The 136,490-nt window shown below is 43.4% G+C and overlaps 4 protein-coding genes across 9 annotated transcripts; 2 read left to right on the top strand and 2 right to left on the bottom strand.

Moving 5' to 3' along the window:
- Positions 1-11,036: 11,036 nt before the first annotated feature.
- LOC132832731 (calcium homeostasis modulator protein 6-like) lies at positions 11,037-17,378 on the top strand. Its single transcript, XM_060850851.1, has 3 exons — positions 11,037-11,675; positions 14,947-15,216; positions 17,104-17,378. The coding sequence occupies exons 1-3, from the start codon at positions 11,202-11,204 to the stop codon at positions 17,110-17,112; spliced, it is 753 nt and encodes a 250-aa protein (XP_060706834.1). The 5' UTR covers positions 11,037-11,201; the 3' UTR covers positions 17,113-17,378.
- Positions 17,379-28,895: 11,517 nt separating this feature from the next.
- LOC132832457 (E3 ubiquitin-protein ligase TRIM39-like) lies at positions 28,896-39,311 on the bottom strand. The gene is made up of 6 exons (XM_060850479.1): positions 38,883-39,311; positions 35,281-35,376; positions 33,966-34,199; positions 33,857-33,879; positions 33,657-33,775; positions 28,896-30,443 (listed from the first exon to the last, which is right to left on the bottom strand). The coding sequence occupies exons 1-6, from the start codon at positions 39,291-39,293 to the stop codon at positions 29,893-29,895; spliced, it is 1,434 nt and encodes a 477-aa protein (XP_060706462.1). The 5' UTR covers positions 39,294-39,311; the 3' UTR covers positions 28,896-29,892.
- Positions 39,312-41,822: 2,511 nt separating this feature from the next.
- Positions 41,823-82,971, top strand: LOC132832462 (zinc-binding protein A33-like). Of its 4 annotated transcripts, XR_009646942.1 has the most exons (8): positions 41,823-41,918; positions 47,216-47,682; positions 63,211-63,306; positions 66,771-67,004; positions 70,305-70,327; positions 73,220-73,335; positions 75,049-75,261; positions 81,536-81,611. XR_009646942.1 is itself a non-coding variant. In XM_060850486.1 (7 exons), exons 2-7 carry the CDS (start codon positions 47,269-47,271, stop codon positions 82,078-82,080), a joined length of 1,428 nt encoding a protein of 475 aa, XP_060706469.1. In that variant the 5' UTR covers positions 41,823-41,918; positions 47,216-47,268; the 3' UTR covers positions 82,081-82,971. The 4 variants fall into 4 exon arrangements, 3 of the variants coding, with proteins under 3 accessions (XP_060706469.1, XP_060706471.1, XP_060706470.1); XM_060850486.1 differs by lacking the exon at positions 75,049-75,261 and having other exon boundaries at positions 81,536-82,971; XM_060850487.1 differs by lacking the exons at positions 41,823-41,918; positions 75,049-75,261 and adding an exon at positions 60,130-60,420 and having other exon boundaries at positions 47,595-47,682; positions 81,536-82,971.
- Positions 82,972-94,463: 11,492 nt separating this feature from the next.
- LOC132832679 (uncharacterized) lies at positions 94,464-107,092 on the bottom strand. 3 transcript variants are annotated; one of them, XM_060850766.1, is made up of 4 exons: positions 106,961-107,092; positions 102,649-103,041; positions 100,889-101,121; positions 94,464-95,030 (listed from the first exon to the last, which is right to left on the bottom strand). In XM_060850766.1, exons 1-3 carry the CDS (start codon positions 107,034-107,036, stop codon positions 100,937-100,939), a joined length of 654 nt encoding a protein of 217 aa, XP_060706749.1. In that variant the 5' UTR covers positions 107,037-107,092; the 3' UTR covers positions 94,464-95,030; positions 100,889-100,936. The 3 variants fall into 3 exon arrangements, with proteins under 3 accessions (XP_060706749.1, XP_060706748.1, XP_060706751.1); XM_060850765.1 differs by lacking the exon at positions 94,464-95,030 and adding an exon at positions 96,851-96,938; XM_060850768.1 differs by lacking the exons at positions 94,464-95,030; positions 106,961-107,092 and adding exons at positions 96,851-96,938; positions 106,339-106,412.
- Between the last annotated feature and the right edge of the window lie 29,398 nt (positions 107,093-136,490).

Below are 136,490 nucleotides of genomic sequence, written 5' to 3'. Positions count from 1 at the left end.
TGACTCCATAATTTCAGCTTTAAAAGAAGTCTTCAAAATTTGACTTATACACAAATATATATGGTATATCACAAATAGCAGATGTGCCAGTATGGATCCCTGCGGAATACCACTAGTCACAGACCCCCAGCAAGAAAAATATCCTTCCACTACTACTCTTTGCCATCTACGGGCAAGTCAATTCTGAATCCACAAGGCCAGATCACTGGATCTCATGAATCTTAACCTTCTGATAAGCCTAACTTATCGAAAGCCTTACGAAAATTCATGTCGACCACATCCGCTGCTCTATCCTCATCAGTCACCTTTGTCGCCTCCTGGAAAAATTTGATCAAGTTAGTAAGACACAACCTGCCTGCACAAAGCCATACTGATTGTCCTTAATTAGGTCATGGAGAGGAATTCGATGATAATGAACCTCTGTGGAAAAGAATCTCCTCTGACTTAATGGAGAGGCCACTTATTATTGAATTGTGTTTGCTAGTTTTTGTTTCTCTCACTAGAGGGAGCTACCCTTCAACATCAAGTCCCCTAAGAATCTAATATGCACAGTCACCTCTCGTACCTCTAATCAAGTGAAGCCTGTCTGAACTACTTCCATTATAATTATATCATCATTTCAGTGAGGAAACCAGAACTGTAAACAGTACTCACAAAAAGGAAAATAAGACACAAAACAAATTTATAAATAAAATGAAAATAATTTTTTTCAAACATAAAACTAAGATGAAAAAAGGAAACTCTCTAAAAGTTCTCAAAAAACAAAAAAAATTGTGCCTCTGTCACAAAATTTCCCTACGTTTATACCTGATCTCCCTCACAATAAGCAACAATTGACCTGTCTGCCTTCCTAAACTCCTGCTGAACCTGCATGCTAACGTTTTGGGATTCATGCATTTAGTCATCCATATCCCTGTGTATTGTAGAGTTCTGCAATCATTTGATATTTTGTTTGATGAAAGTTATAAAGGAGAAAGGCTGGAACTAAAAAGCATTGTTGCTTTTAGATGATATCACTAGGTTTCCTGAAATGGTACCTTTTGGAAAAATTACTGTGAAAATGGCAGAGAAAAGGTTAGTTTAATATTTTACAATATATGTTTACCAAACAAAAACTAATCAGATCAAGGTTCAAGTTTTATGTCATATATATTCAAAGCAATGGTAAATAGTTTGAATATTGTAAATGGAATAATTTACATTAGATTAGATTCCTTACAGCATGGAAACAGGCCCTTCGACCCAACCCAATCCACACTGACCCTCTGAAGAGTAATCCACCCAGACCCATTTCCCTCTGACTAATGCACCTAACACTATGGGCAATTAAGCGTGGCCAATTTACCTGGCCTGCACATGTTTGGATTGTGGGAGGAAACTGGAGCACCCAGAGGAAACCCACACAGACACAGGGAGAAAGTGCAAACACACACAGACAGTCACCCAAGGCTGGAATCGAACCTGGGACCCTGGTGCTGTGAGGCAGCAGTGCTAACCACTGAGTCATCGGGGCATCTTTACTTTGTCATCCTAATCCCAAAGATCTTTGCATTGCAAAGATAGCCTAGGATTAGAGCTTATTGTCAGGAATATCCTAATGATTAGGATAAAGAAATTCCCTTGTTACTATGTGCCATTAGGGATGCTCTTAATGAATCCAAACTCTGTCCTTTTGACATGAGGTAAAAGCAACTCTTACTGTGATTAAAGAAATAATCTTAAAACAAAGTTCAGACATAATGCTTTCAGCGTGTACTTTGACTTTTAGAAATAAACTGACGAATGCATGTGAGTTGTCCAAGAAACATTTGAAAAGTTGTCACCAAACAATGAAAATGAGAGTAGATGGAAAGGCCAATGCTTGGAATTTTCTTGTGAGTGGCATAGCGTAGTTGTTACCTATCTTGGAGGAAACACGTAAAAGCATCATTCACTAGACCTTATTAAAAAGAAATTCAATTAAGTAAATTATGTGCTGAGTACTCCAGGTAAGAGACAGGTTTGGTGAGTGTGTTGTATCAATGCTTAAAGATATTTTAGAACAGTGGTGATAGTCAAAAACAAAATACTTACATTAATGAAAGAATTAAGAAATAGCATAACAGCAGCAGAATAACTGAAGAATGGAACAAATTCAAAAGTTGATCCTTGAGCAATCAGCTTAGATTGAACTCAGGATAAAATGACAAGATATTTTATCTTCCATAAAATTATCAAAGTTACTTATAAAGGCCATGACAGAATCGTGAAACAATTTATGTGAAACATCAGAAGAAATGTCCATTGCTGGGGACATGATGTTAATGTAAGGAATGGGTTACCCACGAAACAACATCCTTACAAACTCAATCCAGAGAACTTAACTCAGGTGGGAAGGGATTACATTTATGATGAGTGATGATGTTATTGATGTGAGTCGTACAACCTGGCGCAAAAACAGAAGCTGCTGGGGAAACTAAGCAGCATCTGTGAAGAGAAACCAGTATTATTGTTTCAATCCAATGACAGGTCTGAAGAAGAATCACTAGAGCCGAAATTTTAACTCTGCTTTCCCTCCCCGATGTCACCATGCCTTCTGAGTTTTTCAGCAATTTCTGTTTTTGTTTGTTATCCAGTACCTGTAGTTCTTTGGGGTTTTTTTTATGTCGTAGTACCTGGAGGTCACCATCTTAATAGCCCCAATAGTATATGTTTTGCACAAATTCTGTATTGATCATTGCAAACTCAATTCAGTCAGGGAAGCAAACTCAAATCCTATTATATAATGGGATGATTGCATGAAAAGTTCCACTGAATGATAGAGCCAAAGAAATATCAGCTTTTGTAATAACAATTGGACTTTATTAATGCAAAGTCATGTATTTGGAATGAAAAAATATCAGCAACATTATAATGATTGATCAATAAAGTAATTGAAGTACTATGCACATGTATAATTTACATTAGCAACTTGGTTGTTTGCAAAGAAACCTCCTCTTAACTGAATTGTTGACTGGCTACAAGGAATCAATTTATTTATAAATCTGGAAAAAAATGAAGTGACTGACATATTTGCTCCACACTGTGGGGCAAGATCCAGAAGCGAAAGTTATGGACTGTTTTGGAATTTCCCGGCTAAAACACAAAGTTTTGCAATGTTGGCATGGATGGATTTTATCAGCTGTTCATGTTGAACTTCAGTACTATTGTGGTTCCTTTAATGAATTTGTTAAAGGAAGTTAGAAAATATGACTGAACACAAGAATGCCCCTGTGCCTTCCAAAGTGCAAAAGGTTTGCTGACAACTCCATTTTTTTTAAAGTATCAAATTATGGGAAGACTGGCAAACTAGCAGTTTCTGCCAATGATATCAGTGTGGTCATTCCAAGCAGCATGTCTTTGCATTTCTGCCACTTCCCTGGTGATTGCAATTGTTTTAAGTTCCTCCTCTATTTTACTAAGTAGAACCCTGCCAGACTTGCTATCAGCGAATTCAAGAGCAAACTATGTAAAATTTGAAACAATAAGTTGAATTTTAATACTCTGACCACTAAGTTGATAGACTGAATGGACGACTGCTGTTCCTATGTTCGTGTGTTACAGAGATCACTGATGCTAAGGTCAGTTTAGGATAGTGATTGAGACATGGATCAAGCTGAGTGGTCAGAATATTAAAATTGAGCTTATTGTTTCAAATTTTACACAGTTTGCTCTTAAATTTGCTGATAGCAAGTCTGTAAGAGTTCTACTCAGTAAAATAGAAGAGAAATTTAAAACAACTGCAATCGTCAGGAAGGTGGCAGAAATGCAAAGACATGCCACTTGGGATAACCACACTGATATCATTGGTAGAAACTACCAGTTTGCCAGTCTTCCCATAATTTGATACTCTCAGAACAAATGGAGTTGTCAGCAAACCTTTTGGGGCTTTGGAAAACACTTTGGCATTCTTGTTTTATTTTCTGACTTCCTTTAACAAATTCAGTAGAGGAACCACTGAAGTTCAGCAAAAACAGCTGATAAAATTCACCCATGCCAACATTGCGAAACTTTGTGTTTTAGCACTGGGAAATTCCAAAACAGTCCATAACTTTCGCTTCTGGATCTTGCCCCACAGTGTGGAGCAAACATGTCCGTCACTTCAATTTTTGCCTGATTTATAAATGAATTGATTCCTTGTAGCCAATCAACAATTCAGTCAAGAGGGGAAAATATTCTTCCCAGGTTTCTTTGCAAACAACTAAGTTGTTAATGTAAATTATGCATGTACATAGTCCTTCAATTAATTTGTTGGTAAATCATTCCTGATGAAGGGCTTATGCCCGAAATGTCAATCCTCCTGCTCCTGGGATGCTGCCTGACCTGCTCTGCTTTTCCAGCACCCCACTCTCAACTCATTCAGTCCATCAAGCCTGTTCCACCATTCAGTGAGATCATGGCCAAACTCCATATACCTGGGTTTGGCCCATATCCCTTAATACCTTAACAAAAATGTATCCATCTCAGATTTTAAACCAACAACTGACCCAGCATCCTTTGCCATCTATTGAAGAGGCTTCCAAACCTCTACCATTTTTTTTGGGTAGAAGTGCTTCGGAAGATCTCTCCTGAATAGTCTAGCCCTGATTCTCAGACTGTGCCCTATTTCCAGAACCTCCAATAAATGGAAATAATTTATCCTTATCTACTTTTTTTTCATGTTAATACCTTGAAACTTTGATCAGAACAACACTAACCTGTCAAATTCAAAAGAAAACAGGTCTAATTTACATCTCTCCTCATTAACTGAAACCCTGAAGTTCAGGAGTTTTTCTTGCAAACTTAGGATGTCCTCTCTCCAAGGCTAATATATCTTTCCAAAGGGGTGATATCCAGATCTGCTCACAATAATTTACAAGTGGTGTCTAACCAGGTTTTTGTATAACTGCAAGATAACTTCTGCACCTTATATCCTACCCTGTAGATATAAAGGCCAGCATTCCAATAGATTTCTTGATCATTTTCTGCATCTGTTTGTGACATTTAAAGGTCTGTGCAGCTGAACTCCCAAGTCTCTTTGGACATTTGCAGTATTTAACTTCATACTATCTAGAAAGTACCCTGATCTATCCTTTATCAGTCTGAAATGGATTATCCACACTTTCTCATATTTGTCACAGTTTTGCGTATTCACTTAGTCTCTCAGTGCCCCTTTCTAACTTTATGCTCTCATCTAAACTGTCTACAATGCTGTCTAACTCTGAGTCATCAGCAAAATGGATGATGTTCTATGTCATTGTCCTCATCATCACACTCACTGTGACACATTCAATGATCACTGTGATACAATCAATGATCAGTGTGATGTCAGCAATAATACTGATCAGCCTTGTTTATTAATCATCTAAATAATAACAGGAAAACTGCATTCGATAACTTGATACTAACAGGGTTACTTCTTCAACATTGATTTTATTTGAACGGAATAAATGTATAGTCGATACTTTGGCTGAATTACATCCTTTAAAAATTTCTTTGCAGTGTTTCAGTTTAATTGGCCATCAAGTCCGCTCCAGCTCCCTCTCCAACTCCAGCAGCTGCTCCAGTTCCAGCTTTTGCTGCTGCTCCAGGTCGAGTTCAGGCCAGTGATCCTGCTCCAGCTGCTGCTGCATGTCCTGCTCCACCTCCAGCTCCTGTTCCAGCTCCAGCTCCAGCTCCAGCAGCTGGGCCAACTCCAGTTCCAACCGCAGGTCCTGCTCCTGTTCTTCTGCTTGCTCCCTCTCCCGCTTCCACTCCCACTGCCCCTCCAGCTCCAGCTTCAGCTTCGGCGTCAGCTCTGGGGTCCAGTCCCTGCCAATTGCCAGATTGCCAGCTGTCGAAGTCCTGTCCCCATGTGGTGCCAAGTGCCACCAGGAGGTGAATCACTGACTCACCACGAGCCACATCACAACAGTTGCCAGGAGCCATGTCATAAAGCAGTCGAGGTCCCTCCCACTCAAGCCCTCTCTTCTGCCTTTTGCCACTTGATTGCCTTCCTCTGAACAAAACTGAGCTTCCCTTTATAACAGAAATTACAGCCATCCCTTCCAATGCCTACTTCATTCAAGGAAATAATTCAGATTACATTGCTAAACAGTGCTTTAGGCAGTTTTCTATCTAAGGTACACAGTATGGACTGTAAATCGAGTGCAGAGCTCACAATCTGTCAACCAAATGTAGCACTAAGTGTTGGAGAGACGAAGGTTGAGAGGTGACTTAACCAAGACATATAAGGTCATCAGAAGGTTAGATAGGGAGGACAATGAGAGCCTTTTTCCTCGGATGGTGAAGGTTAACATGAGGGCACATTGCTTTAACCTGAGCAGTGATAGGTTAGTTTCTTTACTCAGAGAGTAGTAGGGGTGTGGAATGGCCTGCCTGCAAAAGTAGTAGACTCGCCGAAGTTAAGGGCATTTAAATGGGCATTGGACATACATATGGATAATATTGGAATGGTGTAGGTTAGATGGGCATCAGATTAATTTCACAGGTCAGCGCAACATCGAGGGCCGAAGAGCCTGCACTGCGCTTTAACGTTCTATGTTCTGTGTCTGTAATCTCAGAGTTGGTAAATGGAGGGGAAACCTCTATCCATAAGCCAGGTTCAAACTGTGTGTTGTTCTCAGAATGATTCAACAACCAACATTTATTACAGGCTGTAAAATAAACATATAGTCAGCTTTGGGTGTAGGGGAAGGGGAAACATTTTCTGATTCTGTTAAATAGTGAGAAGAGGGGCTTTACTATTTATTCTGAGTTTGATCTTGTAAAGACCCCATGATATGATATGCACTCAGTAAAATGACAATGAGGACTGAAGTCACTGGAAATGTCTACAAGAATAACAAAAATATCAGTCCTTGTTCACAGGCCTGAGGCTAATTTGCTTGTCGCACCTCCAACAACTATTTGAGGTCCAATGTCTGCTGCTGATCCACATTAATTTCTGACAAATCATCCTCCTTTAACTTGAATTTCTGCTCCACTTCAAACTTCTGTTTTCGCTTCAGTTTCGATTCCCACTCCTGCTTCAATTCTACATTCTGTCATAGGATGTGGGTGTCACTGGCTCAGCCAGCACTTATTGCCCATTCATAGCATCCCTATGGTGTGGAGTCAGGCCATTTGGTCTACTGAGTCCGTGCTGACCTTCCAAACAGCATCCCACCCGGAACCACTTCCATCATCCTGCGTGCCCCATGGCTAACCCACCTTTCATGACCAATCTCCCTAGTCTTTGGACTGTGGGTGGAAACTGGAGCACCCAGAGGAAACCCACACAGACACGGAGAGAAAGTGCGAACTCCACACAGTTGTCCAAAGCAGAAATCAGTTCTGAGGAAGCAGTTCTAACCATTGAGCCCCCATGCCACTCTAATGGCCCAGAGGCAATTAAGGGTCAGCTTCATTGCTCTGGGTTTGGAGTCACATGTAGGCTAGACTGGTTAAAAGACAGCAGTTTCTTTACCTAAAAGGCATTTGTGAATCATGCGGGCTTTCCCCAAACAATTGATTTGTGGTCATCATCAGACTCTTACTTCTGGATCTTTTGGGGAAATGAATGTTCCACAGTAAGATTTGAACCAGGGTGCGCCAGAGCATGACTTTTGGTCCGGATTAATGGTCTAGTGATAATTTACATTTAGAGTTTTTTTTAATATTAGATAACTTACAGTATGGAAACAGGCCCTTCGGCCCAACAAGTCCACACCGACCCTCTAAAGAGCAACCCACCCAGACCCATTCCACTACATTTACCCCTTCACCTAACACTACAGGTAATTTAGCATGGCCAATTCACCTAACCTGCACATTTTTGGGCTGTGCGAGGAAACCGGAGCACCCGGAGGAAACCCACGCAGACACGGGGAGAATGTGCAAACTCCACACAGGCTGTTGCCTGAGGCAGGAATTGAACCTGGGTCTCTGGTGCTGTGAGATTAGCAGTACTAACCACTGTGCCACCGTGCTGCCCAGTCATCATCTTTTTCCCAGCACTCTTACTTGAGTTGCTGCTCCAGGCCCAATTCCCACTCCTGCACCAACTCTGAGTCAAGCTTCTGCTGCTGCTCCACTTCCTGCTCCCACTCCAGCTCCTGGTCCTATTCCAGCTCCACTCCTACGCCACATCCAGTTTCTGCTCTCACTCCAGTTTCCTGCTTCTACTCTAGCACCCAGTCCTTCTCCAGCTTCCAGTCCTACTCTGGATCAGGTTCCTGCTGCAGCTGCTGCTTCTACTGTTCCAGTAGCTCAACCATCGCCAGTGATGGATTCTGTTCCTGTTCTTTTCCCTGCTCCATCTGCAGCTCCTGATTCCCGCTCTGTCTCCTGAGTAACTATTACTGATTGTCAGTAAATGCTTTCGGTGGATCTGGGAAGGGCTATTCAATGATGCTGAATGGTGTTTGTATCTGATTCTCCACCCCTCTATCTCCACCGGGACTAAATTCTGGGGGAGAAGGCCTTTTCATCAGCCTTCCCAAACTGCTGCTAACTGTGCCCCTTTAGTCACACATTCATGTTGACATAGATTGTTTCCACTAGACTCGCTGGTAAAAACTCAGTTGCGGGCAAGCCTCTCACCATGCAGACAGCACAACAGACGAAACATTGCCAACTCCCATCAAGAGTCACTCAATCAAAAGTAATCTGGGGGCCAGATGTAAAATGGGGAGGCTTCTCACATACCAGGCAATCAGCAGCCTGACAGAGTCATACTCACAGAATCATACCTTACAGACACCACCATCACCACCCCTGGATGTGACTTGTCACACTTGACATGGCAATATAGTGATATAAGGTTGGGAAGGAGATGCCCAAGACATACTGTTGAATATGGGGCGATTCATACTCACAGAACTGTGAAAGAACTGAACATTTTTTCTCTCTCAATCCCTCCGCAGCTTGTTGCCATCTCCAATCTGTTCAGTTTGCTGAGAACAAACCATACAGTTGTCAACAGGCAAAAGGTCCGTGTCATCAATCATCGGTCGCTAGTCCATCGACCAATCAAGATCTTATTGCCAACCAGAGGTGCATCTGTACAGCCCGTCAGCTCCAAGTCATCTGCACCTCACACTTCAATTCTTGTTTGACCACACAGTTTGAAAGGTGTCTGCAATGGGAGTCAGGTTATTAGTTTCAAAATACATAGCCACCTTTGCAATCACTAGTTTTAAAACAACTTTTTCTTATTTCTGTCCGTAGCTTTAATAAGGATTAAACTATCATGATGGACAAGTTAGTGAGGCTGCTCAGTGGACTTTAGTACGTTCTAGCTATAAGATGGTAAGGTTACTCATGGGCTTCTTTGAAATACGCACAAATTTGGGTGCAGTTACTGAGCCTGTGAAAGGAGAATGTAATGTGCTGCAAACTGATATCAAATGGAGACATCACAAATGGAAAATTTGTGAAGACCAAGATCTACAAGCTCAGTGAAAAGGGATTGTTATAACAGAATGCTGAGTGTTTTATAGGTCTAGAGAAAGCAGAACTCACAAGGTACCACAATGGAGGACACTTGTAATTGTGTTCAGATATATGCTGTTTATCAATATTCAGCATCAAATGCAGTTTTCCTGCTACTATTTGGATTATTGATATCAAACAGTAACCCGAATGCAGAACTCACAGAGTGTAACAGAACAGAGTCTGCAAACCGAGTGCAGAGTTCACTATCTGTAAACTGAATACAAAATTCATAATCTGTAAACCAAGTGTAGAACTCAGTCTTTACGCCTATTGTAGATCTCTCAGTCTGTAAGCTGAGTACAGAGCTCAGAGTCTGTAAACAGAAACTGAGTACAGAGCACACACTCCGTAATGCAGACTTAAAGTGTTTTCACTAGACTCGCCGGTACTAATACTGTCAGCATGCATGCAGGCCTCTCTCCATGCAGAATGCACAACAGAAGAAATAAGGCAGATTACTTGTCAACTCAGGACAAAAGCCACTCAAACAAGGTAATCCAGGCACGAGAGTCAAAACTGGGCATGTTGTCTCACTGATCAGTCACGCAATAGCCTGATGTAATCATACACATGGAATCATACCTGAAAGACAGCACCATCACCATCTCTGAATACGTTCTGTCCCAACAGACATGGCAGCAGAGTGATATATAGTTAAGAGGCAGCTGCCTCAGAAGTCCTGTTGAATATGGGGTGTTTCATGCTCACAGAGATGAGAAAGAACTGAACATTTTTCCCTCTCGCTGCCTCCGTGACTAGTTACCGGCTCCAATCTGTTCAGTTACTGAGAACAAGCCATACAGTTGTCAACAGGCAAAAGCTCTGTGCCATCAATCATTGGTCACCTGACCAACCAACATCTTGATGCCAATCAGAGCTACATCTGTACAGCCTGTCAGCTCCAAGTCATCTGCATCTCACACTTCAATTCCTGCTTGGCCACACAGTTGTTTCAACAGATCCTGTAATGGGAGTTAGGATATTTGTTTCAAGACATAGGGCCACCCTTTCAAACACTAGTTTTACTACAGGGAGCCCTGGCTGACCAATATAAATAGGGGATTTAGAATCTCCTCACTTCAGGGGCCTCACCCTGAGCTGGCTGGAGTGATTTGGTAAGAGGATACTGGCCTTTGTACGATTATTTCAGAGGGATTGATGGGAAATGTTGTCAAGTCCAAAATCTACAAGCTCAGCTAAAAGTATAACAGAATGCTGAGTGGTGTAAAAGTCTAAAGAAAGCAGAATTAGCAGATTACCGCAATGGAGGGCCATTGCAATTTTGCTCAGAGACATGCTGTTCCCCAGAGCAAGGACTGCATGTTGTGTCCAGGTATTGTTTACCGATCCTGGCCTGGAGGAAACAACTGGAAAAACACAAGGAGATGATTCCACCTTCTGAAAAGGTATGTTAAATTGGGGAAGAAAGATTAGCAGACACAATAGAGTGGACGACCGAAAGTTGGAAGGGGAACTGCGCCCAGCTGTTCAGACACAAGAGAGGAAGTAGGTAGCATGCAATCTCTATAAATTAGCCTCTGGATTTATTCTAAATGTGGTTGATAGCAGACGAGTTTGTTCTGATTTTCTCGCCACAGATTAACTTCTGTTTCCACATCAGATCGTGCTGTTCATAAAAGTCGCAATCCTGCGACTTAACGGTGAATGCTCGTTATTGCGGTAGCTTCAATCATTTGTCAGTGTGCTGTGATATAACGCCGTTGAAGATGGCCATGTTGGAGAAACTGCAAGAGAGTTTCCTGAATGCTAAGGCGGGAGTGTTCCAAGTTTTGGTGAACTTCATTGTATTTCTAATCCTTTATGGAGTGGAATGTCAACTGGACAATGAGATCCAATGCCCATGTCATCTGCCATCGAACATCCGCTACATCTCAATCACATTTGTTTTCCCCGCAATGTCACTGTTCATTGTTGGTCTCTTGGTACAAAGTTACTTACAGAAATTGTGTCATTTATGGTGGAGCAAGCAGAAGGTAGAGTACCGTCCACCCACACCTATACCCAGCCTGCTGACTGTGTGTAAAGCATCAATTCCAGCAATATTATGGATTATTCTCCTCTTATTGAATGGCAACTATTACGCCTGTTCCAAGTTAATCGGTAGAAGTGAAACTGCATGCGAGTCGAAATGCAATGGGAATTCCTCTGAAATTGTCCAAGACTACTGCATCGCATCACAGGTAAGTAGTTCTTTTGCATGGTCACTGTAACGAGCAAAGAGAGACTGTGCTGCACTCGGGAGAAGGTGAGGTCTGCAGATGCCGGCGATCAGAGTCGGAAGTGTGTTGCTAGAAAAGCGCAGCAGGTCAGGCAGCATCCGGGGAGCAGGGGAACAGACGCTTCGGGCATAAGCCCTTCATCAGGAATTTCTCTGATGAAGGGCTCTGGCCCGAAACGTGGATTCTCCTGCTCTTCGGATTGCTGCCTGACCCGCTGGGCTTTTCCAACAACACAGTCTCGACTGAGTTGTGACTAAACTCCGTATATCTACCCATTGGGCAGGGGGTTGGTGAGCCCAGTTAGCTAAGCCAGCTAGCCCTATAATGCCGACCCACTATCAACAACGTGGGTTCTATTCCTGCACTGGCTGAGGTTATTATGACGCATTTTCTCGTCAGCCTCTTCCCCTCGTGATATGCAGCGACTCTCAGGTCAGAATAAGAAATGATGATGGTGATTCTAATTTTTATATAGATTCCTTTTCTATATCTTATAGAACATAGAACATAGAAAAATACAGCGCAGTACAGGTCCTTCGGCCCTCGATGTTGCGCCGACCAAATCCTACCTAACCTACACTAGCCCAATAACTTCCATATGCCTATCTAATGCCTGCTTAAATGACCATAAAGAGGGAGAGTTCACCACTGCTACTGGCAGGGCATTCCATGAATTCACAACCCGCTGCATGAAGAATCTACCCCTAACATCTGTCCTATACCTACCACCCCTTAATTTAAAGCTGTGTCCCCTAGTAACAGCTGACTCCATTAGCGGTAAAAGGTTCTCAGTGTCTACCCTATCTAAACCCCTAATCATCTTATACACCTCCATCAAATCTCCCCTAAACCTTCTTTTCTCCAATGAGAACAGGCCCAAGTGCCTCAGCCTTTCCTCATACGATCTTCCTACCATGCCAGGAAACATCCTGGTAAACCTCCTCTGCACTCGTTCCAATGCCTCCACATCCTTCCTATAGTATGGCGACCAAAACTGCACACAATAATCCAGATGAGGCCGCACCAGAGTCTTATACAACTGCAACATGACCAGAGTCTTATACAACTGCAACATGAAATACCTTGTGCATCCCTCAATCATGGACTGGCAGGAGATTGAAAATGCTTTCAAACTTTTCTGCGCACAAATATTTCGTATCTTCACTTCAGTTATGAGATTTCGAACTCAAAGTTTGCGACCACGTACCCAGGGGGAACAGTCTATCACCGCCTGCTTCCAGTTCCCCATGTAGTTCGAACCAACCTTCTGGATTCCAGGGATAACAAACCGATCCCTCCCTTGCACCTTTGCATTTGGTCTCCCGCCGAGGCGAAGGATTGCAAATTGTCTCGATGAATATGTCGGCTGAAAATACAGTGCTTTTCCTGTGATCCTTCTCGATTGAAAATCTGAGCTGAGCTGGAGAGAACTGCAGGCTGTTGAAAGTAGGAACAATGCCTGAAGGCTGTAGTTTCAAGGTGAGGGGACATGTGGTCGCCCTAATATTGGGCAAGATGGTGAAAAGCTCACTGATGGTAGATTGGAGGAAACGAAAGGTGCGGCATATGAAAGTTGGAAACACAGAAATGCGGGGGATATTGGGCTTGAGGGGGCTATTGGGGAATGAAAGGGAGGGACATAAAAGGGCCGTAAATGTCTGGGATGGAGCAGTTCTATGGATGATTCATTCTGGGCAATACACTTTAAGAAAGATATCAAGCCGTGGTGAGGTTGCAAATGAATCTATCTGAATGCCACCAAAGATGGAGAAGTTCTAGAGCCTCAGGAATCTACAGGACAAAAAAGGGCCCTTTCCACAATCAAGTCTGCGCCAGTTAGACATGAGCATTGAACTCTTCTCATCCTATTTTCCAGCATCTGACCCATTGCCTTCTGTGCCTTGAGATCACAAGTGCACATCTAAATGTAAGTCAATGTCAGTGGTCTGAAGACAGCAGGGAAGTTGGGAATGCTTTTATATAGCATAAAGGGTTAAAGGGCATTTGATAGTTACCCTGAGTGTAAGCATGCAGGTGCCGCAGGCAGTGAAGAAGGCATATGAGATGCTGATCTTCATAGTGTGAGGATTAGAGTATAAGAGTAGGGATGTCTTGCTGCAATTGTATAGGGTCTTGGTGAGACTACATCTAGCGTATAATGCAGTGTCTTGGTCTCCTTATCTGGGAGAAGGTTATTCTGGCCATGTAGGGATTTACCAGACTATAGTACTGCCATTTCAGGGAGAAAGGAGAGAGTGAGGATTGCAGATGCTGGAGATCAGAGTCAAGAGTGTGATGCTGGAAAAGCACAGCATGTCAGGCAGCATCCAAGGAGCAAGAGAATCAATGTTTCATGCATACGCCCTCCATCCGGAATCCTGATGAAGGGCTTATACCTGAAACATCGATTCTGCTGTTCCTCGGATGCTGCCTGACCTGCTGTGCTTTTCCAGCACCACATTTGCGATTCCAGGGAAAAAGTCTATATCTTCTGGAGTTTAGAAGAATGGGAGGACTTCTCATAGTAACCCATAGTTCTAACAGGACTAAACGGGTAAATGCATATTACTGAAGACTAGCAAGACAAATCAAGGACAACAGCCTAATGATATGAGGGAGGCCATTAAGGACTGAGATGATGAGCAATGTCTTCACCCAGAGAATGGTGAGCTTGTAGAATTATTTGCACAGAAAGTGTTTGAGGCAAACACATTGAATATTTTCAACAATGAGCTAGATATAGTTCTTAGGACTAATGGAATCAAAAGACTTGGAGAGAAAGCAGGAACAGCATTCTGAGTTGGATGATCAGCTATGATCATAGTGATTGGGAGAGCAGTCTTGAAGGGCTGAATGGCCGACTCTTGCTCCTCTTTTCTGTGTTTTTCTTAAATCGTGAGAGAGAAATAAATATGGAGACGTGTTTCTACCTCCGAAAGGATCAGGAAACAGTGGAAAGAAATTCGAAGATATTTGTCAGAAAAACCAGAGGTCACATTTGAGAAAAATATACATGATAGCTTGTTATAATCCAGAATGTATTCTCTAAAAGAGTGGTAGAAGCAGAGAAGAATGGAATTAAAGGGGGAAATAAATATCACAATTTTTGGAAACAACAGGGGAGTGGGATTAATTCTGAAACTGACTGGATTCCTCTTGTGTTATATCATTCTATGATTCTATGCATCATTGTTTAATTGAATTTCTTCTGTCTCCACCCATACCTTAACAGTTCATCGGCAACCTTGCATTGGTCATATTACTGTCTGCATTGGCTATATTCTACTTTCTTCAAAGTTGTTCTGACTGGAAGAGCAAATATATGTTTGAATATAACTGTAAATGTAAAAAAGAGGAAGCAAAGTTGCTGGGGGAAAAATTGAAAGCCAAGGCAGCTGAAGCTGTCAAAGAAATTTGCAAAAGTAAGATGTCAACACAATTCCCAAATGATGGGCAAATTCAGCCAGGATCCAGTCATGAAAACATGGAAATGAATTCCCAGGTAAGTGTAATATAATATTCCAAAATATTATGGCAAGGAGGATGCAGAGAATGAGATATGGTAAATGCAGCTAAATCCAACTTTCAAAGATTAAGGTAGAAATTTATCTTGGATGGATCTGCAAGAAACACCATTAAATTGTACTCTTGATATTCAATTCTGTTCGAATTCTGTTAATGGAACAGAATATTGAATCTCTAAATGTTCTCTAAAATTATGATGTTAAATTTGGCAGAATGAATACTGAGACTGGAGATGTACTGAGAACAAATATCAGATGATTTCTTCAAAGGGCACCAAGTATATTATAATAAAAGGCAAAATATTGCCAATACCGGAAATCCAAAGTAAAAACAGAAGGTGGTTGAGAAGCGCAACATTGGAGGAAAGAGTTCCATACAAAAGTCATAGTGGATTCAAAACATTAACTCTGTTTCTCTCTCCACAAGTGCTGCTGAGTTTCTGCAGGACTTTTCTAATAACTCCATCACAGACAGTAATGTTGTCTGAGCTGGAGATGGCTGACCAGCAGAAGAGTCGATCCCAAAGGACAACAGTGGGGCTGTCCGAGATGGAGCAGCTGACACCTTTATAGAATAATCTCACATGGGACAATAGCACGCTGGTGTCATCATTTAACTCTTCCCATGGTGTATGCTTTCCTGAGCATAGATACATCCTGAGCAATATCACAACAACTATTTGAGGCAGTCGCTACTGTTCCACCCTCTTAACAACTATTCACCAAGGTGATATTTGACATCACCAGTTTTCAATTTTGCCAAAAAATATGCCAAAAACTGATCAAATGGCACAGTCACAAAACGAATTGCTGATTTATTAACAATTATCTCAATCTGAAGTCTGAACAAACACCAAATCATGAATACTACTTTACAATCACTATTACTCTACGAAGTGTCATGATCTGTTATATTTCCATTAATTCATCACTGATTAAATGATGGATTCTGTGTTGTAGCTTCTCTTTCACCTTTTCCATTTAACTTCTGAATAAAAGCCAGAATGAGCCTGGAATCTGTCATTCATGTACAATTGCCAGATAGAGAGACAACTGATGGTGATTTTAACCTGAGGGTCACCAAGCCTCCAGCAGGGAGAGGAGTTGAGAAGGAGAATCCTTCAAGATAATCTCAGCCAGTACAGGAATTGAGCGTATGCCATTAGTATTACTCAGTTTCACAAGCCAGTTGCTTAGCCAACTGACAGTCCATAAATCAGGGGTCATAGATTCAAGCTGGATGGCAGAGGAATTGGTGGGGATGTGAGGAAATAATAAACTTTTTGTACACAGAGGGTAATGGGTATCTGGAATTCACTGCTTGAGTTGCTAGTGGAGACAGAGACTTTAAACCATTTGAAAAAGTGTCTGGATCTGCACCTTAAGTGTTGTAAGCTGCAAGGCTATGGACCATGTGCAGGAAGATGGGATGAGAAACGACATCTGGTGATTATAGGTGACATGACAACATGGGCAGAATGCCTCCCACCCCCCAGCAACCAACCCCCTCCCCTCCACCACCACCTTCTGTGCAATATCATTGCTATGGTTCTAACTGAGCTGGTCAATCCCACATGGCTATATAGCAGGCAGCTACTTTGCATATCAAGAAGCCCCTAAAATACCAGACCACTTGATATCATTTCCATTCTCAATTAGCGCACAATGGATTCAAATCTTATTACAAGTTGCTTAATATTGCACAATTATAGCAATTGATATGAAGGGATTCTGGCAGTGGAGGACAAAGAGACCAGCAGTGCTAACTTCATGTTTACAATAAGGAGAAACAGGGAGTTCCCTGGTCTCCTTGCTCAGTATTGTTACAGCTCACCCATTTAATTGTGACTGTGCTTTTCCACCAGGTTCCTTAGGATCCATCCACATCACAGTAGTCCACTAACAGTAAGGATTGTAAGAAGAGGAACATCAAATCACCTCACTGGAGGTGACGCCAAAGGCAACAGACTCCTGATATGGAACAGAATTGAAAATATGCATTCAACTTTTACTAATTGTTAATTACTCACATGTTTGGATAAATAGTTTTCTTTCACATAGTAGATTGCAATATTTCTGTGACATCTGTAGTCAGGTTAAATAAATAAAGGCTTTCAGGCAAAAAAAAATGTTGTCAGACCTGAGTGGCTGGGACTGAATGGATTCTGACAGTGGTAAGAAAGCCAACAGATATGAATCAAAATAGCAGAGAGTCATTACAACTTCACTCGGCAAGATATTGACAGCCTCGTGAGTCACGCTGGCTTTGAATTTTCCAGCACCTGCTCCTATTGGCATGAAGGGAAAGTTAAGAGGGAATCGGCAAATCTTCCAGACTTGTTGGAAGAAGGATGAGGTTGCTCACAGCTAAGCAATGAACCTGAACAAATCAGGGCAGCAAATTTGTTATTAGTGATGGGGAGGAACTGCCACAACTGTATTACATGCAAGGTTTCAGTGAGAATCAGAAAAGCCAGTCCTATGGAATTTTGGAGGTTGAGAAGGACCATCTACTACTGTCATTCATGAATGTTATGTATTCCAAATAATTCACTGCAGATTTGTCCTTTAATTGCCTCTTTTTTGACTTAAACTTATTTCAAATTTGATTTGAAGTCTGTTCCATGTCCCTTTTTGAACTTGTATTTTCTTTGGCTGTTTCATTTTTACTTTCCAGCTCCCTTTGTATTTGGCTATCTGCTGCAGCCCTTAGTCATGCCCTTGCCATTGGCATTCAACTTTACATGGTTTCTCACCTCTCTCTCCACTTACTTTTAACTTCACACTTAACTTCAATATGGACTGCAGCGGTTCAAGAAGGCAGCTCACCATCACCCTCACAAGGGCAACAAGGGATGGACGATAAAATGTCGGCCAGCCAACAATGCCAACAGCCCACAAGTGAATTTAAAAAATCAACTGGAGGATTCTGTAGCTGTATTCATCCTTGTATATTAATTCCTTTGTCCCTACATTCTAATGGCTCTCAGAGAGACATAGATAGGATGCAAAGCTGGGCTGAGAGGTGGCAAATGGAGTTTAATGTGCACAAGTGTGAGGTGGTACACTTTGGAAGGAGTAATCGGAATGCAAAGTGCTGGGCTAATGGCAAGATTCTTGGGAGTGCAGGTAAGCAGAGAGATCTCGGTGTCCATGTACACAGATCCCTGAAAGTTGCCACCCAGATTGACAGGGTTGTTAAGAAGGCAGACAGTGTTTTGGCCTTTATTAATTGAGGGATTGAGTTCCAGAACCAGGAGGTTATGCTGCAGCTGTACAAAGCTCTGGTACAGCCACACTTGGAGTATTGTGTACAGTTCTGGTCACCGCATTATAACAAGGATGTGGAAGCTTTGGAAGGGGTGCAGAGGAGATTTACTAGGATGTTGCCTGGTATGGAAGGAATGTCTTACGAGGAAAGGCTGAGGGCCTTGAGGCTGTTCTCGTTAGAGAGAAGAAGGTGACTTAATAGAGACATACAAGATAATTAGAGAGTTAGATAGGGTGGAAAGGGAGAGCCTTTTTCCAAGTATGGGGACGGCAAACATGAGGGGACACAACTTTAAAGTGAGGGGAGATAGGTATAAGACAGATGTCAGAGGTAGTTTCTTTACTCAGAGAGTAGTAAGGGTATGGAATGCTTTGCCTGCAATGGTAGTAGATTCGCCAAGTTTAAGTGTATTTAAGTCATCATTGGACAGGCATATGGACATACATGGAATAGTGTAGGTAGGATGGGCTTCAAATTGGCATGACAGGGCGGCGCAACATCGAGGGCCGAAGGACCTGTATTGCGCTGTAATGTTCTATGTTCTATGTAATTCTTTTATTTATTTTTCATTTTGAAACCATAAGTTTGTTACACCACAGTTGCAATGTATTGACAATTGCACTGCACATTTTGTCCACATGTACCAGCAGAGGGAGTCTTCAAAAATTCAGTAATAGAGGATTGATGCTTAATAGCTCAGTTGTGCAGTTATAATTCAAAGAATCCCCTATGTAACTGTTTCCAACCCAAACATTTTGGACCAGTGACTGAGTAAAAGCCACATCTCTAAGTTATGCACATCTTGATTTCTGGACACATTAGTATTGCCATTCCTGTTTGCAATCACTTTCCAATCATCTCAACCCCAAACTACAGCCTCTGTTTGCCCAGTGTATTCACCTTTGTGGCATTCATCTAATTGGATGTAAATGCATGTTTTATCACACAATCGGACAATTTGTGACTGTTAGTCAAGCACAGTTTGAGTTCTGAAGGGTCATTGGATTTGAAGTGTTACCTCTGTTGCTCTGTCCACAGACACTGCCAGATCTGCTGAGTTTCTCAAGCAATTTCTGTTTTAGTTACGATTTTTCTCCAATTTCTAGGGAGATTTTATCCTACAGTTTGTCCACAGTCATGGCCTGGAGATGTATGGTATCCTGGATTTTATTTTTGCATTCCTCTAAATTCCAGGGTAAACTGAAAGATTTGGAAACCACTAGCGTCATCTGTAGCCCCTCTGAGTTTGAGCAATGTTTCACAATTTGCAGTTGGTCAGTCAGTCATGGGGAATTGTGGGATGGATGTGTTTCTGACCTTTAACCTGGAGGAGTGACTGTGACTCTGAATTTTTCTCATGGTTGGTTGGTTGTGGTTAGATAATTAGAAATAGTCTGTCAGTGAAAATATGAATGAAAGTACATAGATGAGACATGACCACATCATAAAAGGACAACTGTCTAGCTTCACAATCCAGGAGTATTCTGATCCTACTGAGGTTAGAAAGTGAGGGGAGTCAGTGCTGGAGACATGAACTGCAAAGTAGTCACTTCAACAAGAGTCACAGGGTCCAATATTCAGCCTCGGGTCTCTGTCTGGTATTCCCTTTTCTGATAGCAGACCCTTAGGCCAATGAGTCTCAGAATGGTCTGGTCCTCAGACAGGATGACCCAGGTGTGGGCTGTCTGTGGATCCAGAGTCAGAAAGGCTGGAGTTACGGAAGGAGGGAAGTTTAGAGAATTTAATTAATGGTTTACATTCTTGTTGTGATTTTACAGCATGGAGCAGGCAGCAGCATAAAACTAATATCACTGAGCTAGTATTCTAGATCTCTAGGTTAATTTTTTGGAATCACAGGTTCAAATTCAACAATGGCAGATGGTCAAGTTATTAATTCAGTCAGAAAAATCAGGAATTAAAAGAAAGTTGACCTAATCCCTAATGGTGTCCATGTAATCATTATTGATTATTATAAACAGAACCCCATCCAGTTCACAAATATCTTCCTCACCTGTGACTCCAGATCCATGGCAATGTGTTTGGCTCTTAACTGCTCTCTAAAATCACTCAAGCAAGACATTGGGATCATGGAGCAGCTGGGGTTGAGCAATAAATGCTACCAATGCCCACATCCCATGTATGCCTGCAACCATTTAGCCCCTTGCTTTATCTCTGCTGTGTTTGTACAGCTTCAACTCACTAGGGTGGCATAGTGGCTCAGTAATTAACACTGCTGCCTCACCACACCAGGAACTGGGTTCAATTCCAGCCTCAGGTGACTATCTATGTGTAGTTTGCCCATTCTCCCTGTGTCTGCATGGGTTTCCCCCGGGTGTTCCAATTTCCACTCACTGTCCAAAGATGTGCATGTTAGGTGGAGTGAACATGCTGAATTGACCTGTAGTGTCCACAAATGTGTAGGCTAGGTATATTAGCCATGGGAAATGCAGTGTTACAAGGATGGGGTGAGACTGATGGGATGCTCTTTGGAGGGTCAGTATGGACTCAATGGGCTGAATGACCTGTAGGGTTTTGAAGATTCAAGTTGCACTTTCACTGGGTAAAGATGTCCTCCTAATCTCAGCCTGGGTTTATTATGACGATTCTACTGAGGAGCATCTAACGTCAGTTGCTTAGTGAATGGAAACATTGGGCTGAATATTAAACATGGAGTTGTTGAAGATTGCAGATGCTGGAAAGTCAGAGCTGACAAAGTGTGGAGCTGGAAAAAGCACAGCAGATCAAGCAGCATCACAGGAGGAAGAGCAGGAGCAGTTCGTATCTGGTCTGGCCTGATGAAGGGTCCCCACCTGAAACGTTGACTCTCCTGCTCCTCTGATAGTGCTTGACCTGCTGTGCTTTTTCCAGCTCCACACTCTATCAACTCTGAATTTTAACATCACTGAGATGATGAGTGCAGGTTTAATTAACTGTTTAATGATTCAAATTTTGAAGTGTGTTTCCAAAACCCTGACTCACTCAGGCAAGACAAGAGACAAACTGCTCCCAGAGGCAGGTTGATACGTGAAATATATTGATGAGGCCTGAAGCCTTGGGTCTAACCAGCTTTTTAGGTTTGGCTGCAGCAGCTATCTGGTCTATCCAGTCTGGCAGTGAGGAGGGACTAGACTCATAGGAAAACACTAAAGTGCCTTCATTGTCATCCTCATGGGGCCAGGTGAGCAATAGTCCTATAGTAGCTGACACCCATCTTGGGATTTTAACTTGCCCAGACATTGGAGATTAACCCACTACCCTCTCCTGGAATTGCCCTCCTTGGATTTAAGCCTGCTGCCCTCCTACCGCACTACCACATCCCATATCCATGACCCCTGTCAAAACTTGGATTCAGGAACAATCCCCCACAGGATTGGCACACCCACCCCTGGGGTCAAGGTTGAGGCCAACCTGACCACATAGCCTCCTGGAGAAACCACTCAGGATCAGGAGTTCGGACTTCTGTGTTTCCCACTTCCACTAGGGACGGTGGTTCGGTGGTTTATCTATGCCTGCTCAATAGAGCAGCAGGTCAGGCAGCAACCAAGGAGCAGGGAGATCAACATTTCGGGCAAAAGCCCTTCATCAGGAATACAAGCAGGAAGCTTCCACGGTGGACAGATAAACAGGGGGTTGGGGTGGGGCTGGGGAGAAAGTAACAAAGAGTACAATAAGTGAATGGGGGTGGGGATGGAGGTGATAGATCAGGGATAGGGTGGAGTGGATAGGTGGGAATGGAGATTGGCAGGTCAGACAGGTCATGAGGACAGTGCTGAGCTGGAAGGTTGGAACTGGAGTAAGGTGGGTGGAGGAGAAATGAGGAAACTGGTGAAGTCCACATTGATGCCCTGGGGTTGAAGTGTTCTGAGGGGGAAGATGAGGCGTTCTTCCTCCAGGCTTTGGGTGGTGAGGGAGCAGTGGTGGAGGAGGCCCAGGACTTGCATGTCCTCGGCAGAGTGGGAGGGGGAGTTGAAATGTTGGGCCACAGGGCAGTGGAGTTGATTGGGACGGGTGTCCCAGAGATGTTCCCTAAAGTGGTCTGCAGGGAGGCGTCCAGTCTCCCCAATGTAGAGGAGACCGCATCGGGAGCAATGGATTCAATAAATGACATTGGTGGATGTGCAGGTGAAACTTTGAAGAATGTGGAAGGCTCCTTTGGGACCTTGGATGGAGGTGAGGGGGGAGGTGTGGGCACAGGTTTTGCAATTTCTGCGGTGGCAGGGGAAGGTGCCAGGACGGAAGGGTCGGTTGTTCCGGGATGTGGACCTGACCAGGTAGTCATGGAGGGAACGGTCTTTGCGGAAAGCGGAAAGGCGTGGGGAGGGAAATATATCCCTGGTGGTGGGGTCCATTTGGAAGTTGTGGAAATGTCAGCAGATGGTGCGGTTAATGCAAAGGTTGGTAGGGTTGAAAGTGAGGACCAGGGGGGTTTGTCCTTGTAACAGATGGAGGGACATCATTCGCCGACATTTCCGCTACCTCCAAATATGGCTCTCTTTGGAACTCCATTAATGCTGTCAGAGCTGCTGAGTCTCTTCGGCATTTTGTTTTTTTTTTCAAATTTCCAATATTCACAGTATTTGATTCTGAATGTGCATTATACAGTATGTAAATTCCTGTCTGAGGTGGATTTGCCCTTGGCATCCCTAACAAAGAGGAAGTGTGTGTGACAGAGTGGAAGTGGTGTACCACTATTGCACAAGAGTAACTCTCCCTTATAGAACATAGAACATAGAAAAATACAGCGCAGTACAGGCCTTTTGGCCCTCGATGTTGGGCTGATCCAAGCCCACCTAACCTACACTAGCCCACTATCCTCCATATGCTTATCCAATGCCCGTTTAAATGCCCATAAAGAGGGAGAGACCACCACTGCCACTGGCAGGGCATTCCATGAACTCACGACTCGCTGAGTAAAAATTTTTTAACCCCTACGTTTACCCTACGCGGGCAATTTTAGCATGAGGAATTCACCTGATCCGCACATCTTTGGACTGTGGGAGGTAACCTCCAAACCTGCGACCTCTACCACCTCGAAGCAGACCTATATGAACATGGGAGAGGGGATGGCCTGGTGGTGTTGTCGCGAGACTAGTAATCTGGAGACCTGACACATGCTCTGGGGACCCGGTTTTGATTCCTTCCACAAAACAGAATGGAGTTTGAACCTAATAAAAATCTAGAATTAAAAGTCTATTGATGACCAGGAAGTTATTGCTGCTTGGCAGGAGGAAAACCACCCAGCTTGTTGACTAACGTCGTTTAGGGAAGGAAACTGCCATCCTTACCTGTTTTGGCCTATATGTGACTCCTGATCAACAGCAAAATGGTTGATTCTCAACCCTGTGAATTATGTTTCTAAAAATAATATCAATTGCCCTCTAAGCCACACACCATCCTGACTCAAAACTATATAGATGCTCCTTCATTAATGCTGGTTCAAAATCCTGGAACTCCTTTCCTAAAGCACTGCTGATAAATCTGCACCATATATGGACTGCAGCGGTTCAAGAGGGCAACTCATCAGCACCTTCTCAAGGGCAACTAGGGGCAGTTATAATGCTGTCCAAGCCAGCACTGAATAAAAATCAATGGGTTGTAGTGGGTTCAAGAAGGTGGCTCACTAGCCCCTTCTCAAGTGTAGTTAGGGATGAGCAATAAATTCTAGCCTTGTCAGCAATGCATACATCCCATGAAATTATATAGAAGCAAACTATTCAACAGACTGGTAAAAACTGGGAGGAGAGTGTAAATCAATTTAAATCAAAGCTTGTATGACTTTTGCTGCAAGGAGGCCACAAGTCCCCAGCTGGCAGGAAATACACACATTACCCTTTAATGGACCAGTGTCTCGAAGAGGAGACCTATTCTTGACAGGTTCAGAGGTTATAACTCATATATGGTAAGTGCAGTCACACACGATGCTCGGTCTGTGTCAGGAATTGACTGCGATTGCTGGAGGAGTCAGAGAGGATTTATTTAGAGTTTTATTTCCAACTTAATTTTCTTTTCTCTCTCTCTCTCTCTCTCTCTCTCTCTCTCTCTCCCCTCTGGCATCTCCCCTATCCCTGAGGAAACGTCATGGCTCCGGACAGTTGGAAAACAGAAATGTGTGGGTACGTGGCCAGTGTTGCCCAAGTCATTCATGTGAGGCAGGCTTAAAAGACCAGCTGGTATTGTCCTGTTACTTCTGCACATGATGAACAGTAAATCACAGGGAATAAAAACAAAGGAAATGAATAGCTGTTGGCAAGGATTTCTTTGTGATTTCCCTTCACAATTAGGAGGAAGGTCTTGGACTGATAAACATACAGTCGATCAGACTCTGACTTCCTCAAGCCTCTGCATTTCATTGCAAAATTGAAACTATGTCAAAGTATAGATCTCATGGGAGTTAATACTTGTGAACAATTTTTGTTTCGTTTCATTACATAGGCAGGGAGTTCTATGCCTGGGGACAAAAATGATATACTGCATTAAAAGTGTACCCTGTATGCATAAAGTTTCTGAATAATCTTTCCTCTGCAAAAGTTGAAAGTCATGCAGGCAGACTCAATTATTATGTCAATATCAGAATTTAGACAACTTCAATGATTCCGGCTAACTGACACTAAAATATTTTTGAGTTATGAAAACAAAATAGTCATCAGGTCCATTTTCATCAATATCTTCTGAAGTTTAGTAAAGGTGATACACAGTACATGTAAGATTACAATATATACAGTGGATCAGTAACAGCGAACTTTCACATTGCTGAAAAGAAATACAAAGTTGAAGTTTTTCATCAGGACTGGGACCAAAGAAAACAAACTTTGAAAGGAAACACCAATTTTTATAGCATGAGAATAGGGTGCTGACTGGTTAGACTGCGGCTGGCACAGAGATGTGTTTGGATCTGTTAGCATTCACAGTTTGCTGATTAACCTCAGACCAGACAGGAAGACTCAGATTGGCTGAGGAGATGCTATAGGGAATGCAGTAAGGATTGGGAGTCACTATATTAAATGATAGAATTGCATGTTTCCTATTGGAAGTCTCCTGAATGAAAATGTTGCAATGTATGCACAAACTCCATTTACCTAGACAGAACAGAGTCTTCGTGTGAACATACATAGTTTCTAAGACACACAAATGAAACACACTGCCAGCCGAACTAAGAACGTTAAATTGGTTTATCGTGTAAGTTTTATAATAGTCAGGATTATTTAGTAAATGTTGTCCAATACAGAATCACATCTAGTGATCAATATTATGTTCTGAATTTTATAAGCACAGCCTGATTTGACATACTTGAACTTTGTGTTTTTTAAGCAATGTTTAAACTAGAAATATATTATAGATATCTTAAATTAAAATATATATTATTTTGAATCACATATAATATACAACACAAGACAGGCCATGCAGCCCAAGCAGTTTGTCCTTTATTTTATAATCTTGTACACTATTATTGCTGTGTGTGGAGTTTGCTGTATGCAAATTGTTGTGTAACTTCAGAGCAGCAACTATACTTCAAACATTCTCCTTGCCTGTGAAGTGTTTCTTTGCAACAACCTGAGGTCATGAAAGTTACTCTAATATCTTCTTTTTATATTGTTTCTTTTTATCAAGTCCACAAATCTGCTTCTGCAATGCTGCCCCTTGACTAGTGTACAGTTTCTTGTGTTGCTTTCCAGTGCTTTGACTGCAAAAAGGCTAGGCTCCCTCACCTGTGAGCGATCGGGAGTTAGACCTCTGGTTGGTCTCCAGCTAGCCAATCCCTCTCACTCACTGGCAATGAAATCAAATGTAGCTCCTTTACTAGCCCCTCCAGCACAATTGAAATGAACTCAGCAATTGAACTAGACTCTTACTGGTTCCTATCTGCAATACGTGGCATACACTCACTGGCTAAGACTTTGTTGAAACTCTGCCTTGGACACAGAGTCTGATATCACAGTGACAATATGGACAGAAGATGGCTATTTAACCCCTAGCGTCCATTGTATCATTCATTCAGAATATAGCCAATCTGCATCTCGACTCCATTTTCCTAAAGAACTCTAACCCTAACCCATTTTCACCCAGCAAACATCTGTATATTTCAATGTTGAAAGTTTAAAATTGTACCCAATATCCACAGCCTTTTGAAAGAAAGCCTTTCCCATTCCTATCACTTTTTGTGTGAAGAAGGCTTGTGTAATCCTGCCCATGCATAATCCATCTTTAATTTTAAGTCCTAATGCCATTATTAGTTTTCCCATCAGAAAATTACAGTATTCTTTTATTCTTGCATTATTTTTAACATCAATTATATCACCCACGTATGATTAAAAGATTGGCTTAGACAAACTTGTCTTTACAATTTAACCCTTTAAAGTATGAACGCATGAAAATATGAGTTAGGAGTAGCCCCCCTGCAGTCTGGTCCAAAATTCAATAAGATTATGGCCCTCTGGTTGTGGCTTCAACCTCATTTTTATGTTTTTTCCCAAAATCATTTGACTCTTTTTGTTAACCAAGAATCTATCTACCTCAGCCTTAAAAATATTCAATGGCCTTGAATCTAACGTTCTCTGGGAAAGCTACACAGGTCCGCAAATCACTAAGGAGAAGAAAATCCTTCTTATTCACTGTCTTCAATCGGAGATCCCTCGTTTTTAAAATATCTCCTGGTTCTATACTGTCCCATAGGGGAAAGCCTCCTTTCAGCAGTCACTGTTTCAAGTTCCCTCAGGCGGTTGCAGGTTTCAATAAGATCAGGTCTTCCAGACTGATTTTAGGATGGCAGGACTGACATATGAACCAAAAAAATGGATCAATTGAGCTTGTACTTATTAGCATTTCGAAGAATGGCAGGGGAAGAGGAATCTCAAGAAACATATAAAATCCTGATGGGTCTGGACAGGCTACATGAGGGAAGAATATTCCCAATGTTTGGAAAGTCCAGAACTAAGGGGGTCACAGTCTAAGAATAAGGGGTAAGTCATTCAGAACTAAGATAAGGAAGAACTTTGTCACTCAGAGAGTTGTGAACCTGTGCAATTTTCTCCCACAGGAAGCTGTTGGGGCCAGTTCATTAAATATATTCAAGAGGGATCCGGACATGGCCCTCTAAAGAGAAGGGGCATGGGTAGAAAGCGGTAATGAGATACTGACATTGCATGGTCAGCCATGTTCATATTGAATGGTGGTGCAGGCTTGAAGGGCCGAATGGCTGGCTCCTGCACCTATTTTCTACATATCTACATTTTTAAACTTCAGTAAATACAGTCCAATCTGTCTGATCTTTCCACAAAGGATAACATCCTCATCCCAAGAGTCTGCCAAGTGCACGTCCTTTGAACTGATTTTAAACACATTAGATTAGACTTACAGTGTGGAAACAGGCCCTTCGGCCCAACAAGTCCACACCGACCCGCCGAAGCGCAACCCACCCATACATTTACCCCTTACCTAACACTACGGGCAATTTAGCTTGGCCAATTCACCTGACCCGCACATCTTTGTGACTGTGGGAGGAAACCGGAGCACCCGGAGGAAACCCACGCAATTAGGTCTTTTCTTAAATAAAAAGACCAATAGTGTGTGCAACCTTCTAGATGTGGCCTCACCAGTATCTCAGGCAACAGTAGTAAAAGATTCCCATTTTAATATTCCAGCCCTCTTGAAATCACTTATAACATTGCATTTGCCTTCTGAATCTCTTGCTGTGATAACTGGTATATTATAAATCAGCTGAATATAAAGCAGAGACTTTTCAACTATAGCTTAATGGTGAGTATCATGAAACTCTGTAAAACAGTAAAAGGGGAAGTGATACTTGTAGCAAACTGTGTGCCTCTTTGCCAGACATGTTGCCTGCAGCTCATATATACTGATGTGGTATGTGCCTGTCACTATTGGTGACTAACTGTCTGTTATTGCTATTGCAGAATACAACAGAATGATGTTGGAAATTATAAACACTACAAATAGGCAAATGAACAGACACAGTGAGATGTATAGACAGCTAGATGGACAAATATAGCAAGGTAGAGAGACAGAAAGAAAGGTGGGGGTGAATGGTGGGAATGTAAAACAGCCTGAATCACTTTGGTTGTCATTTACAAGACTTTCCATTGAGGCACATGATTTGTTGTGGACATTACCAACTGCTGTTTTAAAATGGGGATCCCGCTACAAGCCAGCGAACAGGGTCACCATCCAATCAGGGATGACAGGTTGACCATGGACACTAAAGAACCAATGGGAAGACCTCCAAACCTCAGATTGACAGACCCACCAGCTGAGTTCTGTGAGCAGCTGGCCTGAAGGTAGAGACTGGGAGGGAGAAGGTCAGACTGTGACCCTGGAGGAGCATCCCTTCTCCCACCACCACCCCTCCCCTCTAACTACATCTCACCCTGATCTGCACTGTTCCAGTGAGCTCCTCATAATGCCAAATTGAGTTATCTCTTGGTGTCGGGGACAGAGTCTTAATTGGCCCCTGAAGTACATCAGCTTGCAGATGGCTGACTACCTGCAACTTGGCAACTGCCCTTCTAACCCTGACCTTTGACCCGACCTCTTTGGAAATGCCTCCTGATCAGGATTGTGGTGCCACCACATTGTGCCACATTTGGGCGGCATGGTGGCTCAGTGGTGAGCACTGCTGCCTCACAGCACCATGGACCTCAGTTCAATTCCCACCTGTCTGTGTGGAGTTTGCATATTCTCCCCGTGTCTGCATGGGTTTCCTTCCTCCCACAATCCAAAGATGTGTGGGTCAGGTGAACTGGCCAGGCTAAATTGCCCACAGTGTTAGGTGTGTTAGTTAGGGGTAAATATAAGGTAGGGGAATGGGTTTGGGTGGGTTACTCTTCAGAGGGGCTGGGTGGACTTGTTGGTCCGAAGGGCCTGTTTTCACGCTGTAGATAAGATAATCTAATCTGTGATTCCAACCCACCTTCAATCTGGCCCTAACCTCAACTGAAAATTCAGCTCCAGATGTTCAGTGCTACTGATGTCAATGGCCTGGCCGAGGTGGACGTCAACAGGTCCAGGCAGAGACGTTGGTAGTGCCCAACTATCTGCTCTTCTTGCGTGGTTATGTCTGTGCTAGGGTGTCCATCAAGAGTCAGCACACAGTGTTCCCTGGTACAAGAGAGATCTTTCAAGATCAGTGGGCACCGCAGTGGCTGGGGTGCATCATCACCTCAAAAAGCAACATTTTGATAAGTTTCCATTCCAGTTCTGAATGCTTCCATTGACTATTTGATTCTGACTTTGTTATGGGGCCCCGCCTGATTAAAGTTTTATTTTGAAAGAGTAGAATGAGGTAACCAATGCAACTCTGCCTTTGTTCTACCTCTAGCGACCCCAACTTCGTTCCTCTATACACAGACGGGAGTCAAACAGAGCTTTGTTAACCAGTGAGCAGTGTGAGTGATTCCCCATTTTTACCAGTTAGGTTATTACAGGGACTGAAGATGGGGAAGAGTTTCTCGATGAATGTGTCACTGAAAGTGTATAGGTGAGACATGTTATCAGCATTGTAAAATACCAACTCTCCTCCCTCATAGTCCAAGTAAACACCCAGCTTCCAAGGCTTCACTTCAACAGAAATAGTGGTACTTTCTACAGTTGACGCTCTATAATCATTCTCATTAAACAAACTCATAACCCAGTATCCTTCCGTAGTTAAAGGTAGGAAGGCTCCCTTCCTCCTGGAAGACTCTCCACAGACACCTACAACCCACTGGACCTTGTTTCTAAGATCTACCTCCCAGTAGTGAATCCCTGATGTGAAACCCTGTGAGCTCAAAACATACAGGTATTCATCAAATCGTTCCGGTGTATCAGGAAGATCTTCCTCTTCACCTCGCTCTGCGTTGCTGTGCTCCACACTCCTCAGGTCCTCAGAAATGATGAGTTGATCATTTGCTGTATTTGGGTCCAGGGTGAGAGACTCTGGGACTGGAAGACAACCCAAATGGGAAGCCATTATATAAGAGAAACCCCTCTGATTTGGGATATGCATATAGACGGTGAGGGGTACTCAGCAGTTTCCTCAGCCCAGGAACAAGGAGATCTCAGGGACAAGTATGTGAGGCACTTCTCCACATTCCCTCAGCTCCATTTATGTAAAATAGCTAGATTAGTTTATTTACAGTGTGGAAACAGGCCCTTCAGCCCAACAAGTCCTCACCGACCCTCCAAAGAGCAACCCACCCAGACCCATTCCCCTACACCTAACACTACGGGCAATTTAGTATGGCCAATTCACCTGACTTGCACATCTTTGGACTATGGGAGGAAACCGGAGCAAACCCACGCAGACACAGGAGAACGTGCAAACTCCACACAGACGGTTACCCAAGGTGGGAATGGAACCCGGGTCTCTGGCGCTGTGAGGCAGCTGTGCTGACCACTGTGCCACCGTGCCGCCCGTTCCAATACAGTTAGGATCAGTGTGACCTCTGTCTTTCCAGACTCAGAGCCCAGTCTGTTATATTCAACCATTTTGAACAGTTCCAAGACTAGCAGTTTTCCAAATCACGAGACCTCTCAGGTTTAAAAGGACAAGGCTGAAAGTAATATTAGTGCACTGAAAACAGCAGCAGCAATAGAGAACTACCAACTGAACATTGTTGGCATTGAGAGGGTATGGCTGAGGACACAAAACGCAGAATACTTGATTTCTGGCCGATAAAATAATCCTGAGCTTCCTTTTGCCTGCCATTGTGCTACCTGGCTAATGTCTCTGTCTCAGTCTTGCTACAGTGCTTCAGCAAAGCTCAGTGTAGAATGGAATCACAGCATCTCATTTTCCACTTGGGAACTCGACAGCCTTCTGGAGTCAGTGTTGCATATGATAATTTTAGAGTCTGAGCATCTTCTCCCATGTCCTTGCCCCAACCCCCATATACCAAGACCTGTCATCACGTAACCCACTAACACATTGTTAGCCATTAGTGATCCCCATTGGGCGGCTAGTGCTTCTCTCAGGCTGTCCTTTACCCATTCCTTTGTCTGTCCAGCTATTTTTCTCTCCCTTCCTGAGCTCCTTTGGTACATATCATTTACTCCTTTCCCTCCCTCCATTCAGCCCACCTTCAGCATAAATACCAACCTTTTCCGAGCTATAATCATTCTGAAGTAGTGCCACTGGACCTGAAACAATTCTTTCTCTCCAGAGATGCTGAGTTATTCCAAAAAGTTTGTTTTTTGTTTGAGAAGGCATGGTTGAATGGGATTGAAGAGTGAACAGTCCAATTTCCATCAAGTCGCAATTGAGAGGTTGGAAGGGCATTAATAATTCCACTTAGCCCACACATGGAAACCACATGTCCAAATAATCTCTCAGATCTCTCACATCGCCCCTTGTTTTTGAAGGATATTTTAGGATGCACCGAGACCTGTCTAGTGATAGGCAAGTGTCAATGCATTTCAACTGGAACTTCTCCCACCTGCAGCGATTCACATTAAGGCTGAATAGCAGGGCATTTCTTCTAACCATCAGCCATGTTCAGTTGAGAGATCCCACGCTTTTGAGAAAGAACGTTTTGTCCCTTCAGCATGTTGGTTTTTCAGCCGGTGTGGCAGTCCCCCAACCTGTTTGGCAGTTGTTCAGTTGGGCATGGCCTCAGTGTGGACCCCCAGCCTCGAAGTGAAGCTGATTGCAGGCAGGAGTCAAGGTCGGTGTGGACAGGAGGCTAAATGTCAGCGTGAGCAGGGTTGCAAGGACTGTTGTTCTGAACTTTTTATTTCTCTATTGTCTAACTTATGACTATGATCTGTAATGCTGGGCATTTTATTTATTTATTTTTCCAATTTGTTTTCCCCTCACAACTTGTCTTGTAGAATCTGCACCTCGGTACTATGTTACCAAAGACGGTGCCATCAGTGGCAACTTGTAAACTTTTTACTATACATGTGACAATAAAGCTAACCCAATTCAATACGTGCACTCATACACCATGAACACCCTCTCCCACATATATTACGTGCAAAAGCTTGGATGTCAAACCTGACTCAGCATTGCCACACTGAGTTCAGAAGTCCTGGGTGTAGGTCTCATTCTCTAGACTTGTGCATAACGTTTAACCTAAGTCTAATAGTAGGGCAATATTGAAACAGTGCTGACCCATTACTGCTGCTGTATTCCAATCCATTAACAGTGCTATATTTTCTGCCTTGCTCTCAACATCATAATTTGAAGAAGTGATTTTCGATGCTGACTCCTCATCGGTACGGTAAAGTCTAATTGAATGCACAGAGATTCATGAGCCCCATCAATTTGAGGAGATAAATTCATGGGTCTTAAACGTCCTGCAGATTTCCCAAGGTTCTAACATCGGCACCAGGGCTACCATAGAGACAAAAAACATGACTAAACAAAAACACACCGAATAACCTAATTTTCTTCTTTCTGGCCAGGTTGACACATCAGGCAGATAGTACAGACCCAAGGATATTCACTAGAATAAAACAAAGAACTGCAGGTGCAGGAAATCTGAAACATTGATGTGGGTCTGGAGTTACATGTCGGCCAGCCAAAATAAGGATGGCAGATTTTCTTCTGTAAAGCGTATTAGTGAATCAGATGGGTTTTTACAACAGTCGACAATAGTAACGTGGTCATCATTAAGCTAGCATTTTTACTTCACTACTTTGATATTTATTCAATTCCCACCTCGAGCAAGTGTCTGTGTGGAGTTTGCACATTCTCTCTGTGTCTGTGTGGGTTTCCTCCGGGTGCTCCGGTTTTCTCCGACAATCCAAAGATGTGCAGGTTAGGTGTATTGGTCATGCTAAATTGCCCGTAGTGTTAGGTGAAGGGGTAAATGCAGGGGAATGGGTCTGGTGGGTTGCTCTTCGGTGGACTTGTTGGGCCGGTGTGGACTTGTTGGGCCGAAGGGCCTGTTACCACACTGTAAGTAATCTAATCTAATCTAATTAGTTCACCAAACAGTGAAAAGAGTTGCTGCATGACGCAAAGTAGGTGGAGCAGATTTTCAAACTTGCCACATGAGGCATCAGATAGCCCCTCATTCCTGCCACTCATCACGGAAGCCGCCCAATTATCACTGCTGATGAATTGAATGGAAAGGTGACTAGTCCACCCCTTTCTCATCAGCAGCTGAGCGAAATGAAGGGGATGCTGCAAGAGGCCACTCTGACTCTTACCTGGCTCAATTATTCTCCTCATGCCCTTCCACACTCTGAAAAACTGGAAGGGCTCACCGAAGATTTCCATGGTCATTTCAACATCATTTTCCTCTGGTAGCTTGGCTCGGTTTTCGCATCTGGGGAAAAGAGCTTGATCTACATGAGCAGCAAAAGCAACAAAAGCAAAGAGTAAGTGCACAAACTGAGAGGGAACGTACCTGGTGAGAGTGCCCTTAACATCCTAAATAAAGAGAAAATAAACAGAACAGGAATTAATATCAAGACAAGCATAACCAAGTGCACTCTTTCTTTCACTTTAGTTACTACCTTGAGAAACTCTGCTGCCTCAGTTATTTTTAAACGTGCTTGTAACTCTGAGATGAGCTGCTCATTGATCAAGACTCCATCATTAAGTGCTCCAATGTATTCCTCCAATCTCTTCAACATATTGTCCTCTTCTTGTCTCAGTTTTGTTCTCATGGTCTCTTCTTGCTCATTCAGGAAGTTGTGCATCTTTTCAAACTCTTTTTGAATTGTGTCCATCAGCTGGTCTGCTTGTGCCTGAAGCAGAGAAAACACCAGTCCCAGTGAACATTCAGAAGAAGGCAGTGCAAAGGGTTCTCACCTTGTTATGGTCTGGAATTCACCGTCTCCAGGACAGAGGGAACTGCTTCAATGAGCTGACAAATAGGACTGAGCATGTGGCTCTATGGGCTGAATGGTCTCCACTGTACTCTGAGAGGTTAAAAACAGGGTTGCATAACACCCATATTTCAGGCTGCACTGTGCGTACAGGAAGCATATGCACACTTGCAAGAAGAAGTTCATGAACTGGATTAGCTAAGCAATATGTAGTTACATAGAACATAGAACATTGAAAAATATACAGCGCAGTACAGGCCCTTTGGCCCTCAATGTTGCGCCGATCCCAGCCCACCTAACCTATACTAGCCCACTATCCTCCATATGTCTATCCAATGCCCTTTTAAATGCCCATAAAGAGGGAGAGTCCACCACTGCTACTGGCAGGGCATTCCATGAACTCGCGACTCGCTGAGTAAAGAATCTACCTCTAACATCTGTCCTATACCTACCACCCCTTAATTTAAAGCTATGCCCCCTCGTAATAGCTGACTCTGTCAGGGTCTGTAAGAAAGGGCAATAAATAATGCCTTGCTAATTTTGCCTATAGTCTATAAATAGCTGTGTCTCAAAGTCTAAGGGGAAAAAAAACGGCATCATCAGTCCAGAGGCTTAGACACAGTCAGTCAGATGCTTGGGTGGTCAAAGTCTGGAGAATGGGTTCCAGACACTCTTGCCAGACCAGAGCATCCAGACAAGGGATCAGTGGCAAATTAGTGAATTAATTTTTTAAAAATTCCAATGATCAAAGGTCTAAAATGTTACATCTGGTTCTGTCTGCACAGATCCTACCACACTCATTAATTTCAGCATTTTTTATTTATGTTTCGAAGTTTTGGCCAATATTTTATCTTTTCAAACATTTTTATTGCGCTGGATTGCAAGTTCAAGTAGAATTAGCATTCCAAGAACAACTACAGATGGACAAAAAAAATCCCAGTCTGGCTATACTTTGAGAATGACCTTTTTAAAATGAACACTGGAATTGTTTTGTTTTTACCTTTAGTTCTTCCATTTTTGCCTCTTGCTTCTCTTTGTTTTCAATCATGTCCTTAATTTCCCAATCCAACAAATCCAAACATGCTTGGAATGCTTCCTGAAACATTTAGTGCATTTTAGTAATAAGAATAAGACTTCCAGTGGAACTGAGTGTGATTCATGAAATAAACAGATGTTATCAGATAAGTCAATAATGTGATGGTCACTGAAATACCTTTGAGTTGGGATCTAAAAAATTTCCTTCAGAAAGAACCTTAGATTATTTCAATAGCACATATACATGGGGTACCTCATAAACATAATCAGCTACAGAGGAACCTCAATTATCTGAACATCAATTATCCGAAAATTGGATTATCCAAAGGAGATGTCAAGGTCCTGTTAGAAACATTACATCAAAGACATGTTTCCAACACTGATCACAGTTTTTGTTCACAGTGATTAAAAGTGAACTTTTACTGAAATGCTGCCAAGAACAATCCTGGAGATCAATGGGAGACTAGGCACCATCTCCAAGGGACTGACCTCCCACCCTCTCTCTGTCTCCCCACACTTTCCCAGGAGTTCTACACAGGGGTGTACCCTAAACCCCGCTTCCACAGAAAATCTCTCCAACATTGTCCTGTACAGGGCAAAGATGGAACCTGTCAAAAGGTTGCAGTAAAAAGTTGTGCATGTGTACTATTTGGAGACTCACCCGCCAAAAGGCAGCAGCAGCAGCAGTAGTCTTGTTGTTGGTGTCCAGTCCGGAGAGGGGGCGGTGGTGCAGGGGGTGGGGAGGGGGCTCATGGAGGGGGAGGCAGGCGGGGGGGCATGGTGTTGAATGGGGTTGGGGGTGGGGTACAGTGTTGGACGAGGGCACATGGGGGGAGGATAGGGGGCGCTGTTTGACAGAGATTCGGGCAGACGGCGGGGTGGTGTTGGACAGGGTTGGGGGCTGGCGGAGGTCGGATGGGAGGGATGGTGTTGGACGGGGTTGGGGTTGGGGGCTCGAATGCGGTGTGCTGCTGCCTCGTCTCCTGAATGGGAAGCGGACTTAAAAGAAAACTCTGAGCCCCAGAGGAAATGCATTGAATCAATTAACCAAATAATCAACTATCCACCCATCTCGTTCGAATAATCGAGGTTTCTCTGTACAAGGGCACTCTATACACATGGAGGTTATCTCATTGACTCATAACCAGGCAAAGAAACACTTGATTTACATAAGCAGAGACTGCGGTACCTCACATTCAAGCTAGTCAGTAGAATGGCCAATATGTATGCCTTGACTTTAGAAAGTCAAATGTATATACTTAGATATTGGAATATGTATACAGAAAGAAAACAATCCATACCTAGCTGGATTCTGAAATTCTCCTTTATGTCGGCTACGCACAACAGTCCATCTTCCGTAGTTACACCAGCACCGCTCCCCACCTCTTCCTCCGCTATATTGATGACTGCATCGGTGCCACTTCATGCTCCCATGGGAGATTGAGCAGGCATCAACTTCACCATCGTATTCCACCCCAACCTTAAATTCACCTGGACCATCTCTGACTCCTCCCTCCCCTTCCTGGACCTCTCCATCTCCATCAATGACGACCGACTTGACACTAACATTTTTTACAAACCCACCGACTCCCACAGCTACCTGGATTACACCTCTTCCCATCCTACCTCCTGCAAAAATGCTAGCCCATATTTCCAATTCCTCCATCTCCGCTGTATCTGCTCCCAGGAAGACCAGTTCCACCACAGAACACACCAGATGGCCTCCTTTCAAGACCGCAATTTCCCTTCCCACATGGTTGAAGATGTCCTCCAACGCATCTCATCCACATTCCGCACCTCTGCCCTCAAACCCCACCCCCTCCAACCATACCAAGGACAGAACCCCCTTGGTCCTCACCTTCCACCCTATCAACCTTCGCATTAACCGCATCATCCGCCGGCATTTCAGCCACTTGCAAATGGACCCCCCCCCACCACCAGGGATATATTTCTCTCCCTACTCCTTTCCACAAAGACCGTTCCCTCCATGACTACCTGGTCAGGTCCATACCCACCAACAACCCACCTCCCCACCTGGCACCTTCTCCTGCCACCGCCGAAATTGTAAAACCTGCGCCCACACCTCCTCCCTCACCTCCATCCAAGGCCTCAAAGGAGCCTTCCACATCTATCAAAGTTTCACCTGCCTATCCACCAATGTCATTTATTGTATACGTTGCTCCCGATGCGGTTTCCTCTACATTGAGGAAACTGGAAGCCTTCTCGCAGAGCGCTTTTGGGAACAATCTCTGGGACACCTGTACCAATCAACCTCAATGGGGAGAGTGCGGCTAAGTGGAGTTGAAATGTCCATCAGCCATGATTGAATAGCGGAGTGGACTCGATGGGCCGAATGGCCTTACTTCCACTCATATGTCTTATGGTCTTATGGTCTTATGGGCCAATATTTGAACTCTGCCTCCCACTCTGCTGAGGACATGCAGGTCCTGGGCCTCCTCCACCGCCATTCACCCACCACCTGACCTGGAGGAAGAAGCATCATCTTCCGCCTCGGAACACTTCAATCCCAGGGCATCAATGTCGACTTCACCAGTTTCCACATTTCCCCTCCCTCCACCTTACCTCAGTTCCAACCTTCTAGCTCAGCACCATGACCGGTCCTACCTACTAATCTTCCTTCCCAGCTATCGGCTCCCCCCTCCTCTCTGACCTATCACCTTCTTCCCCACCCCCATCTGCCTATTGTACTCTTTGCTACCATCTCCCCATCCCCACCCCCCTCTCATTTATCTCTCCATCCTGGACGCTCCCTGTCTTCAGTCCTTCAGCATCCTGCTCCTCAGATGTTGCCTGGCCAGCTGTGCTTTTCCAGCACCACTCCAATGTAGACTCTGATTTCCAGCATCTGAAGTCCTCATTTTTGCCAAATATTCCAACAGCTAACCACTGGAGTATTCTATTTTCATAGCTAAAGCTGGGAGTACTCCACTACCAAGTCTCAACACAGGCACATCTCACATACAAGGCTAAATCCCTTGGATAGCCTATAAAAATGCTGATACCTGTACTGGGTCCTCCTTCATATATAACTTGACACTGAGTTACCCTACATGCGAGGCTAGATATTGAAATACCTCACACCCAAACTATACAAATATATATTTTATATACAAACACACATATATACATATATATGATGATAATCAATTAGGTCACTGCTGATCGGACACTGACAGTTACTCCTTAACCTGTAACACATTTGGTAAATGAGAACCTATAAACCTCAGTTTTAAATTTAATCTACTCCACTAGTTCCTTTTAATAACTTGGAAACTCTGATCCCATCCTTCTCACTTTTCCTTTTTTCTCCACGCCTATCTCTCCCCTACACTTCATGCTTATTTTTTCCTCTTTTACCCCCCAAATTTCCCTTGTTATATTTCCTCCCTCCTCCTTACCTCAGCTGTAACTCCTCTTCTGATCCACTTCCCATCTCTCTCACCCTTGATTCAGTGAACAAACTCTCCCCTGTTCACACTACCTAACATGTCTTCACTCTCACAGTCATACTACCTAGTCTGTGCCACTTGAACAGTGATTGTCTACCTTGTATTTGCGGGACGCCTCTTTTAAAGTAGTCACATCATGTGTTTCATGCGCTGAACTCCAGCAGTCCACACAGATTATTTCCTCCTCTTCTTCACAGAACAGTTTCAGCTTCTTCTCATGTTCTTGACAGTAAGGCCCATTCTGTCGCTCTGTCACCTTCGCCTTCAGCTTTCTGAACTTCTCCACAATGCTGCTCAGGGTCCGAGCTGGCCTGATGTTCTTCTGACTGAAGACCTGCCGACACTCAGGGCAGGAAACATCTCCTGTCACCTTCTCCCAGCTCTGGGAGATGCAGGACCTGCAGTAATGATGCTCACAGTCCAGAGACACCGGGTCGGTGAATATCTCTAGGCAGATGGGGCAGGTCAGTTCATGGGTAAGATCCCCCAGCTCTTTTGCAGTTCCCATTTTACAGCTTGTTTTTCTTCTGCCTTTTCTGAACTTTAAATTCTGATTCTTAAACACATTCACGCCCCTTCTTAAAAATCACATGATTCAAGATTGTGAACACAACAATGTTTCTCTGGTGAATCATTCGCATTGAACTATTTGGCAAGGAGTCAAATTTAGACAGGAAATATATCTCAAAGCAGGCTTTACTTATTTTAGATTGAGATAATGATGGAAATATATTTGAAATAATAAGTGGCTTAACTATTCACTTTCATCCAAATATTTCTCAAAACTTACCTCTGACCAACGTTACGGTCATCCATCTGAACATATCTTTTTTGGCTCTATGTCAACTTTTGTTTGATATCTGTACTGTGAGAAATCTCGGACATTTCAAAAAGTTAATGCAGTTGTTGTTCTTTGAGACTGTCCAGGCATGGATTCAAGTGGAAATTTGTTTAACTCCTTCTGCACGTATGACCGTTTCACCACTTCTGCCCTTCACGCAATCTCACCTTTAATTTTTTTTTATTAGCTCCGTACAGATATTTTGAGTTCAACTTGTTCCAATCAAACTGATTTCTTACAATTCTTTTTCGTTAAGTGCAAAATTGGAGATGCAGCGTCTGGAAGGACATTGAATTTGAGTTTGGAGTAATCTACAAACAATGACAGACATCGACTCCACAGAAGAGTTCCATATTGGTACCTCATTCAAGATGATGTTCTTTACAGGAGGATTTAATTCGGAACTGTAAGTCTTCTGACCCTTGGCAGGTATCTTAGCAATCTGGTTAGTATCTGTTTTAAAAATTATAATGCAGTTCTACAAACTCTTATGCCAATTAGTCAATGCTTGAAGTTCTTTTAAATTTGTTCACGGATTGGGGGTTACCAGCTGAGCCTACATTTATTGCCCATCACGAATTGCTCAGAGGGCAGTTATGAGTCAACCACTTTGCTGGTCTGGAGCAAATGTAGGCCAGCAGATATCCTTCTCTGAAAGCATCAGTGACCCAGATAGTTTTATGACAATCTTTTTTATTCCAAGTTAAAAATCACACAACACCAGGTTAAATTCCAACAGGTTCATTTGGAAGCACTAGTTTTCGAAGCGCTGCTTTTTTTTTATCAGCTGGTGAAGCCTGCTGAAGGAGCAGCACTCCAAAAGCTAGTGCTCGCAAATAAACCCGTAGGACCTAGTGTTGAGTGATTTGGTAATATGCCTAAGTGATTTTTTAACTTTGTCCAACCCAGTCCAACACTGACTCCTCCAAATCAATCCAAGTATTTATTAAATCCTAATTTCACCATCTGCCATGGTGGGATTTGAATGTATGTTCAGCGATTACTGTGTCTTTGCCTAAGATTTTGGACTGTTAGCATAGTGACATTAAAGGTAAGGTAAGGTTGCCATAGTTTTACCAGACCAAAGGACTGCTGTCTCATTATCGAGATGACTGAAGGTTGTTTAACCTCAGGGTCACCACTCCCAGGCAAAGGAAGAGAATGAGCAGGAGAGTACTTCAATGATTACCTCAGTTGGTGCAGCAATTGAACACACACTATAGGTGGCTCTCTACATCGTAAACTTCCATCCAGCCAACTGAGCTAACCAACTCCCAAGAACATCACCACCTTCCCAATTGTAAAGTTAAAAATCACACAACACCAAGTTATAGTCCAACAGGTTTAATTGAAAGCACACTAGTTCTATCAAAATTTCAGCATGGCACCAGTGTTAGAAACAGGAATCAGTTCAGCAGGACATCCTTAGTGACAGGAGGTGGTACCACAGGGCAATGCCCTTCGTAGCAGCAAAGTGATCTCACCCACCATGGTACCCTCAGGGATGTATTGTTATTGGGACATGGCAGTTATTAGTACTGCAACATCCTGGGTGTAGACATGGAACCCACCAACACAACAAGAGACAGAATAATTTGGCGGCAAGGGGCAAAACTAGAGCACCCTCCAGGTGTTTGGAAGAAGTTGTTACCTCCAGCACCATTCAATGAGAGGGTACTGCATCGCCTTTAGTGATTGGGATATGTTTCGCGGTTGGGAGCTGCACCGCAGCGCCTTTGGCGGTTGGGAACAGTACTGCAGCGTTTTGGCGGTTGGCAGCGATACGGCAGCCCTTTTAACGGTTGGGAGCGGTACTGCAAGCGCCTTTGGAGGTTGGGAGCGGTACTGCAGTCGCTTTTGACGGTTGGGAGCGGTACCGCAGCTCCTTTGGAGGTTGGGAGCGGTACTGCAAGCGCCTTTGGAGGTTGGGAACGGTACTGCAGCGCGTTTCGCTGTTGGGAGCAGTACCGCAGCGCCTTTGGAGGTTGGGAGCGGTACTGCAAGCGCCTTTGGAGGTTGGGAACGGTACTGCAGCGCGTTTCGCGGTTGGGAGCAGTACCGCAGCGCCTTTGACGGTTGGGAGCGGTACCGCAGCGCCTTTGGAGGTTAGGAGCGGTACTGCAGTCGCTTTTGACGGTTGGGAGCGGTACAGCAGCGCCTTTGGCGACTGGGAGTGGTACTGCCTTTGACGGTTGGTTTTGGGGGGGGGCGCGCGCGGGATGGAATGGGATAAAACCGTCCTCAGGGGAAACATGACCGCGACCTTAAATGGGAGAAAGAGAGCGATTTGAGGTTTGTGATAATTTTTAAAAGTATGAACAGGCGAGTGAGTGGTTGGGGGGGGGGGGGGGGGTCAATGTGGGGAAAATGAAAATGAAAATTCCTTTTCCCTCCCGCGGGGCTGAAACAGAGAGAAAAAAATAAACTCGGATTTTAAAAAATCCTCCCGAGAAAGTTCTCCATGTCCCGCTGCCGAAACTCAGCAAGTTGGAGCTGTAAAGTTTTTTTTTGTTGTTGTTTGGTCGAGGCCGAGCGTCACGTTTGATCCTCCTGTTGGAAACTTCTCTCTTTTTATTTGACTGTAAGAGTCGGAATGAAATCGGCCGCAGTTTTTAAGGAGCTACTGTCTATTAAAATAGGGATTGGGGGGGGGTTAAAAAGAAACTCACCCTTTGCCCTAAATATTACCACTTTTTTTTGTTTAAATACGGCGGCGTCTTCGAAACGCATTAAACTCCTGAAACTGAACTTGGGAAGGTCACCCCCACCCCCAATAAAAAACCTTTTTTTAATGCATCAATTAATGGGCATTCGTGCAAATATCAGAGCTGCTTTTTAAATTTACCCTTTTCATTCGCCCCCACAACGTCATTTTGATGTTTCAATTAATGTATATGTCAAACACTGCTTTTTAATCCTCCCCTTATCTTTTCCCCTGAAGTTGCATTTATATTTCGATTAATGGGTATTCATTTTATATCAAACACTACTTTTTAATCCTCCTCATCCTTTCCCCCCAAAGTCGTAATTATATTTCGATTACAATAATAGCCATTAATGTATACATCAAACACTGCTTTTTAAGCCTCCCCTTATCTTTTCCCACCCAAAGTTGTATTTATATTTCGATTACAATAATAGGCATTAATGTATACATCAAACACTGCTTTTTAAGCCTCCCCTTATCTTTTCCCACCCAAAGTTGTATTTATATTTCGATTACAATAATAGGCATTAATGTATACATCAAACACTGCTTTTTAAGCCTCCCCTTATCTTTTACCCCAAAATCGTATTTATATTTTGGTTAATGGTCATTGATGTATACATCATTAATCCTCCTCTTATCTTTTCCCACCCAAAGTTATATTTATATTTCGATTACAGTAATGGGCATTAATGTATACATCAAACACTGCTTTTTAAGCCTCCCCTTATCTTTTCTCCCAAAGTCATATTTATTTTTTGATTAATGGGCATTAATGTATACATCAAACACTGCTTTTTAATCCTCCTCTTATCTTTTCTCCCAAAATCATATTCATATTTCAATTAATGGGATTAATGTTTATCAAACACTGCTTTTTAATCCTTACCTTATCTTTTCTTCCAAAGTTGTATTTATATTTTGACTAATGGGCATTAATGTTTACATCAAACACTGCTTTTTAATCGTCCTCTTATCTTTTCCCACCCAAAGTCATATTTATATTTCGATTACAGTAATGGGCATTAATGTATACATCAAACACTGCTTTTTAGCCTCCCCTTATCTTTTACCCCAAAGTCGTATTTATATTTTCGTTAATGTGCATTAATGTATATATTAAACACTGATTTTTAAGCCTCCCCTTATCTTTTCTCCCAAAGTCATAGAACATAGAACAGTACAGTACAGAACAGACCCTTCAGCCCACGATGTTGTGCCAACCACTGATCCTCATGTATGCACCCTCAAATTTATGTGACCATATGCATGTCCAGTAGTCTCTTAAGTGTCCCCAATGACCTTGCTTCCACAACTGCTGCTGGCAACGCATTCAATGCTCTCACAACTCTCTGAGTAAAGAACCCGCCTCTGACATCCCCTCTATACTTACCTCCAAGCAGCTTAAAACTATGACCCCTCGTGTTCGTCATTTCTACCCTGGGAAATAGTCTCTGGCTATCGACTCTATCTATGCCTCTCATTATCTTGTATACCTCAGTTAGGTCCCCTCTCCTCCTTCTTTTCTCCAGTGAAAAAAGTCCGAGCTCAGTCAACCTCTCTTCATAAGCCCTCCAGTCCAGGCAGCATCCTGGTAAACCTCCTCTGAACCCTCTCCAAAGCATCCACATCTTTCTTATAATAGGGCGACCAGAACTGGACGCAGTATTCCAAGTGCGGTCTAACCAAAGTTTTATAGAGCTGCAACAAGATCTCACGACTCTTAAACTCAATTCCCCTGTTAATGAAAGCCACAACACCATATGCTTTCTTAACAACCCTGTCCACTTGGGTGGCCATTTTAAGGGATCTATGTACCTGCACACCAAGATCCCTCTGTTCCTCCACATTGCCAAGAATCCTATCCTTAATCCTGTACTCAGCTTTCAAATTCGACCTTCCAAAATGCATCACCTCGCATTTATCCAGGTTGAACTCCATCAGCCACCTCTCAGCCCATCTCTGCATCCTGTCAATGTCCCGCTGCAGCCTACAACAGCCCTCTATACTGTCAACAACACCTCCAACCTTTGTGTCGTCTGCAAACTTGCTGACTCATCCTTCAATCCCCTCATCCAAGGCATTAATAAAAATTATAAACGGTAGAGGCTCAAGGACAGAGCCCTGTGGAACACCACTCACCACAGACTTCCAGGCAGAATATTTTCCTTCTACTACCACTCACTGTCTTCTGTTGGCCAGCCAATTCTGTATCTAGACAGCTGAGTTCCCCTGTATCCCATTCCTCCTGACCTTCTGAATGAGCCTACCATGGGGAATCTTATCAAATGCCTTGCTGAAGTCCATATACACCACATCCACAGCTCGACCCTCATCAACTTTTCTAGTCACATCCTCAAAGAGCTCGATAAGGTTTGTGAGGCATGACCTGCCCCTCTCAAAGCCATGTTGACTGCATTTAATCAAGCCATGCTCTTCCAAATGGTCATAAATTCTATCCCTCAGAATCCTTTCTAACTCCTTGCAGACGACAGACGTGAGACTTATTTATAAATCGTATTTATATTTTGATTAATGTATGTATTAAACACTGATTTTTAAGCTTACCCTTATCTTTTCTCTCAAACTCATATTCATATTTCAATTAATGGGTATTAATGTTTATATCAAACACTGCTTTTTAATCCTTACCTTATCTTTTCTCCCAAAGCCGTATTTACATTTCGATTTATGGTCGTTAATGTATACATCAAACACTGCTTTTTAATCCTCCTCTTATCTTTTCCCACCCAAAGTCGTATTTATATTTCGATTACAGTAATAGGCATTAATGTATACATCAAACACTGCTTTTTAGCCTCCCCTTATCTTTTCTCCCAAAGTCGCATTTATATTTCGATTAATGGGCATTAATGTGTATGTCAAACACTGCTTTTTAAGCCACCCCTTATCTCTTACCCCCAAAGTTGTATTTATATTTCGATTAATGGGTATTAATGTATACATCAAACTGCTTTGTAAGCCTCCCATTATCTTTTCCTCCAAATTATGTTTCGATTAATGGACATTAATGTCTATGTCAAAGCTGCTTTTCAACTTTACCCTTCTATTTGCTCCCCCTCTCCCCACCCTAAAAAAAATCACATTGATTAATGGTTATTTACATATGAATGGAAACTGCAATTTCAGCTTACCTTTATCTTTTCCCCTGCAGTCACGTTTATATATAAATTAACGGGCATTTATGTCTATATCAATGCTGCCTTGCAGCCTCCCCTTTTCTCATCTCCTGCTGTCCGCTTTCTAAATCAAAATTGATCCATCTCCAAGTTTCTTTCCTGTCATTGAAGTGGAAACTTCTGGAAAATCGCAGCAGCTGAGAGTGGCACAAGGCAGGTGGTGGTCAACCTTTCCCTCAAACTACCCCGAATCTATCCATGTATTAAGCCGTGGAATTGTTGTCTGTGTCTGGAATGACTATCATTTTAGCTGGGTTCAGTATCCTCAGGAGGAATTTCTGGAGGTTGGGAGGGAGATATTTGCTATTGGTGTCTTGTCCTTTTGGAAGGGAAAGACCGAGTTGAGAGTTAATCAAAGTTCATCTCTTTCCATCCCTCCCCCGCCTCTTTAAGTTAGGTAAGAGCATGAGTTTACTTCATTCATTTCTTCATGGGATGTGAGAACAGCATTTGTTCCCCATTCTTTGAACTGGCTTTGCTATAGCGTCATTTCAGGGAGTAAAAGGTATCACTTGGAGTCAGACACATTGCTGTGGACCCGGTGTCACTTTTAGGTCAAACCAGATAAGGAATTGGAAATCAACGAGGTTTTTTTCCATCAGTAAGTGAGGATAGTGTCTGTGGTCACCACAACTTTTTTTTTAACTCATTCACGGGATGAGGACATCGCTGGATAACTGGTATGTATTGACAATCCCAGCAGGCAGTTAAGAGTCAGTTACATTGCTGAGAGTCTGGAGTCACATGTAGGCCAGACCAGGTAAGGGCAGCAGTTTCCTTCTCTAATGTCCATTAGACTGAGGATAGCTTTCAATTCAAGACTAGTAATGGAGTCTTGGAGTTATTCATCCAGCAACATTACCACTGCACTACCAATTGAATGTCAGTGACAAAGTGCTCACAACTCAAAATCGTAAAGGGAGTAGATGTACTGAGAGTGTTTTAGTAATGAGTTTACATCGAGAGTAGTTGGAGAATTTAATGTTCTGTCTAATTGGAAAGAGGGTAAAGGAGTGATTGTTGATTTTTAAGACAAGCTGTAGAAATGTATGATGCAGGAAAGACGCAAAACTAATTGAAGAGAAAGGGGCAGCAAAATTATATTTTTATTGTTTGAGCAAAGGCATTATGGGCCAATGGGCCTCTCATGCAGTTATCTCTATCAGCTTGTAGAGTGGCTTTCATATTATTTGGATGTCCCTTGGTGCTTTACAATCAATAAAGGACAAATTAAGGAATAGTCAATTATATTTTGCAGGAAACACTGCAGGTTATTTGCACACAAAGTGCCATAAAATGTGAAAGTTGGTATTTTACTGATTACAAGACAAATATTGATCAGAGTACAGGTGACAACTCCTCAGCTTTCAAAATGTTGCAAGGTCTTTTTTTGCCTACTTCAGAGGATAGACAGGAAACATAGTTTAATAACTCACCTGAAAACCTGTACCTCTGACAGAGCAGCACTCCCTGAGGTTGTGACCAGTAACAGCCTAGACTGTGGGCTGAAGCCTCTTGAGTTTATGTTGAACCTAAGGCCTTTCAATTTAGATGAGAGTGCTACCCATTAAATCATAGCTGACTATATGATTAAAAATTGAAACTTTTCAGAAATGAAGCTGAGAGGGAATGTAAGTTATAATGTTTACTCATTAATTTTGACTTTTTAAATCTGTATTAAGGTGGATAGTTGAGAGAGCTTGGAATTGGATGGACGTTGCAAATTGTTTTGAGAATGGCTACGAACCATCATGTGAACCGCCTCTTCAGTGAAGTGACCTGCTCCATCTGCCTGGATTTCTTCCAGGAGCCGGTGGCACTGGAATGTGAACACAATTTCTGCCGGCTCTGTATCTCCAAGACCTGGGAGCAGGGTGGTGCTTTCTACTCCTGCCCTGAGTGCAGGGAGGAGTTCCACGAGAAGAAGCTGAAGCCGAACCGCATGCTGGCCAATATTGTGGAGGGGGTGAGGGAGCTTAACCTCCAACCTCGCCAGGGTCACCCAACCTTCTACTGCCAACAGCACGAGGAGCGCCGCAAGCTGTTCTGCCAGGACTGTCAGGCAGCCATCTGCGTGGTGTGCTCCTGTGCAAAAGAACACCAGGGCCACAGCTTCATCCCTGTCGAGGAGGCTGCTGTCCTGTACAAGGTAAGAAGGTTGTGGATGTACAAATAGAGAGGAAAAGGGCTGAAAGATGTGTGGGGTAAATATGAGAATGTTTTGTTTATTTATTCCCGGCCTAGCACTTAATGCCCAACCCGAGTTGCCCTTGTGAATGTGGTGAGATGGAGTCCACACGCTCAAGGTAGACCCACTATGCCTTTCAGGAGGGGATTCCAGGCAACCATGAAGGGACAGCAACGTATGTCCAAGTCAGGATGGGGAGTGGCTTTGAGGGGAACTCAGGTGGTGGTGTTCTCATGTATCTGCTACCCTTGTTCCTCTGGGCGGAAGAGTTTGAGGGTTTGGAAGATATATGCTGTAAAGACGGCACCAAATGGTGGACAGTCCCAGTGGTAGAGGAGGTTTCTGCAGTGGTTTGGCTCCAGTGGCCTTGGGTGGGGCTGAGGCTGCGGTAGTTCGTGGAAGGGGCCCTGATGCTCATGGTAAAAAGGCTGAAAATAAGGAGTGTGCGCTAGGAACGAAGCTTGGTGGTTGGTAAAGGAAGTGAAAATCAATACTCGAGGAAATTTACCTCTCTCCCTACCATCACTGAGTCAGAAATAATCGATTTCTTCCTGGGATCAGCCTTAAAGGACAAACCTCTCAAGATCTGCAAACTCATGCTGGTCAACAAACAAGAATTAAAGCTTTTGTTGCAATTGGTGACTATAATGGACATATTTGTTTGGGTGTCAAATGCTTGAATTGATCACCAATTGGCAAAGCTGTCAATCATTCCTGTAAAGAGGGCTCAAGCTGAGGTAGCAAAATTGGAAAACTCCTTGCTATACCATACACTGTTACTCCTCTGTTTAAGAAGGGAGAGAGGCAGAAGACAGGAATCTATAGGCTGGTTAGCCTGACCGTGGTCATTGGTAAGATTTTAGAATCCATTATTAAAGATTAGATTGCAGAGCACTTGGCAGTGTATGGTAAAAATAGTGCTGAGTCGACAAAACTCCGTCAAGGGGAGGCTAGCGCTGACAAATCTGTTAAAATTCTTGGCGGAGGCAATGAGCATGTTAGATGAAGGAGAGCCACTGGATGTGAACTGTTTGGATTTCCAGAAGGCCTTTGACAAGGTGTTGCACAAGATGCTGCTAAATAAGATAACACACCATGGTGTTAGGGGCAAAGTATTAGAGGATTGGTTGACTGGCAGAAGACAGAGTGGGGATAAAGGGATGCCAGCTGGTGATGAATGGAGGTCAAAATGCGGTCCACATTGGGACCATAACTCTTTACATAATACAGAAATGATCTGAGAAAGGAACTGAGAGCATTATTGCAAAGTTTGCAGATGACAGAAAGATAGGCAGAGCGACAGGGAAGCAGTGAGGCTGTAGAAGAACTTGGATTGGCAAAGAGAGTGGGTAGGGAAGTGACAGATGAAATACCATGTGGGAGAGTGTGATGTTATACACTTTGATATGAAGAACAGAGGTGAAGACTATTTTCTAAATGGGGAATGGCTTGGAAACTCTGAAGCACAAAGGATTTGGGAGTCCTTGTTCGGGATTCGCTTAAAGTTAGTGTGCAGGTTCAGTTGACAGTTAGGAAAGTGCAATATAAAACATAAAACATTACAGCGCAGTACAGGCCCTTCAGCCCTTGATGTTGTGCCGACAAGTCATACCAATCTGAAGCCCATCTAACCTACACTATGCCATGTACGTCCATATGTTTGTCCAATGACGACTTAAATACGCTTAAAGTTGGGGAATCTACTACCGTTGCAGGCAAAGCATTCCATACCCTTACTACTCTCTGAGTTAAGAAACTATCCTATATGTATCATACCTCAATTTAAAGCTATGCACCCTTGTGCTCGCCGTCCCCATACTTGGATAGAGGTTCTCACTGTCCACTCTATCTAACCCTCTGATTATCTTATATGTCTCTCTTTAAGTCACCTTCTTCTCTCCAATGAAAACAGCCTCAAGTCCCTCAGCCTTTCCTCATAAGACCTCCCCTCCATAGCAGGCAACATCCTAGTAAATCTCCTCTGCACCCTTTTCAAAGCTTCCACGTCCTTCTTATAATGTGGTGACCAGAACTGTACACAATACTCCAAGTGCGACCACACCAGAGTTTTGTACAGCTGTAGCATAACCTCATGGTTCCGGAACTCGATCCCTCTAGTAATAAAAGCTAAAACACTGAATGCCTTCTTAACAATCCTACTAACCTGGGTGGCAACTTTCAAGGATCTGTGTACCAGGACACCGAGATCTCTCTGCTCATCTACACTGCCAAGAATCTCACCATTAGCCCAGTACTTTGCATTCCGGTTACTCCGACCAAACTGAATCACCTCACACTTGTTCGCATTAAACTCCATTTGCCACCTCTCAGCCCAGCTCTGCAACTTATCTGTGTCTCTCTGTAACCTACAACATCCTTCTTCACTTGTGGGCGGCACGGTGGCAGTGGGCGGCACGGTGGCAGGTGGGCAGCACGGTGGCACAGTGGTTAGCACTGCTGCCTCACAGCACCTGAGACCCGCGTTCATTTCCCGACTCAGGCGACTGACTGTGTGGAGTTTGCACGTTCTCCCCGTGTCTGCGTGGGTTTCCTCCGGGTGCTCCGGTTTCCTCCCACAGTCCAAAGATGTGCGGGTCAGGTGAATTGGCCACGTTAAATTGCCCGTAATGTTAGGTAAGGGGTATATGTAGGGGTATGGGTGGGTTGCGCTTCGGCGGGTCGGTGTGGACTTGTTGGGCCGAAGGGCCTGTTTCCACACTGTAAGTAATCTAATCTAATCTATCCATAACTCCACCGACCTTAGTGTCGTCTGCAAATTTACTAAGTCCCCCTTCTACGCCCTCATCCAGGTCGTTTATAAAAATGACAAACAGCAGTGGACCCATTAGTAACTGGACTCCAGGATGAACGTTTCCATCAACCACCACCCTCTGTCTTCTTTCAGCAAGCCAATTACTGATCCAAACTGCTATATCTTCCACAACCCCATTCCTCTGCATTTTGTTCAATAGCCTACTGTGGAGAACCTTATTGAACGCCTTGCTGAAATCTAGATACACCATATCAACCAGTTTACTCTCATCTACCTGTTTGGTCACCTTCTCAAAGAACTCAATAAGATTTGTGAGGCACGATCTACCCTTCACAAAACCGTGCTGACTATCCCTAATCAAATTATTCTTTTCTAGATGATTATAAATCCTATCTCTTATAACCTTTTCCAATACTTTGCCAACAACTGGAGTAAGGCTCACTGAACTATAATTGCCAAGATTGTCTCTACTCCCCTTCTTGAACGGGGGAACCACATTTGCTATCCTGCAGTCTTCTGGCACTATTCCTGTAGACAATGACAATTTAAAGATCAATGTCAAAGGCTCGGCAATCTCCTCCCTGGCTTCGCAGAGGATCCTAGGATAAACCCCATCTGGCCCAGGGGACTTATCTATTTTCACACTCTGCAGGATTTCTAATACCTCTTCCTTGTGAACCTCAATCCCACCTAGTCTAGTAGCCTGTATCTCAGTATTCTCCTCGACAGCATTGTCATTTTCTATAATGAATACTGTCGAAAAATATTCATGTAGTGCTTCCCCTATGTCCTCTGACTCCACACACAACTTCCCACTACTATCCTTGATTGGTCCTAATCTTACTCTCGTCATTCTTTTATTCCTTAAATACCTATAGAAAGCCTTAGGCTTTACCCTGATCCTATGCGCCAACAACCTCTCATGTCTCCTCGTGGCTCTTCTGAGCTCTCTCTTTTAGTCTTTCCTGGCTACCTTGTAATCCTCAAGCGCCCTAACTGAGCCTTCACATCTCATCTTAACATAAGTCTTCTTCTTCCTCTCAACCAGAGATTCCACTTCCTTTGTAAACTACCTTCCTCCCTGCCTGACAGGTACGTAGTAATCTAGGACACTCAGAAGCTTTTCCTTGAATACACTCCACTTTCTAATGTGCCCATCCCCTGCAGTTTCCTTACCCATCCTATGCTTCCTAAATCTTGCCTAATCACATCGTAATTGCCTTTCCCCTCTTGTCCAGTGGTATGCACCTATCCCTTTCTATCACTAAAGCAAACATAACAGAATTGTGATCACTATCACCAAAGTGCTCACCTACTTCCAAGTCTAACACCTGACTGGGCTCATTACCCAGTACCAAATCTAATGTGGCTTCACCCCTTGTTGGTCTGCAAACATCTGTGTAAGGAAGCCCTCCTGCACACACTGGACAAAAACTGACCCATCTATAGTACTCGTACTATAGTATTCCCAGTCAATATTTGGAAAGTTGAAGTCCCCATGACAACTACCCTGTCTCTCTCACTCCTATCGAGACTCATCTTTGCTATCCTTTTCTCTACATCTCTGGAACTATACGCAGGCCTATAGAAAATCCCAACAGGCTAACCTCTCCTTTCCTGTTTCTAACTTCAGCCCATGCTACCTCAGTTGACAAGTCCCCCAACATCCTTTCTGCAACTGCAATACTGTCCTTGACCAACAATGACACGCCTCCCCCTCTTTTACCATCTTCTCTGTTCTTACTGAAACATCTGAATCCTGGAACCTGCAACAACCATTCCTGTCCCTGCTCTATCCATGTCTCCGAAATGGCCACAGCATCGAAGTCCCATGCCACAAGTTCATCCACCTTATTCCAGATGCTCCTGGCATTGAAGTAGACACGCTTCAAACCCACTTCTTGCTTGCCGGTGCCATCTTGTGTCCCTGAAACTTGCTTTTGGACCTTCCTACTCTCAACCTTTTCTATACTCAAGCTACAATTTTGGTTCCCATCCCCCTGCTGGATTAGTTTAAACCCACCCCAATAGCCTTAGCAAATTCCCCCCCCCCCAATATATTGGTACCCCTCTGGTTCAGATGAAGACCATCCTGCTTGTAGAGGTCCCACCTACCCCAGAAAGAGCCCCAATTTTCCAAGAATCCAAAACTCTCCCTCCTGCACCATCCTCCACATATTCAACTCCTCTCTCTCCCTATTCCTCGCCTCACTAGCATGTGGCATGGTCAACAAACCAGAGACAACTTTCTGTGTGGAGTTGCACATTCTCCCCATGCCTGCGTGGGTTTCCTCCGGGTACTCCGGTTTCCTCCCACAATCTAAAAATGTGCAGGTTAGGTGTATTGGCCATGCTAAATTACCCCCCGTAGTGTTAGGTGAAGGGGTAATTGTAGGGGAATGGGCCTGGGTGGGTTGCTCTTTGGAGGGTCAATGTGGACTTGTTGGGCCGAAGGGCCTGTTTCCACACTAAGTAATCTAATTTAATCCTAACAACTCAGTTCGCCCTTGCTCTAAGCTTCCATCCTAGCTCCCTGAATTTCTGCCTTAAATCCCCATCTTTCTTCCTACCTACATCGTTGGTGCCTATGTGGGCCATGACTTGGGGCTGCTCCCCCTTCCCCTTAAGGATCCCAAAAACACGATCAGAGACATCACGGACCCTGGCACCTGGGAGGCAATACACCAACTGTGTGTCTCTCTTGTCCCCTCAGAACCTCCTATCTGTCCCCCTAACTATGGAGTCCCCAATGACTACTGCTCTGCTCCTCTTCCCCCTTCCCTTCTGAGCAGCAGGGACAGACTCTGTGCCAGAGCCTTGTACCCCATTGCTTTCCCCTGGTAAGTCCCCCCCCCCCCCCCCCCCCCCCCCAACAGTAGCCAAAACGGTATACTTATTGTTGAGGGGAATGGCCACAGGGGATCTCTGCACTGCCTGCCGATTCCCTTTCCCTTCCCGTCCCCTGACTGTAACCCATCTGCCTTTTTCTTGTACCTGAGGAGTGACTACCTCCCTGTAACTCCTGTCAATAACCCCCTGTGCCTCCTGAATGATCCTAAGATCTGATATCTGTGTTCAAGAGAGCTAGAATATTAGAGCAAAAATGTACTGCTGAGACTGTCATCGGGAGAACACCTCACTGCTGCCAGCAGCAGCCCCGGTGGGGGAGGAGGGGGGGCTTGCGGGGGAATGACCTTGCTGCAGCTGCCACAGGCCCTGCATGGTGGGACAAGGTACTCGCTGCTGCCACCTTCCTGTTACCAGGAGAACCATCCTGTCTGTGGCCATCTGCTATTGCCGGGAGAAGCCGCATCTGCCGACAGCCCGGTCATGCCAGTGCTGCTATCAGCCCACTATGGAAAAGAAGAAAATAAAGACCAAAAGAAAAGGAAAGTAAAGCGAAAGACAAGAGCAGAAGCAAAAGTAAAATAAAGAAGGCAAGCGGGTGGGCCCCTGGCAAGAGCCCATACCCAGCCCTTTTATTCCCTATCATCATGAGGAACAGTTCAAACTCTGGGTCAGCACTTGATTGAAGGGAGATCTGATTGAAACTTACAGAATACTGAGTGTGTGGATAGAGTGGAGAAGATGCTTCCACTGATATGAGAGACTAGGACCCGAGGGCACAGCCTCGGAGTGAAGGGGCAACCTTTTAGAACTGAAAGAAGGAGGAATTTGTTCAGCTGCGGGTGGTTAATCTGTGATATTCATTGCTGCATAGGACTGTCATTGAATGTATTTAAAACAGAGATAGATGGGTTCTTGATTGGTATGGGGATCAAGGATCACAGGGGTTGAGAAATACAAACACTATGATCGAATGGTGGAACAGACCACATGGACCGAATGGCCTAATTCTGTTCCGATATCTTATAGCCTATGGTATTATAGGATTAAAAAGTGGCAGGAAAGAGAGCTCAAGATATACCAGGGACAGGAAGATGATTGAGGTAAATGTTTGGGGCAGGAAGAGGGGTTTAGAATATACACAGGCAGAGGGAACTGTGCATGGGATGGGGAGACCCTTATCCATCTCCATGTCTAATTTCTTCAGTATGTCACCTTTTAACATTTTGGTTCATGTCCTGAAATCCTTGGTTCACCCAGTTCTAATCTTCTTTTTGTCGCCTTTTCCACCTTTGCTTTATCCACCTGTCCCCTCCTTTATCCTATTATATTCTGTCTATGAAATTGTTTTCCTAAACCCTTTGCAAAGACAAATCTCTCAATCCTGCTTCAGAAGCCATGTTTAATCCAAGGAGTTAGCATGAGTTTTTCACTCACTGAGTCTGTTTTGCCATTCAGCAAGATAATGTCTGATTTCTAACCCAACTTTCCTAACTGCACACTTCCATCTCTCTCTGTCTCTGTATCTTCTTGCTGGACGCTTTTTCTCTATGTTAGGGGATGCACAGGAAGTATTTTTACTCTTACTGTTGGTATGTTACTTGTGTGATATTTTCCCTTACCCACAACAGCTGCTAAGTAACCCCCACACTATTCAGTTGCAGCTACACTCGTTCACCCTTCCGTGAAAAACAATGAGCTTTGATTTTTGCACTCTCCTTTGCTGTTTTAAAAGCCTCTTTAGAATATCAATATGTCATCTTTAAATATGTTTTAATTTAACTGCTCATATTAAATGTTATGTAACACTAAAAAGAAAGCAAAATACTTGGAATCCTGGAAATCGGATGTAAACAAAAAGCTGGTGCCATTCGCATGTTACGTATCCTCTGAAGAGAGAGAGCACTGACGCTTGACTTCCAGCAGTATTGTCAGGATGAAAGGTGATTGATTTGATATGTTAACTCCACTTCTCTTGTCACATGGGCTGCCCTAACATGCTACATATTATTATCAATTTTCATTAATCTGTCATGGCAATGAACTTGCTACTCCTCTTGATAATTCATTCAAGGAAGGGAGAAAGGATATAGCTATTAGGATAGGTGAAAGGGGTGTTTAGATGTAGACCACTTAGTTTTTCAAATAACATTGGATAACTTGTCACTTGAAAGGTAGACACACAAAATTAGCAAGTTTGGAGCTTGTAATATGTCAGTGTGGATAGGGAATTGATGAACAGACAGGAACAGAAAGTCAGGGTAAATGGGATATTTTTAAGTTGGCATGGTGTAGCTCATAGAATTCTGTAAGAATCTGTACTCACCTATTTGCGATCTATATTAATGACTTAGTTGAACATTGAGAGAATATGTTCACATTTGCTGACAGTAGCAAGCTGTGTGGAAATGTACACTGCAGAGAAGACACAGATGCTGTGGAGGTAGAAGCAGGTTGAGTGGGCAACAAAATGAAGTATAATGTGAGATTATATACTTTGATAACAAGAACAAAGAAGCAAACTATATCATAGAAACACAGAAAACAGAAGCAGCAGTAGGCCTTTTAACCCATCAAGTCTGCTGTAATGTTTGATATGATCATGACTGATTATCCAACTCAGTCCCCTGTTCCTTCTTTTTCCATATACCCTTTGATCTTTTTAGGACTAAGAACTATATAACTCTTTCTTGAAAACATTCAATGCTTTGGTTTCCACCACTTTCCCTGACACACAATTCCACTGTCTCACCACTCTCTGGGAGATGAGATTTCTCCCCATCTCAGTCATAAATGGTTCTATCCCCTTAGACTGTGATCCCTGCTTCTGGACTCTACACTCGTCAGGAATGTCCAGTGTATTTTTTAAATTCATTTATTGATGTCATTAGCTGGACTAGCATTTTTTAAATTCCTAATTGCCCAGAGTCAGTCAGTCAGTCAGTCATATGCTGTGTGTCTGGAGACACATGCAGGACAGACCTAGTGAGGACAGCAGATTTCGTTCCTGAAAAGACATTACTGAACCAGGTCGGTACCACCCTCTGCGTAGAAGAGTTGTCCCTTATGTCTCTTTTGTATCTTTCCCCTCTCAACCTAAACCTATGCCCTCTCGTTCTGGACTCCCCCACTCCAGGGAAGAAACTTTGTCTATTTATCCTATCCGCGCTCCTCATGATTTTATACCTCTTGGGCAATTTTCCCCTTTGTTGGGAAAATGCCAGCATTGTAGCTAAACTGGAACAGCTTGGCTATGATGCAGCAAGTTCTAGAGCTCATGTCTCCAGAGCAATATTCATTAGTTCCAGCCATTTCTTTGCCATTTGTCTCACAGTTGTCAAAGAATAGTTAGGTCTACATACATTTTATTCCTTTTAAATAAATATTGCATATGATCCATTTCACAATTAAAGAAAGGATGTGTATGTAGATAAGAAAATAACAACATTCCCCAGTGGATGTGTTCGATTTGAATTTCAAGAAGGCTTTTGACAAGGAGTGCTAAACAAGAGCCCAGAGTGTTTGGAGAAAGATGTTGACATGGATAGAGATTTGGCTCACCAACACAAGGTAAGAAGTGGAGATAATGGGGTCGTTTTGAAGATAGCAGTTAGTAAACTAGTGTGGTTCCATTTGGGTCAGTATTGGGACCACAATTGTTCATGTAACACATTAGCAAGCTGGATGAAGGACGTGTCAGTATTGTTGCTGAGTTTGCAGATGACACAAAGATAGAAGGGACAGATATCGCTGAGAAGGCGAGGAGGCTGCAGAAGGACTTGGACAGGCATGGAGAATGGGCAAATAAATAGCAGATGAAATACAATGGGCAAAGGCTTCAAAAATCTTAAAAACAAAGGAGTCCATGTTCAGGATAATCTTAAGGTTAACATGCAGATTCAGTGCATAGTTGGGAAGGCAAATGCAATGTTGGCATTCATTTTGAGAAGGGTAGAATACATGAGCAGTGGGGTACTGCTGAGGTTGTATAAGGCTTTGTTAGACTGCAGTTTGCACAGTGCCTTGTGTTTTTAGGAAGGAACAATTGCTGGCATCAGAGGAAGTTCACAAGAATGATCCTGGGAATGATGAGCATGTCATACAAGAACTGGTTGAGGACTCTGAATCTGTTCTTAATGGAGTTTAGAAGGATGAGAGTAGAATCGCAATAAAAATTGCAAAATACAAAAAGGCCTGAATAGAGTGGAGTGGAGATGATATTTCCACAAGTAGGACCTAAGACGACAACTTCAGACTGAAGGGACAACCCTTTAGAACTGAGATAAGGACGAATTTCTTCAATCAAAGGATGGTGGAACTCATTGCCACTGAAGTCTGTGGAGGCCAAGTCATTGAGTATATTTAAGACATAGATAATCCCTTGGATTAATAAAGGGATCAAATGTTACAGGGAGAAATTAGTACAATAGGATTGAGAAACTCTTCAGGTATGATCAGCTGGCGAAACAGACATGATGGGTCGATAGTCTAAATCTGCTCCGATATCTTATGGTTTTGCGGATGAACAGGGACTAGCAGGTGCAGAAATTATGTTCTGCAAAATCAGACCCTAAGAGTTTTCCTTGTTGTCTATAACCTTCCATCTGGGTTTCCCTCACTTGGGGGAAAAAAAAGTGTTTGGATGTAAAATGACCAAATAATTTGATATGCTGCAGAACACCTTTTTATTAGAAGAGTGTTACATTTTTGGTTATATCAACTAGAAGTTTTTCCACAGCTGAAATACCATGTCATGGCATGATATGCCCAAAATAGGTACTGACTCCTGTTCTTTCACGTATGTTCAGTATCATTAAACCTTAACCATTATGGACTGCCTCGAAATGAATGAATTGTGCAAAAGCATATATTCCTGAGGATGATTCAGACTTAAGTATGCCTCACTGATGACTAACCAAGACAAACAATTCCTTCAAAAGTTGCATTCTTTGCAGTATCCATTGAATAGAAAGAAACCTACCTTTCTTGTCAAATACACACACTGGCATAAGTTCAATGTTCACAATTCCAATTACACATTACAGATAACTGGATACAGAAATAGCAATAAGATAATTGCTCATATTTGTCTTGTTGGATGTACATAAAAACAAAGTGACCACAACTTTGCAGCTGCAAGTCAAAAAGTATTGCATCTTGGGCTTTGCCAGCACCTTAGGAGTAGGTACACAGTTGATGGCAAGTGATCCTTTAATTAGCGAAGCAAACAAAACTTTGGAGGACTGGATTTTTATGAAGGACACTAGAAGCCATTTCTAATTGCCAGCAGTACCCCCATTCCCCAATATCCTAAATTTTGCTGCTCCTGGATAAGGGTGCAATAGTGAGACTGTGCACTGGCGACTTCTGACCTGCCCAGTTCTATTTTGGGGGTGAATGTCTTACTACAATTTGTGGGGAGTCAGGTCAGCTTCACCATGACTCATTCATGGATTTCAAGGAATTGCAAATTATAGTCTGTAATGATTTATACTTTAAATTCAGGAGCCTTTTGGAAACTCTTCATGCTAACGAAGTGCCAAATTGTGTCACACTCACTCATTCCCAAAGCCTTTTGTTGTCCCCCTCCCAACTCAAAATTACCAATCTGAATTGTACCTCATGCCATCTTTGCAAACTCAAGGCATCAAATGAAATGTTAATGAGCCCGGCTGGTCAAATTTGTATGTCAGATGCCCTTGCTTTATGGGTCGTTGATTGTCTTCACAATGCTACACATGTTGGTGCTCGCTCGACATCTGACCTCCTCTTGACCACCTGGTGGCACCCTCACCTCCAGCAGATGGCCCAAAGTGTCAGTGCTCGATGCCTCGCCTGCCAAGAACACAACCCGGGCGAGGATGTGCCTTGCCTGGTGGGGCAGACACCCGTCCCTGAAGGGCCCTTCCAAACCCTTCGACTTGACTTCATTGAGTTGCAAAAGTGTCAGCTTTATAAGTATGTTTTGGTCATTGATGACATTTTTTCTCGATGGGTTGAAGCTTACCCCACTTCTAATGCTACTGCCAAAACTGTTGTAAATATTTTACTCCAAGAAATTATTCCCCGCTTTGGGATTCCCTTTTGCTTATCTTCTGATCATGGCTCCCATTTTATTGGTGATATTAATGAGGAATTATGCTCTCTCGTTGCTTATCGCCCACAGGCTGCAGAGCTTGTGAAGCATTGTAACCAGATTCTGAAAAGTAAACTTGCCAAATTGACTTCTGAGACAAGTCTTTCCTGGCCTAGGCTATTACCATTGGTGTTGTTTCACCTACAGTGCACTTCTCTGGATAAAACTCGCTTATCCCCAGCCAAAATCGTCTACGGTCAAGCTTTCTGCATACCTTGGACTGATGCCACCTCCCCTATTCACTTCCACCACATGACTGAGGACATGTCCCCCTATACTGTCTCTGTGACTAAACATTTGCAAGGTCTTCACTCCCAAGTCCTTGCTGCTCATGAGAAGCTCCCCTCCCTTGACAGTGTTCCGATTGTTGAACCAGGCTCTTATGTTCTCATGAAGAATTGGACACGCCGTGGCCTCCAAACTCGATGGGTAGGACCTTTTCAGGTCCTACTCACCACCCCGATTGCTGTTAAGGTTGCCAGGCGCTCAGCCTGCGTTCACCTCCATCACTGCAAGGTCATCGCATGAGCCCCTTGCAGGGGGGGCGATGATGGAGATGGAGACGATGGGGAACCGAGAGAGGAATCTGAATCAAACCAGACTACTAATATAAAGCTTCATGTTTCGATTAGTGATTCTCCTTCTGTTTTAGATATCCCAATCCTTGATCCAGAAACGACCATTATGATGAAGATCGAACTTACCCTGCTAAATGGACTTGCCGTCACCGGCATTGGTGCTCAAGAAGGGACTGTTTACCCGTGTGATCCTGAACAACCAGAGACAGTGTACCATTTATGCTGAAAAGATATTCTTGTGTGCCAAGAGACTGATTCCTTTACATGGAATGTTACCAAGAATAACTGTCGCAATGGTCAACTGCATCGAGAAGATTGGACAGTTTATTTACAGAACAAGTCTCAATGGTCTTTACTCTGTCAAGGTGTTATGTGCTTGTTTGATTTTAGTTGTGCTATGGGCAACCCTGGTAAACCTTGCCCCTATTCAAAGACGTCTAAATCTGCACGCCGCAAAAGAGAAAAGGGGAAATGTGATCTTTCACTAACAATTTGTTTCTTCAAAGTCACAATAAAATAATTAGCCAGGATGAAGTGGTCTATTACGCCTTCACATCCAGCAAAAGACTCTCTGACCCCTTTCCCTCTTCCCATATCCCAACAACGGAGTATGGAATGCTTCTAAGGCGTTTGCCAGACATAATTATTTTTTCTGACTATTACTTATCCCAACCTGCTAGTTGCTTGTGGACTTCTTCGAATAAGTCAGGGGTAGCCTATCCCAATTGTTGCTGCAGTAAGGGATGGGGGTGCACTTACGTGAATGTGACTAAGACTATGCGCTATGATCAATCGTACCAACCGCTACTGCTCTCCTGTGGGACCTCTCATCTCGTGCACATGCCTACTGGAGAAGTGTGTCTCTGTTATTGCTGGTATTCAAACCCTTTGTGGAATGGGTAATGGCACCCACCTTCACTATGAGACCCCTAATGGCACTTCCATCTTCCCAGTTGTGGGATGGAAGGAACCAATCTGAGTCAATAACCGCATCTCCCCGCAAAAGGCCCACTTTTTTTCTTGAGCAGCTTCCACCTTAAGTGCTCAGGACAACCATACTTTGTGGCCATGGACTACCCATATGTTCGGGGTAGTCACAAAGGCAGGCCTGCTTCTTATTGGGAAGCTCCCTCCATGGTCTGTACTAAACCTGGACATTATTTCTTCAGCCAAGGCAAAGCGACCAACTTCTTTGTCCTTGATGAAGTAAGTACTCCCTGTGCTGTAGCTGTAGGGACACTTTTCCTGACTACTATTCCCTGTCCAATGACCTGGGAATGATGTTGGAGTTTCCCTGACAAACGTTCAGTTTCTCCTGAATTCTGCACGCATTGGAAGGGTGCTAAGGCTTTGGGCAGCACTAAAGATCACTCTGTGGGCTATGCATTTCTTAGTACCTCTTCCTTAGGAGGATCTGCAGGAATTATTAGCCATCAAAATTGAAATTATCTTATTTGTGGTCTCATCCTCTTGGGCAACGAGACGGCCTCAGATTTAGCAGGAGCTAAGTACATGCTCTCAGATTTACATCTATTTTCCCAGCAAAGCCGGTACACCCTTGACTGCCTACTTGCCAAAGAGAGTGGGGTTTGTGCCATAGTTAAAGACAGGTGTATGATGGGGGTTACTGGCCTCATTGCGAATACTACGAAGCATGTTGTTAACATTTGCACCTTCGTCAATCAAATGACAGAAGGCCCTGGATGGGGAGATACAGGTTTTGGCTCATGGTACAACTCGTTGATAAATCTGGCCATGAATATTGGTATTATTTTAATTTGCCTCTTTGCTGGCATTGCTATTGTTAAATGTATTATTGCCAAGGTAATGGCTTCTGTTGCCAACATCCGTTCCCCCGAGAAAATGCTTCTTCTCCATCCAGATAAAGATGGGGAGGAGCGATTGCCTACCCCTGCTCCCTCCCCGGAGGAGGTGGAAGTATGTCCATTTGATTAGACTGATCTAGTCTGCCCTCCCATCCTATGGTGTGGTCATGGAATGACCAAAGGGGGGAGATGAGGATCTGAAAACTGAATACAGGCTGAGGTAACTAGTTATTGTCAGGAACAAGCACTTAACACATGCTTTTTCTAACTTAGGTGGCAATAAATGGCTTCTTAATGCAAATAATATGACAAAGTGACTTCTAGCTGCAAATTGACAATTCTGCTAAAAGCTGCATCAGGCTTTTAACCCTGATCAAGCTGGATAATTGACTATGCACAATCTGCCTCAACAAAGATTAGCAGACGATGCTTCCTTTACAGCATAGAAATAACTAGACTAGGTAGGACATTACTGGCCATCCTAATTGACCTTCAAGTGCAAGTGCAAAGACTTGGTTCCTGAGATAAGAGTGGCTTGAGTGTTGGAAAACAAAGTTGGTTGCTAGGAAAAATCATTGGGCTGTGTTGCTGTCAATGAAGCTATTTCATTATTTGATTGGTAATTGTCTGAATGCACTGTACAATTATCGTCTGTACCTTTCTTTAAGAAAAGTATAAAAATGTGTTTGTTTTAAGCCACATGCACAGTTTTTCTGAGGAACACAAAAGTGTTTAATCTCTGTTTCTGGATGATCTATGCCCAGTTGCATGAGGAGTAAAGTGTGAAGTCTTAAAGAACCAGATTGATTGCTAGTGTTTATTGACCTGATTGTGGAACTTTGAGACCCCGTTGGAGATCGAGATTTTTGCTACATGATAGGAAAGGCTTGGAGGGATATAGGCCAGGAGCAGGCTGGTGGAATTAGTTTAGTTTAGAATTATGTTTGGCATGGACTGGTTGGAACAAAGGGTCAGTTCTAAGCTGTATGACTCTGACCTTTACATACTGAAAGTTCCATAATTCCATGATCTTTATGAGGAAAAAAAATCACCTCATCTGTGCTTTAAATTGGCAATCTTTTATATTTTGAACTTCCTGAATGGAAACATTGAAACATAGGAGCTGGAGTACGCCATTTATCCCATTGAACCCACTTTGCCGTGAAGCGTAATAATGGCTGGAAAATGGAGCTGAATCCAAATGGTTATTACCCATAATTGTGATGAATGATGGAGCAGACTTAAGGAGCCTGCTCCGATTTCTTAATGTTATTCAGTTTGGTAATCTGGACAAACCTATCGTTATGAAACTCACTGTTTCTCTTGCAGGAAAAATTGGGACAGGCTGTCAACTTCCTCCAGTCCCAAAAGGAGAAGGCCTGTCAAAGCCAAAGCCAAGAAGAGGCAAAGATTTGTAAATTACAGGTGAGTGTCATATGATTTGTCTCATCCACTGGCTTTCTCGGTCGAGGATGACATGACGTTTCAGCAAAGAACCTAAATATTCTAGTATAGTAATGTCTTTGTGCAAAAGTTGTATCGTTACTGGGACACTCTGGCATTTATTTAATTCATGAAATTTTCTTAATATGCAGATGTGTTTGAAGGTGGTAAGACAAGTTTTTTTTTTAAAAAAAAGGAGCATGTGGAATCCTTAGCTTTATAAGCAGAGTTATTAAGTGTAGTTTTGGATTAAAATTGAGAAGTCTGATTATGGTTCAAATGCTGAAAAGTTGGAAACGGTGGAGTTTAAAAGCGCTTTAGAGATCCATGTCCATATTTTAACATTATCAAAAATGTGCAAAAAATGCGAGTGGAATATTGGTCTTTATATCTGAAAGGTGATACTATAAATTTAGCTTGAGTTCTGCAAAGCAATAGTTAGGCCATAACTGGAGTGCTCTGTATATTCTGGACATCTCTATTTAGAAAATATAAATTGAATTTGAAAGGAGTGTAGTGTACATTCATCACAATGTTAGCAGGTTTCTAAGGATATGATTCATTGAGGTATTTAGGACTTTGATAATATGTTAGAGAGAAGGTCTTTCCGCTGGTGAAGTGGTTAGGACAACTAGGTATAAGTTTAAAATCAGACCAGGTTATTCAATGTAGAGCAACAAGTTGTATTTGTATAGTGTCCTGTATAAAAGTCTCCAGGTGCTTCACAGGGACATCACAATACAAGATGTAATGTAGAGATAATGAAGCGGATGACTAAATGCTCAGTGAAAGAAGTAGATTTTAAGAAGCAACTGGAGAAGTTGAGAGATCAGATGTAAGGAGGGAATTCCAGATCCAGAATTAGAGTCCAGATATCTCAGGGTTGTGGAGCTGAAGACAATTATTGAGATAAGGAGTGCTAATGCCAGTGAGAGTTTAAAACCACAGATAATATTTTAAAATCAAGGCATTGCTTAATTTGGTACTAATGGAGTTTAGTGAACATTGTTGGTGGGACAGTACTTAGTGCTACGGATAACATGAGTATCAGAGTTATAGGTGACCTCAGGTTTACAGACGGCAGCATGTGGGAAGCTGAAAAAATGTGCTTTGGGATAATAAGGACCAGGGGTTACAAAGGTATGATTGTATGTTTCAACAGGGCGTGAGCTGAGGCAGGTGTGATATGGGTGGAAATAGGTGGCCTCAGTGAACCTCTGTACTGGTAAGTGGGAGTTCAAGTCTGAGTAAAATACAGCACTCAAAATTACAAGCAGACTGGCCTAGCACTAGACATTTGCCAGCAAAAAGAATAGATTTAGCAGCAATGGAAGGGAAATTTGTAAAAAAGGTCAAACCTAGTCATAGAGATGTACAGGACGGAAAGAGACCCTTCGGTCCAATTTGGCCATGCCAACCAGATATCCCAATTCAATCTAGTCCCACCTGTCAGCACCTGGACCACATCCTCCAAACCCTTCCTATTCATATTCCCATCCAGATGCCTTTTAAATGTTGCAATTATACTAGCCTTCACCACTTCCTCTGGCAGCTCATTCCATACACATACCACTCTCTGTGTGAAAAAGTTGCCCCTTAGATCTCTTGTTTATCTTTCCCCTCTCACCCAAACCTATGCCCTCAAGTTGTGGACTACATCATCCCCTAATCAGTCCTTGCCCTTCCAAATACATTTGTATCCTGTCCCTTAGGATTCCCTCCAACAACTTGCCTGTTACCGATGTCAAGCTCACTGGTCTATAGTTCCCTGGCTTGTCCTTACCATCTTTCTTAAACAGCGGTACGTTAGCCAACCTCCAGTCCTCTGGCACTTCATCTGTGACTGTCGATGATCTAAATATCTCAATAAGAAGCCCAGCAATCACTTCCCTAGCTTCCCCCAGAGTTCTAGGGTACACTTGATCATGTCCTGGGGATTTATCCACTTTTCAAGACATCCAGCACTTCTTCCTCTTTATAATATGGACATTTTTCAAGATGTCACCATCTATTTCCCTGCATTATATATCTTTCATGTCCTTTTTCACAGTAAGCACTGATGCAAACTTGATGTGCTTTGGTCCTCTCAATATTTAATACATGGATATTTCTGTTTATCCAGACTGATAATTTACAGATAGTGGAAAAATCAAGAGAAGTGATAATGAGGTAGAGCCAAGTGTTATCTGAATGCGGGTGAAATCTGGGACTATGTTTCTGTATGAATTTACCCAAGGTGTCACATGAGGATTAAGCGGAGAACAAGGATAGCTCTGATGAAGCTCGAGACTCAAAATGTAGCTTATTTTCTCTCCATGGATGCTTCCTGACCCGCTGTAATCTCCAACACTTTTTGTTTTCAATCAAGGATAAATCCTCATCAGGACACCAGAGATAACCGTACAGAAACAGAAAGAGAAGCCATTGCAAGTTGTATTCTAGCTATGATCAGATAGATGAGCATGGAACCAGTCAAATATAGTCCTCCCCAGCTGTCCGAGTTGAAAAGGACGGTGTGGTCAACAGTATCAGAGGCTGTAGACATGAAGGATAGTTTGTTTTTGTTAGACTTGGCTGAAAAGGAAAGCTGATTTGATGGAGTTCTAGAAATAACAACATATTCAAGGAGATCTGAAATGAAATGGCAGTTGCAAATGGAGTGATAGTTTACTCATGAACTGGGAAAGGGTTGTTGCTTTATTTAAGGAGAGGGTGCTGACAGCAGATTTGAGGGAATGATAGACAGTACCTGAGGAGAGAGAACTGTAAACAATACTAATTAATGTTGGAGCCAGGATAAAGTTCTAATGAGTAGAGATGGGAGTCAAACTGAAGAAGGATCAAAGCTTAAAAAATGAGAGGAGCCTCCGAGGACAGTTGGCCTAGTGTGTACCTGGAAATGGGAGGAGTGGCAGATTCAGCTGTTCACATGGTCTCAGTCTTATTGACATTAATCTGGGAGCTTCTATCCCTTGCTATTGGAGGTGAGGATGGAGAGGACAAGGATGAGACACAGTCTACAATGAAGAGCAGAGGCTAGGGATTTTCTTTGCATTGTTGGATGAACCTGGAACAGTGAACAAAGATGAGAGCTGAACAGGAGGAATGCCTAGGGTGAAAGGGGGAGTCATGGTTTTGTTTTGAAACAGTGCCATCAGAGGTAAAAATGAAGGTATGATTGATGAAATCAGCAGATCAGCTTTCTTGGTAAAAGTGCCAGTCACAAGACTGTTAATGTCTCATCTCCACAGAGCACTGACCAGGGACTGCCTTTACCTCTGATGTTAGGTCTCCTCAGAATGTATGCTTAATCTTTTTGTCCAATGCTTGTTTTTATTAGTTAGCTGCAAGCCTTAGCCAACCAAATTAGACGTGCAGCCGTAACTCCAACTATTCAGAAAATAATAATTTATATTGATAGACTTTACTGGATAATTTTCACCCAGGAGCAAGGCAAACTGCTGAAGGAGCAGGTTGAGGCCGATCTGTTCGCCATCTATCAATTTTTGGATGAAAAGAAACAAGAACTGCAATCAAAGATTGAACAGCAGGTGTGCCAAATCATTGAACCCTTGCAAGAAAACGTGCAGAAGATCCACCGGGAAATGTCCTCAATTGAGCAAATCATTCGGGATGTCCAGTTGCAACTAAGTTTCAAGGAACCTCTAGAGCTTCTCCAGGTGAGAAGGCAATCTGTGGGAAAGATGGAACGAATGTATCCTTCCCCATTTGCTCCTTTCACCTGTGTTCTTTGCTCAGTACTTCATACGCTTTGAGGAAAATGTTAATCAATGAAAAACTGAACAATTTTGCATTTACATAGCAGCATTCCTGACACAACATCCATATCATTTGTATTTTGGAGTGCAGTCACTGTTGTAATTGCAGACAAGATGCAACTATTTTGCACACGACAAGCTCCTATAACCAGCACTGTGGTGGTATTCAAGTGAGATTGAAGGATAAATAATAGCCAGGGCAACAAAGGCGATGGGATATTTTAAATTCGCCTCATGAGGAAGATAAGACCTTGGGTTTCTATCTCACCTGTAGCAGTGAAGGACCCTCTTTTTTTGTTGTTGTTGGGATTTATGGAATTGTCAGAGGTTGGTTGGTCATGCGTCAGATTTGAACAAATGCCACCTTGATTTGGAAGCTCATGGGTTTCCGGCTTAGCCAAGGGTGACTGGAGAACTTGAGATTGGAACAGTTAGAGAACATATAGTCCTTTGAGACGGTTCCATGTTCAATGGCTAATCTTGGACTTCAGTCCGCTGCCCATATTGGATGATTCTCTGAGAGATCAAATGAATAAGTCTTATCTCAGCCTTAAGTATCTTCAATTATAGCTTATCAATGCCTTACAGTATGGGGAATTCCAAAGATTGATAACCTTTTGAGTGAAGAGATTTCTTCTCATCATTATACTTCCCAGAAACAGCAAAACAAGCATTGTGTTTACCCTGCCACCCTCACCCCCAAATGTTCCATAATCTTTATGAACACCAAAGAATATAGATCCAATACACAGCTTGTAATCAGATGACAATACTTTTATCCTAGATGCCATTCTAGTGAACTTCTATTGTACTGCCTCTAGTGTAGCTATATCCTTTACTAAATATTTGGATCAAAACTGCATTGTATTTGGTGTGATTTCACCAAAGTCCTCTTCAATTGCAGCAAGACTCAAATCACTGTGCAATAGTGGCCACAGGCCAACTACTTTGTTTGTTGTTCCTGCATGTTAACTTACTTTCTCTGTAAGAGTTCACCTATGTCTTTGAACACCAATATTCACAAGTTTCACATTGTTTAAAAATATTCTGATTTTCCATTCTTATGACCAAAGTGAATAACATCATACTTCCATTAACTTCAGTGTTGCCTTGTCCATTCACTTAACTGTTCTTTGCATCCACTTTATATTGTGTTGCATTTCCACTTAACTTTGTCTTGTCAGCAAATTTAGATACATTATTCTGTCTCATTAGTACAGACTGTAAAAGAGTCTGTAGCTAAGGTTCCAGCACTGATCCTGGCAGCAAGTTAAGCCTATCAAGTGCAGTCACTTGAAAATGCCCATTTATCCCTATTTTCTGCTTCTTGTCCATAAACCAATCCTCTATACCAGTACATCGCCAAAGTCCATGAACCTTGTCTAGTGTAACATCTTCTTGATTGCCTTTGGGAAATCCAAGTACACTAAAATTACTGGATCCCTTTGACCTACCCTCCCAGTCACATCCTCAAAGTATCCTCATAAATGTCACATAGGATTTCCCTTTTGTAAACCATTGTTAGTTTATCTTAATCATATTATGGTTTACTAAGTGCATTGTTAAGACTTTTAACAGGTAGCAGACCTGTTAAAGGTCTGTGGTTCCCTATTGCCCCTCTCCCTTCTCTCTCAAATCGTGGTATAATATTTGCTAAGTCTAATCTGTCACTCTTCCTCAAACTGGGGAATTTTGGTAAGTCATGACTAGCCCCCTCTATTAGATATGCAGCTATTTATTTCAGAGTGCTAAACTGTAAGCTATTATGTCCTGGAATGATATTAAATACCTGAATCATCGTGGTTTTTAGCACCAATGTAACCAACCTATTTTTTAAAACAAAAGGTAGAAAGAAAATAGAATTATAGACTGGTTCACCTGCCAGCAGTGGGGAAATGCTAGGGTCCATTATAAAATAGCAGAGCCTTTGGAAAACAGTGGCAGGATCAGAGAGGCAACATGAGTTCATGAAAAGGAAATAATGTTTGACAAACCTACTAGAAGCTTTCAAAAAATGTAACTAGTAGAATCGATAAGGGGAGCAAATTAACTTGCTTTACTTGGACTATCAGAAGGCTTTTAATAAGATCGCACATTAGAGATTAGGATGTAATGTTAAAGTGCATGGGCTTGGGGATAGTGTACTGATATAGAAAGACAGCTGCTTGGCAGACAAGAAGCAAGGAGGAGGAACAAATGGGTTCTTTTATCCCCTGCGTGACAGGCAGTGACTAGTGGAGTACCAAAGGGATCAGAGCATGGGGAAGGTGCTAACATATCTGTATTAATCTTTGTGTTAGGTCTAAACTCTTTAGGTCTATTTGTGATTCTCCATACGTTCAGATATGCTGTTCTCATCAGTGCTGCGGTGGTGTACCAATTAAAAAGAAATCAGTGAATTTCTGTTTGGTATTTTGAGTGTATCATCTGGTAATCCCTCAGAATGAGGAATGGGATTGCTAATATATGTGGAGCCTTTTAACGTCAGGAGGATAATGCAGCACAGCGACCACTATGTTCCGGCTGACCAGGAAATGCTCCTACTCATTCTGGGTGCAAAAATGATTTACGAGGATGTTACAGAGACTGAATAGGCCAGGACTTACTTTTTCCTCGAGTGTAGGAGGCTGAGAGGTGATCTTATGGATGTTTATAAAATTATGAGGGGTATAGGTAGAGTGAATAGCCATGGTCTTTTCCCCACGATAGGGGAGACCAAAACTAAAGGAGGGAGGTTTAAGGTGAGAGGGGAAAGATTTAAAAGGGACCTGAAAAGCCACATTTTCACACAGAGGGTGGTGTGTGTATGTGTAACAAGCTGACCAAGAAATTGCAGAGGTGGGTACATTTACAATATTTAAAGGACTTTTGGACAGGTATGTGAATAGTAAAATTTTAGAGGGACATGGGCCAAGGCTGGCAAACAGATTAATTCAGTTTGGGAAACCTGGTCAGCACGGACAAGTTAAACTAAAGGGTCTGTTTCCATGCTGGATATCACTATGACTCTATCGACGGATTCTTCCAAACAGCTAGTATGTTACATCAAAAACCTCATGTTGTGCTACACAAGTCTGATTAATGAACTTTCACTGCATGTTCTTTGCGGATAATTTTATTATACAGACAATTCTTTCTCGTAACTGTCAAATGTGAAAGTTATAACCTTCTATTTTATTTTGGTTTTTCACTTTTCTTTAGGATATCAAACTGCTGCTGGACAGGTACGTGTCTGAAGTTCTTTCTAAATATATGCTCCCGAGTTCCCACTGCTGGTCTGACTGGATATGTACACAGCCTAACCCACACAGATATCACACTCCCATGTTTAATACTAAATGTCTTCTGAGTTAGTTGGGCTTGACTGAAATTATGTTCACAGTGCTGTAGTTTACTGTCATGGCCAATGAAGTTTGGAGAAGGATACCATAGAATAGAATCATAGAAATTCTACAGTGTGGAAAGAGGCCATTCAACCCATCGAGTCTACAGCTGACCTTTCAAAGAATATCCCACCCAGATCCAAATCCTTACCTTATCACCATAATCCACATTTTACCACGGCTAATCCACCTAACTGACGTAGCTCTGGACATTATGGGGCAATTTAGCATGGCTAATCCACCAACGTGCACATCTGTGGGAGGAAACTGAATCACCCGATCAAAACTCACACAAGCACAGAGGACGTGCAAACTCCACACAGTCGCCTGGGGCTAGAATCACCCCTGGGTCATTGGCAGTCTGAGGTCACAGCGCTAGCCAGAGTCCCCTTGGCTGCAAAGCACACTTGGTGTCAGTCATAGTTTAATTGGTATTCAGGTTTTCTACCACAAGTTAATAGATTTGAATCAGACTCCAATGACTGAGCACAAAATCCAGACTACAGTGCACTTCCTTAGGAAGGCTTGACTGTGAAGAGATGCTATCTATTGCAAAATGCAATATTGAGGCACCGGTTTGCCCCTTCAAGTGTATGTCAAAGATTGCATGGCAACATTTTGAAGAACAGAAGACTTTTCCAACACACCTCCCTTAACCAACATCTAAGATTATCTGATCATTATCGTAGCCTCGTTGTACAAAATTAATTGTGCTTTTTCAAGATACAGTAGTGACTGGTGTGATATGATTTGCACATGCCTTTTAGAGGATAGATCCTAACCTTTTAGAGTACATAATCATTGTATGTATCCTGCTACAATGCTTGGAATTTATGACACCCAAAATTCATGTTCATGAGATTTCCTTGCAGAGTGGGGCGAGCTCTGCAGTTTTTGATGTGTTAGGTAGATGGCTTTAAGTATCATAAGTGAGCATGGAAATCCCTGGCATAAAGGCACATTACAATAATACTCTTGTGTTTTGAGAAGCGGGCACTATAATCTTGGTGTTGCACAAATTAGGGTTTTTGTCAGATCATTTGTGTCACATGGTTTGTTTCCATTACAGAAATTCTTTCCAGCTACATACTGGCTGGATGCCAAATACTATTGCCAAGGATTTCAATTCTCTATTTGATTGGCTTGGGCAGCTGACAAACACCTGGAGGGAAAATCAATAGGTTTTCTCTTCTGGAGAAGTCATGCTCTAAGTCTATTTCAAGATGTATCAGTTGCTTCAGTTAAAGACATTTCAAAGTCATTTTAAAAAACTAGATCCTCCTGCCAACAAAAAAATTTAGATTAGAAGTTCATAAATAACTGAGAGGCTTTCCGGGCACTATTGAAAGTAAGGGTATTAGAAATACTGAGGCAGAGTTGCAGATCATTTTATCTTGTAGAATGGCCATTGCGTTGACATCTTTAGCTTACCGGGATCAGGAAAAATGTTTGTATCAGAATTGTTGGATCCAAAAAGTTAATTTGTGGAGTATTGGTATTCCGTTTCAAACTACTAAACATCAAATTTTCTCTGCATGCAGCTTCTATCAGGAGGTACAAATTTCTGTCATGCTCCACTTTGTGCCTGTGATGGCGATGCTGTCTTCTTTGCAAAAGCATCCTGGTATCTTGCAACCATCAAGTCTATAAATTGTTGAAAAATATCCTGTTTTATGGAAAGTTCAATCAGTAACCTTTATGAGCAATATCTCACGAAGGGAGTATGGAGTGTTGTTAGTTCCTAAGAAGGATCTCTCTGTCCCAACCAATGCCCAAAGTATGGGTTTGAAGAAGAATTTGGCAATCATAAATTTGGGATTGAGATTCTAAAGTATAGAATTTTCTGAGAGCATTGTGCCACAGCCAGATTTATATGTCTTAGTTCTGAACAAATTCAAAAATAACCAGCTGCTGTTATTGACAATCATGTTGGTATTACATTAGTCTGTGGTACTGGATCTTTTAACCAAATCATCTCTTTCTATCTTGTTCAATTTGGCATTCATCTTGTGTGGGATGTGAATGGACACTTATGTAGTGGACCAATAGATGGATTAGCATCTTCACCGAGATACAATATTGCATCACCCTTGAAATCTCTAATCACTTAACTTATTTGAGTATATTGAAACAAAGTCAGCTGCTCAGGATATTAGTTGTTCTTATATTGTGTTGCTTTCTTCCTTGAACTGTGGGTACCATGGTGGTAACTAGCATTGGATCTTACTCCTCACGAACTGCTCAAAATCATGGGATGATTTCTTCATATCCTGAGCACGTGGCAATATTAGCAAAAGTTTAACCATCACCCTTTAAAGAGGTATGCATATTGCATCAAAACTGTAAAGGTACTTCAAAACAAGGAGTACGTTTTAGCTGTAAAACATCTTTGAAATGTTCTGTGACTAATTTCAGACTTGGTCTGGTTTGCCTTGACAACATTGTCACAAGCTTGTATGACACTGTGCTCAAGGGCTACCTGTCTCTTCCAACTTGAGATGAGAAATTTGAGGGATACAAACACAGAATTCTGGAAAAGCTCACTCCCTCTAAAGTGTCATACCTGATTCGAAGCATTCACTCTATTTCTCTCCACGGATGCTGCCAGCATTTTGTGTTTGTATCATATTTCTAGAGTCCACAATATTTGCTTTTACTGGAGAAATTTAGAAGATTTTGTTTTTGTAAAGCATTAGGTTGTTGTAACATTCTTGTGAAGTTACTCTTTTCCAGGTGTAGACAGGAGCATGTCAAACCAGTAGATGAACCAACTGAGCTGTGTACCAACTCTATCATCACACCTTTCCACTACGTTGAAATCTGGGATAAACTTAAAGCATTAGTACCAGGTATGTGATCAACCAGTCTCTTGCGTGCAGACACAGTGCTGTAAATGAATTTATTACACAGTGGATATTGCAGCATATGGCTCAGTGTCAGAAGCTTGTAGGTTCAAGCCCACTCCTGAGACTTGAGTGTAAAGTCTAATATAAGTAGCTGTGCAATACTGAGGCAGTGCTAGACTATTAGAGGCACAGTCTTTCGGATGAGTCGCTAAATCAAAGTCCTTTTTTTTTTGCCCTTGTGGTTGTAAAAGATTCATGGTGATATTTGGGAAAGAAGCAGGGGAGTTCTTCGGGTTCTTTTATCAAATATTTTATCCTCGGTCAATGTCGTTCGCAGATTATCTGGTCAGTAATCTTTTACTGTTTGTGGGATCTGGCTGTGTACAATAGAATTGTTTGAGTATGTCATTTGTGCTGAATGAACTTTGAATTAACGAATAATGGAGGTCTCTTAAAAACTGAGTCTGGCCCAATGCTCAGAGAAGGACTCCTAAAAGGTAGAAAGTCAGTGAGTCTGGTTTTGCCTTTTGAAGTAGGAAATGTGAATTGGGTAATTTCTGAAATCCCATTCCTGGTTCGACATGCATACTCGTTATTTTTACTGCACAGTTTATCGGCAGGCTTGAGTAAGTGTTTCTGACTCATCAAACAGTCTAAGATGGGTACAAAGGAGAGGATGATTAGAAAACATGGTTCCTTCCATTGGAACACTGGAACTGTTCTGTACCTGATTGTTAGGCTTCTAGCCCAAACCCCGTGTACCCTTCCCTTTTCATACCCTACATGCCTCCGCTGTTCTCCTCAGTCTACATATTTGGCATGGAGAAAGTGAGGACTGCAGATGCTGGAGATCAGAGCCAAAAATGTGTTGCTGGAAAAGTGCAGCAGGTCAGGCAGCATCCAAGTAGCAGGAGAATCAACATTTCGGACATGAGCTCCTGAAGAAGGGCTCATGCCCGAAACATTGATTCTCCTGCTCCTTGGATGCTGTCTGACCTGCTGTGCTTTTCCAGCAACACATTTTCAGCTACATATTTGGCATGTCCATTGCATACCCCTTTATATTTCTCCACAGAGACTAATCTAAAGCCCTGGCAAGAACTGGTAATAAAACTGAAAAGTCTTTGAAATGCTTGTGTCACTTTAGAAAAATAAACATCCATTCAGCTTCCACTTGTAATATATCTTGGAGCTCATAAACCAGTCAGGCACTCACCCGAGCCATTCAAATTCCATTTAAAACTGTGACCTTTTAAGTAGTCATAAATATGTTTTTTTAAAAACTTACTCCATTTCTACTTCACAAAAATATAATCCAATTAGAATTGACAATCAAACAAAGCTCAATGACCATTTCCACAGCTTCTCCTGGATTGAATGTTTTCGTGATTTTAGTTCTCACCCAAACATACATAATGTTTTGCGAAAGCTTATCAATGAAACCTCTAGAACTGAATATATTATAGTCTTAAGTAGACGAATCAAATGTTTGAACACTCAACCAAGGAAGTTTGCCATCTGTTCAGCTATTTCAATTCAATGAGTACATGGTGGTAATGTCACTGGACTTGTAAGCCAGACCTCCTGGCTATTGTTCTGGGGTCAGAGGTGTAAATCCCTTTAGGCAGATTGTGAAATTTGTATTCAATATCATAACAACCACTTTTGATTGGTGGTTTAAAATAAATCAATTTGTTTCACTAATCCTCTTTACAGAAAGAATTCTGCTTTCCTCACCTGGGCTGGCCTCCATGTGATTGTCTCTTCTGGCTGGTTCAGGATGGACAGTAAATGATGTCCTAGCCAGTGGTGCCCACGTCCCTTGAATGAATTCAAAATTTTTGATGTAAACATCAAAGTACAGGGTCCAGATGACACACACAAATCTGAATATCAACACTGGTACATACAGAAAAACTTTTTTTTTGGGTAAGTTCTACTTCTGAACACTTTTACAATCCCAATCAGTTTAATGGTTAAATACCATTAAAACAAAACAATAATAATCACATCATTTAAAAAAAACTAACCAATTACAAAGCATTTGTTGACAGCAGTTTTCAAACAGAAGGCCTACACCATGGTTCTTGAGCCCTCTGGCTCCTTCGAGCTTCAGAACACAATCTGTCTCATTGAACATTTCAGATGTAATAACATTTGAAATAAGATACATTGTAAATGTATCTAAGACATTGTAAAAGTACATATATTTATAAAGTAGTGGCTGGTGTTGAGATTTTTCTTTCTCCCTGCAATTATATTCTGAGCTTTGATTGATAAATGCAAGTGTCAAGTATGCCTTCTTAATTATCCTTTAAACCTGTCCTGCTGCCTTCAGGGATCTGTGAACAAGCACCCAAAGAAACTTCTCATTCAATGAACTTCTTCGAGTCCTGCCATTCTTTGAGTATTCTCTTGTCTTGTGACTTCACATTTGTCAGGGTTAAGTTCCATCTGCCCTCTCATCTGACCAAGACATCTTTATCCTCCTATAACCCAGCCTCCTTCCTCAGTATGAATCACCCAGTTGATCTTCATGTCATAAATAAGCAGACTTATCATTCCCTCCACATTTACTTCCATATCCTCAATAATAAAGGGACCCTACATTGATCCCTGTAGTACACCAGTAGACACTGATCACCAATCACAAACAGCTTTCTTACCATCACCCTCTCTCCAATTACTTTTGGATCCAGTTACTTTCAAAGTTATCTGGATCCCATGTGTGTTTACCTTCTTTATAAGTCTATTGTTAGGACACTGGGTAAACCCTTCTGCTATAATTTAAACTGACCACACAGAAAAGCTCACCCCGCGCCATATTCAGTTAAATTTCGAGTGGCAAAGAACTATCCCAAAAACCACTAACTTAGAAAAAAATTCAGCAATTTTAATTTTTTTTTTAAATCCAAAAGAGAACCTTAAACAACAACCATTTATACTCCTTTCTCTTAATCAAACTTTCTCTGTGGATTTCTCTAGGTCAGCTTTGGTGTTCTGCTGCACAAATTTCTTATGGACAGGTACCTTTCAAAGAGCTGTTCTGCTGGCTGTTACGTTGGTGCTTGGCAGCTCTTTGCTGTTCTTCCCCCTAACTGTGAAAAATGTCTGATATTATACCCCAAAACATCGGATCATTTCATTGGTTTGATGTCATCCAAAACAGTAAAATTAAAATTTGATTGGATTTTGTATCTGGGGCATAATTTAAACTGGCCAAATTTGAATTTGTTTTGTATCATGGCAGTGCAGCTCCAGCTATTTGTTTCAACCAAATGTTACATTTTAAAATTTTTCAGCATACTGTGCCTCGGTCCGTGCCAGCTTCCACTCTTTCTTAAAGGTACAGTACTCATCTACACCTTCATAACACTACCATGTTGAACTTTGTCAAAACTTTTGCTGAAATCCATGTAAACCACATGAATTGCACTACCCTCATCTACACATCTGGTCACCTCCTCTCAAAATTCAGTTAGACTTGTTTGGCATGACCTCCCTCTAACAAAGCAGTGCTGATCAAACCTTGCCTTACAAAATGGAGATTAATTCAGACTTCTCTGCAATTAATGTAAGGCTCACTGCTCTGTAATTCCCTGATTTATCTCTACCACCTTCTTTGAAGAGTGGAACAACTTTATCTGTCTTCCAATCAATTGGCAGCTCCCCATTGCCAGAATGCTTAAGAATTTGGTGCAGAACCCCTGTAATTTCCCTCCTCATCTTCTACAGCTGCTTGGGATAGAAAAAAAATTGTCCATTTTTAAGCCAACCAAAAACCCGAATACTTCGCTCCCTATACTAAGCTGTTCAAGAATTTCATTGTCTATCTTCTGCATTTTCCCCCAAACTGAAAACAGATGTGAAGTAACTGTTTAACACCCTAGCATGATCCTGGATTACAAGGAGAGATTGACTGAACAGAGATTATACACTTTGGAATTTAAGAGTGAGGGCACATTTTATAGAAACATGTAAAATTATGAAGGGAATAGATAAGACAGAAGCCTTCTCAACTCCAGAATCAACCTAGTGAATCTTCTCTGCACTACCTTCAGTGTCAGTACATCCTATCTCAAGTAAGGATCCAAAACTGTACACAGTACTCCTCCTGTGGCCTCACCAGCATCTTTTTGCAGCTGCAGCATAACCTCTGGTCAGGTAGCACCCATGGAAGGAGAGCAAGCTAACATTTTGAGTCTCGATAACCATTCATCAGAACTGAAGTGAAGTCTGCACAACTGCTGTCCCTCCACACTTCACTTCAGTTCTAATGAAGAGTCATCTAGACATGAAATGTTAACTTGCCCTCTCCTTGGATGCTGCCTGACCTGCTGTGATCTCCAGCATTTGTTGTTTTCAGCACAGATTCCAGCATCTGCAGTAATTTGATCAAAACATAACCTCCCTATCTTTAAACACCATCCCTCTCGCAATAAAGGATAATATTCCATTTGCCTTCTTAATTACCTGCTGCGCATACTAACCAATGTTTTGTGATTCATGCAGAAGGACAACCCACATGACCACATGAATGACCACATATTGACCAACATTGTACTCCATCTGACAGACTCTTGCCCACTCATTTGACATACCTATATCCCTCTGCAGATTTTGTGTCCTCTGCACACTTGACTCTGCCAATCATCATAGTGTCATCTGCGAATGTTGCCACACCACACTTGGTCCCCAACTCTAAATCATCTTTGTAAATTGTAAACAATTTTGGTCCCAGCACTGATCCCTGAGGCATACCCGTTAGCCATTGATCACCAACCCAAAAACACACATTTATCCCTACTCTTTGTTTTCTATTAGTTAACCAATCTTCCATCCATGATAATACATTACTCATAATGCCAGGCACCTTTATCTTATGCAGCAGCCTTTTGTGTGGTATCTTATCGGATACCTTCTGGAAATCCAACTGTACCACCTCCACTGGTTCCCTGTTGTCCATTGCACTTGTAATGTCCTCTAAGAATTCCAGTAAATTAGTTAAGTGTGACCTGCCTTTCATTAATCCATGCTGTGTCTGCCAAATGGGACAATTTCTATTTAGATATCTCACTAGTTCTTCCCTGATGATAGATTTAAGATTTTCCCTATTACAACATTAAGTTAACAGACCATAGTTACTTATCTTTTGTTTACTTTTTCAAGTACTGGAGTCACATTTGCTGTTTTCCAATCTGCTGGAACCACCCCAGAGTTGAGCAAAGTTTGGTAAATTACCACTTGCTATTTCTCCTGCCATCCCCTTTTTATTACCCTGGGATGCATTCCATCAGGGTCAGGAGACTTTTCTACCTTTAGTCGCATTAGCTTGTCCAACACTACCTCTTTAATGATAATGATCTTGTACAGGTCCTCATCTGCCATAGCCTGCTTGTCATCAATTAGTGGTATGTTATTTGTGTCTTCCACTGTGAAGACTGACACACAATACCAGTTCAATCAAGGCCTCAGCCATTTCCTCATTTCCCACTATGACATCCACCTTCTCGTTTGCTAAAGGACCAATGTTTACTTTAGCCACTCTTTTTCATTTTATATTTTAGAAATCTTTACTATCTTTTTATATTCAGGGCTAGTTTGCTCTCATAATCTTTTACCTTGTTTCAAATACTGTGTACATTTAGGTGAAGTGTTGTTATGCAAGTTTTTCTATCTTTAAAATCCTATTTCCTCCACCAGAAGAATCTTTCTTTTTAAACAAACATTCTCTCTTTTTCTGTTTCCTAGTTTCCAGTCATCTCAGTGCTACACTGCCTTTAAAGATTTCCCAGTCCTCTAGTTTCCCATTCACCTTTGCCACTTTGAATGTTTAACTTTCAATTTGATACCCTCATTTATTTCCATAACCATCTATGGCTGATTATCCTTTTGCCTGCAATCCTTCCGTTTCATGTGTATATCCTTTTGATGAGCACTGTAAAAAGTTGCTTTCAAAGTCATCCACTGTTCCTCAATTGACCCATCATATAGTCTTTGCTCCCAAACTACCTTAGCCAACTCCTTCCTCATCCTATTGTAGTCTCCTTTGTTTAAGCACAAGATACTGATACTGGCTTGAATTTTACCTTCTCACCCTCTATCTTTGAGCACTCCTTCCAAGAGTATCCCATAACTATGAGATCACTAATTATTCCTGGTACATTGCACAGGATCAGATTCTAGGATGGTTTGTTCCCTCATAGGTTTCATTACATACTGTTCGAGGAAACTATTGTGTATACATTCTATGAACTCCTCCTGAAGGCTGGCTTGACCGACTTGGTTTGAATACTCACTATGTAGATTAAAAGTCTCCATAATTGCCATTCCATATTTAGATGCATCAGTTATTTCTTTGTTTATTGCCTGCCCACTGTGATATTATTTGGTGGCCCATAGACTACACCTATCAGTGACTTTTTCCCCTTAATATTCCTAATTTCCACCCACATTGATTCAACCTTTTTCTGCATAGAATCATCTCCCACTACTGCCCTGATGTAATCCTTAAATATCAGAGCTACACCACCTCCCCTTTCCTTTGTGTCTGTCCTTCGTGACCACGGTTCTGTCATAACTACTGAATTATGCCCAGTTGCAACAGTTTGTGCCATCAACTCGTTTACCTTGTTTCAAATACTGCAAACATTTAGATGAAGTGACATTATGCAAATTTTTCTATCTTTAATATCCTATCTCCTCCACCGGGAAAATCCTTCTTTTTAAACAAACATTCTCTCTTTTTCTGTCACTACTTAGTTTCCACTCATCTTAGTGCTATGCTGCTCAGCTTCTTCTTGCTTTTTATTTAATACCCTGATTCTCTTTTTCCAGAAGCCCTCACCCACTCTAGCTCACTGAGAACCTCCTGTTAGGTTTTCATCCAATCCCCCATCCCCCCACCACGCTTGTTTAAAGTCCGCCCAATATTGATAGCAAATAGCCTGCAAGAATATTGGTCCCTTCACTGTTTGGATGAAGACCGTCCGTCTTAAATAGGTTCTGCCTTCCCTGAAATGGTCTCAACTATTCAGAAATCTAAAGCCCTCCCTCCTACACCACTCCTTAGCTCCCATTTTTAAACTGCCTAATCTGCCAATCCTAGCCTCACAAGCATGTGCACAGGTAGTAATCCAGAGATTACTAACTTTTGAGGTTCTGGCTTTCAATCTGGCTCCTAACTCCCTAACTTCAGCCTTCAGGACCTCAACTCCCTTTTTAACTATGTTGTTGGAACCAGCGTCTACCACAACCACTGGCTGGTTCCCTTCCCACATCAACGCCACCCACCCCAATTGCCCTGCAGCAGCTCAGTAACCTGCAGGACCCTTGCACGAAGGAGGCACTATACAATTCTGTTGGCAGTAGAGTGTCTGCAGAAACACCTCTCCTTTCCTTTGATGATTGAGTCTCCTATCACTGCGGTCCTCACTGCTGCTTTCTGTCCCACTCTGCATAGCTGAATGACCCACCATGCTGTGGGTTTTGCTTTGGCTACAATTCCCTGAAGCATTATCCCCGTCGTCAGAACTGCGTACTTGTCGGCTATTAGGATAGCCTTAGGGGACTCCTGCACTATCTGCCTCACCTTACAGCTGCATGCAATGATCACCCATTCTCTACCCTCCTGGACCCTTTTATGCTGTGGGGTGACCACAGTCTTGTACGTGCTGTCCACTTAACTCTCATTCTCCTGGATGTTCCTCAGTGCCTCCAGACCTCGCACAAGCTCCACAACCTGGCACTTGAGTTGGAGGTACTGACAGCACCTCCCGCACACATGTTGCTCATCGATGCAGTCAGTAATCAAGAACTCCCACATGTTACAGATGGAACATGCGGCTTGAAGGAACTGGCCTTCACCCTTTTTACCCAAGCCTTAGCCACTAAAAAAAACTAAATGCAATTCTCACTAACACACACTAATAATTAACTAGAAACCATAATTCGACAGGTTATTTAATTAGAGTCAGAAAATTAAAGAGTTATCCTTACCACTCAAATAGCCAGTCATTAAACAGGTTGGCTGTAATATCTCGATTGAATCTCATGGTCACTCTCACCAGATGCTGATTAGCCCCTTACCGCTTCCCAGGTCTCTACCCTCCGACTGCTGCCGGCTCCAAGGTAAGACTAGCTGAACCTAAGAATGTGTCCAGTCACTGAATGTCTCTGTTAACTAAGGATGTGTATCTTGCAGCCAGAGAATTTCTGAAACTGGATCCTAAGACAGCACATCCACGACTCATTCTGTCTAAGGATCTCATCAGTGTGATTGATGGTGAGAAACGTCGGGACTCTTCATTCGTGCCCCATCGCTTTAACCACTGGCTCTGTGTTCTGGCCGATGTTGGCTTCCTGTCAGGGCAGCACTATTGGGACGTATTGCTGGGCAACAATACCGCTTGTGTCATTGGGGTGGTCAGCGAAATTGCCGACCGGGCAATAACTAAACACCTGACGCCACAAGATGGCTACTGGGTGATTGAGATGGTCAATGGGAACCTAGTCAATGTCAATGAGTCTGGTGCCAAGATCCTCCCCCTCCGACGCAAGCCCCGCATCATCCGTGTCTATCTGAATTATGAGAAGGGACAGCTATCCTTTTATGATGCTGAAGACCTGTGTCCTATCTACACCATACAGGACAAGTTCACAGTGAAACTCTATCCTCTCTTCAACCCTCACAACCACAAGGAAGGGAATTCAGAGCCACTGAGTATATGTAACGAGATGGAGTGCTGAATTAATTTATCACCGAGGTGGGATTTTGACACTGTGGTGGCCTTTGAAGGGAAACCTCTCTTGTCATTTTAAAACCTAAGGCAAATATATGAACTCGGATTGGTATTTTTCTTCCATAAGCTGGTGCCAGGCATTAAGGATTAAAGGTGCTGGTTGGAGTGAAATGGACCCTGACTGGCTGGTTGGGAATTTTCACATTGGTGCTCCTGGTTCCTAGGAGGAACTCACATTTGTTGAATCTGCATTATCCATCTGTTACCTTTCCATTAATGATGTTAAATGTTATAACGAAGCTGGGGTTGAGGCAGGAGGAAGAGGGTCTGCTGAATTTCTACACTGGAACCAGTCACACAGCAGATATACAGAATTAACTCCCCTTGCACAGATGCTCGATGGATCCGTCAATCACAATACAAGTTCTGGAATCCGGTGTGCATGTGGAAGCCAGCATTGGTGCCATTCTTCTGTTGCAGGCACTTGTTTCTATAACAAACACACCAGTACAGGGATTGTCCCTCCCACTTTATCCTCCCTGTAATTCCATGAGTGGAATATATCGATTAGAAGTTGGAATAAGCCATTTAGCCCTATTAGCATGGCGTGCCCTTCAATAAGATTATGGCTTACCTGGTTGTGGCCTTCGTTTCACAATGAACATTGAGTTATTTATGAATGTTACTGTAGCGACAGATATAAAAAGGCACAAGTCATCTTATCATGAAAGGATAATATGGCCAAACTTCTCTTGACAGTATTTTATTAAATAGTTAATAGCCTTGCCATTGATGCTGGAAGGAACAGACTGAGGCAATATAATGGAGATTTTGATTTGTGGAAAAACTTTAAATGTATTATGAATAAATGCACAATGCAATCCTGGAGTGTAATAAATGTATTCTGAATGTTTCATAATTGTAGTTTGATCTTTTTTCTCATTTTTAATGAAGTTGTTTTCAATTGAATACGCAGTTTATGGGCGGCACGGTGGCACAGTGGTTAGCACTGCTGCCTCACAGCGCCTGTAGACCCGGGTTCAATTCCCGACTCAGGCGACTGACTGTGTGGAGTTTGCACGTTCTCCCCGTGTCTGCGTGGGTTTCCTCCGGGTGCTCCGGTTTCCTCCCACAGTCCAAAGATGTGCAGGTTAGGTGAATTGGTCATGCTAAATTGCCTGTAGTGTTAGGTATGGGTGGGTTGCGCTTCGGCGGGTCGGTGTGGACTTGTTGGGCCGAAGGGCCTGTTTCCACACTGTAAGTCTAATCTAATCATCTTCTCATTCATGTCAGCATTACTCATACCTCTGGGCGAAAGTGAGAACTGCAGATGCTGGAGATCAGAGTCAAAAAGTGTGGTACTGGATCAGCTGTGCTTTTCCAGCGTGACACTCTTCGATTACTAATACGTTTGCACGCCCATTAAGTTTCAGCCTTTTCTGTTTCATGAACAATGTCCAAAATTGGAGAATATGTCAACGTATTGATACTGACAGAAATATAGCTTATGATGATCCTAAGAGTGGATTTCACGGAGTGAATAAAGAGGAACTATTTTACCTGACAGTTGTGTTAGCAACCAAAGGTTATGAATCTGATGCCTTAGCACTGCCCCAAGGTCATATCCAAGTCAAACCAAATAATGAAGCATTGATTGGCAGGCACCAGTATGAAATGTTTTTGGAAAATGTCGCTGTGTCCCAAAAAAAAATCAGCTTGGGCAAGTTATTTTGAGATAAAGTGAGCAACTTCTAAAATCATAGTTATTATGTTTGAGGTGAGGGGAAGGGTACATAATTAATGCTCACTTTTGTATCAGAACAGAAAACTTATAAGGACAAATAGTGCTCAATGACAAATTGAAGAATTGTCCACAATGCATTTCTTCACATTATGTGAGATGTTGTTAGGCGTAATAAGTGCATGATGGACACCATTGTTAATGTGACATTCATTCTGCATTTGGAATAAAGAATACCATAAATTGTGAATTGTTTCATGTTCGGGGATGATTTGACCTTGTGGAAACAGCCTCATATTGAAGTCTGTGTGAAATTCACAATGGCTGCATTTGCAAAATAACCATTGAATTTCATTGCAAGTTGAAACCAGTGATCAAAAGTAGGTACATTTTTAACACCATGATAAAAGTTAATGGCTGGCCATCAACATATGCCAATAAAATTACTAGTTTAGATTCTCTTTACTTCAATTTGTGAATTGGAGGTAAGAACTTTCAACGTTTCAAGTGATACATTAGTGTGGATAGGGAACTGGGTAATTAAGAAATAAGATAAATGGCAAATTATTACTGAAGTGTCACAGTGACTGTGGTAAAGCAGAATCTTGTCAAAATGAAGAGAATCACAGAATACCACAGCATGCAGAGGGATCTGAAGGCTTGTGGCAGTTGCATTGGAAGCTGCCAACTTCTGCAATGTATCGAGGCAGAGCGATATTGTAGGGTGGAAACTCACTATCCATGCGTTTATTGCATATCAATGAAAGGCAGGGCATCAAAAATCAGGACAGGGATATTGGATTTGGGTTCTACGCGACCACTTTATTAAACGGTGAGTTCACAACTCCATTAAAAATCCACCCTTACACTGAGGACAGCTGCGAAGATCATTGGGGTCTCTTTCCACCGCCCACCCCCATCCAATTGCCTTACTGCATTTACACCACACCCCTCACTCAAACTCTTCTCCCACCTGCCATCTGGCAGAAGATACTGGAGCACTCGCTCTCACAGCGGCCAGACTGTGCAACAACTTCACGCTCCTTTAACGCTGTATGATCGGGTGCCTTCCCACCTGTAATTCTTTAATTGCTGCTAGGAAAACGCTGTAACTTGCGTGTTTTGCACTTCTTATGCACTTTATGCCGTGTACGAGTGTGGAATCTGTGCTGTCAACGTAGCACCCTCTGTCCTGGAGAAACTCTGTCTCATTTTTACTGTATCACTTGTATATGGTAGAAATAACCAATTAAAAGGCGACTCTCGTTCCTTCACTGTCGCCGGGTGAAAATCCTGGAACGCCCTTTCAGACAGCTGCCTGCACTCTGTACAGCAGTACAAGGAAACAACTAACTGTGCTGGCCATTCTCTTCAAACACATTTTGGCCGCAGTAGCATTTGAACTCTTGTCTTCAGCATTCCACCATCCGCAGTTCTCTATTGAGTACAGATCCTGATTGATCTTCCATCCCAACCTCCCTCCATCTCCCTTGCCAGTCCTCTAATTCCTGTAATTTGAGGATTTGGCCCATCCCTCTCGTGCTTCCCGTTATTTCCTGTCACGGTCAGAACCAGCTCTGCAGACAGATGAAGATGTTTGCCTTTTCTCTCCTTTGCGCTTTACAAGTTCTCTCTCACTCGGCTTCAGGTAAAACCATCTCTAACAGTCTCTTTAAACCGACAGTGACTGACTCGGATGAAAACAAACTGAAACGATGACACAGAGAAATGCTCTCGGGGAGATCTGGGAATCGACAACGCCAAGAGTTTTGATGTTTTGATCTTGTAGTCTGTGATGAAGCCGCCCAGTCTGTGGGAATGTTCACTGGGTTGGGAGTGGGTTTAAACAAGATGATATTTCCACTCAGTTTGAGATTCGGTTCGAGCCGCCTGACGTTTTCCGATCCATTCCCGTCTAGTTGACACGATCTCCGGGGCAGATCCCTACCCCCGCTCCGTGACTCACACCGTGTTGCTGAGGCATGAGTTAAGAGTGCCCCTCAATATCCCAGCGCCTACAGCTCAGTCCCAGACACTGGCTGGGAATCAGGACTGACTGAGAGGGGAAGAGGAATGGAGCAGGGTGAGGTCATTCTCGAGCGGAGAAACAGACTCGTTGCAAAAAAAAAACTGGAGCCGAAGTTCAGGTTTTGTTTCAGCGTGAGATAGAACTCCTGTCTTCCCCAACCACCATCCACCAAGCACATCGCTCTGTTCCTGCTTTCAAAACAAAGTTTACAGTGTCAGATTGTCTAATAGGCAGGGGGGGGTGGATTCTGGATTAGTGGTGCTGGAAGAGCACAGCAGTTCAGGCAACATCCAACGAGCAGCGAAATCGGCATTTCAGGCAAAAGCCCTTCATCAGGAATAAAGGCAGAGAGACTGAAGCGTGGAGAGATAAGCTTGGGGAGGGTGGGGGTGGGGAGAGAGTAGCATAGAGTACAATGGGTGAGTGGGGGAGGAGATGAAGGTGATAGGTCAGGGAGGAGAGGGTGGAGTGGATAGGTGGAAAAGGAGCTAGGCAGGTAGGACAAGTCCGGACAAGTCATGGGGACAGTGCTGAGATGGAAGTTTGAAACTAGGATGAGGGGGGGGCGGATGGCGAGAGGGATAAATTGATTCTTTCACTGCGTGGTCTGTTCTCATTCTCCCCACCCATAACCGTCTGCTCTCTCACCACCCCGCCCCATTCCCCCCGGAGCTGGATAAATGGTGCAGGGAAGCTGCACTCCTGAGTTGGTCAACTTCAAATGGAGGGTAATCAACCATCCCATCTCCCCCCGTCCCTCTTCCCTCCTCTCCCCTTAACCTCCATGGTATAATTTTCACCAAAAATGGGTCAAAGGTCTCAAAGCTTTTGAAAGGTCACTTCAATAATTCCAAACCACACCCATCCATTGAACCTAAATTTTATTTTTTTTTAAGACGACATTAAGGCTCTTGTTGGGGTAACAATTAGAGAAAAGCTGACAAGGAAATGCTAACAAAGATGACATATTAATGTCAATTTTAGTCATATCAATTGACAAATAGTGTGGGTGGGGAGGCGAGTTTGCTGCCATTTCTGACTATTTCTGTGACCATTAAATCTCCTCAGTAGCCTTGTTCTGATTGACTCATTTTCATTTCAGCACAGCATCTGAAAGACAGCATGGTGGCTGCTACAGGTGCCCCCGTTCGATTTCCGGGAACTGATGAAGAATTCAGCAGTCTCCATTGGGAATTTTCAACTTCTAGCAAAACACTTCCCATTGTAGATTACAACGAAGGGCATCAACACACATTTGATCCGTATGAGGGTAGAGTTGAACTGAACAAATCAGATGGATCATTGTTACTAAAAGATGTGCGCGAGGCAGACACGGGCAATTACAGAAGAATTGTGAACTCGAGGAGGACCAGAATGATAACTCTAACAGTGATTGGTAAGTACCTGGACAATGGTTCCATTTCTGTTCAAATAGAAACAATAGCAGGGTGACCTGCGCAGATGCTCTGATGCTCTTTTCATCATTATAAAGATGTGTTAATTCACATTAGCAGATGCTGAAGGAGCAGTTGAGCCCCGTACAGAGGAGATTACAAGGATAGAACTTGGTTGGAGAATTTTAGTTATGAAGGAAGATTGGTTGAGGATATTTACTTTGAAATAGAGAATGCCAAAGGAGACCAAGTAGAAGTTTCTTAATGACGTGTCGATCATCCAACATGCACTTTTTCCTTCAGTGAACAATCTCTATTCAGGAGGAAGTAAGATAAGAAGTACAATGAAGGAGCTTTTTTTTAATCACCCAGAAGATGGTAGGGACATGGTATTGTCTGGAAAGCTTCTGAGGGGCAGAAACCCTCATGATCTTTTCAGAATGACATGAATATGTACTTCACAGAATCCCAACCATGAGGAAGCAGGCCATTGGCCCATCAAGTCTGCACTAACCCTCTGATGAGCTTCCAACCCTGCATTTCTCATGGTCAATCCATCTAGCTTGCACATCTCTGTACACTATGGGCAATTTAGCATGGCCAATCCACCTACCTTGCACATCTTTGGACTGTAGGAGGAAACCGGAGCACCCGGAAGAAGACCACACAGCCACATAGAGAACGTGCAAACGCCACAGAAAACATGGCCGGATTTGATTCAGGTCCTTAGTGAAGTAAGGCAGCAGTGCTAACCACTCAGCCACTGTGTCACCCTAATAATAATTAGAACATAAATATTGAGCTTAAACTTGCAAAAAATGTCATAACAGATGACAAGAACCTCTTTAAATATTTACAAAGGAAGCGAGATGCCAAACAAACATTGGCTGCAAGAGGATGAGGCTGTGGAAATAATAATGGGGAACCAGGAAATAGCAGAGGAGCAGAATGTGTACTCTGCATCAGTCTTCACTAACAGCATCCCAACTGATGAAATAAGGGGGAGAAGGAGGGTCGGAAGTAAAAATAATAGCTATCACAACAAGAAAAGGACTAAGGAAATGAATGGGGCTAAAGACGCCTTGTCCCCTGGATCTGATGGGATGCATCAGAGTATATTAAAGGAATTAACTGGAGAGAGAATGGATGGACTGGCAGCACTCTTCCAGAATTCCTCCGAATCTCCCAGAATGTTGGCAAGCCTTTGTTGAAAAAAGGGAAGAGACCAAAGCAAGTAATTGTAAGTCAGTTTGCTTATAGTCTGTTATTGTCAAAATGCTTGAGTCTGTCATAAAGAATGTAGTGGCAGAAAATTTAGAAATGCATAATATGACCAAGCTGTGTCTGTATGGTCACATGAAGGCAAAATTATGCTGGCAAGTTTGCTAGAATTCTTTGAGGAGGTAAAGGGGGAAAGCCATGGATGTCATGTGTGGATTTCAGAAGGTGTATGATTAGGCCACTGTGACGACATGACGACATGGGTTGTGAGTTCATGGAATGCCCTGCCCGTATCAGTGGTGAACTCTCCTTCTTTATGGTCATTTAAGCGGGCATTGGATAGGCATTTGGAAGTTATTGGGCTAGTATAGGTTAGGTAGGATTCGGTCGGCGCAACATCGAGGGCCGAAGGGCCTGTACTGCGCTGTATCCTTCTATGTTCTATGTTCTATGGATGTTCAAGAACAGTAAGATCAACTGGCTCCCCTTTCTCCATTGTGCATGTTACTCCTTCAAAATTAAACAGGATTCCCCATTCACAAAATCATGTTGACTTTTTCTGTTAACTTGAGATTTTCCAACAGCACAATTGTAATTAATGATCAATTTTAACACCTTTCTCATAAAAGACATGAACCTAACTGGTCCACAGTTTTCTGTCACCCATCCTTCTTGAATAGCGGGGTTATGCTTGGTACTTTCCATGAAACATGTTCAGAATTAATTACTTTTGGAAATTAACACCAATGCATCCATAGCATCGTTAGCTAAAACTTTAAGACCATCTGAAGTCCATCATTACCCCTGGACTTATCAACCCACAACTCTATCAGTTTGGTCACTACCACTTTCCTAATGATTATAATGCATCTCTTCCACCTCTTGATTTACAGGTATGTGAGAGATTTTCTATGTATCCTTTTTACAATGAAGACAGAAACAAAATATTTTTCATTATGTCAATCACTCCTTTATTATCTACTATTAATGCCTTTCAAAGGAGCCAGTTACAACTTTCCTTTTTAGATACCTGTAGAAACTCTTGCTTTACCATTTTATATTTCTAGCTATCTTCCTCTCATTTTTCACTTTACTTGTTCTGATTAACTTGTCAATCATTTTCTGCCATTCTTTGTATTCTGACCAGTAATTTGATCTGCCACTCACGTTTATATAATTGCATGTTTTTGCGTTTGTTTGATGTTCTCCTTAACTTCTTTAGTTAACCACAGATTGTGTGCCCTTGAAAGGAAAAGACTACTAGAACATGCACACCATGATGCTTTACCAAACTTGATGGTTTCCACCCAACAGATATTTTACCCTTTGAAATAAAAGCTTAGATTTTAAGATACAAACATCCAATTGAACAATGTTGGGGGATTCTGCGCCTTGTAATGAAGATGACTTGATAAAGTATTAAATTTGACAAATAAGGCAAGGCTGCATTTTACTCTGTGGATTCAAGGACTAAAATTTCAAATGGAGAGATTTTTTTCCTTGTAATAGCTGCACTGATGAATTCATAGATGATTTGAAGAAATGAAATCATCAGGCTTTTACCATGACATTGGAGCTTCAGGTTTGAGGAAGAGTACTCTTGCTTCAGTGTCAGGAGATCAGCAATTATATTTCTACCCCAGAGACTTAAAGGGGAAATAAAATTGGTGATTGATACTCCTTGAGCAGTCAGAAAGAACTAGTGATTTGCATATCCAAAATTCTCTCCAGAGAAGAAATTAATTTCAAAGTGTAGTATGATTGCCACTGGTGGGCAGTTACTGTCCAACTTGAGCATAACAAACTCCCACAAACACAAATATGATACAAATCGGAACTTGTTTCTAGGTGGTATTTGTGGGTGAGCCAAGATAAGAGGGAGAGCTGGCATGCTCCTCGTTGAATCATGCTATGGGATCACAGCATAGAGTCACACAGCATGATCACATGCTATGGGATCACACCATAGAGTCACACAGGAAACAGACCCTTTGGTCCAACAAGTCCATGGCAACCAAATCCAAAAATAAGCAAGTCCCATCTGCCTGTGCTTGTTCCATGTCCCTCCAAACATTTCTTATTCATGTACCTGAGCTAAGGATCTGCAGCTTGGATAGCTTCAGTTCAGAGTGCTGAGCTGGAGACTGATTTACAGGCACTAAGGAGCAGTGGGGAGGGGCGAGAATTACCTGGAAATGTTTTCTTTTGAGAAGGAAGTCATCTCACGATCCAACCCTATCCTAACAGTGCCTTAGAATTGTAATCTTGGTCAATGGTCACATTTCTCACATACTAACTGTGAGTACATTTCAAAGGTAACTCATTGGCTATAAATCACTCTCTAGGCTGCCCTGAGTGCTGCCGAGCGAAGAGGCCTTGGGTTGCAGGTTCATAGTTCCTTGAATGTGAAATCGCATGTAGACAGGGTGGTGAAGAAGGCGTTTGACATGGCTGGCTTTATTGGTCAGTGCATTGATTATAGGTGTTGGGATGACATGTCATGGTTGTACAGGATATTGGTTACGGCACTTTTGGAATAGTGCATTCAATTCTGGTCCCCCTGCTATCGGAAGGATGTTCTGAAACTTGAACGGGTGCAGAAAAGATTTACAAGGATGTTGCCAGGGTTATTCAGCTTTAGGGAGAGGTTGAATAGACTGGGGCTGTTTCCTTGGAGTGTCAGGAGCTGAGGGATGACCTTATTGAGGTTTATAAAATTATGAGGGGTATGGATAAGGTGAATACCAAGGTCTTTTTCTCAGTGTAGAGGAGTCCAAAATTAGAGAGTATAGATTTAAGGTGAGAGGGGAAAGATTTAAGGGGGACCAAAGGGACAACTTTTTCATGCAGAGGATGGAATAAGCTGCCAGAGGAAGTGATAGAGGCTTGTACAATTATGACATTTAAAAGGCAAGGGATATATGAATCATTGAAGGTGGCAGGCATAAAGATCATTGAAGGTGGCAGGGCACCTGGAGTGAGCAATTAATGAAGTCTACAAGGTTCTCAGCTTTATTAATAGAGGTGGAGAAGGCAAGAACAATGAGGTGATGTTGAGCTTGTACAAGACACTTGTTAGATCTCAGTGAGATTATTGGGCACAGTTGTGAGAACCACATTATATGAAGGATGTGAATGCATTGGAGAGAGTGGTTTACAAGCATAGTTCCATGGATTAGAAACTTCAGCCACGAGGATAGATTTAAAAATTTGGAACTGTTCTTCTTGATGACATGAAGACTGAAAGGAGATTTGATAGAAGATTTAAAAACAATAAGTAAGTTGAATAGAGTAGAGATGAAGAAACTGTTCCTGCTTGTAAAAGCAACATGAAAGAAAGATTGTGCAAACAATGCAAAAGTGATGTAAGAAATGTTTTCACACAGCAAGTACTTAGACTACGGAATGTACCGCCTGGAAAGGTGTGGAGGCAGGTTCAATTGAGACATTCAATGGAGCGTTGGATGTTTATTGTTTACAGGGATATGGTGAATTGTCACATGGAATAGAAGCAGCGCAGGCATGATGACATCCTTCTGTGATTCTGTCTCACCATAAAGTGTTGGAGTACAAGTCGGCCATTCAGCCCATTAAGGCTGTGCTGCCATTGAGTGGGATCATAGGTGATCTGCTATCCTTATTAGAAATGAATCTCTTAAATTGTTTCAGACTGATAACATCTTTGTCTGTGAATTCGTGGCCATACTGCTATTTTGAAGACCAGAAAGGACTCCTGTATCTCATCCAGAGTCGTAGGGTCCTACAGCATGGAGACAGGCCCATCAACCTAAACTGGTCCATGCTGACCAAAATGTCCATTCTTGCTAACCCCATTTCCCTGCACTTGGCCCATATCCTTCTAAACCTTTCCTATCCATGTATTTGTCCAAATGACTTTAAAACGTTGTTAATGTTGCTGCCACCACTTCCACTGGCAGCTCATTCTATATGTGAACCACCCTCAGTATAAAAAAGTTGCTCCTCAGGTTCCCTTTTATTCTTTCATCTCTAAACTTAAACCAATATTGGTCCTTTATTTCCCAGTTCTGGAAAAATGACTGAGAGCATTTACCTTATCCATGCCTGTCATGATCTTACATACCTCTATAAGATTCCCCCTTCAGTTTCCTGGGTGCGATAAAGAAAGAAGTACTAGCTTGTCCAATCTCTCCCTATAACTCAGACCATTGAGTCCAGGCAACATTTGTAAATTTCTTCTTCACTCTTTTCAGTTAAATAACATCCTTCCTATAATAAGGTGACCACATCTGAACACAGTGCTCCAAGTGTGGCCTTCCAGCATTTCCAATTGCACGTAAGCATCAGACTTAGCACAGCAACACTTCTCTGTGACATTGGCAACTGATTTTCTTACATTACAGCAGTGGCTGCATTTCACTGATTGCAAAGTGCTTTGTGACAGCTGGAGTTGAAAGATGCTCAATAAATGGAAGTTGGTTGGTTAATAAAAACTCTTGTGTCTTTGTCTTTCTCCGGATCCCCTCTCCACACCCACCATTTCCAGTAACTGCAGCCTCGAGCACCTCCCAGTAATGCTGAACTGTGTGGTGCATGGAGGTAGGGCCCATTAAGTTCAGTGGACCAGAGAAGGACTGGCTCCCAGCTCATGAGCGTCATTGGCTATCGGAGGATAATAGTACTTTAATCATTCAGCATGCTCAGAAATCGGACTCTGGTTGCTATACATGCACTGTTGTACCAACTGTCTGTTAAAAGTATGTCTGTCAAGCTTATATAAAATTGTGGAGTCTCCAGCACTCAAAGTGGGCCATTTCTGCCACTACTCCTCCTCATCTAACCTAACCATTGTATCTTCATTCTCAATTCCCTAACTTGCAAACAGTAATGTTACCGAGTCACAACTGACACTGATTGAGGTAAAAACAATGACTGCAGATGCTGGAAACCAGATTCTGGATCAGTGGTGCTGGAAGAGCACAGCAGTTCAGGCAGCATCCAATGAGCAGCGAAATCGACGTTTCGGGCAAAAGCCCTTCATCAGGAATAAAGGCAGTGAGCCTGAAGGGTGGAGAGATAAGCTAGGGGAGGGTGGGGGTGGTGAGAGAGTAGCATAGAGTACAATGGGTGAGTGGGGGAGCAGATGAAGGTGATAGGTCAGGGAGGAGAGGGTGAGTGTTGGATTCTTTCTGCATTAAGAAAGGTGACACTGCACTTATTTGAAATGGCCACAGAATGTTTTACAAACCTCTATAAACTACAACTGATAAAAGGTATTGCCTTCTATAAACACTTAATCAAAGACAATTTTCTTTTTTTGTAGGTCTTGGGTGTAATTCCAGGGCTCATTTTGGAATAATTGCAGCCATTGTTGTGTGTTTGGCCGTGGTCCCATTAGTAATTATATGGTGAGTATCTGGCGATTAAGTTGGGGTGAGGGATGAAAAATTGTGTTCAAATTCAACACAGAAACATCAGTGTAGGGGAGAAAGTTCCTCTTGCAAGAAAGAAGTGAGACACAAAGGAAAAGTAATTTGCAGAGTTTTTTTTAAATGATAAGAGACCCAGACAAGCCTTGGGTGGCCTTGTATTTGAATCCCAAAGAGTTAACATCCGGATGTAGAAATAAATTAAGAAGACAAATGATATGTTTTCCTGGAATATTAAAAGATTCATAGTTATAAAGCCATAGTGGCTTCAGTACAGAAGGAGGTAATTTGTCCCATGCTGGTTCACTATATGAGTGATACAACTAGTTCCACTTCCCTGTGAGCTGAAACATTGATTCATTCAAGTGTTTAACTAATCTTCTCTTGGAAAACTAATGATTGAACTCTCATCAATGAAGCTTTCAGACAGTCCATTTCCAATTATAATCACATTCTGAGTAAAATGGTGTTCACACATTGCCATTTTATTTGAAAATCACCTTAAATTAGTGCCCTCCATATCTTGAGCCATCCATCAACAAGAACAGTTTCTCCCTTACTGCCCTGTCTAGATCTGTCTTGATTTTAAATATCTCAAATAAATCTCCACGTTTTATTGCGAGAATAACTCAACTTCTGCAAACTATCGGTCTAACCAAAGTCCTTATATCTTTTGGACTCAGTCTAATCCTTCACCACCATCTTTCTAGAAAAGGTGTGCAGATTTTAATACAATGCTCAAGTTATCAAATATATATCAAATTATCAAGATTATCAAATAAAATAAAACTTCTGTTTTATAAAGTTATTTTGTAATTCATGCCTCTATTTATAAAACGCCAAATCCCATATGTTTCTTCAACTACTTTCCAAAAATCTGTAATGATTGGTATGTATGTAACCGCTCCTTCCCTGCCCCAACCCCTTGATCTCATTGTTCCTGTATATCATTTAGAACTGCAGGTAACATCATCAGTGGCGACCTCCAAGTGAAGCGAAGCTGTTGTCTCCTGCTTTCTATTTATATCTATCTCCTGGATGGGGTTCCTGGGGTTTCTGGTGATGTCATTTCCTGCGGAGTCTGTGGTGGGCGTCATTTATTAGTTCTCGGAGCATTCTGCAGCCGTTTTGTTCTGTTAAACTTCGGGCTTGAGGTGATGTTACCTAGCCAGGTAATGAAACGTCTGGATATCAGAATATTTACGTATTGATAAAGGAAATGTTCTTGCACACATTTAATAAATTTCTTATCATCCAACTCTTTAACATAATGGCAGTGCCAGACAATGTTTGGAAATTAAAGTCACCTACTGTTAGAGCCAAGTTCTGGATCAGTGGTGCTGAAAGAGCACAGCAGTTCAGGCAGCATCCAAGGTACAGCGAAATCGACGTTTCGGGCAAAAGCCCTTCATCAGGAATCAGGAACTGTTAGAGCCATATTATTTTATATGTACTTTGACATAGAATCCCTACAGCGTGGAAACAGGCCATTCTGCCCAACAAGTCCACGCCGACCCGCCAAAGAGTAATCCTTTTCCCAAACCTATTCCCCTATGCTATTACTCTACATTTATCCCTGATGAATGCACCTAATCTAAACTACCCTGAACACTATGGGCAATTTAGCATGGTCAATTCAGCTAACCTGCCCATCTTTGGACTGTGGGAGGAAACCGGAGCACCCGGAGGAAACCCACATAGACAAGGGAGAATGTGCAAACTCCACACAGACAGTTGCCCGAGGCTGGAATCAAACTCGGATCCCTAGCGCTATGAGGCAGCAGTGCTAACCACGAGCTGCCATTTGGGGGGCCTATAGTACAAACAAAGTGATCATCCCTTTCTTATTTCTAATTTCGATCCATATATTTTCACAATTCGATCTTTCAGAAATATCTTTTCTAGTTACAGCAGTAATGTTTCCCTTATTCCTCCCTATATCTCCCCCTCCCCCCAATCAATCCTTCCAATAGCATCTGAAATGCCTGAGTGCACGGCCCTACTTTGTACTAGTTCTAACCCCCCTTCTCGTCTATCGTAACCCACACCACTCTCTCGCTCCTTCCACCAATCTATCTCTACCATTGCTACTGTATCTCAATCTTATCTGCCCTCACAAAGGCACTGCGCTCTCACCACTTCCATCATTCAAATACTACCTAACACTACTGTATCTCAACCTTCACTGCTCTATAGGTATCTGCACTGCTCTATCGATACCGTCGCTTCCTTACCTGCGCTGGTCTAATGCCACTTCTAAAGCCTATTGTTACCCGGACTGATGTATCAATGCCTGCACTACAGTATTGATGCCTGCACCTTCCCATTAGCCTGCAATCCTCTATCACAACCTGTATCACTACCTGGACTGCATCGTAACCTGGGTTGTTTTATCGCTACTTGCATTACCATCTCGCCATCTCCACCATCCTATCGCCGCTTCCGCAGCACTCTCCCTTCCGGAAGATCAACGTTCTCTTAAGAAATCCCAACTGCAACTAAAACTTTGGAGAATTTCCACCTAATCATGAATAAGAGGACGCGCAATCTACCTGTTCACAACAACACCCACAGAATCTTATAAATGGTGATAAATCAAACCATTACAGATGGTGGAAACCTAAACTAGAAAAGGACAGTACTGGAGAAACCCAGCGGGTTTGCCTATGGAGAGAGAACCAGAATTAACGTTTCCAGTCAAAAATGATCTTACAACCTGAGTTCAGCTTCATTCACTGAATGGGAGTGAGTGACTGAATCTCCGCTCTGAATAAACACTGTCAACAGTCTCAAAACTTCGAAAAGGATCTCTTTCGTGGTAAGTGTCGATGAACTTACCAGAAATGCATATAAAATAACATAAAAGGCAACGCTGGTGAATTCAAAGAGATGGTTTATTTCACATATTCCTGGCATCAAAGCAACAATACAGAGGGCAACAATAACAACTGAATGTGGCCGAGGTTCTCATTTTTCCAAATGGCCAATCGCAAAACCAAGGCTCTGATACTTTGTAAGCTCGACACCCAAATAGCAATAACCAATAGACAGGATCAATCACCTGTGATCACACTGTAGGTTTGAATAGAATGAACAAAAATGAGTCAGGTTAAAATGACACGATCATTGTCCTTGGGGGAGTGGTAGAGGAAGTTGAAGTTTCAGCTACAGGGCAGTGAAGTTGTTGGGTATGTGTTTTCCAGAGATGCTCCCTGAAATGAGTTCTGCGAGTTGGTGTCCTGTCTCCACAATGTGGAGGAGACCACATTGAGAGCAATAGACACAGTAGATTAGGCAGGAAAATCTCTTCCAGATGTGAAATGAACTTTTGGGACAGAGGGGAGGGGTGAGATGTGGACACAGGTTTTATACCTCTTGAGGCGGCAAAGGAAGGTACTGGGTGTGCAGGGTGGGTTGGTGAGGGAGTCGAGGACCTAATGAAGGAATCGGAGGGAGATTGGTCTTTGTGGAATGCAGATAGGTGTGGGGAGGGAAATATGTCTCTGGTGGTCGGGTGTGATGATAGGGGGCAGAAATGGCAGAGTATAATGTGCCACATCTGGAGATCAGTGAGAATGGGGGTTTGATCTTTCTTGTGGCTAGGGAGTGGGGTTTGAGGGTGGAGTTGCGACAAGTGGACGAGATGCATTGGAGGGCGTTGTTGATTAAAGGGGAGGGAAAATTGTGGTCCTAGGACACCATCTGGGATATCCTGGAATGGAAATGCTCTCCCTGGGAGCAGATACGGTGGAGACGGATGGATTGGGAGTAAGGGATCATGTTTTTATGGGTGTGGTGGTGGGAGGTGGAAATGTAATCCAGGCAGCTGTGGGAGTCAGTGAGTTTGAAATAGATGTCCATATTGAGTCAAATGCAGGACATGGAGATAGAGAGGTGCTGGGAGGGAAGGGCATTCTTTGAGGGTTTGGAAATGTACTGACTTGACAATATAACCCAGCAAGCTCTTCACAGCCAAATAGAGTTTATAATTTAGTCAGAGACTTCACTCACAATGCAAACCTGGAGATGCCAGTCTAGTGTTGTATATGTGGTGTGTGTGTACATGCATGTGTGTGTGTAGTGCTCACACACTCACACACTCACACGGACCCTCTCTCATACACGCTGTCTCTCAGATGCACACACATACACACACACACCACACTCACACCCACACATACATCTTATCAACTATCTGCGCGCAGTCAATCCATGTTGCATTTTATAAACTACTTTGGAATAGAATAAACTATTTTGGAATAGACTCAAGATAAGGCTCCAGACAGCCTCCAACCTCACACCTTTAATGCATTGGCTGAGATAAGATGTCACTTTAGGAGCCAGTGTTGGATTGGGTGGACAAAGTTAAAAATCAGGCAGGTGGAAGTGAGTACTGCAGATGCTGGAGATTTGAGTCCAGATTAGAGCGGTGCTGGAAAAGCACAGCAAGTTGGGTAGCATCCGCAACGCAGGAAAATTGACATTTCAGGCAGAAGCCCTTCATTAGGAATGAGGCTGGAAGCCTCGGGGGTGGATAGATAAATGGGGAGGTGGTGGGGTTGGGGAGAAGGCAGCTGAGAGTGCAATAGGAGGATGGAGGTGTGGGTGAAGGTGATAGGTTGGAGAGGAGGGTGGAACAGATGGATAGGAAGGAAGATTGACAGGTGGGACAGGTCATAAGCTGGAAGGTTGGAGCTGAGGTAAAGTGGGGGGGAGCAGAAATGAGGAAAATGGTGAAGTCTACATTGATGCCATGGGGCTGAAGGGTCCCAAGGCGGAAGATGAGGTGTTCTTCCTCCAGGTTTCAGTTAGTGAGGAGCGGTGGTGGAGGAGGCCCAGGACCTGCATGTCCTCAGCAGAGTGAGAGGGAGAGTTGAAATGTTCAGCCACATGATGGTGGGGTTTATTGGTGCAGGTGTCCCAGAGATGTTTTCTGAAGTGCTCTGTGAGTAGGCGTCCTGTCTCCCCAGTGTAGTGCAGACCGCATCAGGAGCAACGGATACAGTAAAGGACACATGTGGAAGTGCAGGTGAAACTTTGATGGATATGGAAGGCTCCTTGAATGATGGTGGGGAGGGGTGGGGTGGTGGGCGCAGGTTTTGCAATTCCTGCAGTGGCAGGGGAAGGTGCCAGGAGGGAAGGGTAGGTTGTTGGGAAGGTGTGGACCTGAGGAGGTAGTTGCGGAGGTAGTCTTTGTGGAAAGCAGATAGGAGTGGGGAGGGAAATATATCCCTGGTAGTGGGGTCCATTTGAAGGTGGCAGAAATGTCGGCTGATGATGCGATTTATGAAGAGATTGGTTGGGTGGAAGGTGAGTACCATGGGGTTCTGTCCTTGTTGCGGTTGGAGGGTGGGGTTCAAGGGCAGAGGTGTGGGACATGGATGAGATGTCTTGGAGGGGATCTTCAACTACGTGGGAGGGAAAATTATGGTCTTTAAAGAAGGAGGCTATCTGGTGTGTTCTGTGGTAGAACTGGTCCTCCTGGGAGCAGATATGGCAGGGGCAGAGGAATTGGGAATATGGGATGGCATTTTTGCAAGAGTTAGGGTGGGAAGAGGTGTAATCCAGGTAGCTGTGGGAGTCGGTAGGTTCGTAAAAAATGTCAGTGTTGAGTCGGTCATTGTTGATGGAGATAGAGACATGCAGGAAGGGGAGGGAGGTGTCAGAGATGGTCCAGGTGAATTTAAGGTCTGGGTGGAATGTGTTGGTGAAGCTGATGAATTGCTCAACCTCCTCGTGGGAGCACAAGGTGGCACCGATGTAGTCACCAATGTAGCAGAGGAATAGGTGGGGAGTGATGCTGGTGGAAATATGGAAGATGGACTGTTCTGCATAGCTGACAAAGAGACAGGCATAGCTGGGGCCCATACGGGTACCCATGGCTACCTCTTTGGTCTGGAGGAAGTGGGAGGATTTGAAGGAGAAATTGTTAAGGGTGAAGACCAGTTCAGCCAAATGAATGAGAGTGTCAGTGGAAGGGTACTGTTGGGGACATCGGGAGAGGAAGAAATGGAGGGCTTGGAGGCCCTGGTTGTGGCAGATGGAGGTGTACAGGGACTGGATGTCCATGATGAGATGAGGCATTGGGGGCCGGAGAAACAGAAGTCATGGAGGAGGTGGGTGGTGTCCCAAACGTATGCGGAGAGTTCCTGGACCGGGGGTGGCTAGGACAGTATCAAGGTATGTGGAGATGAATTCAGTGGAGCAGGATTAAAATTTAAATTAAAAACAAACTTAAAAGGATTAAAATGTTAAGAATCACACAACACCAGGATATCGTCCAACGGGTTTATTTGGAAGGGCTAGCTTTCAGAGTGCTGCTCCAAATAAATCAATTTTATGAAATTAAGTTATCTCGAGAATGTGATTTGAAAGAAGTTCTGGGATTTACATATTCATGAGCTGATATCTGCAACCCATTCTAAAAGATGAAAGACTTAAAAGCAATCTCGGTTTGTTCAATATATCATTTGAATTGCATGACACTGTGATCTTTTGCAATAAATTTGGTGTCTTATGATCCTGCTCTACAGCTACCTGATGAAGGGGCAGTGTTCTGAAAGCTAGTACTTCCAAATAAACCTGGTGGACTATAATCTGGAGCTGTTTGAGTTTTAACTGTGTGGTGTGGGGGTGGGGGGAGGGGGAATGGCATTTGTGTGTGTGGACAGTTGTGTGTGTGGCCAGTTGTGTGTGTGGTAGTTGTCAGGATACTACACTCCCATTCTGCCGTACTGACAGAAACCAAAAGCACCTATCATTATTCAAGCCATTTCTCTGGGATTCTCTAGACGTTAACTGGGAGGTTTGGAAGAATCTGGATGACAATTCCAGCCATCAGTTATTTTCCTTCACAGGTACGGACTGACCTGCTGTGTATTCACAAACATTTTTATTGACACTCGAAAAGCTGAAGCAATCTAGTGAAATCAATTATGTAAGATGGAACAAATAGAATGCCATCAACTCCATAGTCTGGATCACTGTGCAAATATCCATTAGTAATAGGTCAAGTAACTCACCATTTTGGTCTCAACATTGAGGAGAAGTTATTTTGATTGTATCAGACCTCAAAGCTCTTGCTGACATTTCTCTCTGCATCTCCGGCTCACATACCAGTACAGAGAAGCCCCAAACACAGCGACGAAACCTAAGGTGCTCACTCGGAGCAGCAGAATGACTCCTTGGTCAGAGTGTCGTCTGCTGGTCATTGGCTGCTTATAGCTGCTGACTAGTGGAGTCGTAATCATATTATCTGCAATAAGAATTCTGACAGTTACAACAACCCTAACAGAGTGAGCAGGTAATACAATGATATAGAAAATATTGCCGTTATGCAGCTTACTTCCAAATGACAGGGACAATGCAAACATGGGTGACTTTACTCTTCAAACAGTTTTGAAAATCAAATTGGCAGAGATAGCCATGAGGAAATATTCGCAGTGTGTTTTCAGGATAGTTTCTGAGAAGAATATATTGTGGATCCAACCAGGGATCAGGCCAGTTTTATTTCAAGTAATGTTTAATGATCTTGGTGAAATATCCTTCAGGAATCAGTGACTATAACATGGTAGAATGCAGCATTTCGTCTGAGAGTGACAAACGTGGGTCAGAAACAGCTGTGCTAAATGTAAATAAGTGTAATTAGATGGAAATTAGGGTCGTGTTGGCTGGAGTGGCATGGAAGAGGAGTTCAGCAAATAAAAAACAAAGATGATGAACAATGACACTTTTTTTGAAAATTGTGACCTACAATAAAGTGAGGAAGAAGAATCCGAGCAAGAGAACCAACCAACTGAGAATGTTCAGTATCAAATGGAAAGAAAAATCGCCAATGTGGCAAATATTAGTGGTAAATCAGAGGATTAGGAATGTTTTAAAACCTAAAAAAAGAGGACGAAAAGTAATAGTGAGAAAATAAGCTACAGAGGAAACCCAGCAAGTAAAGGGACAGTACGTGTTCCTTCAAATATGTGATATTGAAGATAGTGTTACCAGTAGACGTTGGCTCCCGAGAGAACATGGTGAGGAAAACAATAACAGAGAGCAGAAAATTGTAGAGGAGAACATCAGTATCAATAATATCGCAGAGGTGATAAAGTGTGGAGGTGGAAAAAGCACAGCAGGTCAGGCAGCACCAGAGGAGCAGGAGAGGAATGGATTGGGTCAGGACTCTTCATCTGGACCCTTCAAAAGGAATGGATTAGAAAATATGGCGGTTTGACTCAAGCTACACAAAGCACTCCCCAGACCACAATTCGAATACCGTGAACGGCTCTAGTCTCCTTATCTGAGGGAAGACATACTGGACTTGAAGGCAGAACAGGGAATATTCACCAGGTATGGAAGGATTGTCTTATGAGGTGAGGTTGAGCGGGTGAATCCTGTATTCCATGTGTGAGAAAGTCGAGCATGAGAGGCACAGTCTCAGAGTAAGGGGTCGCAATTGACAGAGATGAGGAGGCTTCTCCTCTCTCAGAGCGTAGTGATTCTGTATCACAGAGAGGTGTGGAGACTGAGTCATTCAGTATATTCAAGGTTGAGATAGATATTTTTAACCAGTAAAAAGAGTTGAGCATTGTGGGGAAAAACAAGAAAGTGGAGTTGAGGATCACCGGATCAGCCAGCAGCTGATTGAATGGCAGAGCAGTTTGAATGGGCCGAATGGCCAGATTCTGCACCTACGTCTTATCTTCCTATTGAGCTAAGAGGGAAAAAGACAGCTTGCCTTTGCTGGAAAGAACAGCCAAGAATAAAGTGATAAAAGATTGTAAACACTTACCTGTCTCGCTATAAACGGTTAAAGTCACATTCCCTTCAGCAGCTATGCCCTCACCATCTCTATAAACTGATATCACATACACGCCGCTGTCATTAGATTGTAAATCCCGCAGCCACAAGGATCCAGTCTCTGGGTCGAGTTGAACTCGGTGCCGGTAGGAAGGCCCTGTCACCTGGTGATCTGAACAGTTATACCGGGATGTGACAGGACCTGGAGAGCAGTTTGATCGGCTTAGGGTCACAAATGGAGTATTTTCGGAGAATAAACGCCACTGGATCTTCAACGTGGAGTAGGGTGGGAGTGTGGAATAGGAGACAGAGAGATTGACAGACAGGCTCACGATCCCGTTCACTTCTCTCTGAGGGACCCTCAGGGTAACACCGCTTCCAGAGGCTGCAACAAGATCAAAACACGACATCAGTGTCAGAAAGGAACGAGCACTTTCAATATTCCCCACGACGGGAGCAGGTTATAAAACATTATAAATCATTCATCAAAACAAATAGAGCATCAAATGGCACAGAATTAGATTTGTTTGGACCGAGAATCCACGTTAATTAGAAACTATTATTTCACTGAATGTAAAACCGCGCCCGAACAAAGACACAACCTGAAACGCTTTGCCGCAGGGTCATAGACAGACAGCAAGGAAACAGATCCTTCAGAACATAATCCTAAACTGATCTAGTCCCACCTACCTGCTCCTAGCCTATAATCCTCCTATCCCTCCCCATCCCTGTATTTATCCTTTATTTTACACATTGCAATTGCACCCACATCCACCACTTCCTCAGAAAGTCATTCCATACACGAACCACGTTTTGTGCAAAACCTTTTGCCCTAATTTTTTTTATATCTCTCCTTTCACCATAATCCCCCATCCTCGGGAAAAGACAACAACCATTAACTCTACCCATACCTCTTATTATTGTATAAACTTCTCAAAGGTCGCCTCTCAGCCTCCGATGCCCCAGAACTAAAAGGCCCAGATCATCTAATCAAACTTTATAACTCAAACCTTCCACCCCCGGCAATATCTTGGTGATCTCCTCTGAAACATCTGCAGCTTAATGATATCCTTCCTTTATCTGGGCGACCAGAACTGGACACAGTATTCCTGAGGAGGTCTCACCAACGTCCTGGACAATATTATGATTTGGAGATGCCGGTGTTGGACTGGGGTGTACACAGTTAGAAATCACACAACACCAGGTTATAGTCCAACATTAACATTTCATCCCAACTGCTATACTCAATGGACTGAGCAATGAAGGCAAGCCTGGTAAACGCCTTTTCAAACACCCTGTCTATATGTGACACAAATTTCAAAGAGTTATGTATCTGAATTCCTAGGCTTCTCTCTCTACGTGGAGTCTTGGAATCACCGTGAGCACTAAGAGGTTGTTTGAAGTTAATGAACATTTCACAAGTGCAGCAAGATTAGGTTCCCTACAGTGTGGAAACAGTCCGAACAGCAGCCCACCCATACCCACTCCCCTACATTTACCCCTTCACCTTCACAACGAGCAATTTAGCATGGCCAATTCACCGAACCTGGACTGTGGGAGGAAACCCACACAGACACGGAGAGAGAATGTGCAAACTCCACACAGAGAGTTGCCCGAGGCGGCAATTGAACCCGGGTCTCCAAGGTGCAGTGTTTTGCTTTTGTTTGTTACGGGGAGGTGGTAGGGTATGGTAGTGTTTGGATGTGGGAGCGTTTAGAGGCGGACTGTAGTTAGCACGGACACACAAAACTTTCAGACATTGAGTAACAGAGTTCTGAAGAGCCATTAAATCTACTTTCTCTCTGCACAGGACCTGCTGAGTTTCTCCAACAGTTCCTGCTACTGTTTCCAATTTCCAGCATCCGCAGTATTCTTTTGTTAGAATTCCAGGCTCCTCAGGGTGAAAACATTCCTCTTCAACTCCACTCTAATTATTCACGAAGTGGCATAAAATAACACTGTTCATTTCGTATTCCCAGCTCACTGACCTCATTTGCAAAGTAAAACAGCGCTTCGCTTGGGAGAGACATGAACATTTTGTTTTATTTTCAAAAATATACTTTATTCATAAAATAATTTGATGGTCTGTAAGTTGGTCATGCCATACATATACATTTACATACACAGATCGGGATTTATCGTTGTTATATACAGGACTGTGCATTTCTCACTCATATACCCATATATTGAGCTGAGGCGTCAGCAGAGCCCGAACAACTGCATGGGCCCCCTGCTCTTCTTTAGACAGGCAGATGTTACACGGTGGTCTTTCCCCACCGCGCCTTGGCGGCAGCTGCCCCAAGCTTCAGCGCGTCCCTCAACACGTAGCCCTGGACCTTGGAATGTGCCAGTCTGCAACACTCAGTCCGGATCAACTCCTTCAGCTGGAAGATCAACAGGTTTCCCACCGCCCAGAGAGCGTCCTTCACCGAGTTGATGATCCTCCAGGCGCAAGGAACAGACTGTAGAGCACGGAGTCCCGCGTCGGCGCTGCTCGGGACGAACCTCGACAAACACCACTGCATTCCTCTCCAGACTTCCTCTGCATAGGCACATTGCAGAACATGGCCGCAATGCACTGGCAGTTACCCACCTCACCGCTGGAACCGCTTCCTTTTAAGCGGCATCCTATACTTTACAAACCCCCTCCGTGTCCCTCTGACTGACCCCTGAATATTTACAAACTGCAATGAAGCTCATCCGTCACTCGGCTCTGGGATGTTTTCATGCTGTTAATGCCCTTTTGAAGATTGTCAATACTCTCCCCACTTTCACAGCTTGCACAAACGATAACTTTTAAGAAGTTCTGGGATTTACATATGAAAGAACTGAAACCAACACGGTCATTCTAAATAGTGAGAGACTTAACAAACAATCCAGGTCTTTTTCAATATATAATTGCAGTTACATCAGACGGTAAACATTTGCAATAAATTGTGTGTTTTACGACCTTATACTCCACAACCACGCGATGAAGGAGCAGCGCTTGGAAAGCTAGTGTTTCCAAATAAACCTGTTGGACTATAACCTGGTGTTGTGGGATTTTTAACTTGGTACACCCCAGTCCAACACCGGCTCCTGCAAATCATGACAAATGAAAAGGGGATCCTAATATTGTTATCTGAGAACCAGCGTGAGACACATGTTCCTCCAGGTCAAAAATAAAAGCACCCCGTGATAACCACAGGGTCCTGAAGACGGGTCACTGGACCCGGAACGTAAACTCGGATTTCCCTCCACAGACCCGGACCCGCTGGGAGAGGAGCAGATCGAACGGTTCCGGGAACTGGACTCTCTGTTTCTGTCTCCGCAAATAGTGCCAGAACCGCGGAGTCTCTCCAGTGATTCCTGTTGTAGGTTTTACCCGGTTGGACCAAGTGTGATTTAACTTCCTTATAATTCATTTCCAACCCTTAACTAAAGTGGGCAGCTGCATTGCACCACCTAACGCTTCCAGGCAGCGTCGGGAGAAGGGAGAGATCAAGATGGTGTGGTAACTGTGATTCAACTTATGCCTTTCCATAACTGGCTGGTCCCGCAGCCGTGGGAGTACTCTCGTCAAACGGGATTCTCACCATCTCTGACAGGCAGAAGAATGTTAATCACCAAAAATATGCCCAATCTGACGCTGTCTGACTTCGATATAACACACAAGGTAACATTTTACAAAATAGTGTTTAACCATCGGCGCATTCAAATCCCTGCAGACTCATTCCTACATCCAGACTAAATCAGGTTTCCGGCCATATTAAACCACCATACACAGGAACAGGAGTCATTCAAGAGAATCATGGCTCATATTACACTTCTCACATCCACTTTCCCCCAGAAATCCTTGCCTTCCCGGCTGATCAAGAAAATATCTATCTCAGCCTTAAATACACCCAAGGGACACTGCCCCCATAGCTCCAAACACTCAGAGCCCTCTGAGGGAATAAATTCCTCCTCATTCCGTCGCAAACGGGTGCCTCTTTATTCTAAGTATACACCCTCCGGGCCCAGTATCTTCCATGACGGGAAACATCCTCTCAGCATCTACCCTGTCAAGCCTCTTAAGAATCCTGCATGTTTCAGTGAGGTAGCCTCCCATCCTTTGAAACGTGAACCGAAGGCATAGATTGTGACAAGGAAGCAGGATACTGGAGGGCCCAGTAAATGAGACAGGAAATCTCAATGATCTCACACTCGCTGGATGAAAGAGAAGTGGTGAAACTTCAGTCCCGAGGGAATACCGTCAGCTAGCCTGTCATACGGAATCAAAGGCCGTTTGATGGAGAATTGCTTTCGTGATGAACGTCACTTACCAGAGAAGGGGGTACAGTAATGTACGAGAAGCCAAAGGGTGGGGAGCTGAAAACGGTGACTCGTTTGTCTGCACATACCTCCAACACCACAGGAGCTGGACCTCAAGCAGTAGAAACGAATGAGTTGGAGGCCTGTATTTCTGGTTGAGTGTGATAACCTGTGTTTTTTGACAGTAACGGAAGTGCTCATGGCAATGAGTGTGTGGTCACGTCAGCATGGTACCCAATGAGCAAGTGTTTCATTGATGGCTTCCATGATTTTCATTTACACTTTAAATCTGCTTCAAATGGACTGAGCAAAACAAAAATAAGTGTACACACATATATAGAATAGATATTGGATTTATTCTAACCCAGGCTTCTCTGCAGCAGCACCATCCCCTCGTTCTCCGAATAGTAACCTCAAACCACAGGCTAAACTGTCAAACCTAACTGTTTGACCCTTAACTCTTTCACAGCTGAATCATTCTTTTCCCCCAGTGACCATAACTTTTTATAGTGACACTTCCGTGTAGAATCACTGATGGGGTGAAAGCACTCTGTGGACTTTGTTCCTGTTCTCCTACAGCCCCTCAGTAAAATTCACCCAACCTCTTGCTTATAGAGTGTGTCTGTTAACCATGCTCCCTCGCACACTCACTCAGTGACTCCCTCCCCATATCGGTGTGTACAATATATTCTGTGATATCCTTAATTACGCTCTCTTCGGCACTCGCTCAGTAAATATTTCCCCAGTTCCTTCGGTTTATGTATGTAATATTAATATTATATATTACATTATATATTATATCTGTAATAACTTTACTTACCCTCACTAAGTCCTTCCCAATCCCCTTGTGTTATTGAACGCCCCTGTGATGATCTCAGTCCAGCTACCACAGCTTAGAGAACAACTGCTCAGAACCAGAAACACGTGAGTTTGACTGTCTTTATTTTGTGTCATTGTTTTCGATAGATTAATAAATATTATTAGTTAACCTGTTCAGACATAGAATGACACACATGGATCATGACACACTTATGTTGAAGTTGTACGGGTTGTTGGTGAGACCTCTTCTAGAGTATTGTGTGCGGTACTGCTCGCCCTGTTTCGGAAGGATATTAAGCTTGATTGAGAAGATTCAGAAGAGATATACCAGAATGTTGCCAGCACTGGATGTTTGGGTTATGGGGAGAGGCCTGATCGGCTGGGATTTTTTTCCCTAGAGGGTAAGGGGTTGAGGGGTGACCTTATAGAGGTTTATAAAATCACGAGAGGCACAGAGAAGACGAATGACAAGGGTTTGTTTTTCCTAATGATGGGGGAGTTTAAAACTAGGGGGCGTATTTTGAAAATGGGAGGCGAAAGATTTAAAGCAGCTTTTTTCACACAGAAAGTGATTCATGTGTGGAATGAACTGTCGGTGGAAGTGCTGGATGAGGGCACGGTCACAACGTTTAAAAGATAGTTGGATGATTTCATGAAAAGGAAAGGTTGGAGGGATATGAGCCAGTAGGACTTGTTTAGTTCAGGAACATAGTTGGACCAAAGGGTCGGTTTCTGTGCTCTATGACTGTGTGAGTCATGATATCATTACAGTTATAGATGTGAAGTTTAACCTAAAATTATCCCCTAATCCACAGAGAAAATGAAACGTGTTGACCTGGATTATTGGGGTGTTAACAGCTGTACCTGCCAAATCTTTCGCATTTAATCAATGAGTATTGACTTACGTCGATTTGAACATTATGATGGTGTTGTCAGTTGTGCTACCTGTAATTATGAAATATGTCATTTATTACAGATTTGACATTTTCTTAATTTCACAAGGAATTTTCGGGTCATCACACCTCTCTCCTTCTCACGTACAATCAAAACAGCGACTGATTCGCCGCACCCAGCTGAGTGTTTTGTCCTTTCATACTGTCTGCGATCAGTTGTGGTTCCCGAGCGAGGCAACTGGGTTGCATTTGATTTCTGAAGAGAGTGGGGGACTGGCATCTGGGCTTCTCCATTTCTCACAGTAATACATTCCCCTTTCTGTGTAGTTTTCAAACTGAGTGGCGGTATCTGTGAAAGGAAACCGAGTTCGGTCGGGTCAGATGGGAAAGAAACTAAGCTTAAACACTTGATTGGATGCAAGTGCTTCACCAAGAGAACTCCCCACCCCCCTCCCCACCCCCAACTCCCGGCCCTGCTCACTTTTCATTCCCTAATCCTTGTGCAGAGAGAGGGACCTGTACACAGACAATACCTTCCCAAACTCTGGACGCTCACAGATGGTCTAAGTACAGTACATTTTCATTAGTTCCCGCCACCTCCCCCCCAATTCAACCTGCTACTGTCTACTTATGGATCAGATGAGACTTGAGTAACAACACTACCACTGCACCATAAGAGGGCGCCCTTCTGCAGTCTCCATAAACAAGGCGAGGAACTCCTCCAATAGATGGCGATCGACATCAGTTTGTTGCTCAGCAGAAGTGGGCACTGCAGATGCTGGAGATTAGAGTCAATATTAGAGTGGTGCTGGAAAAGCACGGCAGGTCAGGCAGCATCCGGGGAGCAGGAAAATCCATTTATTGCTGGTCATTCTCTTTCAGAGATTTACAGACGTATTTACAACCTGAAAGCGATAAATCACAGGTTGTTTAATGGGATGGTAAACATTTGTTTCTTGTGTTTAAATGGATTCAAAACTTTACTAAATGCATAAGAAAAATAAGGATCAACTATGGAGCAACGTTTTAGACAGACAAATGAACAGACAAGGAATAGAGGGATATGGACCATGTGCAGGCAAATGGGATGAGTTTAGAATAGCGTCATGACTGGCACATACATGATGGGCCGAAGAGCCTGTTCCTGCGTTGTACTGTTTCTATGGAGGCAGCTTTCCAATGTATTTGAGTGAGATGGGGAGCTCTCTTTAATGTTCAGCCAGCAGAGGAAGGGCTCCGGTTTCTCTGTGTTGTTCAGAGGTGGGGATAATTTCGCAAGTTGATTCAGTGAGAGGAAGGAAACATTTTATATCATCAACTGAGAGGGTGGGAACTCCCCACCCAGCAACTCTGAAGTAGCTTGGGCCCATCATGATGTGATGTGCACATTGAACAGGTGGAGAGTAGGAAACGTGTTAACCACAGGCTGCTAAATCATTCTGTCTCGTCTGTGATTAACAGAGTCACATTGACAGAGACACGGGGCAGCTCACTCAGGACTGGAAACCGTTGCAAGCTCCTTCATTGCTCTGGTTGTAATCTGTACACTCTTGTCTGTCTTCATTTCCGTTTGACCACAAGTCCCCAGTGGTTAGCAGTAGCATCCTCGAGACCCTGAAGGAAAAAGACAGGGTGGATCCTGTCACGTGGTTCCCTGAGCAGACTGTCAAAGTCATTGGCTAGCATGTCCCACCACCAGAACTTTCCAACAAGCACCAAGACATCGCTTGGCTGGTGGTGAGAAGGACACTGCCTGTCAGATCCCTCATGTGCGCCTGGTCAGCCTGCGCCACAACACGCTGCCCTCAAAGGCGCTGCAGGGGACTTGAGACTGTCACACATCTCCTGCTGGAATGTGCCTTTGTAAAGGAAGTCTGGAGGGAGATGACGTGGGTCGTGTCCAGGTTCATCCCGAGCTCCGTGACGCGGGACTCTGTGCTGTACAGCGTGTTCCCCAGGACGCACAACGAGACAAACATCAACTGCGCCAGGAGGGTAATCAAATCAGTGAAAATCGCTCTTTAGTCTATCCGAAACCTCTTGGTCTCCCAGAGCAAGGATTGGTCCCAATCCAGTGTTGCAGACTGGCACATTCCAAGGTCCAGGACTACGTGCTGAGGGACACACTCAAACTTGGGGCAGCTGCTGCCAAGGTGCAGCGGGGAAAGACCACTGTCTGAGGGCTTCCTGCTGAAGGTAAATGGGGGTCCTTTCAGTTATCAGACCCTCCCGGTGCCTCAATTATATTTAAATAATACCGTGCACAAGTAAGAAATACCTTTGGGTTGTAGGAACTGTTGGGCAAGTCAAACTCCAGTGTTTTTAGTTCCTCCATTTGCAAAGACTGTACAGAACTGAACTGATTTAGTACAGTATATATATATATATAAAGATTTCTTTATGAGTAAAGCATATTTCTAACATAAAAATGTCCCCACAAAACAACACATTCACTCACTGATTATGACATTTGTTGAATGTATGTAAAGCTTCAGTCACATGGAATTCTTGTAGACCCTGTGGTAGTGTCCCTACTCCCAAGTCAAGTGGGCTCGGTTCAAATTCCTGGTGTGCAACGATATCTCTGAGCAGATTGATTAGAAAATATCAAAACGCACTCATGGAACAATGTTCAAGCACAATGTTTTATAAGTTTTGTAACAAAGGGAGCAATCTTTTAAATTGAAAGGCAGGAGGTTTAAGGAGATTTGAGGAAAAGCTTTTTCTCCCAGAGGGTGGTACGTGAATGGAACCTCACAACCTTTAAAAGGTGTGTGGAAGACCTTGAGGTGTCAAAAGATTGAAGGCTATGGGTCTAGTCTGGGAAAGTGGGAGCAGTGTAGGTAGTTGTATAGTTTTGACAATACACACACAATGAGCAAAGGACCTCTTCTGTATTACACTCTGATTCTATGAACTGTTGAAAATCATAAGGTTATTGCTTTGATGAATTGCTTTCTTTGAAGTAAGTAACCAATATAGATTGTCAGCTGATCTACATACATGCTCAGTGACTTGTTTTATCTCTGAAGTGCTCAGATCTTTTAACAGAAATTATGTCACCATCTGTTTGAGTTCAGGGAGGCCTCATTTCGTTGTGTCTCATGTCCCAAGGACAGCTGACTAAACTCCATCTTGAGATCGAGTCATGCTAATTTTTCAGGCATCAGGAGTGGCCACCTCAATTGGAGGGTTAGGCCCTGCAGAAACTAAGGAGAGGCCTAATGCATGTTTTGGGTCTTTTGGGAACACTACGATGCAAAGCCGGCTTCCACCAATGGTGCTGGCCCTTCAAAGGTTCAATCTTTCCCCTCTGTGGAGGTGGGGAGGGAGTGCCCATTTCAGAGACCTCAGTTGTCTTGTTCTTTGCCTCTAATGTGGTCTTTCAGCGGGCCTTACATTCTCTTTCGTGTCCCTTACCATCTCTTCTTAAATCTATTCAAGATGTGTGGGCAGTGTTGTCTAGACCAGCAATTATCATCCATCCCTTCCTGACCTGGGGAATGTAATGGGGAGCTGCCTTGTTGCACGGCTGCAGTCATTGTGTAGGGAGGCCCGGATTGCTATTAGGAATGGTGCTTCAGGACATTGACCCAATGGCAGTGAAAGCACAGTAATGTGGTTCAGAATGGCTTGTGGCTTGAGAGACATTTACTAACGGTGGTGTTCACTGTCAGGCTATTCAGTAACCATAGTTCCCATGGTTCTTAACATAGAACAGTGCAGCAGAGTACAGGCCCTTCAGCCCTCGATGTTTTATGCCAACCTTTCATTCTATTCTAAGATCAAACTAACCTACATACCCTACATTTTACTATCATACATGTGCCTATCCAAGAGTCACTTAAACGAGCCTATTGTCTCTGACTCTACTACCACTGCTGGCAGTGCACTTCAAGCATCCACCACTCTCTGCGTAAAGAACCTACCTCTGACATCTCCCCTAAACCTTTTTCCAATCACCATAACGTTATGCCCCCCTCCACGATAGCCATTTCTGCCCTCAGAAAAGTCTCTGATTATCCACTCTATGCCTCTCATTATTTTGTACACCCCTATCAAGTCACCTCTCATCCTTCCTCGCCCCAATGAGAAAAGCCCAAACTCCCTCAACCTTCCTTCATAAGACATGTCCTCTAGTCCAGGCAGCATCCTGGTAAATCTCCACTGCATCCTCTCCAAAGCTTCCACATCCTTCCAATAATGGGGTTACCAGAACTGAACACAATATTCCAAGTGTGGTCTGATCAGGGCTTTAGAGGACCACAACATAACCTCACAGCTCTTAAACTTAATTCCCCCATTTATGAAAGCCAACACATTTCTTAACAACCCTATCAACTTGGGTGGCAACTTTGAGAGTTCTATGGAAGCAGACCACAAGGTCCCTCTGCTCTTCGACACTGTCTTTAACCCTATAATCTGCATTCAAATTCAACATTCCAAAATAAATCATTTCACATACTTTTCTAGGTTGAACTCATTCTGCCACTTATCAGCCCAGTTCTGCAACCTATCAATATCCCATTGCAACCTATAACAGCTCTCCACACTATCCACAACTTCACCAAACTTCATGCCATTGGCAAACTCACTAAACCATCCTTCCACTTCCTCATCCAAGTTATTAATAAAAGTCACAAAGAGTAGAGGTCCCAGAACAGATCTCTGCAGAACACCACTTGCGTGGGTTTCCTCCGGGTGCTCCAGTTTCCTCCCACAGTCCAAAGATGTGCGGGTCAGGTGAATTGGCCATGCTAAATTGCCCGTAGTGTTAGGTAAGGGGTAATGTAGGGGTATGGGTGGGTTTCGCTTCGGCGGGTCGGTGTGGACTTGTTGGGCCGAAGGGCCTGTTTCCACACTGTAAGTCTAATCTAATCTAAAAAAAAACCACTGGTCACCAAGGTCCAGGCTGAATATGTTCCATCTACTGCCCCCCACTGCCTTGTATGGGCCAGCAATTCTGTGTAAAGCCAAATTTGCCTGTATCCCATGCCTCCTTATTTTCTGAATGAGTCTACCATGGGAAATCATATTAAACACCTTGCTAAAATCCATGTACAGAGGGACTTCGATTCTCTGAATTTCGGTTGATCGGAAGAAGATTTCAAGGTCCCGATAGAATCATTACATCAAAGAGGTGTTTCCAATACTGATCGTGTCTTTTGTTTACGATGATTAAAAATGAATTTGTCTTTCCGAAATGCTGCTGAGTACAGTCCTGGACATCGATGGGAGCCCAGGCACAATCTCCAAATGACTGACCGTCCGTCCTCTCTCTCTCTCTCTCTCTCTCTCTCTCACACCACACTTTCCCTGGAATTCTACACAGGGGTGTACCCTAAACCCCCCCTTCTCCAGACAGTCTCACCAACATTGTCCTGTACAGGTCAAAGATGGAACTTGTCAAAAACTTGCAGTTAAATTTTATGTATGTGTGTATCTGTATATGGCTGCACGCACGCGCGTGTGTGTGATTGCTCAAGTGTGTGTGTATGGTGCACACATGTGTGTGTATGGCTGCACGTGTGTGTGTATGGCTGCGTGTGTGTGTGTATGTGTGTGTGGCTGCATGTGTGTGTATATATATATGGCTGCATGTATGTGTCTATGTGTGTGTGTTTTTGTATGGCTGCATGTGTGTGTGTATACATATATTATATATATATGCTGCATATGTGTGTGTATGGCTGCATGTGTGTGTATGGTTGCATGGGTGTGTGTGTGTATATGGCTGCATGTGTGTGTATGGCTGCATGTGTGTGTGTGTCTGTGTATGGCTGCATGTGTGTGTGTGTATATGGCTGCATGTGTGTATATGGCTGCGTGTGTGTGTGTGTGTGTAAATGGCTCCGTATGTGTGTGTGTGTGTGTGTGTAAATGGCTCCGTATGTGTGTGTGTGTGTGTGTGTGTGTGTGTGTGTGTGTGTGTGTGTATGGCTGCATGTGTGTGTGTGTGTGTGTGTGGCTGTATGTGTGTGTAAATGGTTGCATGTGTGTATGTGTGCGTGTGTGTGTACATGTATGTGTATGGCTGCATGTGTGTGTCTATGTGTGTGTGTTTGTATATGGCTGAATGTGTGTGTGTGTACAGCTGCATGTGAATGTATGGCTGTGTGTGTGTGTATATATATATGGTTGCGTGTGTGTGGCTTCGTATGTGTGTGTGTGTATATGGCTGCGTCTGTGTGTGTGGCTGCATGTGTGTATATATATGGTTTTGTGTGTGTGTGTGTGTGTATGGCTGTGTGTGTGTGTGTGTGTGGCTGTATGTGTGTGTGTGTAAATGGCTACGTGTATGTTTGGCTGTGTGTGCGTGTGTGTGTGGCTGTATGTGTGTGTGTGTAAATGGCTACGTGTATGTTTGGCTGTGTGTGCGTGTGTGTGTGGCTGTATATGTGTGTGTGTAAATGGCTACGTGTATGTTTGGCTGTGTGTGCGTGTGTGTGTGGCTGTATATGTGTGTGTGTAAATGGCTACGTGTATGTTTGGCTGTGTGTGCGTGTGTGTGTGGCTGTATGTGTGTGTATGGCTGCGTGTGTGTGTGTGTGTGTGGTGTGTATGGCTCCGTGTGTGTGTGTAAATGGCTACGTATGTGTCTGTATGTGTGTGTGTGTGTGTGGCTGTGTGTGTGTGTGTGGCTGTATATGTGTGTGTGTGTATGGCTCCGTGTGTGTGTGTGTAAATGGCTACATATGTGTATGTGTGTGTGTGGCTGTATGTGTGTCTGTGTGTGTATGGCTGCATGTGTGTGTGTGTGGGTGTATGGCTGTGTGTGTGTGCGTGTGTGTGTGTACGTGTGTGTGTGCGTGTGTATGCGCTCTGCTTTGAGACTTACCTCCCAAGGGCAGCAGCAGTTGGTGTCCAGTCTGGCTGCCCCGGAGAGGGAAGGGATGCTGACGGAGGGGGGGACGCATGGTGGGGCAGGGTGGCTTGGTAGGATGTGGGGACGGGGGGTGGAGTTGGATGAGGTTGGGGGTGAAGGTGGGGGCAGGCGGGGGGGCAGATGACAGATGTGGGGATAGGGGTGGGGGCGAACAGGGGTGCAGGGGCTTGCGTGCAGTGTGCTGCTGCTTAGTCTCCTGATTGGGAAGCGGGCTTAGCAAGTGCTCGCTGTGTCAATCCTGTTGAACTGATGGGTGGGGGCGGGAGGCTTCATCAATGCTGCAGATCCCTTACACACCAGTGTGTTCTGCTCAGGAACAAACCCTGAGACAGAGAGAGGCAGCAAGGCAGGCAGAGCGAGGAGAAAGGAAACTTCAGAAAACTCCGAGCCCGAGAGGAGAGGCACTGAATCAATAAACCTAATCATCAATTATCCAATCGAAATACTGCCCGCCCATCTCGTTCGGAAAATCAAAACTGCACACAATACTCCAGTTGTGCTTTTACCAAGACCCTGTACAATTGCAGCAAGAACGCCCTGCTCTTGCTCCATGCTGCTTGGTTAGATTCCTTACAGTGTGGAAACAGACCCTTCGGGCCTGACATGTCCACAGTGACCCTTCGAAGAGTAACCCAACCAGGCCCATTTCCCTCTGACTAATGCACCTAACACTATGGGCAATTTAGCACGGTCAATTCACCAGACCTGCACATCTTTAGACTGTGGGAGGAAACCCACGCAGACAAGGGGAGAATATGCAAACTCCACACAGATAGTCTCCCAAGGTTGGAATTGAACCTGGGAGCCTGGTGCTGTGCGACAGCAGTGTTAACCACTGAGCCACCTGAACAGCATGAAGTCTTCCAAATACAACAGCTGACTTTTCATCCAGTGAAAAAGTTGCAACTGTACACTACATCACACTGAACATTAGCCAATTTGCGTAAAATCCCTCAGTGTCAGTGGCTCAATCCCCTGGCCTGGCAAAGCAACAGCTTATAACAGGCCCCATGTCCCCTCTCCCCACAGCATTGGTGTTTTGAAGTCTAGCTTCCTGGGCCTTTGTAGCTGATCATATGTACATGTGGAAAATGATAATTAAACTTCTGAAATGTTATGCACCCTTTCATGAGATTGTGAAGGTGGTGGAATTGCACTGTAAGATCTGATCAGTTGGTGAGTTTATACGTCTTGAAAGTAAAACTGCATTGAGTGATTGCTCCCCCCTCACCTGGCGAATGGGATGAGGTCAGATTGGGATATTTTCTAAGATCACAAAGGGATCGTCATCCAAATGGGTCAATGGGCTCAAAAAATGGCAGATGGAGTTAAATTTGGATAAATGTGCGGTATTACATTTCAGTGCAACAAACACGGGCCGGACGTATACAATTAGTGGTAGGGTCTTGGGCAGTGTTGTAGAATAATGGGACTTAAAGATTCAGGTACATAATTCTTTGAAGTTTGTGTCACATATAGACAAGGTGGTTAAAAAGGCATTGAGCACGCTTGTCTTCAATGCTCAGTCCTTTGAGTATAAGAGTTGGAATGTCGTGTTGAGGTTGTACAGGACTTTGGTGAGGCTTCTTATGTAGTATTGTGTCCAGTTCTGCTCACCCAGTGTTAGGAAAGATATTATTAAGCTAGAGAATGTTTTACCAGGATATTGCCAGCTGTGGAAGGTTTGACTTCTAAAGAAATACTGGGAAAACTGGGACTTTTATCATTGGAGCACAGGCGATTGAGAGGTGACCTTATAGAGGTTTATAACATCAAGAGAGGTAGAGGCAGCATTAATGGTTGGTGTCTTTTCCCTAGGATAGATGATTACAAGACTAGAGCGGATCCTCTTAATGTGAGAGGAGAGAGATTCAAAAAAGATATGAGGGGGTAGATGTTCTCCACAAAGGGTGGTTTGCATGTGGAATGAGCCTTTTGAGCAAATGGTGGATATGGGCAGAGTTACAATTTTAAAAGATACTTACGTAAGTACGTGAATAGGAAAGGTTCAGAGAGATATTGGCCACGAGTAGACAGGTGGGTCCAGTTTAGTTTGGGATTATGTTTGGCGTGGACTGGTTGGACCGATGGATGCTGTATGAATCTTTAACAGTTAGAGAGAACGACTGTTAAGGACGCACATCATCAATGGCATGATGTAACAACCATGTATGTGATATTTTTAATAGTGACGACAATCTCACATGTTGGGACACATCCCTCATAAGATGAAAGGTCAACTTCCAAAGGGACTGCAGGTGTAGACAGATCTGGCTGCATATGCATGTTTGTCACTGCAGGTGGCAGGACAGGTTGAGAGAGCAGTCAATAATGTAGACAGCATGCTGGGTTTTACTACAGGAGCAAGGAGGTCATCTTACACTTACATATGTAAACTCCTTTTACATTCACACAACATGGGAAGAGATCCTTCGGTCCAACCAGTCCATGCCAAAACCACGTTCCCAAACCAAACTAGTCCCATTTTCCTGTATTTGGCCTGTATCCTTCCAAAACAGTGTTCTGAAAGCTATTGGTTTGAAATAAACCTTTTGGACTATAACCTGGTCTTGTGTGATTTTTAATTTTCTACACCCCACTCCAACACCGGCATCTCCAAATCATTTCCTATTCATGATGTGGAGGTGCTGGTGTTGGACTGGGGTGGACAAAGTTAAAATCATACAATGCCAGGTTATAGTCCAACTGATTTATTTGGTCCGAAGATCCAAGGCCGAATGTTCCTGACTGCTGAAATGTTCCCTGACTGGAAGGGAACATCCCTGTCTGGTGATTGTACTGCGGTGCCCATTCGTTCATTGATGTAGCATCTGCTCGGTCTTGATAATGTACCATGCCTCGGGGCATCCTTGCCTGCAGCGTATGAGATAGGCAACGTTGGCCGAGTCACATGAGTCCCTGCCATGTACATGGTGGGTGTTGTCCCCACGTGTCAGGGTGGTATCCGTACTGACACTCTGACATGTCTTGCAATGGTTGCCATGACAGGATTGTACGGTGTTGTGGTCGATGTGGTCCTGAAGTCTGGGCAGTTTGCTGTGAACAATGATCTGTTTAAGGTTTGGAAGTTGTCTAAAGGTGAGAAGTGGAGGTGTAGGCAAGATCTTGGTGAGGTGCTCATCTTTATCAATAATATGTTGTAGGCTGTAAAGAACATAGCATCGTTTCTCCAGTCCCAGGAAGTACTGGACGATGAAGGGTACCCTATCGGTTTCATCCCATGTCTGTCTCCTGAGGTGGCCATTACGGTTTCTCGCTGTGGGTTGGTGGAACTGATGATAATTGAGTTGAACATTGCATCCTCCCAGTGGGGGGACCTTCAGCGGTCAAGGACATTTGGCCTCAGATCTCTGGGTGACCATCCTCCAAAGCAGATTCGGGATACGCAACAAAGTAAAGTGGCCGAGCAGAGGCTGATAGCCGAGTTTACCCATGAGCATGGCCTCAACCGGGTTCATGTCACACTATTGCACGATACACACACACACACACACACACACACACACGCATGCGCACATAAACATGCGTGTCTACGGGGTGAATTCACATTTTCAGACTTGTATTTGCACACACATTCTATTTTGATCAAAAAGCACACAGCCTGCAGGCAGTCATTGCCTGAGCTGAGATGTCACCTTTTTTTAAATAAAACCCTAATTTATCTTGAGAATGTGACTCAAAAGAAGTTCTGGGATTTAAATGTTAATGAATTAATATTTCAAATAAACCTGTTGGACTGTAACCTGGTGCTGTGTGGTTTTGAACTTGCTGATATAGACATCAAAGCGACAGAAACTTTTCCTTTTTCACTCGACAGCCCAAATTGCAGCTTTTTTCTGGGATGTGACTTGAATTCACCTCTGTGGTTTTTCTGTGTTAGTTATTAGTGGCCCTTCAATGTCCCAGCACTGAGACCCAACTGCTCTCATAGGTTACTGAACCGTTTATCACCTAGCAGAGCTGGTTAGAGACATAACACTTTATTAGCAATACCACTTCCTTCCATGTACTGTCATTTGTATCTCTTCTCCTCACAAGCCCCAATAATACATCTCTCCTGTGCACCCAACACAGTGAGGAAAGGCATCATCTTTGATGCGTTCAGCTCTTACCCTGCCTGTTGCTGACAGTCTGCCTTTCTGAAGGTAATCCTTCCCTATCCCCTCACATACAGCTCTGCCTGGCCCTATCATGATGCACAAACGAAGGAAAGATCTGCACTTTGTAAACTTGAGTGATTTACAACCGCTGAAATATTAAAATGCACAGTAGCTAATACAATCTGCCATGTAGCTGCTCATTTCCCCAGACTGTCTTCTCATGGAGACTTTTATGACTTTCCTCCCTGTTCATTACATTTCCGAGTTTGATACTGCTTGCAAACTTTGAAATTGTGTTCAGTGCACCCAGATCCTGGCCATTAATACTTAACAATGGAACTCCTGCCACGTATTGGGGAACACCACTACATTTTGCCTTCCCACTGGAACAGCAATAATTTGACCCAATTCTTCGCATTTCCTAATCAATTACTTAGCTGTAATGTCACTTTTATGCTGAAATACGTAATATCGCTCTCAAATCAATTATCTGATCCTTCAACAAATAATTTTTGAAACTCAGGGATGGTGGCAAGAAATCTTACAATAAGTAACTCCTTCCTGACTCCCCAAAGCCTGCCCATAGTCTACAAGGCACATATCAGGAGTGTAATGGAATGCTGTTCACTTGCCTGGATGAATGCAGCTCCAATAACTCTTAAGACACTTGACACCATCCAGGACAAAGCAGCCTGCTTGATTGGCACCATATCCACCAACATTTACTCCCAACTCCAATGACGTTCAGTGGCAGCTGTATAAACTATGTACAAATTGCACTGCAGAAATTCACCAAAATTTCTTAGACAGCGTCTTCCCAACCCACGACTATTTCCAAAAGAAGGGCTCATGCCCGAAACGTCGATTCTCCTATTCTTTGGATGCTGCCTGACCTGCTGCGCTTTTCCAGCAACACATTTTTCAGCTCTGATCTCCAGCATCTGCAGCCCTTACTTTCTCCACGACTATTTCCACCTGGAAGGTCAAGGGCAGCAGATACATGGGAACACCTCCTGCAAGTTCCCCTCAAAGACATTCACCATCCTGACTTGGAAACAAAGCGCCGTTCCTTCAAGGATCTTGGAAATCCCTCTGTATTGGCATCGACTTACAGCATACGGACTGCAGCAGTTCAAGAAGACAGCTGTCTACCATCTTCTCAAGGGACAACTAGGACGGGTCATAAATGCTGGCCCTGACAGTGGCACCCACATCCCGTGAGTGAAAACACAGTTCTACTACCATCGTCAATCCTGTCTAATGCTTTTTGGAAGATCCTATTGGCAGCATTATTGGGAGGTGCCACAGTTCAATTAAACTGTTATTCTCTCTCAGTCTTACCAAAATGCATAAGCTAATCTGTGTCAATAGATTATGAGGGGGAAGAGAATTCAAAACTGAGCAATTATGAAACAACAATGTTGCTGAGTACAAGTCCGTATTTTGGTGCAACTTTAACAGTTCAACGGCAATTCAGTTTGCCATTGACTTTGTGCCTTGGTATCCAATGCTACAAACTAATGCCATCTTGTTTACATCTTGCAATATTGGGTCTTTCCTGAAATTGAGCAAGATCAATACAGGAGCACATCCCTCAGGGAGAAGACTCGCTGATAACAAGGGGAGTAGAGGCTGTTAATGTGGAAGAGGTGAGTGCAATCATAGGCAGAAGGTGTGCAATGGGTGGAGGAAGAGTGGAGCAGGGGTAGGATTTGGAGGGTTGGGGTTGGGTGTATTGGAGTTGGGGTAAGTGATCAGTACGTATAGGTGTAACGCATAGGTGTGCGTGAAAATTGCAGGGTGAAGAGTGAAGGGAATGATACTTGGAGACCTGCATGCTCTGTTCAGAGGACACAGTTGTGTTCAGAGAATGGAATCATTGAAAGTAAGAAAGTTGCCTCCAGTAGCAATTCAAACCTTTTCAAATTTTAATATAAAGAAATGGGGAGAAAGAGTATTTCCCTTTTTATGATCTGAACAAAATGTTTCAAATTGAATTCTAATATTTCCTAGATGTATTTTGAGTACAGTTTCATAATGGACTGAAGCTACACTGATGCCTGTACATTTTGTGAAATATTTTTTCCACAAGATAGATATGGAGAAAATTCTTCTACTGGTGGGGCAATCAATAATATATGGACATAGTCCCACAATTCAAGCTGGGTTGCTGAAGAAATACACTAGGAAGCACTTTTTCACACAAAGGACAATGGCAATCTGATAATCTCTTCCTGAAAGCTATTGAATACAGCAAACAATTTCAGCTTTTGGATCTGAGATGGAGAGATTTCCAATTACTGAGATCATCAAGGAAAATGGAGATGATGTGACCCCAGTAGGAGAGTCTGACTGGATCCCCTTCAGTTCCCTTTGTTACTGAGATGTTACTAAGGCCCTTAGAGGGTAGATTCCAAACCCTTGACCACTTCCATCTCGAAAGACAAGGGTAACAGATACGTGGAAACACCATCTCCTGCAAGTTCCTCTCCAAGCCACTCACCGTGCTGACTTTGAAATATATTACCATTCCTTTAACGTCACTGGATCACAATCCTAACAATATTTTGGGTCGATCTGCAGCACATGGACTGCAGTGGTTCAAAAAGGCAGCTCACCACCACCTTCTCAAGGACAGCCAGCGTGGGCAAAAAATGATATTGAGTCATAGAGTCATTAGCAAGGAAACAGATCCTTGGGTACAATGAGTCCATGCTGTTTATTACTCAGCAGAGCTGGTTAGACACATAAAACCTTCTTGGCGATACCACTGGTTTGTGCCAACCATAATCTCAAAATAAACTAGTCCCACCTGCCCGCACTTGGTCCATATCCCCCCAAACATTTATTATTCATGTATTTATCTAAATGTCTTAAACATCGTAATTGTACCCAAATCCATCACTTCCTCTGGAAGTTCAATCTACACACAAACCACTCTCTGTGTAAAAAAAAATTGCTCCTTATGTCTTTTCTAAATCTTTATCCTCTCACCTTAAAAATATGTCCCTGGTCTGAAATCCCCCACTCTACGGCCATTTACCTTATCGATTTTCTAAGCCTCTATAAGATCCAGTGAGAAATGTCCCAGCCTATCCACCCACTCCTTCTAACTGGAATCCTTCATTCCTGATAACATCCTGGCAAATTTGTTCTGGACCCTCTCCAGTTTAATAATAATGTAGTTCCTATAACAGAGAGACCAGGAACTGCACACAGTACTCCAGAAGAGGCCTCAGCAACGTCCTGTACAACCTCGACATAACATCCCAACTCCTGAAGGTCTGAGCAATGAAAGCAATGATACCCCACAGGTGAACGAGAAAGAAAATTTAACATGTTCTTTCATGGACCGTCAGACTTCTTGAGTTCAGCACAATGAACCTGTCAGGTTAATGCATGCTCCCCGTCTGTGAAGGTGTATTTACAGCCACAACATGGACTGGAGCAAGTAGCCTCTTCTCAATGAGCGCTTTTTAAAAGCGTATTTAAAGTTAGCAAGATGTTCGGCTTCAGTTGTCAGTGGTTTACAGCAGTGGAACATTCTGCAGGTGACCTTTGAGTTGAAAGAAGACAGGAGCAGCTCTGAGAGTGAAATGTCTGCAGGGAGGCCCAGTGAGAGCTGGTTGGGTCTTGGTTTCTCAGTTGCCTGCTGTAGCCACTGAGGCCCTTCGCTCATGTTCTCCATATTCAGAGGCTCGGTGTGAAGCTCATGTGAACTTGTATCAGCAACCTAGTGATATTACTGCTTCCTGTTATACCCAAGGCCTTGTTTCGAAGTTTACTGAAACCACAGCAAGAGCATATTGCTGCAGATGTGCAACAAATTACATAATTACTGAGTGGATGACTGCAGATCTTGAGGGGGCGGGGGGGGGGGGGAAGACAGAAAGTATAACATAATAGACATTATGTACATTATGTACTATGTACTGACATTTGCAGTTCAGCTCAGAACCTGTTGTTCTCCCTGGAATCAGAAAGGCTGGTTTCTAAGAGGGGGCGTGACAGAGGTTTCTATAGAGTTAGTTGGATTTAGAGTTAATTAAGAGAAAGCATTTTCAATTACTATAAGACCACATGATGTAGCTGCAGAAGTAGGCCATTAAACTGCTCTGTCATTCAGTGAGATCATGGCTGATGGCATAATGTTAAGAGGAAAGCAGAAAAGACATAAGGGACAACTGTTCTCACACAGAGAGTGGTTTGTGGCTTGAATGAACTTCCAGAGGAAATGGTAGGTATGGGTACAGGCACAACGTTTAAAAGACATTTAGATAAATACGTGAATAAGAAATCTTTGGAGACACATGGGTCAAGTTCAGGCAGGTGGGACTAGTTCAGTTTGGGATTATGGTTGGTAAGGGCTGGTTGGACTAAAGGGTCTGTTTCCATGCGGAATGACTTTATGACTGTGAAAACCCTTGAACAAACAGAGAGAACTGGGGAGATTGGAAATATGAAACCAAAAGGGAGTGCTGAAGAAAAGCATTCAGTCTGGCAGCATCTGTAGAAAGAAGGCAGAGTTAGCAGGAATGTTCCGAGGAAGGGTTCTCAAAACATTCACTCCGTTTTTCTCTCCACAGATGCTGCCAGACCTGCTGAGTCTCTCCCGATAATCCTCAACACCACCTCTATGCTTTTCACTTGATTCCAGTAATGATTAAGAAAAATCTGCCTTTCTCACCTTGAATAGACTTTAACCTGCTCCCCCCCCCCCCCCCCCCCCCCCCCCACACACCCACCCCCACCACCGTTATAGCTTGCTATGGTAAACAAGTCCACAAGTTCATTAACTTCTGAGAGAAGAAATTCTTTCTCATCTCTGGTTTTTATTAATGGGTCTGAGATTATGCTGATGAAGGGCTTTTGCCCAAAACATCGATTTTCCTGCTCCTTGGATGCTGCCTGACCTGCTGTGCTTTTCCAGTGCCACTCTGATCTTGACTCTAATCTCCAGCATCTGAGATTATGCTGCCTTGTCCTGGACTGACCCTAGGGGAAATGACCTTTCTGCATCTACCATGTCAAGTCCCCAAAACATTTTGTTTGTTTCAATCAGGTCATCTCTCATTCTTCTAAACTCCAATAAGAGGAGGCCCAACCAACTCAAGGTCTGCTCAGAAGGCAGTCTCTGTACTGCCTGCATTGCCAGGATATCTTTCCTGAAATAAGACGCCGAAAACTGTTCACAGTATTGCCTGATGAGTGCCTTATACAGTTTAACGAAGGCTTCCCTGTTTTTAATCACACAGTGAATTCTGGAGAAATTTTGCAGGTTTGGCAGCTTCTGTGGAGAGAGAAACAGATTTAACATTTCTGAATCTTCTTCAGAATTTCAAGTTTCCAGCAACTGCATTATTTCATCTTTATTCATACTGTGCTCCCTTTCAAATAAGAGTCAGTATTCCTTTGTCTGCCCATTGAACTTGCGCACTAGCTTTTTGTGATTCATGCCTGAGGACTCCCACTGAGCTGTGTCTTTCTGCAGTTGTTCTCTATTTAAATGAAAACTAGCTCATCTATCGCTCCTACCAAAGTGCAGCAATTCTCATTTTCCCAAATTATATTCCACCTGCCAAATATTTACTTACTTGCATAACCTGTCTATAACCCTCTGTCGACTCTTTGTATCACTGGCCTTCCATCTATTTTTCACCACAGCTCTAGATTTGACTACAGTACATTCATTCCATCAGCATCCAAGGCATTAATATATTGTAACAAATTGCAAGCCCAGCATTCAGTCTGAACATACAATCTGAAAATTGCCCCTTTTACCCCTACTCTATGTCGTCTGTTAGTTAGCCCATCTCTATCCATGTTTAATATACTTATCATGGGCTCGGATCTTATTAGTAGTCTAATATGTGGTGCTTTATCAAATGCCTACTGACAATCTAAATATATTGCATCCATTTGTCCCCTTTAGAGACAGACTGGCATTCCTTATGAAGAGCTTTTGCATGAAACGTCGATTTTCCTGCTCCTCAGATGCTGCCTGACCTGCTGTGCTTTTCCAGCATCGCACTAATCTTGACTCTGACCTCCACTATCTGCAGTCCTCACTTTCGCCCTGTCCTTTCTCCTGTTGACCACTGAAATAGAATCATAGAATCCTCACAAGTGCAGATACAGACAATTTAGCGCAGCGGGTCTGCACGGACCTTCTGAAGGGCATCCCGTCCAGATCCTCCCTTTCCCTGTAACCCTGCACTTACCATGATTAATCCAACTCGCCTGCACACCCCTGGACACTATGAGCAATTTGGCATGGCCAATCCAGGCTAACCTGCAAATCTTTGGACGGTGGGAGGAAACCGAGCACCCAGAAGACACAGGGAGAACATGCAAACTCGCCGCAGACAGTCGCCTAAGGGAAGGATCGACCCTGGGCCCCTGGCGCTGTGAGGCAGCAGTGCTAACTCTAGTAGGCCGTACTAGCAGACCCAACAAACCTGGACACATTGTGGCTGGATCAGTGACTTGTCCCAGCTCAGAAAGAATGTCCAGTGGTGCAGGGAGAAGGTTCATGATCTCCTGCATTCTGCAAGAGTACGTGCCCATCACTTTCTCTGTGCTGCTTCAGAACCACAGGTCCACCACGCACTCCCAATATGCCGCTGCATCCTCACCTCACCAAGGCTCGTGCACTGCAAGTCATTCGAATGTATCCACTCGATATCTCTCAGTCACCTCCTCCTCCCAAACAACTAACACTTCCCGCCTTCTGTGCTTCCCACTCACTTGCTGCTCACCTTCTCCTCGCTGCTCCATCAGTGTTTGCTGTTCCATCTGTTCCCAGCAAACCCCAATCCCTCTCTTTACCTCATTGCGGCAAAAATATGAACCGTCAACCTCGGCAGTCTCTGGAGCTCCCTGGAAAGTTTACACTGGACCTGCAGGACTGGCCCTGGTCTGAACCACAGATTGCAAGGACACCCCCTGCTCAGTCCAAGTGCCTGACTGGCAGTGGTAAACCTCCTGGACTAGAATCAGACCTACCCAAGTGACTGCCAGTGATGGTATTCCCTAACTATTTGTAGTGCTCCTGCATTATGCTAAGATGTTCTTGACTTTGATTTTCAGTTGTGGCCATTGGGTTGAAACACATGTACTGTGCCTGCCCTGTAGATGATTGGTGCATGCCACTGGTGTATGTAGCATGATGCTCTACCATAACATGACCATCCCTTAACTGTTCAGTGCTCCCCACTGTGACAAGTGCCTGCCTATCCCTCTGCACTAACAGAGAATGTGAGCCACAGCAACACTTTCAGAGTGAGCGCCAAGAAAGCGAACACTAAGAGATGAATAATGGGTGGCATGGTTGCTTGGTGGTTAGCACTGCTGCCTCACAGCACCAGAGATCCAGGCTGGATTCCTGCCTGGGGGGGCTGTCTGTGTGGAGTTTGCACATTCTCCCCTTGCCTGTGTGGGTTTCCTCTGGGAGCTCCAGTTACCTCCCATAATCCAAAGATGTGTAGGTTCGAGTGGATTGGCGATGCTAAATTGTCCATGGTGTCCCCAGACGTGTAGACTAGGTGGTTAGTCATGGGAAATGCAGGGATGATAGGATAGGGGGAAGGTTGGGGTGGGATGGTCTTTGAGGGTTGGTGAGACTTGATGGGCCGAATGGTCTGCTTCCACACTCTAGGGATTCTATACTGACTGACGTTTAGAAGAATGAGGTGGAATCTCATTGAAACATACAGGATTGTTAAGGGTCTTGACAGGGTAAATGTGGAGAGAGTATTTCACCCCATGGAAGAGGCTAGGACAAGAAGGCAACATTTCACAGTAAAGGCACACGAATTTAAGACTGAGGAATTGCTTCTGTCAGAGGGTTGTGAGAGATTGGAACTCATTGCCACAGAGAGCTATGGGTAGACAGGCAGGAGGAGAGGAGAACATAACAAGCCAGGCAGCATCAGGAGATGGAGAAGTCAACGTTTCAGCTTAACCCTTCTTCAGGAAACATTGACTTCCCCACCTCCTGCTGCCTGCCTGGCTTGCTGCGTTCTCCCAATCTCCTTCTTGTCTACCTTGGATTCCAGCATCTGCAGTTTTATTTTGTCTCGAACGGAGAGCTGTAGGGGTAGACCCCTTGTGTATGTTTAAGGCTGAGATAGATAGACTCTTGATCAGTCAGGGAATCAAGGGTTATGGGGAAAGGGCAAGAAAGTGGCTGTGAGAAATGATGAAACAGCCGTGATCCTACTGAATGGTGGAGCAGGGTGGGAGGTGTTGGATGGCCCACCTCTGTTTCTATTTCTTATGGTCTTGAATTTAGTGATTGCCAGACAGCACAAGGGATTTGCATCTGTCAATTCCCATCAGTCCATTCTGTATTTTATCGAACATGGTCAGTTTAATTTTCTTTGCTGCAATAAGTCCTATTATTACAGTCATAGAGGTATAGAGATGTACAGCATGGAAGTAGACCCTTCGGTCCAACCCGTCCATGCCAACCAGATATCCCAACCCAATCCAATCCCACCTACCAGCACCTGGCCCATATCCCTCCAAACCCTTCCTATTCATATACCCATCCAAATGCCTTTTAAATGCTACAATTGTACCAGCCTCCACCACATCCTCTGGCAGCTCATTCCATACACGCACCACCCTCTGCATGAAAAAGTTGCCTCTTAAGTCTCTCTTATATCTTTCCCCTCTCACCCTAAACCTATGGCCTCTAGTTCTAGACTCCTCCATGCCAGGGAAATGACTTTGTTTATTTATCCCATCCATGCCCGTCATGATTTTATAAATCTCTATAAGTTCACCCCTCAACCTCCGACGCTCTAGGGAAAACAATCCCAGCCTATTCAATCTCTACCTATAGCTCAAATCCTCCAACCCTGGCAACATCCTTGTAAATCTTTTCTGAACTCTTTCAAGTTTCACAATATCTTTCCGATAGGAAGGAGACCAGAATTGCACACAATATTCCAAAAGTAGCCTAACCAATGTCCTGTACAGCTGCAACATGACCTCCCAACTCCTGTACTCAATACTCTGACCAATAAAGGAAAGCATACCAAACGCCTTCTTCACTATCCTATCTCCCTGCGACTCCACTTTCAAGGAGCTATGAACCTGCACTCCAAGGTCTCTTTGTTCAGCAACACTCCCTAGGACCTTACCATTATCCATTAAGGATGTGGCATTAGTGTATCTCTTGAACTGATCCGTGCAATTTGCCTTTGTATTGCTTCAACTTTGTCGATATCCCTCACCATGTAGGCATTTTACACACGACCTTCGGAAGAAGGGTCACGGGACCCAAAACATTGACTCTGCTTTTTCCCTGTACGGATACTGCTAAACATGCAGAGAGTTTCCCAGCAATTTCTGACTATGTAACTGACGTAACTGTATATCAAATGTACTCCATTTAACAACTCCATTTATTAGCCCCCTTTCACCCCTTGGGGGTGAAATTTCCTTTCACCCCCGAACAAGGGTCAGTTTTCTCCTGGCCTATTCTGATTTCTCTGCCCTCACTCTACACTGTTCCACTGAGGCCCAATATTATCTCAGAGGATTTAGAACGTAAAACATAGGACATTACAGCACAGTACAGGCCCTTCAGCCCTCGATATTGCGCCGCGCTGTGGAATCAATTTGAATCGCATTCAACCTACACTATTTGTGGACAGCACGGTGGCACGGTGGTTAGCACTGCTGCCTCACAGCGCCAGAGACCCGCGTTCAATTCCCGCCTCAGGCGACTGTCTGTGTGGAGTTTGCACATTCTCGCCGTGTCTGCGTGGGTTTCCTCCGGGTGCTCCGGTTTCCTCCCACAGTCCAAAGATGTGCGGGTCAGGGTGAATTGGCCATGCTATATTGCCCGTAGTGTTAGGTGAAGGGTAAATGTAGGGGAATGGGTCTGGGTGGGTTGCGCTTCAGCGGGTCGGTGTGGACTTGTTGGGCCGAAAGGCCTGTTTCCACACTGTAAGTAATCGAATCTAATTCCATTCTCGTCCATATGCCTATTGAATGAGAATAACAAACAAGGCTTTCCAAACTCCTCACCAGTTTCAGATCATAGCCACTGCTTCTAGCTGTTTCAATGGCAGCTGCTAGTCCGGATGCTGCCAACCATTCCTCTCCCAGTTCACCTTTGACCTCTTTAATTGTCTCATTACCACCTCCTTCGTCCTGCATCATTCTCACTTCCATCAATGAATCTACCCTGCCTCCAGCTATTTCCTTCCCTTTCCTCCCCTCCCTCCCCTTCCATGCCACTGCCTTTTCTCGTCGCTGATTTCTTCCAGTTCGGATAAAATGTCATTGAGCTGAAACTTTGGCCTGGATATTCTCACGAGAATTGCGAATGAGAATTGCCCAGTGGAACATTTAACATTGCAGGCAATTCTTTTGGAGTGTACTGCAATGGGGACCTCCCCTATACACTGGAATAAAGACTGTCTGTCTATCAGAAAATCTGACTCTGTTTAGCTCTCTCTCTCTCTATCTCTCGCTCTCTCTCTATCTCTCTCTCACTCTGTCTCTGTCTATGGATGTTGCAAGACCTGTGAATGTGGTAGTCACAGTATTTTATTATTGATTTGTGTTAAATGTTACGCTCATAAAGTGTTTGGGGAGTGAGAATCTCAATGGGGTGCAATGAAAGGTGAAATGAATAAAGTGTAGCTCATGTGTGGTATATAACACTTACATGAAGCACAGTGTTTGCATGGGATATAGTTATGTTTGCAATGGCCGCCACATGGACATGCTTTTCAGTATTTTGGGGCAAAATAAGGTGGGATATTGTGCTTGTATGGATACAAGAGGCATCAGTGGAGAATCGGTGCACACATACACAGCTCAGCCTGTCTTGCAAAAGGTAGAGAAACAGTCGTTTGTACCTTCACACTATGCACCTCCACAGTAACTGTTGATGTGTTATTTTCGAAGGGTCTAACAGCACGTGTTGCCTCACATTTCAGCACAATCGTTAACCAACATTATAGACGTTTCACAAGTGAGCTCGCCTGTTCTACCTGTGGTTAGGTTTCAGTAAAAGTTCATGCGGGGTTGTAGGGGGAGGTATTGCGGGTGGTGGGTGGGTGCTATGCTGTCAGCATTCTGTGCAGGGTCTCAAAGGCAAGATGGAGCTTGCATTAACAATGCCAGGGAGCAGTTGGCTTCATTTCCCAGAGCAGCCTGAACCGGACATGCTCCAAAACTCCCACCTCGATTCAAGAATGTCGAGGTGCATTTTCAACAACATCAGCAACTGCCTTGAAATGTACTTTCTATTTCACAGCTTGTGGTGGATGAATGAAAATGCAATCATGGCAACAACTTATGAAATGCATCACCAGCACATCGGATGCCCTATTTATTCTTTATGTAAGGGCCTGCTTACATGAGGAAGCCATTTCCTTTTGGTTTTCAGCGATTTTCCTTTTGTCATGCCCAAGGCTGTGCGGTATGTCCTGGCACAGGGCGGGGTGAAAGAACAGGAGGAAAATGCACATTGACACGTGAGGATAGAGAGAGAGAGAGAGAGAGAGAGAAAGAGAGGGAGACAGAGTTAACAGGCTCAGTGTTGCTTGGCTTGGAATACTGCGACAGTGGACACAGACATGCCTGTTACCAATGCTACCCCTTGTACTGTCCAACAGTCAGAATAGATATTTTTCTAATCAACCCATTCAGAGATGTTATAACACATCTCTAGTACAAATGAGACCTATTATTTATAGAATCCCTACAGTGTGGAAACAAGTCCACACTGACCTTCTGAAGAGTAACCCACCCAAACCCATTCCCCTAGCCTATGACTCTCTATTTCCACTGACTAATGTACCTAACTTGCACAGCCTTGAACACTATGTGCAATTTAGCATGGCCAATTCACCCTAACCTGCACATCTTTGGATTGTGGGAGGAAACCAGAGCACCAGGAGGAAACCCGCACGGGGAAGAATGTGAAGCCTCCACACAAACAGTTACTCGAGGCTGGAATCGAACTCGGGTCCCAGCCGCTGCGAGGTAACATTGCTAACTACTGAGCCACCCACAATGGACCTCCTGGACCACCCACAGTGGACCTCCTGACTCAGCAGTAGGGACACTAACACTCCACCACCTTAGTACAGCCAGGAGATCCCATCTAATCCAGTTCAGAGGCATATTGACATTGAATGAGAGCTCACAGACATAAATCGGGGTATGTCGTGTTTTTGACAGGGGTTCTATGAGCGTTACGTTCTGTCTGGGTGGAAGCAGCTAAACTGAAGTGGTGGCTCAGTAGTTAGCACTACTGCCTCACGGTACCAGGGACCCGGGTCAATTCCACCTTCAGGCAAAGGTGGAAGGTGAACTCCAAACCTTCTGTGTGGAGTTTGCACATTCTCCTCGTGTCTGCGTGAGGTTTCTCCCATATCCCAAAGACGTGCAGTTTAGGTGGATTGGCCATGGGAAATTGCCCATAGTATAGAACATTACAGTGCAGTACAGGCCCTTCGGCCCTCAATGTTGTGCTGATCTGTGAAAAGAATCCGAAGCCCATCTAACCTACACAATTCCATTTTCATCCATATGTCTACCCAATGGCCATTTAAATGCCCCTAAAGTTGGCAAGACTACCACTGTTGCAGGCAGGCCGTTCCATACCTCTACTCCTCTCTGAGGAAAGAGCCTACCTCTGACATCTGTCCTATATCTATCACCCCTCAACTTAAAGCTATGTCCCCTCGTGCTAGCCATCACTGTCTGAGGAAAATGGCTCTCATTGTCCATCCTACCTAAACCTCTGATTCTCTGACATGCCTCAATTAAGTAATTTCTCAACCTTCTTCTCTCGAATGAAGGTAGAGTGAAGTCCCTCAACCTTTCCTCATAAGACCTTCGCTCCATACCAGGCAACGTCCTGGTGAATCTCCTCTGCACCCTTTCCAAAGCTTCCACATCCTTTCTATTATGCAGTGACCAGAACTGCACGCAATACTCCAAGTGTGGCTGAATCAATGTTTTGTACAGCTGCAGCATGGCCTCATGGCTCTGAAACTCAATCCCTCAACTAAGAAAAGTTAACTTACTGTATGCCTTCTTGACGACCCTAACAACCTGTTGGCAACTTTCAGGGATCTATGTGCACGGACACCGAGATCTCTCTGTCCATCTACTCTACCAAGAATCTTACTATTAGCCCAGTACCCTTCATTCCTGTTGCTCCTTCCAAAGTGAAACATCTCACACTTTTCTGCATTAAACTCCATTTACCACTTCTCAGCCCAGCTCTGCAGCTTATCTATGTCCTTCTGTAACCTACAACATCTTTCGGCACTGTCCACAACTTAATGTCATCCACAAATTTACTAACCTATCCTTCTAAGCCCTCAACCAAGGCATTTATAAAAATTACAAACATCAGTGGCCCCAAAACAGATCCTTGCAGTAATATCACTCATAACTGAACTCCAGGATGAACATTTCCCATCCACCACCACCTTCTGTCTTCTTTCAGCTAGCCAATTTCTGATCCAACCGTTAAATCACCCTCAATCCCATACCTCCATATTTTGTGCAAAAGCCTACCGTGAGGACATTATCAAACGCCTTACTGAAATCCAGATACACCACATCAACCACTTTATCCTCATCCAGCTGTTTAGTCATCTTCTCAAAGTATTCAATAAGGTTTGTGAGCTACGACCTCCCCTTCATAAAACCATGTTGACTATCCCTAATCTTTCTAGATGATTATAAATCCTATCTCTTATTACCTTTCCCAACACTTAGCCCACATCTGAAGTAAGGCTCACTGCTCTACAATTACCAGGATTGTCCCTACTCCCCTTCTTGATCAAAGGGACAACATTTGCTATCTTTCAGTCTTCTGGAACTATTCGTGTAGACAATGAGGGCTTAAAGATCAGAGCCGAAGGCTCTGCAATCTCCTCCCTGGCTTCCCAGAGAATCCTAGGATAAATCCCAGCCAACCCAGGGAAGTTATCTATTTTCACACTTTCCAGAATTGCTAACACCTCCTCCTTGTGAACCTCAATCCCATCTAGCCTAGTAACCTGTATCTCAGTATTCTCCTCGACAACATTGTCTTTTTCCAATGTGAATACTGACAAAAGATATTCATTTAGCTGTTGGCCTTTCTCCTCTGACTCCATGCACAACTTCCCACTGTATTCCTTGATTGGCCCTAATCTTACTCTAGTCATCTTTTTATTCATGATATATCTATAGAAAACCTTAGGGTTTTCCTCGATGCTATCTGCCAATAACTTTTCATGTCTCCTCCTGGCTCTTCTTAGCTCTTTCTTTCAGTCTTTCCTGGCTAACTTGTAACTCTCAAGCCCCCTAACTGAGCATTCACGTCTCGTCCTAAGATAAGCCTTCTTCTTCCTCTTGACAAGAGCTTCAACTTCTTCAGTAAACCAGGGCTTCCTCACCTGACAACCTCCTCCCTGCCTGACGGGTACATACTCATCAAGGACAGGCCAAAGCTATTGCTTGGAAAAGCTCCACATTTCAATTGTGCCCATCCCGCAGTTTCTACCCTATCCTATACATCCTAAATCTTGCCTAATCGTATCATAATTGCCTTCCCCTCAGCTTTAATCTTGCCCTGAGGTATTTACTTATCCCTTTCCATTGCTAAAGTAAACATAACTGAATTGTGGTCACTATCATCAAAGTGCTCACCTATCACCAAATCTAACACCTGGCCGGGTTCATTATCCAATACCAAATCTAAGGTGGCCTCGCCCCTTGTTAGCCTGTCTACATACTGTGTCAGAAAACTCTCCTGCACACATTGGACAAAAACTGACCTGTCTAAAGTACTTGAACTATAGCATTCCCAGTCAATATTTGGAAAGTTAAAGACCCCCATAACAACTAACCTGTCACTCTCGCTCCTATCAAGAAGCATCTTTGCTATCCTCCCCTCTACATCTCTGGAACAATTCAGAGGCCGATAGAAAATTTTCAACAGGGTGATGTCTCCTTTCTTGTTTCTAACCTCAGCCCAGACTACCTCAGGAGACGAATCCTCAAATGTCCTTTGTTCCACTGTAATACGGTCCTTGATTCACAAGGCCCACCCCCACCTTTTATCATCTTCTCTGTTGTTACCGAAACATCTAAATCCTGGAACCTGCAATAACCATTCCTATCCCTGCTCTATCCATGTCTCTGAAATGGCCACAACATCAAAATCCCAGGTACCAACTCATGCTGCAAGTGCACCCACCTTATTCCAGATGCTCCTGGCGTCGAAGTCAACACACTTCAAACCAACTTCTTGCTTGTCGCTGCCCTCTTGCAACCTTGAAATCTTGTTTCTGACCTCAATACTCTCAACCTCCTGTGTACTGGAACTACAGTTTAGGTTCCCATCCCCCTGCTGAATTAGTTTAAACTCTCTCGAAGAGCATTAGGATGGACACAGTGAATACTGGGGTGGCCCAGTGGGGTGCCAAGCAAGCTTCATGATTTGTCCAGGGTAGTATCAAGCTTCTCCTGTATTGTTGGAGCTACAAATATTGAGATAAGTGGAGAGTATTCCACTACACGCCTGACTTGTGCATTGTTTGGCATTATGAAACTGGGAAGTAGACAATCCATCAAACATTTCTAGACCTTGACCTGTAGCCATTGTATTTACATGGCTAATCCAATTCATTTTCTGATCGCTGGCAACCTCCAGGCTATTAATAAGGCAGGATTCAGGGATAGCGATAACATTGAATGTCAAGGGATGAAGGTTAGATTCTGTCTTGTTGGAGATCATTACGTAGCACTTGTGTGATGTGACTGTTACTTATGAGCCCGGGCTTGGATAGTGTCTCGATCTTGTTGCATTTGTGACTGCTTCAATATCTGAGGGTACTGAATGGTTCTGAAATGGTTCTGAACATTGTGCAATCATGGGTGAATGGCCCCAATTCTGATGCTGTGATGAAGGATGGTCACTGATGATGCAACTGAAGATCATTGAACCTAGGATGCTCCCCTAAGGAATTCCTGCAGCAATACTCTTGAAATGGGTTGATTGAACGCCAACAAGAACAGCCACCTTCAATTGTGCTGGTGACTCCAACCAAATGGAGATTCTTTCCCATGATTTCCAATGACTCCCATGTTGCAAAGTGTCGAGTCCCCAAGAGCTAATTTCCTTCTCTAGATTTTCAAGTTGACTTGATGACCGAAAACATGCATTCTGCTGATCACATGGTGCCAAGTTGGCTGCATTTCTGATATTTCCAGCAGTAATGGAAATTTCAGGAGGGTTGTTAAGAAGGGACATGGTGTGTTGGCATTTATTGGTAGGGGGATTGATTTTTGGAGCAACGAGGTCATGCTTCAGATGTACAAGACACTGGTAAGGCCACACCTGGAGAATTGTGTACAGTTCTGGTCACCGCACTATAGGAAGGATGTGGACACTTTGAAAGACTTCAGGGAATGTTTACTGCCTGGTATGGAAAGAAGGTTTTATGAGGAAAGGCTGAGGGAACTGAGGCTGTTTTCATTGGAGAGAGGAGAAAGTGAGGACTGCAGATGTTGGAGATCAGAGCTGAAAATGTGTTGCTGGAAAAGCGCAGCAGGTCAGGCAGCATCCAAAGAGCAGGAGAATCGACATGTCGGACATGAGCGTGATTAAATTGAGGCTGATAAGATAATCAGGCGGTTAGATAGGATGGACAATGAGAACCTTTTTCCTCGGATGGTGAGGGCTAACACGAGGGGACATAGTTTTAAATTGAGGGCTGATAGATTTCGGACAGATATTAGGGGTAGTTTCTTCACTCAGAGAGTAGTAGGGGCATGGAACGCCTTG

Source organism: Hemiscyllium ocellatum, chromosome 35, assembly GCF_020745735.1.
Source record: "Hemiscyllium ocellatum isolate sHemOce1 chromosome 35, sHemOce1.pat.X.cur, whole genome shotgun sequence".
NCBI classification, from domain to species: domain Eukaryota; kingdom Metazoa; phylum Chordata; class Chondrichthyes; order Orectolobiformes; family Hemiscylliidae; genus Hemiscyllium; species Hemiscyllium ocellatum.
Note: the sequence above shows the minus strand (reverse complement) of the source record. Positions and strands in the feature narration are given on the sequence as shown.

Excerpts from the sequence above, each read along its gene's own strand:
- LOC132832731 (XM_060850851.1), top strand. The coding sequence starts at position 11,202 with ATGGCCATGTTGGAGAAACTGCAAGAGAGTTTCCTGAATGCTAAGGCG. Across the intron at positions 11,676-14,946 it reads ACTACTGCATCGCATCACAG|TTCATCGGCAACCTTGCATT; the intron begins GTAAGTAGTTCT and ends ATACCTTAACAG.
- LOC132832457 (XM_060850479.1), bottom strand. The coding sequence starts at position 39,293 with ATGGGAACTGCAAAAGAGCTGGGGGATCTTACCCATGAACTGACCTGC. Across the intron at positions 35,377-38,882 it reads AGGCGTCCCGCAAATACAAG|GAAGCATTCCAAGCATGTTT; the intron begins GTAGACAATCAC and ends TAAATGTTTCAG. Across the intron at positions 30,444-33,656 it reads GAGGAGAATAATTGAGCCAG|TCCCAGAGTCTCTCACCCTG; the intron begins GTAAGAGTCAGA and ends GTTGTCTTCCAG.
- LOC132832462 (XM_060850486.1), top strand. The coding sequence starts at position 47,269 with ATGGCTACGAACCATCATGTGAACCGCCTCTTCAGTGAAGTGACCTGC. Across the intron at positions 47,683-63,210 it reads AGGCTGCTGTCCTGTACAAG|GAAAAATTGGGACAGGCTGT; the intron begins GTAAGAAGGTTG and ends TTTCTCTTGCAG. Across the intron at positions 73,336-81,535 it reads ACTTAAAGCATTAGTACCAG|CCAGAGAATTTCTGAAACTG; the intron begins GTATGTGATCAA and ends TGTATCTTGCAG.
- LOC132832679 (XM_060850766.1), bottom strand. The coding sequence starts at position 107,036 with ATGTGCAGACAAACGAGTCACCGTTTTCAGCTCCCCACCCTTTGGCTT. Across the intron at positions 103,042-106,960 it reads TTACTGTACCCCCTTCTCTG|CCTCTGGAAGCGGTGTTACC; the intron begins GTAAGTGACGTT and ends ATCTTGTTGCAG. Across the intron at positions 101,122-102,648 it reads AACCGTTTATAGCGAGACAG|ATAATATGATTACGACTCCA; the intron begins GTAAGTGTTTAC and ends TTCTTATTGCAG.